The sequence below is a fragment of the Oryx dammah genome, unplaced genomic scaffold, assembly GCF_014754425.2.
Source record: "Oryx dammah isolate SB20612 unplaced genomic scaffold, SCBI_Odam_1.1 HiC_scaffold_17, whole genome shotgun sequence".
NCBI classification, from domain to species: domain Eukaryota; kingdom Metazoa; phylum Chordata; class Mammalia; order Artiodactyla; family Bovidae; genus Oryx; species Oryx dammah.
Window position 1 is genome coordinate 28,348,614 of NW_024070201.1, and position 142,246 is coordinate 28,490,859.

The window sequence follows — 142,246 nt, forward strand, 5'->3', positions numbered from 1 at the left end:
CATTGAGGGCCTTCCTATTTTGCATAGAGTAAACTGGGCAACAATTCCGTCTTGCCTGTAGCACAATAAGGGCTCTTTTATTCTAGAAGTGTTAAATCCGGGCTAACGCATCTCGCATCCGTGCCTCGAGGCGGAGAAGGCGCACTCGTCCCCGACCCGGCAGCCGCGTTAGACTGGAAGCGGCTCTCGCGGGCGGTTCGATTCCCAGCGCATCCCGGGAACGTGTGTAATCCGCCTCTCGGCTCTCGAGGCTGCGGGCGGTGGGGCTCCCTCCGCCTCCGTCCTCCCCGTAGCCCTCGCCCCTCCCCCTCTCCCCGGAACCCGCGCTCGGCGTCGGGCTCCTGGGCTTCCTTCCCTCCGCCTTCTCTCGAGTCTGCCGCTCCCGGAGGGCGGGGCACGCAGTTATCCAGGTTGCGGGGCGGGCGGGCGGGCGGCAGGCTGCGGCCCGGGCCTCGGGATGGCGTAGTGGCGGCCCGGCGTCGGCAGGGCGGGCCTGAGCCCTCTATACAGCTCGCTGGGCCGGCTGGCGCGGCCCGGCGCTCGGCATAGCGGCGGCGGCCTGCTGGCGGCCGGGCGGCGCCGGGCGGCCCAGGCAGGTTCCGGGGCCCGCGGCCCCCCCCCCCTCCGCCTCCCCGCCCCCCTGTGTTGTCGCCTCTCCCTCTCGCTGCTTCACTTCACGGGGCGAACATGGCGCACAGCTGTCGGTGGCGCTTCCCCGCCCGACCCGGGACCACCGGGGGCGGCGGCGGCGGGGGGCGCCGGGGCCTAGGGGGCGCCCCGCGGCAACGCGTCCCGGCCCTGCTGCTTCCCCCCGGGCCTCCGGTCGGCGGCGGCGGCCCCGGGGCGCCCCCCTCCCCCCCGGCTGTGGCGGCCGCGGCGGCGGCGGCGGGAAGCGGCGGGGCCGGGGTTCCAGGGGGAGCGGCCGCCGCCTCAGCAGCCTCCTCGTCGTCCGCCTCGTCTTCGTCTTCGTCATCGTCCTCAGCCTCCTCCGGGCCGGCCCTGCTCCGGGTGGGCCCGGGCTTCGACGCGGCGCTGCAGGTCTCGGCCGCCATCGGCACCAACCTGCGCCGGTTCCGGGCCGTGTTTGGGGAGAGCGGCGGGGGAGGCGGCAGCGGAGAGGTAAGGGGGCGAGGAACCCCCCAGGCCCGGGGTCTCGACCCTCTGCGGAGCCCCCCCTCCCCTCCCCCATCCGGGATTGTGGAGCATCCCAATTCGGGGACCATCCCTGGGTCCCTGACCCGGGGCAGACCGGCCCTCCCATCTCGGGTTCCCCATACTGGGGTGCAGACCCCAAGGCGCCCCCACCCCGGGGTTCGGACCCATCTGGCCGAGGGCCTTTGCCCCCGACCCTCCTTGCCCTGACCCTTCCCCAAATCCTTTGGCACAGACCCCTCTCCCGGGTTTCCCATCCCGGGACTGAACCCCTCCTCCCTTTCACAGATTACCTCATCCGAGCAAGATTCCTCCCTCCCTCCCTTCCTAGAGACTTGATCCCGCCACATCCCCGCCTCCCTCTCTGGGCAGATGTTTTACTCCTGGGGCAGTTTTCCTCTCGGGCATCTCTCGGGTGATGGCCTCATCCAAAGCCACGTTCTTCTCCCACCCTTGGGGATCGGTGTCCCTTCCAGCACCTTGCTTCCGAAGACCTGGTGAACCCTCGCCCTGTCCCCGGGCCAGGTTCCTACACCAGCAGCCACTCCCCCTTCCTTCACCTCCACCCGCGCCCCCACCTCCCACCCCCAGCAGAGAGGTCCTGCCGTCATCCCGCCCTACCCCACCAGGAAAAAGCTACTTTCCTCTCCATCTTTCTCCCTTCGCCTCCTTTCCCTCTGAAGATAACGGTGATCTCTTCGTACAGCAGTCGGTTTCCCCCCATCTTACAGAGCTGCAGTTTCTAGCCTACGGGTAGCAGGGGCTTACACTACCTTCACTCCACCCTTTCCCTCCTTTAGAATGAAGGGTTAGTGGCATCTTTGCGGGGGGAAAATAGTCCACTGTCCCTCAGGCTCAGAGAAGATCTGCTCTCCACCATTTCCCCTGGAGAGGAGGCAGGCTTTCCCCTCCAGCTCTGGGGAAGGGGGCCCCCGTGAGGGGAGGTGTTTGTGGGGGACTTGGGCAGCATCCTCCCAGGGGAAGCAGCTGCTGCTCTCCTACCCCACCCACTGTGCCTGAGAGCACGCAGTCTCTAGCCCTAGCTCCCTCCCGCCCTTCTTTTCTCCGTCATTTCATTATTGATCCACCTTTTCCTAGGCCAATCCTGGGGCTTGGAAGGGGTGGGGGAAGCAGGGTTGGGGTGAGGAGAGTAGATAAGGGACAGTTTTACTGGTGGCTGCTTCTGGTGGAGAGAAAGAGGGTTATGAAGAGCTTATGAAGCAAAGTTATTCCTTAGGAGGAGTTAGGGCTCTCTCTCTGATTTAAGGGGAACCCAGGGAGGATGAAGGGTCTCGAGCTTTGCTCCTTCCCCGTTAGTACCGGGAGGAGAATGGGGAGGCTTTGATAGGCATTATTTGGCCCCCTTCAGCCAAAAGGAAAGTTGCCCTGGGAAGGGAAGTTGAGTTCAGGTTCAGCCAGTGGCGTTGCGCATTTGTTTTCCATTGGGTGCAGAAGGGGGAGTTTGATTTGGAGGGGAAGGGGCAGAATGGCATAGAGGGGGGTGCTAGAAGGAGGAAGAGCAGCTGTTTGGGGCTGAAGCCGAGTGGGTAGGGGGTTGCTGCTCTGGAGTGCTCTTGATTGAAACAGAAAGGGAAAGATATCAACGAGCCGTTTCCTGCATGCTCTGCCGTCGGTGCACACAAAATATCCTGGGCAAACCCCTGCTCCCCTATTGTGCCCCGCACCCCTTTAGATCTACGGAAAGATCCTGGGAAGAAGGGGAGGGAGGAGATCCCAGGGACCCTGGCCCCTCCTTTCAAGGAGCTGGCATTTTTTAGTTGTTAGTCTTCCTGCCTCCTTTTTTAAATCGTTTCTAAGGCAGCATGATGAGGAGACTGACAACAGCCCGCCTTCTGACAGAGCAAGGAGGACATGATGGGGGCGTGTTCCTTGCTCGGTAGCTAGCTGCTGCGTCCCTCTTCCCTGCCTCTCTCTGCTCTCTCTCCACCTCCTTTTCCCAGCCTTCAGAAGGCAGCTGCAGTCAGCAGGGTTGTTTGAGACTATTTATTGGTTGCTGTAGATTATTATTTTTTTTTGAAAGGCCAATTCTGTATTTTTTAAGCTAACAACACAGATCCCATGTAGTTGGAGAACCAAAGGCCTCATACATGACAAAAAGACTGAACCGTTCAGGTTACTTGCATGGAGTTGGTGCTTAAATGTGAGTTGATTTTGTTTTTTTAAAAGATACAGCAGCAAAAAAAAAATAAATAAATAGACTTACTGACATTTCATTTACCTGCTTATTTTCAAAACTGAGACTTGCCTGGTTATATGTAGAATTTTAGCCCATGTATACTTGAGTATAATAAGAACGTCTCTATTAGGAGAAGTTAGTCTATTTTTAAGGGGATCCTGAGAAGCATTTTCTTCTTGTTTAGCATGCTTGTATATTTTGTATTGAAGGACCAAGTACTTGTTCATTCACATTCCAAATGTTATCACATATTCAAAGGCAAAGTTTTATGCTGACAGCTTCCAATCATAGGTTTTCAAGAGACTGGTTAGAAAGAGAGCCACCTGGATTCAGGGACCTAATGTCTGGGCACCAGAATATTTTATCTGTTGGTCTTTGACAAGTCACCTTTAAAGGTTTAATCAGGTGCTAACATTTTCTTATCCACTGGCATTATTTTGTTTAGCATTAGTATGTAGTGTAAAGCCTGTCAAGGAGTTGCAGTAATTTCAACTAAGAGCATATTAATTTTTTTTTTTCTTTAAGACTTTTGCGTGAACAGTATTTGCTACTTCAGTATGAGAAGAATGGTTGACTCCTTATGTTAAACTTCAGTATTTTTTTCTGAATTCAGCTAGAATGAACTGTTGTTCCATTGGTAAGCCTTTCATGTGGTAGTTTGTGTTAATCTAGGATGGGTTAATGGTATATGTTCATGAGTACTCACTCACCCATGGTATGGTTTAGTACTAAACCATAGTGATTACATCCTTGGACCTGGTTGTTTTCAGTGTAGAAACCAAGAGTTTTGTTAGAGAGTCTTACAAATCAATGATAAAAGTTCCAAAAAGGAGGTTTAGGGTTTCCCTGGGCTAACACGGAGTTCTAAAGGTTGTTTCTCAGAAGTTGCTCACAGATCTGTATCAAGCCTTGTCTGGTTCATGAAGGCGTGGTTTGTGATCCAGAATGATTCTGGCCTCTTTATATTCTGCTTTGCTTTAAGTGAATAATGACTATAATTTCTCCATAACAAAAGTGTACTTATTGAACTGCTAAGTTCAAGTGGTTGAAAGATGACAGAACTTCCAGGTCAGTTCCCGCCTTCAGCTGCTTTAGCTGCAGAAGGTTTGTCCCTTATTGCCACACATTCTGAACTTCCCTTGGGATTGCATCTCTCTCTGAGTAATAACTACATGTAAGAGTTCTTCATGGCCAAAATCTGTCAGATGGGATTTTTTTTTTTTTTTAAATCTACATAAGTGTTGCTGGTCTCCTGTTGGGGCTTTCTTTGTGACAATTGTGAAGTAGAATTAATTTGAGTTTTATTTGATTGTGCACTGTAAGAAATCACAGTGGTCTGCTTTTTTGCTTCCCTCTGCCCTGCATGGTGTCAGGGTCCTACTTTTTGAGGATTGTCTCAGGTGGTATTTATGTGAGTCTACTCTGCCATCTAAATATACATACTTCAGCATTCTCTCTGTTGATTAGAATTGGGACTGTTTTAATATGAATCCCTGAATGGTCTTATCAGCATGTAGTCTTTGTTTATTACTTTCATACTCCAGTTACTGTTCATACCACCTCACAAAAGGTTAAAAGCAGTATTTCCATTCTGATTGAACGTGGCAGACTTTGATTAGCTATAAATGGAAACTGAATCACAACATTGTTATGTATTTGTCTTTATGCTTGAAATGGCAGTTTAGTTCAGGTAGCCCCAGGTGGGCTCTTGAGTGGGGATTAGAAAAGATGTAGTTGTGGAGTGGGAGAGCATCTGTGATTTTTTTTTTTTAATGGTCTCTGGGTATATGTGCCAAGAGTGGGAGTTTCTCTGTCCTTGCCCTTACAGCTAATCCTGAGCTGGGCAGAAGGAAAGTGAAGCAGAGAACAAGTGGGCTAGAAGAAACCCCTCCGAGTGGAAGTCGGTAGACATGACATGAGTCCTTGTACTCATCTCTTTCACTCACCAGTCTGGACAATTTCACTTTTAACCTGAAACTTCCGACCTGTAAAATGAGAAGGTTGGGCCACATGTCAGTTCAGGAATCTTTTTTGCTCCAGTATTCTCATTCCTTTCTGTTATATTAATTATTTGCTCAGGTTAGAACTTATTCTTAATTTTTTTTAAGAGTCAGAGTCAGTGAACCTGTTAGGTAATTTTTAATATCAGAGTGTACATTAGCCCATTTAACTGCCATTATTATTGGGAAGAGAAATTTGAACTCGGTAGGAAAGTTTTCTTTGTATGGACAAGATGTAAGAACTCTATGGGAAAAGTTCTTCGCTGAAGTTGACCAATTTCATTTATGAGAAAAGTGAAGATACAATTTTCAGTATAACTTATTATCTGATATTTAGACACCTTCTTGTTTGGCTAGATTTGTTTCTATGTTTTCAGTATTGTTGATTCTTGACTGTCCAAACAGAAGTTATTTTCACTCTAGATCGTATATTCCTTTAGGTGTATGAGCTTTTAAATGGAAAAAAAAAATCCAAGACACTAATGTATTTATAAGTCCAAAGTGATGGTGCCCACATTGCAGGGAGTAGTTGTTAATAGGCTCAGAAACATACTCTGGTTTTTACTGAGCATCCCAAATGCAATCTTTAGAACTTCTCTTCACCTCTCACTGAAAGGCATATCACTTGTCTCCACCTTTGCTTTCCATCTAATTATCTTAAGGCACTTGCTCTTGTAGGAAATTGTTGGGTCACAAAATAGTAATTGATCTTGATTGGAAGTTGAGAAAACACTCATCTTGACTCCCCTCCCATGTCTGCTCACCTGGTATCCGGCCTTCCACAGAGCAGCTGTGCAGACTTACTACCCACTGCCTTCCTTGCCCTGTGGCTAAAGGGGGTGAGTAGCCCTGCTATGCTTGCTCTGAGGCATAACAGACTGCACTGCCTCTCTCTCCTTTGGAGACTCACTGTTTTAATTGTAGGTCTCCTAATTAAGATCTCTTTGTGCCTGCCCACATTCCACTAGTGTTGGCACAGAACTTCAGCTTCCTTCTAGCACTTAACTGAAGGCCTTCAGTCAGGCCTTTTGTGAACATCTTGTCTCTTTCCATTCTTCCTCTGCCAAGGTGGAGAGCTCAGCGGCAGAGACCTATGAGACTGGGAGAAGCTTTGTGACTGTCACTACTTTGGGAGGAATTTATTCTTGGATTGTTGGGATGGGACCTTTTTTTGTTTGCATATGTTATTTTCAGGAATTAAGAAAGGTTAAATTACTAATGAGTCTGACATGCGATACCTACATTTAAGTCAGATTCTTAACCCTGTAGGCACTAGGGGGAAGGAGGAAGCTACTGAGTTTACTATTAAAAATATTTGTTTGTGTCTTATCTACACTGGTTTAAAGCTTGGTGAGCAAAATCTTATGGAGTAAATCACGGACTTGGGCTTTCTGTGGTTTTGAAGATGATCAATTAAACGGAATGATCGATTAAATTGTATCAGATTTTAAAAAAATACTTATTTATTTGGCTGCTCCAAGTCTTAGTTGCAGCACATGGGATTATTGGTTACTGCATGTGGGATCTAGTTTCCCTGACCAGGGATCGAAGCCAGACCCCCTGCATTGGGAGCTCTGAGTCTTAACCACTAGACTACCAGGGAAGCCCACTGTATCAGATTTTAAAACATGGAGTTAACTTTGATATTTGAATTAACTTTTTTGATTAGAAAAGATTTCCGGAGGGTCTCAAAATTGCTGAGTTAATTAAGAATACTCTTGTGAGTCTCCAGTATTTCTTGAGAAGATCAGGAATTGTCTAGGCTTCTAGAGTAGTTTCAGAATAAGGGAAAGTAATTTTTCTGGAAAATGTAGTTTTACTCTAGTTCTCACTGTGTAAGTTCTCACAATACAGTCCTTTATGTGTGGCATGTTAGAGGAACTGCAGTCTTTATTAAGAAAAAGGAATCTTGACTCCTTCACCTGGATCCAGATGGTTTCATTGATCACATCGGTATAAGACGGACAAAGGGCGACTTTTTTGTTTTTGTTATTGTCATTTCCTTGGTTGTGAAGAAGGCCTGAAAGAAGGAAGTCCGGGATCTTTATGGCATGCATGAAATAAAGCTGGAGGCCTGTGCTCTTATACCTGAGTGGGTGGTTTTATGGCCTAATTCTCTAATTGCTGGCATTTATGACAGTGTGGATGCAACTGGCCCTGTGGCTGAGGTGGATTATGTTGGGAATAGGGAGAGAAAAGGGGTCCTTTTGTTAGCCTTTTCATTTTCCCCCTCAATAAGTTCTCTGAGAAAGCCCTAAGGAAATACAGAGACTTGGACTGAGGGAATGACATCCCATAAAATGGTTCTTTACGTTTTTAAAAAGGATGAGCTGCTTTTCTTGACCTATCCAAAGAAATCCATACCACCACTGTTAAATATTTCAATGAGCTTTGTACCTTGTCAGGTTACACTCCAGGGGACGCCAACCAGGAGAAGGTTGGAGGCACTGCCAGGCATTTGCTTCTAGAAACCAAGATATTTGAAAGAAGAATTCTGTTGTGTGGATTTTATTGTAGTTGTTTTGGATGATATAAATCCTCTTGTAAGCTTAGTATGAAACTTCTTAGAGGCCAAACTTGGTTTAACTTTTTAGATGTTGAATATAACTATTCTGATGTGTTTTAGTTTTGAGGAAACAGTTAAAGATATAAATGTAAGAGTTAGTTGGCAGTTTTCTGTGCTGTGTATGAAAATTCCCCTTTTCTTTGAAATGAGTAGTTGTTTTTCTGTTTGACAAATAGACTGAAGGGATTTCCCCAGCTATTTTACCTTTAATTATCATTACAGCAATGCCTTGTGTGGCACCAGTGGGTAGGATCTATTCAACTGGCATTTATTTCTGGAGTTGGAGTTTTTTCCCCATATATTTTATCTGTTTTCTTGCATTTCTTTTTTTGTGTTTGGTTGGAATATTTGAGTGTAGATGTTTTGATGCCTTTCATCAGTCAGAGCTATGAACTTTTCTAACATTTGGACTGTTTCAGAGAGATCCAACCCTTACGATCCACACGTTGCTGAACCATCATTGTTTCATTCTCATTTTACAGCATCAAAGTAATTGTGGCTTTCTGTCTTGAATTAGGGGAATAATATTACTTGTAAGGAGTGTTTTTAGAGAAACTTTTTAAAATGAAGCTCTCCTTTGTACTCTCTCAGTTCTAAAAACTGGGGAGTAGTTAATCACACATATCTGTAATAAATATCTACACCTCGAGGAATAAATATTTACACATGCTTGTATTCAACCTCTGTCCATCCATGATTATTAACTGATTTTTTAGATCAAACACAAACATACAACATTGTCCCTAGATTATTGCCTTTAATTATAAGCAGTAAAACCATGTGGATAGCATCTCTTTAAGCTTAGTTAATGAGGAAATCCTTTGGTAATCTCTCCAGCAAGGATTTTTTATTCATGCATGTATAAATACCTTTACAAAGGAAAGGTAGAATCTTATTATCTAATCTGTAATAGTGTGAGATAGTATAGCACAGTAATTAGGAGCTATTAAGACCATGAGCTCTGGATTTAGACCGGCTGGGTTCAAATCTTGGCTCAGCCATTTAATAGCTGAATGACTTTGGAAAACTTTCTTAACCTCTCCATGCTTCAGTTTTTTCATTTGTAAATTAGTGGTAATTGTGCTTCATAAGATTATTGTGAGGCTTAATTGAAATTATTATGCATGCAAAGTATTTAGCACTTTGCCTGGTACATAGCAATCTTTAATTATTATTAGGACTCAGATTTAAAGGACAGGAGTGCTTCTTTTCCCACCCAAATAACAGGTTCTTATTACTTTGAGGTGTATATATGTGTGTGTGTGTGTACATATATATCTATTCAAGTGCTATAATCTTGATTTAAGAATGTTCTTGCTTTTGGTATCGGTGTCAAGTTCATCACTAAGCTAGGTGGAACCAAACTGAAGCCAGCCACACATCTTGCTAACAGTGGGTACCACTGGTATCTAACTAGAATATAATTAGAGATAAGGCAAAAAGGGAGGAAAAAAAACAAGACAGTAAATAGGCAGGTAGGTAACCAAGGAAGGCAGTGCCTTCATGAGTTGCATAATTATCAGGCCAAGGCAGCTGTATTGGGGTTGCTGCTCTTGGTCTCTATAACTGGTGTTCCTTATCTTTTCGAGTGTGAGTACATGGTGATTTCCTGAAACAACTCTGAGGCTCTTCAGGGTGCTTGGCCCCCAGGTTCAGATTCATTAGTCTATACTTGATAACTGTTTGACATTTGTTCTCAAGTTTCAGCTTAAGGAGAGTAAGTTTAGGCCTATGGAGATCAATGCAACTATAATTTATTTACAGAAGAAATGCTAAGTTGTAGGCTGGAACTTAAACTTGAGACATAAAAATAACCACAAGTAGAATAGTCAAAAAATAAATTAAGCTTTAAGAGTCATTCGTAGAGGATAGTATGCTTAAGGAGGAAAAATATAGTTTTATTAAAAACTTAAAAAATAGGTTTGCTAAAATACCTGATATACTATTTTTTTTTACAGATGAAAAAACCAAGGTACAGACACGTTAAATAGATTTCCTTAAGTTTTGTGGCTAGTAAGTGACAGATAGTGAAAATCGCTCAGTCATGTCCGACTCTTTGCGACCCCATGGACTAAACAGTCCATGGAATTCTCCGGGCCAGAATATTGGAGTGGGTAGTCTTTCCCTTCTCCAGGGGATCTTCCCAACCCAGGGATTGAACCCCGGTCTCCCACATTGGAGGTGGATTCTTTACCAGCTGAGCCACCAGGGAAGCCTGTAAGTGATGGAGCTAGAATTCAAATCCAGACCTGTAACTATTTGAAGCCTCATTCATGCTCTTTGCACTGTGCTACCTTCTGTCCCTTTCTCTTCCCACCCCCATCCAGTCAATTTCTGGGGCTTGTCTGTGGTACTGTTGTAGTGTTTCTTTAATCTGTCCCTGTTTTTCTGTTTTTATCATCCTACTTTAAATTTCCATTACCTTTGCATGGATTATAATCATAATCTCCTAACTGGTCTCTCTGTTTTCTTTTTCACTGTATATACAGTGTTGCCAGTGGTTTTCTTAAATACAGATCTGATTCTGTCCCTTTATTCCTGAAACTCTTCGACTTCTCACTGAATGTAAAATAAGATTTGAAATTCCCAGCCCTTCATAATCTAGCTGGCCTACATTTCTACATTTTGAACATTATCTCCTGAACACACATTTTCACTTAATGTGCTTCAGCCATATTGAACTACCAGCCTGTTAGATGTTCTCTACAGTGTGTTTGTACCTGCCTTTATACCTTTGCTAATGCCTCTCCTTTGCCTTAAAGCGTTTTCCCATCTTGACCTGCCTCTGACTTATTTATTCATCTCTCATGGCTCAGTTCAGACCTCACTCTTCCTGAAGCTTTCAAGATACCGGTCCTATCTGAAATTCAGCCTTTCCTTTTCTGTTTTCTTAGTGTTCTTTATCCTACCCTTAAAGAATTCACTCCGGATACTTTCTGCTGTACATACTTTTGATTATGTCTGTCTTTCCCCCATTAGATTATGATTTCCTTAAGACATGGACGATGTCTGAGTCATCATTTGTGTTTTATGTCGTTTACAATGGTGACTTTTCATTTAGAAGGTGACCAGTGAATGCTGAATTGAAACTTTGTTATACATACAACTTCTAGAAATACTTTGTAAGGATATATTGCCTAAGGTATTATGTTGTTCAAGACTATTAGCAGGATAATTTTGAAGCTAACTTAAGTACAGCAGAAGAAAGTCTAAGAGCCATCAAAGGACACTTTTGTAAAAGTAGTGGTCGGGGCTTTAGATGTGATGTCGAGGAATCTGGATGGGGTGGTATCATCTTTTATATAGATAATGCTGGCACTGGTCACCCCCTTACTGGAGTGTTGTTTCCATTTCTAGGTTCCTCAACTTAAAAGGGATGAGGAGACCTTGGAGACCGTTCCGAGGAGACTCAAAAGATGATTATATGATTGGAAGTCAGTCCTGTGAGGAAAGGTTGAGAGAATGAAAGGTTAAGAGGCAACTTAATAACTCTTCAAAAAACATGAATGGATCCATTATTAGGAATGGTAACCAGCTGTTTTCCAGCTCCACTGATGCTCAAATAAGAGAAAAATAGGTTTAAATTGAAGCAAAGAATAGTTGTGTAAAGAACTTGATGCTAATGATAATTTTCATAATGATGGTGAAAAGATTACTGAACTAATTTTATGATCTTCTCTGGAGGTTAATTTTAAAGTACAGTCTTACATATGTGTAAAATGACTTTTTAAGCTACCTTCTCACTCTCTGAATCAACAATTTTTTTTAAAATTCAGATCCTGGAGGGTGTGGATCATGTTCTATACTTTTTAATATTCCCCAAGGGCCCCTAGGGTCTCACTGGCTCCCTGAGAAGTATTTTATTTGAATTGTCAGTTTATGGCAATAATTAACTTTCAGTAGCAAGCTCTAGAGAAAGGTCTTTATGAAATGATTTTATAGTGGTTTTATAGGAGAATAAAAACTTGGTAAACGGAGCTAAGAGGGAAATCTTAAAATCGAGAAACTAGGGGAGATAGTTCTGGTCTCAATATAGGAAGCAAATATTTATAGCTTTTATATCCATTTTCAGTTGTAGTCTAAAGAGATGTGCTGCAGAATATTCCTTGTTAAGGGTATCACTGCTTGTGGATGCATTGTAACAAGTGCTTTGTATATCGTTTCCAGTCTAATAAGGTTGGCTTCATGTGAATGAGGATTACAAAGGCCTCTGACCCTTGGCTTTTGAGGCCGGGAGGAGGGCTTGCATTACTCAGAATGAAACCTTTTTAGACATGTTGGGTTGCAAAAAGCATTTCCGGCACAGTCAGAATGAAAACTGTGAATTGGGATTATTCATATAGATTACCAAGAGTCTGGGCAGAACTGATATTAACACCAGCTCTTTTTCCTGCTAGCTTTTAGTCCCACAACCTTGAGTGGGTTACTGAAGCTTTAGGACTTTGGAATTTAGTACCGGAATTGTGTATAAACTCCTTCTTGTAGGTAAATTGATACTAGGTTTATTTAAGGTTATCTGGCCTTAAGTGATATAAATGTAATGAGTAGCTTCTAAGTTTCATGTAGAATGCTGTCCACTGTTAACCAGACCATCTCAAAATGACTGGAGTTCAGAGGTGAAGCTGGATTGTTGCAGGGATTCTGCAAGTGGTGGCAAAGTGAATGGTGGCTTGATTACCGAACTGTAAAATTGGTGCCATCTGAGAAACTGGGAAATATAAGAGAATCCTACTTTTCCTGTGGGGTTTCCCTGGTGGCTCAGCGGTAAGAATCTGCCTGCCAATGCAGGAGACTTGGGTTCAATTCCTGGGTCAAGAAGATCTCCTGCAGAAGGAAATGGCAGCCTGCTTCAGTATTCTTGCCTGGGAAATCCCATGGACAGAAGAGCCTGGCGGACTGTAGTCCACGGGTTTGCAAAAGAGTCGGAGATGATATAGTGACTAAACAACAGTTTTCTCTGTAACTTTTAGTTGCTTATCATACAGGTATAAAATAAGAAAGCAAGCGATTACAAAAGCAAAGAGTACTTCTTATGATTGTCTATTCTCCTTGAGAGATTCCAGTGTTAGAGTAATAAAATACCAGGGACTTTTTTGTTTTAGTGAGTTAGTGCGACATAAACTTTAGTGAGCTTCTCAGAATATGACGATAAACTTCCAAATATGATGTAGAAGTCAGTCAGTTGGTTTTTTAAGATAGTAAGAACACAAAATTTCCAAATTCATACGCTGAACATTAGTCTTCAAAAATGTTAGGTCATATTCTGTTGACTGACTTGGTAGCTTTGTTGTTTTGCCAAAGACAGTGTTTACTTTGGTGTCCGAATTCACTTTGTTCCTTTAGAAAACTGACTCTTTGTGGAGATAACTCTATTTACCTCTAGAGGAAAGAAAGTTGTGAACTCCTTAGTGTTACTTTAGTTGCTGTTGGTTGTTCGACAGCCCAGAAGGAAAGATGCAATCTGACTTTTGCACCAAGAGCAGAACAACAAGCTGGAAGAAAAAAAAATGAAATATTCTAGTAGAAATTTATAATTAAATGAACATACACCTCAAAATGAAGTTAACTATTGAAAGTTGGCCTATGGAGGACCAAAACTTCTTGTAATAAAAAGAACCATCTCTGAAAACAGTGTTGGTGTTTGTTTGTTTAATTTTTCCAGGCTATTCAAGTGGATCTAGTCATTTGTGGTACTTCCCTGTTAAACAAAGAATAAGCCCTGTCATTGTGTTGATTAATTTAATGTCTATAGTATATCAGTTAAGTGGGCTTTATTTCTTCTACTTCAGCGAGTAGACAAACCAGTTCAGACTTGGAACCTAGAAGTCTGAAAGTCTTTAATTTTTGTTTGTTCTGTTTTGGTTTTTTGTTTGTTTGTTTTGTTTTTAAAGATTCTGCACAGTAATTTGGAGCATTGCCAAGAATCTGTATAGCTTACTATCTGATGTAGTGGGTTCATTTTGCCTTTTTTCTTTTTCTTTTTTTTCAAAGATGCTGAGCTGCTTTATGTTTGCCTCTTTTTCCAGAGCAGGATGGGTGGAGCTCACCTGTCTCTTGTGCTGTTTTGAGCATCTCTGCTTCTTGCTCCTGTTGATAAGGAGTGAGGATAAGGAGACAGTTCTTTCTCTAATTACAGAGTGGGTAGCATTTGTGTTTTGTAGGTAACATTGCTAGGTAGAATTGAATTAAATATTTGAAAATGGTTTCATTCCTGCGTAGGTGAAAACTTAACCAACTGTTGTTACTGAGGGACAGTGTATTACTGTCTTTGCACTCTTTAATCCTAGATGACTTTGGGAGGGTTCAGTATCAGAGAACATATTTAAAACAGTTGAAATCTCTTCCTTTCCGTTATGCATTTAAACAGCCATAGTTCTCTTTGATGCACCAAGAGCCAGAGAGAATCTGGCCTTGGCCCTGCCACTGCCAATTTGTTGACAAAAGATGATGATGTCAGTTCAATAACTGTATACATCTCTCAACTGGTTGGATTTCAGAAACCATCTTGGCTTAAGAAGTTTATCTCCTGATATCTGTGTATTTGACTATGCTTGAATATTTTATACTTTTTTCTTATAAATTCAGTCAAATTATTGTTAAACTCACATTTGGAAGTGATTAACAAGTGTCACTATATAGTTTTCTTTTATAAATGATGAACAGCTTGTAAAGAGGCTTATCTTCCCCCAGTGGCATTCATAAACATAGCACTCTACAAAGTAAGAGATAGAGACTTAGCTATTTTAGCTATTTTTCTAAGAATGTCTTATGTACCAGGCAGATGACCAAGTGTTAGGGCATTAGCCCTGAATAAGTAAGTCCCTTCCTTCATGAAACTTACTTTTAATTCCTCTTTACCAAGCTTGGCTTAAAATATAGCATGAATGTAAGTACTAAAATTATAATACCTTGCAAGATACTTTGGATATTGGTCATTTGAAGGTTGAAGCTCTCGAAGCTAATATTAACAGAATTGTTCCTGGGAGCAATTCAAGTAGTAGTCTTTGTTTACTGATTCTTGAGTGTCAGTTATACCAAGTGTGTTTAATAGCTTTCTTTCCCCTTCCTCTTAAAAGGGAACTTAAGCACATGGGCTTCCCAGGTGGTAAAGTGGTAAAGAATCTGCCTGCCAATTCAGGAGACTCAAGGGATGTGAGTTCAGTCCCTGGGTCGGGAAGATCCCTTGAAGTAGGAAATGCAACCCACTCCAATATTCCTGCCTGGAAAATTTTATGGACAGAGGAGCCTGGTGGGCAACAGTCCATGGGGTTGCGAAGAGTCAGACACGACTGAGTGAGTGTGCACACACACAATGACTAGCACATTTTTCATTGCCTTCTACAGCTGAAGAAGTGCCACTCTCCACTTGTACCCTGGGTTTCATCCCCTCTCATCTACTCAGGGTCATTCCTGCAGTTATCCCCTCCTCTCTCCTCCATTACAGTTTCTGCCTCATCAACATATAAAACTGTTTTAACTGATTTAAATAGTTCTTTTAAAAAACCATGGACCCCACATCCTTTCCCAGTCACTACCCAATATTCTGCTCCCTTTCACAATAAAATTCCTTGAAAGTGCAATGTGTATTTGCAGGTGCCACTTTCTTACCTCTCAGCCACTCCTCGTCCTGTGCTGTTGGGCTTTTATTTATCCTCATGACTCTGAAATTGCTCTTATCAAAATCCTCAAGGGCGTCTCTCCTACCCGATTGAATAGCTAATTTCTCAGTCCTCCTCCTATTCAACTTTGGACACCTTTTGAACCAGCTGACCACTCCTGTCTTGAGACACTCCTTTCTTGCGTTCTGTCACACCACACTCATCTATTTTTTTTTTCATCAGTTATTAATTTTCAGTATTCTCTATGGCTTCCTTCCATTGCTTAACTCACCTGAATGTTGGAGTCACCTAGGAGTCTGCCTTTGGCCACCTTCTTTATCTGTGCACTTGCCTAGATGACCTCATCCAGGCCTTATCTGTATGCAGAGGACTCCTAAATCTTTGTCTCTGACCATTGACTACTTCTTGGAGTCCCAAACCTGTATTTCCAGCTGCCTCTTTGACACTCCATCGGCATAATAAGAATAAGCGTGATTAGCACTTACTGAGCGTTTGTGGTAGGCCGGGCAGTATTCTGAGTGCTTCACAGGTATTATCTCACCTAATCATGCCCACCCACTGCGGTAGCCACTACTATTCCCCAACAAGGAAATGTGTATCCATTGAAGTGCTTGGATATCTAGTAGGTATCTTACACTTGCCATGTCCAGAAAGTCTTGATTTTCTCCTTTCTCCTTGTTTCAGGATGACTCTGCTATTTACCCAGTTGCTCAAGTCTAACATATAGGAGTCATCCTTGATGTCTCCCTATATTCATGTTCCAAATAACCCATCAGGAAAATCTGTATTACCTTCAGAATACCTTAAATGCAACTTCCTCTCATGCATTCTTCCAGCACAAGAAGTGTTAGCCATTACAGTCTTCTGGCTGGACTATTCCCTTATCTCCTTGCTCGTTTTCTTACCTCACTAAAGTTTGTTCTTCACTCGGTGACTGTGGATTCCAAATGTAAATCCATCAATTCTTACTGTTCCCTCCTTCAAACCTATGGGCGTCTCTTCCCCATCTTCCCTCTCCCAACTGCTTGTGTAAATCCAGGTTCCTTCTCCTCCTCTGCAAAGCTGTACGTGATCTGGCCTCTGGTCGGTCTGCTTCTCCTGCACCACCTCTTCTCGTCTCTCTCCTCTGCTCCACTGCCACACTGGCCTTGTGGTCTGTCACCCATGTCATGCTCTTCGTTCTCTGTAGGCCTTTGCACCTACTATCTAGCGAGAAAACTGTGTCATCTGGATCTTTATATCTCTGTCTTTTTCTCATCATTTAGGTCTAAACCAGGGTTCAGCCAGTTTTTTCTGCAAAGGGCTGAATGGTCTCTGTTGCCAGACTCCCCTCTGCTGTTGTAGTCTAAAGAACAGCCGTAGACGATACAGAAACTGGGACACAAGGGGCTGTGTGCCAATAAAACTTTTACTTGTGCACCATGAAATTTGGATGTCATATAATTTTCATATGCATGATTCTTCTGATTTTTTAACCATATCAGTCAGTTCAGTTAAGTTGCTCAGTCGTGTCCAATTCTTTGTGACCCATGGACTACATGCAGCACGCCAGGCCTCCCTGTCCATCACCAACTCCCGGAGTTCACTCAAACTCATGTCCATTGAGTCAGTGATGCCATCCAGCCATCTCATCCTCTTCGTCCCCTTCTCCTCCTGCCTTCAATCTTTCCCAGCATCAGGGTATTTTCAGATGAGTCAGTTCTTTGCATCAGGTGGCCAAAGTATTAGAGTTTCAGCTTCAGCATCAGTCTTTACAATGAATATTCAGGACTGATTTCCTTTAGGGTGGACTGGTTGGATCTCCTTGCAGTCCAGGGGACTCTCAAGAGTCTTCTCCAACACCACAGTTCAAAAGCATCAATTCTGCAGCGCTCAGCTTGCTTTATAGTCCAGCTCTCACATCCATACATGACTACTGGAAAAACGATAGCTTTGACTAGACGGGCCTTTGTTGGCAAAGTAATGTCTCTGCTTTTTAATAAGCTGTCTAGGTTGGTCATAACTTTTCTTCCAAGGAGCAAGCGTCTTTTAATTTCATGGCTACAGTCACTATCTGCAGTGATTCTGGAGCCCAAGAAAATAAAGTCTGACACTGTTTCCCATCTATTTGCCATGAAGTGATGGGACCAGATGCCCTGATCTTAGTTTTCTTAATGTTGAGTTTTAAGCCAACTTTTTCACTCTGCTCTTTAGCTTTCATCAAGAGGCTCTTCTTCGCTTTCTGTCACAAGGGTGATGTCATCTACATATCTGAGGTTATTGATGTTTCTCCCGGCAATCTTGAATCCAGCTTGTGCTTCCTCCAGCTCAGTGTTTCTCATGATGTACTCTGCATATAAGTTAAATAACCAGGGTGACAATATACAGCCTTGACATACTCCTTTCCCGATTTGGAATCAGTCTGTTGTTCCATGTCCAGTTCTAACAGATTTCTCAGAATGCAGGTCAGGTGGTGGTGTATTCCCATCTCTTGAAGAATTTTCCACAGTTTATTGTGATCCACACAGTCAAAGGCTATGGCATAATCAATAAAGCAGAAGTAGACGTTTTTCTGGGACTCTTGCTTTTTCGGTGATCCAGTGGATGTTGTCAGTTTGATCTCTGGTTCCTGCCTTTTCTCAATCCAGCTTGAACATCTGGAAGTTCACAGTTCATATACTGTTGAAGCCTTGCTTGGAGAATTTTGAGTATTACTTTGCTAACGTGTGAGATGAGTGCAATTGTGCAGTAGTTTGAGCATTCTTTGGCATTGCCTTTCTTTGGGATTGGAATGAAAACTGAACTTTCAGTCCAGTCTTGTGGCCACTGCTGAGTTTTCCAAATTTACTGGCATATTGAGTGCAACCCTTTCACAGCATCATCTTTTAGGACTTGAAATGGATCAACTGGAATTCCATCACCTCTACTAGCTTTGTTCATAGTGATGCTTCCTAAGGCCCACTTGACTTCCCATTCCAGGATATCTGGCTCTAGGTAAGTGATCACACCATCGTGATTATCTGGGTCGTGAAGATCTTTTTTGTATAGTTCTTCTGTGTATTCTTGCCACCTCTTCTTAATATCTTCTGGTTCTATTAGGTCCGTACCATTTCTGTCCTTTATTGTGCCCATCTTTGCATAAAATGTTCCCTTGGTATCTCTAATTTTCTTGAATAAATCTTTAGTCTTTTCCCATTCTGTCGTTTTCCTCTATTTCTTTGCACTGATCACTGAGGAAAGCGTTCCTGTTTTTAAACCATATAAAAAATGTTAAAAAACCATTCTTAGTTCATGGACTGAACAAACCAGATGGCAGGCTGGATTTGGCCTGTGACCAACGGTTTGCCAGTTTTTGGTAAACTATCACTTTAGAAAAGCATTTCCTGACCATCCAAGTGAAAATAACTCCCACAGGTAACCCCTCATCAATCTTTAGTGCCCTCATTTCCTTGTCATATATTTATTTTCTCATGGGTCAGAAATTTTGTCAGTTCTTCACCTGTGTGTCTTTAGCATCTAAAACAGTGTTTATTGACTATATAATACTTGCTGGAATGACTGAATATCAATGACATTTGAATTTTAACTGTAGACTGCTATCTGGTCTCCCTTTATTCAATCTCTTTCCTACTCTAATTTCATATGTATATATTTAAATATCCTATGTAGAAGAAACAAATTTCAGAGTTACACTTTTTCTACATTTGAGACTCAAAAGTAGCTCCTGCTGTTTAGTGGCTGAATTTTGACCATCAGTTCAGTTCAGTCGCTCAGTTGTGTCTGACACTCTGTGACCCCATGAATTGCAGCACGCCAGGCCTCCCTGTCCATCACCAGCCCCCGGAGTTCACTCAAACTCACGTCCATCGAGTCAGTGATGCCATCCAGCCATCTCATCCTCTGTCGTCCCCTTTTCCTCCTGCCCCCAATCCCTCCCAGCATCAGTCTTTTCCAATGAGTCAACTCTTCACATGAGGTGGCCAAAGTACTGGAGTTTCAGCTTTAGCATTATTCCTTCCAAAGAACACCCAGGGCTGATCTCCTTTAGAATGGACTGGTTGGATCTCCTTGCAGTCCAAGGGACTCTCAAGAGTCTTCTCCAACACCATAGTTCAAAAGCATCAATTCTTCGGTGCTCAGCTTTCTTCACAGTCCAACTCTTGCATCCATCCATGACCACAGGAAAAACCATAGCCTTGACTAGACAGGCTTTGTCTAGTCAAGGCTATGTTGGGAAAGTAATGTCTCTGCTTTTCAATATGCTATTTTTCAATTTTTCAGTTTTGACCATACCATTCTAGAATTAACAAGATTCTGATAGTTCATTTGTCTTTGATCTTGGCCCTGCTGTGGCTACCCCTTTCCAACCAAATCAGTTTTTATCAGTCTCTGCATCTTATTTCTTACTTCTCTCCACTACCCCATCCCATTTATTGTAAATTAGCCTTGTTCCATGTACTCTTGCCTGGAAAATCACATGGACGGAGGAGCTTGGTAGGCTGCAGTCCATGGGGTCGCTAAGAGTTGGACATGACTGAGCGACTTCCCTTTCACTTTTCACTTTCATGCATTGGAGAAGGCAATGGCAACCGACTCCAGTGTTCTTGCCTGGAGAGTCCCAGGGACGGGGGAGCCTGGTGGGCTGCTGTCTGTGGGGTCGCACAGAATCGGACACGACTGAAGTGACTTAGCAGCATGATTTATTTCCTTCAGAGCAGCATGCTAAAAACCTTTTGTGGATTGTGAGCGTCTTTGAGAATCTGAAGAAATTTGTGTCTATCTGGCAGATGCCCATGTAAACAAGTTTTGCCTGTGATTTCAGAGAAATCTCTAACCTTTCTCTTGCTTGTCAACTTGTCCACTGCTCATTGCATGCTTAGCCTCTTTCCTGATGTGAGAGAACTCCCCTCCACTGCACTTTGTCTTCATTTCCTCTCAGAGTCCACCCCACCTTTGCATCCCTTTTCCATCTATTGCTGATTTGCTGTTGAGAAATTTCAGCCTCTCCCTGACTGCTGTGTCCTCCTTCAGCAAATGAACAAAACAGCTCAAAAAGTCATCCTCGCAGGCCCGTCCCTGGGTTGTGTCCATTCTCTCCTTTCCCATGTAATTGAGTTTTTTCCAAAAGAGCGGTCTATACTCACTTCTGCTGCAGTCCCTTTCCAGTCACACCTCCACCCACTGCACTTGGGCTCCTCCTGCCTCTAACACTGCCTTGAAGTGGACCTCAGAAAGGTCATAGGTGACCTCCCGATTTTGATAACCTCTGTACAAGTTTCAGTCCTTCCCCAGCTCTGCCATCCCTTGATGTGTGTTCTTCCCTTGACTGTTTCGTACTTAGATATCTATAAGATTGTTCTCCTTGGCTGTTCCATCTCTTTCTCTTCCCTAGGATTCCCTTTCCCCTGTAGATGAAGGGTGGGTATTCCCTGGGAACTCTCCATGGGTCCCCCTTTTCTCTCTGTATTCTCTCCCTAGGTGACTGCATTTATATGTACAGTTTCAACATTCATAAATTCACTGAATCAGATGCATTTCCTCCAGATGGTTCTATCTAACAACTTGGACAGACATTTCAAATTCAGTTGTCTAAAGTGATTTCCCTTCCTCCTCATAGAAACTTCTTTAGTCCCAGTCTTAGAAATATCACCATAAACTTGCACGTCTTTACAGATAACCCTTCATATTAAAGCCATGTACATTTTGCCTCCTAGCCATCTATGTAATCTGCGCTTCTCAATCCCCAGTGCCACTGCAGTCATTTTTTAACTGTTCTTACTGCCTCTGGCTCTAAAGGTAATCTCCGCTTCCCCACTGCTGTCATAGTGATCTTTTGAAAATATAAATCTAATCATGCTTCTCTCCTGCCCGAAAATGTTACTGATGAGCTGGAGCCCTCAGGATGAGGCCTGCACTTCCTTGAAGAGAGACTTCAAACTCATAAAGGCATTTAAGACCCTTCATGATTTGCCTCAGCCTTTTTCCCCTTCAACATCTTATGCCTCTTTCCCACATCGGCCAGGGCCTCAGCTCTGCTGAACTGTGTGTAATTTCACTCCATGCCATGCTCTTTTGTACCTCTGTCCTTTGTATGTGTTATTCTCTCTGCCTGCAGTATCTCCCTTCAACCCTAATTTATTATCCTTCAGAAGTTGGAGTAAGCTTTTCATCCTTTCTGCAGTGGTTTTCCTGGCTCTTCTCCTTGACTAAGTGAGTCACCTTTCTGCTGTGCTTTCATATTCATTCCTCTGGCATGGCAGGAAACACACTGCATTCCATTAATTTTTAAAAATCTTTCATTTATTTTTAACATTTAAAAAATTATAGTTGCTGTATAATACTAAGTTACAGGTATGCAATATAATGATTCATAATTTTTAAGGGTTGTACTACTCCATTCCTAGTTATTATACAAGATTGGACACTTATTCCATTGATTGAAAGATCTGTTTGTCACAGACTAGCAGATCCTTGAAGGCAGAAACTGTCTTTTATCTCTATATTCATCCCTTAACCCAGAAACGGGCTTATATATATTTTAATGAATGAATGGGTGAATGAATTGATTTAATCTCTCTTACCAGCCTAGAATCCCATGGATAGAGGAGCCTGGCAGGCTACAGTCCATGGGGTTGCAAGAGTCGGACATGACTTAGCAACTAAACTACCACCACCAGGCTGAGGTCAATCTCCCTGTGTATTCTTTTTTTTTTTTTTTCCCCAAGGTTTACTTGTTTGTTTATTTTATTTTTGGCTGCACTGGGTCTTGTTGCCACGAACAGGTTTTCTCCAGTTGTGGCGAGCTGGGACTCCTCTTCCTTGCTGCGCACAGGCTTCTCATTTCGGTGGTTTCTCTGTTGCAGAGCATGGGCTCTGCGGCTCAGGAAATTGGTAGCTGTGGTGTGCACGGTTAGTTGCCCTCAGATGTGGGATCTTCCTGGACCAGGGATCGAACCTGGGCCCTCGGCAGTGAAAGTGCCAAGTCCTAACAACTGGACCACCAGGGAATTGTAGCCGGTGACACACAGAGAAATGTGCCAGCAGAAGTCATAGCTAACGGGAATAAATTCTCAAAGGAGAAGTGTTACTCTTTAACTGGAGCTACTGAGATTCACTGTATGCCTCCTTGATGTTTCTTCATCTTCTTTAGTTCTTAGTAATTTTCTTAGTTCTGTGGCCTCCTCATATGATGGAACCATGTATGATGATATCAAAAATTATAAGCATTCAAAACAAAGAGTTTCAAACAGTCTGTGGTTATGGATGTTATTTGTGAGTTGATCCATCAGTAAAACCTTTGTAGTTGAAGAAATTCGGTATTTTTAAACCAAAAAGAGTAAACATTTTGGAGACAGAAGGGTGCTGAGTTACCTGCCACCTAGTTCAGTGCTCTGAAGTGCTGAGGAATCTCACAAGAAAAGAAAGGAGCTATGAGCAGGCACCCAAAACCTTATTCACTGAGGGCCAGATGTGCCCAAGCTTGTTTATTAGAGTCGTTTTCAAAGTAACTTTGGAATCTCCACATAAAATTGGGAGGTGGGAAAACTCCAGGTGAGTGATTTCTGCTCTAAGGTAAATCAGGAGTAATTTAGGGGAGGAGATGAAATCTATGCATTTTAGTTGGGAGTAGGGAGGAAAACACATCGGCTTCTATCAGTTGCAAGTTAGATCAGATGTCACTCGTATTCCTAGGAACTGTGTCACATCTAATCACTGCAGATGATTTAGGTCTTGATTACTTAAACTATCTCCGATTTCTAATGCTGGAGTGGTGCCTAGAACAACACTGAGACGTGGAGATAGACATTGCCATCCTTGGGAAGAATTTTGAAATGTGTTGAATATTTCTCCATGAACCTAATACTAATACAAGAGGAAGAATGAACTATTCTAAGATTTAAGCCAGTTTTTTAGTTCCAGAATATGAATTACATAGTAATTTATCCTTCACTGACATTTGAAAGGATTTTGAAAGGAAGACTGAGATTGGGCCCCTGCCTATCTGCCTTAGATACTTCTTGGGAGCAGAGCCATCGTGTCTTACTCCTCTTTGCATCAGGAACAGATAGTTTATAAGTGGTTTTTGAATGAATGGACAAGTAAAAGAAAGTGCTTTGTTTGCAAAATTGTCCTACTAGTACATAATTCCTTGAAATATAGAACTTCATGTGTTTTTCTAAAATGTCTTCATCATTACATTTTATATGTAAACATTATTGTCTGTAATACTTATTTTGGGTTCACTTAGGTTCTCCTGTGGAAAATATTCTTTATCGCTTCATCACAAATATAAGAGCCATTAAAGGATTAAAATCCTGCTATTAACATAAAATAAAAATCCTCAAATGTTAGGATATTTATGGGTAATGTAGAATTTGCTGTTAAAGATATGTTTGGAAGTTCTCAAATAACCCCTAGAGATTAGGGTGGGGGTAATAAATTCTACACATTTATTATTTTAGAATTAACTTTCACTTAGGAAATGACATTAGCTTCATTGCATTCCTAATCTCTGGAAGCTAAATATGATTTAAGGTCTTAGCTTGGCAAGGATATTTTTCTATCTTTGGTGGTAAGGAAAGGATACAATTTTGATGATCTCTTCTCCAAGGACATCATTATCCAGAAGGAATAGGTTTGTTGCCTCTTGCCTATACTTTGTCTTGGAGTGCTGTGCTCATCAGAGAAAGCCAGAGTGAAAAGTGTAGCTGGCTGTTTGGGCCCAGTTTCCAGAAATACTTGGTCCCATGTAGCATGGTATCTCCCTTTTCCTCTTTTCAGGGCTGCTGTAGTGCCAAGTGAAAGAAAGTAAAAGTGTTAGTCACTCAGTTGTATACGACTCTTTGCGACCCCCCATGGACTGTCACCCTACAGGCTTCTCTGACCACGGAATTCTCCAGGCAAAACTACTGAAGCCAGTTGCCTTTCCCTTCTCTAGGGGATCTTCCCGACCCAGGGATTGAACCCTGGTCTCTGCTGCATTGCAGGCAGATTCTTTATCATCTGAGCTACCATGGGTTTAATTGCAGCTCCTCTTTGTTATCTTTTTGTAGACATTTGGACTTAGTCTTTTGATTTCTAGGCAAGTCTGATTCCCTGGAAAGCCAGCACTGTTACCTTGTTTACTGCATCTTTCAGGAACTGATGAATTTAAAGGGGGTTATGGGAGAGACTGGAGAGGCAGAAAGAACTTCACTTGTAGCACCTTTTTGCAGGATTTTTTCTCCCAGTTCTTTCTCAGCTTGGGGGACTTTTATATGGAATTGGAAGTTCACAGTTAGTGGACCAGAGCTCTTTAACATAACAATGATGGCTTTTGTTTTTGACTAAACTGTCTGGATTGTTTAAACAATGGGTGCTTATTTTTTTAAGTGTGCTTAAAGAAGTCAACCTGTCAATATATTTCAAATGAAAAGAAAGTTCTTGGATAGAAGTAAAGTCAGTCTTTTCTTATTCCAACTACAAGGCCACAAAGAAAGAGTTAATGCTTTCTGTCATTTTGGAAAGTACTTGGAAACTTTAAACATTGGCAGTTAGTTTAATGACTGCTTGATAGCTCTGTAGTACTCTGTTTTGGAGTAGATTGAATTAGGGTTGTGCAGCTACGTATTGTGAAAGTTTAAAATATAGAACATAGCAATGTGAATCTCATGTTTCTTTTAAAGATTAATCATCTTTCATTATTTCTGTTTTGGTTACTTTACCTGTTGGTTAGTGTGTGGTAGAACTCTCTTGTTGCAACACTCTCAGAGCATAGAATTTATGCAATTAGCAATGTAGTCCCCTGGTGTAAGTGTTAGAAAATCCCCAGATGTCTTTGTGAAATGCATAGACTACCAGGTTGTTCCATAAGGATAATGCCGGAAAAGAATGAATTAAATCAAAAACTTGAAGGATTTGAAAATGGGCTTCATGTTACTTTAATAGTAGCTGAAAAAATTTGTCGAATTTTGTAGTATAGATAATTTATTGGATTCCTCTAAATATTTCTAGTTTTAGATTTTAGCCATTATGGTACAAAGTTCTTTGTAACTAACTGTATGGTCTTGGGTAAGTCATCTGGCCGTTTGGAGCTTCAGTTTCTAAAATCACATCAATAATAATAACTACAGTGTGGATGCCACATTATAGTTTTCTGAGTGTTTTTACATAAATTACATAACTTCTGTAAATTATTTCATTTATTCCTTGTAACACTGCAATAAATAAAGACATTGAGACCTCAGACTAACCCTTCCCTCTCTTCAGTGGTGCCATGCATCCACAAACAAGAGTCGGACTGGTCCCCTCAAACTGGGGGGGCTTTAACTGTTTGAATTTAATTTGGGGATTATCAGTATCAGTTGAAGGTACAAGAAAATCTGTCTTTAATTCCTTAATTTGTTCTTTTATGTGGATTTTGTTTCTGGCATCTGAAATTCTCTTTCTTGTCTCTTTCTAGAAAGAACTCTTAGTCTCTGAATTGGTGAATGTCTATTAATCAAGTTGTTTAAATGGACCGTGTTTCTTGAGAATTTGTTCAAAATTGGTTAAATCCTTAGTATTTTTTTTTAAGTAGGTTAAAAGTTAGAGGGAAAGAAAAGTTTTTGCCTTTTGCCTTCTCTAAGTACAACTGAAATTAAAGTGCTTTCTTCAGTTATCCTTGGATGCATTTCACCCTTTATGTGGTCAATTCACCATCCTTTCACAAATGCTGCTGCCCACCATTAAGTCTCTTATCACAGGGCATTTAAAAATGATGCCATAAAATGCATGTTGAGAATCTTTGGATCTCAAATGTATAGAAATCACATCTAAATGTCAATTCCTGAGTTAAGGAACTGACTATTTTGGCAATTTCAGTCTCTTAATATTTAGTAGACAAGAAATTATGATACTATAGGTTATTCCTTATGTGTCTGTAAACTTTACTTGTTGAAAATATTTTTTTATTGGGGCTGTGTATTTCTGCCATTGTACTGATTTGCTTACTTGAGTTAAAGTCATTCTTTAATTGTTTTGGGCTGTATCTATAGGTTGAAATTTAGGACTGTCCCCTGTGTACTGTGCACCAAAGGTGACTTATCAATGTTCAGTTACTACACAGCTCCTGTATGTCTGTATTGAAGCCATATGGCTGGGTTTATTTATTTCAGTATTAAGTTATTTTATAATAATATCCATAGGAATGATGATGATTGATATATAGAGGCTAAATTTTCCAAATTCATTTGTGTCTCCTCTGGGCATTTCTTTGGGATATGTTCAGATTTGTGGGTTTGTGTTTTGTTTTTTTTTTTTTTTCCTGATTTTAAAATAATTTTCCTTTGTTGTAGGATGAGCAGTTCTTAGGTTTTGGCTCAGATGAAGAAGTCAGAGTACGAAGTCCTACAAGGTCTCCTTCAGGTATGACCCATTAAACATGCCCCGTTAAACACAGGACGCCTTGAAGTTTTGTTTGTTAAGAGACTGTGACTTCCCCTTGCCTTCTTTGCATGTAAAAGATGGTCTTAGATTTCTTTTGGAGAAATTGTTCCCTTTCCCTCACACTAAGTAGGAAATGGCTTATGAACTAGCCCTCTTTATGGGGCTCTTCTCTTTTAGATCACTTTTGGTTTATCTTTAATTATGCTTCTCTATGGGAAGCACCTGTGGCATGGGGCTAGATTTCTCTCGAATGCTTATAAAACTTGGTAGGCAAATTGAAGGTTACTTACTAATGATAGCATCCTCAGATTTATGCATTTTGAATTGTACAAATAATTTGACCATTGTTTTATTTTTTATTATTATTATTTTTTGACCATTGTTTTAAACAGATGAAATTTGGTCTACTTTTGTCAAAGAACTAAAAACAAAATATTGGCACTCTATGAAACTGTTTTACCTGATCCTTGAAAAACTATGTTAAAGAAAATAAAAATGACATGGGTGTTTCCATTTGTTAACAATATTTGCCATTGTTCTCATCAAGAAAATATCTAGAATGAGTTGAAATTCTAGACTTAACAGCAGTTTCCTGCGAGATGATCCTCAGTGGAAATAACATCTAATGGCTTGCAGAATTCTGTTCTGTATAAGAGAAGGAGATAGATCTTATGATGAAAAAAAATTCCCCACTTGTGCTGCCATTCTGACTTCTTATATGGTTGTCTTTGATTTTATGTAGATAGACAGGCTAGTTAAATATGATGTTAGCCGTGCTTTTGGTTCTTGTTGTTGACGTTTGTGATTGTTTGTTATCATTTGCATTTCATTCAAGAGTCATCATGTACTACATAGTAATCTAACTCAAACACAGTACGTTAACAATTTTTCCTTTCCCAAGTGGTGATAGTATTGCTCTTCTAGCTGGAAGGACTTAACCAGTAGTATTCCTTTACCTGTGCCATTTAGAAAGTAGCAATTTTCTCTTTTAAGATGTGATAAAATCTTAAAACTTCATATCAGAAGGTGATTTTAGAGATTGTCTAGTCTAACCCTTCACTTATAGATAACAAAATGAGGCCAGGAAAAGACTCGCTGAGCAGTTACTTCTAACTGATTTGTGAGTTCTTTGAGTATATTGTGGATTATGGAAGTTAGCAGCAGAGCTGGACTTTTCTCTGTTGTGCCTTTTTCTACGTGTTCACCAAAAGTTTCTTGTAAAAGATGGATTGAAGAGGTTTTCAGAATTAATAAAGGCCTATGAGTGGCCACATTCAGATTTACCAAGATTATAAGGAATCTTGTGATGTACATCTGGGTAGAGTTTAATTTTTTGATTCACAACCCTTGATGGCTTCCTCTTGTTTTTTCCCCCTTGGCTGTCAGTATATCTTGAATATTGTCCTTTTTTTTTTTTTTTTAAATTAAAAAAAACCCATCTATATACTTTATTATTTTAAAGAATTGAAGCATAGTTTTTCTGCTGTCCTCTAGTCCATTTTGTTGTAATTTGTTGTAATTAGTATATACTGAAAACAGATATGTGAATCCTTAATCTGTTAAGAGAAGTCTCAAGTTAATTGGTGAGGAAAGCATTTATATTTAGAAAGCTCAACAATCAGACCTTTGTTGATTTCTGTTCTGTTAGGAAGCCAGTTCCATAGTCTAAAATGTTCATCATAATGGCATAAATCTCTTCTGGTGCCTTGTTAGGGGAAGTTTTAATCTCAGAAGAATGTTGAGTCATATAAAACATTGAAAAGTCATGAGAGAAGAGAAGATGTGACAGACGAGGCAACTCTTATTTATACATTTAGAAAGTACAGACAATACAAAGAATTTTAGGGAGTTCCCTGGTTGCCTAGTGGTTAGGATTCTGGGCTTTCATTGCTGTGACCAGGGTTCAGTTCCTTGTCAGGAAACTGAGATCCCACAGCAATACCCCCTCCCACCCAAAAGAAAAGAATTTTAGAAAACTATGGTTTTCTGAAGCCTCTTAATACATAGCAAATTGAGTTGATTAAAAGTTGGCAGATTCCTTTTATTTAGAATAGAAGAAATCTGATTTAAATAGTCAGTTTGCTCTTGACGTCAATTATGGTTAAATCTTTTTTGTAATTTAAGACTGGTTCAAGAGCCTATAGGTAGGGGAGTAGATTAACAGATATCTCATGCCATTTCACTGATTAGTTCACCTGCCACTGAGTTCAGTGATCTTTTTCTGATGTCTCATGAATGAAATTTTTTTTTTTTCAGTGAAACTTTCTTAACTTACTTTGGCAAAGCAGATTGAAAATATAGGAAGCTGAGCAGCCTGTATAAGTTGGTGTATTATTGTAATCTATGGAAGTTGGTATATTATTGATTGGAGAGCACCTTGTTCATATTTATTAAAGCCAAAATTCTGAGTTGAAAAAAGTGGGATGACTTACTATAAATGTGTTCTCAAATGTTACCCTTGATGACTAGAATCTGGAAAAGGTCATACAGATTTTTTTAAAACAGATTTTTTTTTTAAATTCAGAAAAAAAGCCTTATTCACCTAAAGATGTAAGAAAATTAGTTTTGTATATTAACTGCTCAGTTGAAAACCTCTTTGATTATCTTAGTTTTTCTATCAAAAAAGGAGTTAAGGGTTCTTTTAGGTAGAATGTTATTTACTTGATTTATTTGAGGCTGGTTTTTGGTGAAAAGAAACTTAAGCACAATAAAGATGTTTTATTGAGTGATTAAACCCAGATAGAGTTCAGTACAGAATGACTTTTGCTAAATTATCTTCAGTTTAGTTAAGACCTAGACTGCAAAGCTAAATATATGCTCTTCATTGTTTAATTTCTATACACAGTTAAAACTAGTCCTCGAAAGCCTCGTGGGAGACCTAGAAGTGGCTCTGACCGAAATGCAGCTCTCCTCTCAGACCCACCTGTGTTCTCCCCTCTAAATAAATCAGAGACCAAATCTGGAGATAAGATCAAGAAGAGAGATTCTAAAAGTATAGAAAAGAAGAGAGGAAGACCTCCCACCTTCCCTGGAGTAAAACTCAAAATAACACACGGAAAGGACATTTCCGAGTTACCAAAGGGAAACAAAGAAGATAGCCTGAAGAAAATGAAACGCACGCCTTCCGCTACATTTCAGCAAGCCACAAAGATTAAAAAATTAAGAGCAGGTAAACTCTCTCCTCTCAAGTCAAAGTTTAAGACAGGGAAGCTTCAAATAGGAAGGAAGGGGGTACAAATTGTACGCCGGCGAGGACGGCCTCCATCAACAGAAAGGATAAAGACCCCTTCAGGTCTCCTCATTAACTCTGAACTGGAAAAGCCCCAGAAGGTCCGGAAAGACAAGGAAGGAACACCTCCACTCACAAAAGAAGATAAGACAGTAGTCAGACAAAGCCCTCGAAGGATTAAGCCGGTTAGGATTATTCCTTCTTCTAAAAGGACAGATGCAACAATTGCTAAGCAGCTCTTGCAGAGGGCAAAAAAGGGGGCTCAAAAGAAAATCGAGAAAGAAGCAGCTCAGCTGCAAGGAAGAAAGGTGAAGACACAGGTCAAAAACATCCGACAGTTCATCATGCCTGTTGTCAGTGCCATCTCCTCGCGGATCATCAAAACCCCTCGGCGGTTCATAGAGGATGAAGATTATGACCCTCCAATTAAAATTGCCCGACTGGAGTCTACACCGAACAGTAGATTCAGTGCCACGTCCTGTGGATCTTCCGAAAAATCAAGTGCAGCGTCTCAGCACTCCTCTCAGATGTCTTCAGACTCCTCCCGATCCAGCAGCCCCAGTGTTGATACCTCCACAGACTCTCAGGCCTCTGAGGAGATTCAGGTCCTTCCTGAAGAGCGGAGCGATACCCCCGAAGTCCATACGCCACTGCCTATTTCCCAGTCCCCAGAAAATGACAGTAGTGACCGGAGAAGCAGAAGGTATTCGGTGTCGGAGAGAAGTTTCGGATCCAGAACCACGAAAAAATTATCCAGTCTGCAAAGTGCCCCCCAGCAGCAGACCTCTTCCTCGCCCCCTCCACCCCTGCTGACACCACCGCCCCCTCTGCAGCCAGCCTCCAGTATCTCTGACCACACACCTTGGCTCATGCCTCCAACCATCCCCTTAGCATCACCATTTTTGCCTACTTCCGCCGCTCCCATGCAAGGGAAGCGAAAATCTATTTTGCGGGAACCGACATTTAGGTGGACTTCTCTAAAGCATTCTAGGTCAGAGCCACAGTACTTTTCCTCAGCAAAGTATGCCAAAGAAGGTCTTATTCGCAAACCAATCTTTGATAATTTCCGCCCCCCTCCACTAACTCCTGAGGATGTCGGCTTCGCGTCCGGGTTTTCTACGTCTGGTCCTGCTGCTTCAGCCCGATTGTTTTCACCTCTCCATTCTGGAACAAGGTTCGATATGCACAAAAGGAGCCCGCTTCTGAGAGCTCCGAGGTTTACTCCGAGTGAGGCTCACTCTAGGATATTTGAGTCTGTAACCTTGCCTAGTAATCGAACTTCTGCTGGCACATCTTCTTCAGGAGTATCTAACAGGAAAAGGAAAAGAAAGGTGTTTAGCCCTATTCGATCTGAACCAAGATCTCCTTCTCACTCTATGAGGACAAGAAGTGGAAGGCTTAGCACTTCTGAGCTGTCACCTCTCACCCCACCGTCTTCTGTCTCCTCCTCGTTAAGCATTTCTGTTGGTCCTCTTGCCACTAGTGCCTTAAACCCAACTTTTACTTTTCCTTCTCATTCCCTGACTCAGTCTGGGGAATCTGCAGAGAAAAGCCAGAGGCCAAGGAAGCAGACTAGTGCTCCAGCAGAGCCATTTTCATCCAGCAGTCCCAGTCCTCTCTTCCCTTGGTTCACCCCAGGCTCCCAGACGGAACGAGGGAGAAATAAAGACAAGGCCCCCGAGGAGCTGTCCAAAGAGCGAGATGCTGACAAGAGCGTGGAGAAGGACAAGAGTAGAGAGAGAGACCGGGAGAGAGAAAAGGAGAATAAGCGGGAGTCCAAGAAAGAGAAAAGGAAAAAGGGATCAGAAATTCAGAGTAGCTCGACTTTGTATGCTATGGGTAGAGTTTCCAAAGAGAAGGCTGTTGGTGAAGATGTGGCCGCTTCATCTTCTGCCAAAAAAGCAACCGGGCGGAAGAAGTCTTCATCACTCGATTCTGGGACTGATATTGCTTCTGTGACTCTTGGGGATACGACAGCTGTCAAAACCAAAATACTTATAAAGAAAGGGAGAGGAAATCTGGAAAAAAGCAACTTGGACCTCGGCCCAACTACCCCATCCCTGGAGAAGGAGAAAACCCTCTGCCTTTCCACTCCTTCATCTAGCACTGTTAAACATTCCACTTCCTCCATAGGCTCCATGTTGGCTCAGGCAGACAAGCTTCCAATGACTGACAAGAGGGTTGCCAGCCTCCTAAAAAAGGCCAAAGCCCAGCTCTGCAAGATTGAGAAGAGTAAGAGTCTTAAACAAACTGACCAGCCCAAAGCACAGGTACTCTTTTCCATCTTGCCCGTTAAAATCAACAATTTCTCAAGCCCCTTCTAGGAGCAGGTTTGAGGCTATTTCAGTTAATATCCAGTTATGGGAATCAGGAAAAGGTGGTGGCATTTGCAGTGGTCCTTTAAGAACAGATAGGATTTTGATAGGTAGAAAATGATAGAGGAACATTTAAAGAGGAGGAACAGTGTAGATAGAGACAGAAAAGTATAAAATATATGGGAAGAGCAGGGAATAGCTGGACGGCTTCATGAAGGCAAGCGATGAACTAAGACCCAAAGGTGCGTGGGGCCATATTACATCGAATGCCAAGTTGTTTGTACTTAATGGGTTTGGTGTGATGGAATCTCACTTAATTTTGAAGGTACATTTTTGCAGTCTAATTGTTTTACTGTTGTTGTTTGCTATAGAAAACAGGGACGGGGGGCAGATCTTTGCCCCTGTGTAGTGAGTGACTAGAACAGTAGATAATAGGTGTTTGCAGAATTCATATGAGAAGCACTTAGCCTCAAGTTGTGGTACAGAAAAGCTGTACAATTTAGTTAGTTAAGATGATGACAAACAGATCTTTGTAAAGTGCAGCACTTTTTAATTTTTTTACAAAGTGAGCTAGACACTGGCCTTTTATGAGAAAACCTGCCAATCTTTAGATTGTTTTTTAAAATTGCCATCTAGTAGTTGCATGTTTATATTGACATATCAAGGTTAAAATGACCACAAACTTAGGCTTCAATGTAATTCAGCGTAGTGGCACATTTGCATTTAGTAATTCTGCCATTTGGGAGGTCTCGCAGGAATATGATGAGACTTCTGACACCATTTTGGATGTTTTTGGTTAACCTCCTAGTGATAGGAGCTGCAGCTCCCTAAAATGTGAGACATTTCTTTGTGGAGCTGTGGCCTTTTATGCCTCCATTTGTAAGTTATTTCCCCCTCCTTCTCTACTGATCAGAGAAACAGTCTGTTGTTAGATAAGCCCTATTTAAGCGAGACTGAACTCCTTGATAATACAGACTGGCAGCTTGAATTTTTTTGAGGGGAATTTTAAGGAAGTAGTATAATTGGGAACAGAAGCTTAGTTGATTTCTGTTTTTTTATTTGAATCCATTTCTGCCAATTTTAGAAGTAGGTGATTTCTATATATTCATATGGCATATCAGCTGGGGATAACTAGAGTTGTATGTGTTGACTCTAGACTATAATAAGTTAATCAACTATACCTTGGCTTCATTCAATTTTGTTTTCAACACAGATGGTTGTTATTGTTTGTTCTGGGCTTGCCTCCTACTCAGGGTCAAGAAAGTGACTCCTCGGAGACCTCTGTGCGAGGACCCCGGATTAAACATGTCTGCAGAAGAGCTGCTGTTGCCCTTGGCCGAAAACGAGCTGTGTTTCCTGATGACATGCCCACCCTGAGTGCCTTACCATGGGAAGAACGAGAAAAGATTTTGTCTTCCATGGGAAATGATGGTAGGTTGGGGATGACCTTGGGTTTGTGTGCTGATCATCTTGCGGTTCGCAGTGGGCTCTGCACAGCATTGTATGTTAGGCTGGGCCCCCCAGGAACCAGATGTCAATGGGAGAATTGACCAGGGAAAGATCTTATTAGAGGAAATGCCTAAAATGTGGGGAAGGAGTTAGGAAAGCCTCAGGGAGCTGTCAACCTGCTCTGTAGGTCTGACCATAGTAAAGGAGAGCGGAAAGGAAGGCTGGGCAGAATCTTCCTGGAGGCCATGCAGTATGAGACAGCTCGGCAAGGCTGTCAGGGAGCCTTTGGGCAAACACGGACTGTCAGGGGAGTCTCATGTCTCCTCGGAGCAGGGCCTACCTTAGTGTCGCTGACATACTCGTCACAGACCGAGGGCAGCCCCTGTGGTGAGGGTGGCCTCTCTACCCCTCGATTTCAGAGTGCCGTAGCTGGGGCCCGTGGCCAGTTATGCTCTCTGTGGTCGGAGGTTCTGAGACATATTCTCATGGTTACCATATCGTACCTAAACTCTGGGTGACTGGTCAAGTGAAATTTAGAGGTTAGAGTCTTCAGAAGCCTTCAGTTCATATTCTTGACTTTTGGTTACACTGTATTTTGTTTTTAGTGTTTGGATTTCTGCTGCTGTCAAGCTGCAAGTTGTAGGCATTTAGAAACTTTTAAGTAATTACTTAAAACAGGCTCTGAGTTCTGCATATGACTATTATAGTGAATTTCATTTCTGGTGTTCCAGTTAGAAGGTTTGAATGTGTATACTGACATCAGTAGGTTGTGAGAATCTCCCCCCTCTGCTCATGGGAAGGAACCAGATACTCCGCAGAGCTGATGACGCATTCCTTTAACAGACAAGTCATCGATCGCTGGCTCAGAAGATGCTGAACCTCTTGCTCCACCCATCAAACCAATTAAGCCTGTCACCAGAAACAAGGCGCCTCAGGAACCTCCGGTGAAGAAGGGACGGCGGTCCAGGCGGTGCGGGCAGTGTCCCGGCTGCCAGGTGCCTGAGGACTGTGGTGTTTGCACTAACTGCTTGGATAAGCCCAAGTTTGGTGGCCGCAACATAAAGAAGCAGTGCTGCAAGTGAGTGCAGGTCCCCCCGGGGGGCTGGCCTTGGCCGCTGGCCTGGCCTGCCGCAGAGAAAACGTGTCCCGACACCCAGTGTGCTTGTGCTGAGTCTCTTCGAGTTCCACAATGAGTTGCACAGTTGGACTTTGTGCTGTGCTAGGTTTGGGTCGTGCTTAAATAAGAATACCTTGGGGGCAGTGCTGGGAACCCTCTATATTTGCTCAGGTCAATCAGGTAGCCCTTAGCCACATGGCTGGTTAGCACCTGAAACGTGTTTGGTGTGACTGAGGAACGACACTTAAAATTTTCATTTAATTTTAAACTTAGCCACATGCACCTAGAGCTATCCATGCAGTTCTGATGGGTTACTACTTAAATGCTGACAAATTTAGGCATAGTATTTGTTAGGTCAGCTGAAATTACCTTTATGGCATTCAGGAAATATTGGTGACATAAGTCTCTCTGCTCTCAAACTCTCAGAATGTTTTCATGCCTGTGGAAGCCTCTCCCACTGTGCACACAGCTTGCAGAATCTTAGTTCCCTGACCGGGAACTGAACCCGGGCCATGGCAGTGAGAGTGGAAGTCCTAACCACTGGACTGCCAGGGAATTTTCTGGAAGTCTTTATTATTCTACCTTTTCCCGCTTTTTTTAGTCAGTTGTAAATGCACTTTCTACTCTCTGGGATAATTTGTTTAAAATGGATCCAGAGGGTTGCATAAACAGAAATTTTGGTGTCTGAATATCTCATCAGGTGCCTGGCACCAGGAATAGATGTTATCCATAAATATTTGCTGAATGAATGAATAGCATAAATGACTTATGTAAAATATACTTGGGAAAAATGCTGCATTATTTACTTAAGGTGAGACAGTTTCTAGGACAAACTTGGTCGTTCTGGGCTTTGGTTTAGTCTGGCCCTAAGCAAGAATCTTGTCTTGGTCCCATTAGTGGAAAGAAGTGAGACAATTCACAGATCAACAAAAAAGGTACATGATAGCAAGATAAACTTGCATTAAAATAGGCGTTGCAGTGGATTCAGTTCAATTTTAGACTTCAAATTGAGTTTCATTAAGTTGAGGACTGAAATATATATATCCAAGCCCTAAGACAGACCCTGTAGCATTATAGTGGTAGACAAAGGACTTGTTGGGTAGTTTCAGTCCATTTTGTATTCAGATTACTATGAATATTAATCTCATAAGAAAGCAGAACTAATTTGACTATAAGAAATAATGACTGATCGTTTTATGTGGTGCTAGTCAGTACTGGGAAGCAAGACATTTGAGTCCCATTTCAAAAATAAATTGATAATTTCTTTAAATCCTTGAGGTAGGTGAAATTGCTGATCAAAGGATTCAGAGACTTGGATTTAATCTAAATAATGAGCAGTCCTTTTTTCAATTCCCAAAATGACCCTGAATAAAGTTTAACTGATTCTTGCCCTCAAATTAACTTGTTTCAGTTGCTTTTCCTAAATGAAGTTTGCTTATGGTATTCCTTGTTATTCTAGGATGCGAAAATGTCAGAATCTACAATGGATGCCTTCCAAAGCCTACCTTCAGAAGCAAGCAAAAGGTAGTGTTATAAAAACATCGTTTCCAAAATGCTTCCTGCTTTAATGTCATGTAGTTGTGTACACCTAGTGTAAAGAGAATACGAGATTCTTTTCAAGAACTGCTCTTTCAAGAACAACCCAGGATGGTTGTTGAAGCTGGGTGATAGGTACATGGATGTTCATTTTACTGTTGCTTGGAATATGTTTGAAAATTTCCTTAATAAAAATTTTTTTAAAAAATCATATAAAATTACATTATGTTTCATTTCCTCAAAATAATAAAAGCATACTGATTTGACTTACCAACTTGGCATTAACTTTCTTGAGCCTTTCAGGGTCAATGTTAGCTGTAGGAAACTCAGACTAAGATTGTTACATTCCTATACTTATATTTTATTTATTTATTTTTATCTTTCATTATTTATTTAAATAATGCTGGGCCTTCATTGTGGCACTTGAGCTAGAGAATTCTAGAGCCCATATCACGACTTCTCCAGTTGCAGCGTTGCGGGCTTAGTTGTGGCATGTGGAATCTTAGGATCAAACCCAAGCCCCCTGCATTGGTAGTGGAGTCTTATCCACTGGACTGCCAGGGAAGTCCTTTTAATTATATTTTCAATAGAATTTTCTCATGTAAAAAATCTTGCTTTCTGCACCCCCCTCCAGCTGTGAAAAAGAAAGAGAAGAAATCTAAGACCAGTGAAAAGAAGGAGAACAAAGAGAGCAGCATTGTGAAGAACTTGGTGGACTCCAGTCAGAAATCTACCCCATCGGCAAGAGAGGATCCTGCCCCTAAGAAAAGCAACAGTGACCCTCCTCCCCGCAAATCCGTGGAGGACAAGAATGAGGAAGGGAACACCGCGACCCCAGGACCTGAGGCCAAGCACGTGGCTACGCCCGCTTCCAGGAAGTCCAGCAAGCAGGTCTCTCAGCCGGCACCAGCCATCCCCCCACAACCCCCCAGCGCAGCACCACCGAGAAAAGAAGTTCCCAAGACTACTCCCAGTGAGCCCAAGAAAAAGCCACCTCCACCTCCAGAGGCAGGTGAGTGAGGACAGCAGATGGAGCAACCAGCACAGGACACTGGAGTCTTAAACAGCGTCTGGAAACCTGAAATGTCTGTTTTTAAGCCTTTGGTTACAGGAAAATTAGCTCTCTTCTAACTGTTAAATAATAATAAAAGATAGAAACGAAAACCAGTCAAGTTGGAGATACTGTGTTAATTTCCTATTTAAAGCCTAGAGTTTAAATAGTTTTTTGTTTTCTCTAATGCCCCCTTCCTCACAGGGCCATCAGTCCTAGAGTCATCATTGCTGTTTAGCATTAACTGAATGTTGAGTGGCATCTGACTGCAGTTTATTTTGAATCCTTTAGGTCCAGAGCAAAGCAAGCAGAAAAAAGTGGCTCCTCGCCCAAATATTCCTGTAAAACAAAAGCCAAAAGAAAAGGTGAGGAGAGATTTGTTTTCTCTGCTATTTCTCAAGCATGGGTTCTGTTCTGTAGGAAGGTGGCCCAGTCCTGAACCATTACAGGATTGAGTGATTCTGCATTTTTGCTTCTATGTAGATGGCAGTGGAGTTTCTTAAAATTAGCGTACTTCAGGTTTAAGCTTTAGCTCCCTTTTTTCCCCCTGGTTGTTTTCCCCTTCTTCGTAACCCCACATGCTTATGTGTACATTACAGGCTGCTTAGTATAATTTTTTTCCCCCTCTACATCCTTTAGCAGTATTTGTCTATAACAATCACCGTTCTCTGTGTCCACTATTTTTATTATGTGGAGACAGGTCTTTAAGAATCTTCTGATTCTTTCTGTGCCCTCATAGTGGTGTGCATGCCCGTCTAGGCCAATGCTTTGGAGCACATTGGCAGTGCTAAAAAGAGAGGCAAATGCCAAGTTCTTATTAAGTTGTGCTCCAGAGTCATTGTCTGCTTCTAACTGTGATGATGAAGCGTGGTCCTGCTGCAAATTTGAAATCACTGATGATCACAGAGCTGGGAAAATTGTCTTGAATCTGATAGGCAGGTTACACAGATGTGGAGCGATCAGCTCCAGATTTGATGTGTGCAACTCCCAAGATCTAGAACAGTGGTAGAATAACCTGCTCCCTTCTCATCAGCATGGCTTCATTGTACTGACAGCCTCAGCAGGCATCATGGACCACAAGGAAGCAAGATGAAGATGCATGAGAGCAAAAATCCTGGCTTGTTTTTTCCAGGGATATAATACATACTTGCCAATAAAATGCCTTGGGGGGGTTGGGGGGAGGGACTGAAGATTGCTTCTCTGTCTCTATAGGATACTTAAATGGGAAGCATGTTTTCCAGAACTAGTAGTACGGTTTGTTGTTTGTGTTATTATCTGTTGTGAGAGTGAAGGCAAGCCGGATGTGGATTTGTTTTTTATCCATCTTCTGTCCCCGCAGGAGAAACCACCTCCAGTCAGTAAGCAGGAAAATGCAGGCACTTTGAACATCCTCAGCACTCTCTCCAATGGAAATAGCTCCAAGCAGAAAGTTCCAGCAGATGGCGTCCACAGGATCAGAGTGGACTTTAAGGTAAAAGTGTTCAGTGACCACAGAGTGTACTGAGTATTATGGACTTTATGCATTTATTTAAAGCTTTTTTTTTTAACTTTTGGCTGTCTTTATTGCTGCACGCAGGCTTTCTCTAGTTGGTGGAGAGCGGGGCTACTCTCCAGTTGTGGTACACGGGCCTCTCACTGTGGTGGCTTCTCTTGTGGAGCACAGGCTCTAGGCGCCAGACTTCAGTGGTTGTGGCACAGGGGCTCATTGGTTGTGACTTCCGGGCCCTAGAGTATCTAGGCTTCAGTATCTGTGGGGCCTGGGCTTCATTCCTCTGTGGCATGTGGAATTTTCCCGGACCAAAGATCGAACCCATGTCCCCTTCATTGGTAGGCACATGCTTAACTACCCTGCCACCAGGGGAAGTCCAAGTGTTGTGGACTTTAAATCAAGAACATGATGTTACCTGGAGAAGGAAATGGCAACCCACTCCAGTATTCTTGCCGGGGAAATCCCATGGACAGAGGAGCCTGGTGGGCTACAGTACATGGGGTCACAAAGAGTTGGACTCCACTCAGGTACTAAACAACAACAGCAGAACAGTTTAGGAGCTGAGAGTGTAGTGTTAAACAAACGAGTGAAAAAAAGAAAATGATGTTACCAAAGGCATTGAAAAAGAAGAAATCCTTGCCGGGGACAGTGGGGGTGGGTGAAGAGCTGCCATTAAAGATGGGTTCAAGTGTGTAAGAGCTCTGGTCACTTGTTACCAGGTCAGTCTGTGAACTGACTAGAGGACAGAGGCATGGAGACAGCCCTGCCCATCTTGAGCTCTAAAGTGCATTTCGATGAGAATCTTGTCTGAGGAAGTGATTGTTTCACGTAGAAATTATCAAACCATGATGATCACTTGAATCAGCCAAACTCTAAGGGAAATCCAGTCCCAGTAAATTTTTGCAATGTGGTTAACAGGTGAGCCCTTTAAGAGATTGTGTTTGAGATTTAAAATTTTCAAAGCAGCAGTTTTGAACTCATTGAAATGAAGTATTCTTGACGTTCTGGTGTCACTCTGTTTTTCTGCTTGTCATTCTTATTTTCCAGGTAGTGTTGTGTCATATGGCTCTTGTAAATGATCTTTTTCTCTCTCCACAGGAGGATTGTGAAGCAGAAAATGTGTGGGAGATGGGAGGCTTAGGAATCTTGACCTCTGTCCCTATAACACCCAGGGTAGTTTGCTTTCTCTGTGCCAGTAGTGGGCATGTAGAGGTAAGATCTCCTGCTTCTTGGTACCCCAGACAGTATGAGAGATTATTTTGCTGTGATGAAAGAAATCATTATATTCTGTTTCGTTGGTTTATAGCAGGCACTATACCGTTTAAACCAGCAATTGAAATGTTATTGTTTTTTAGAAACTTCAGGAAGGAGTCTGCTTTTTATTAGAGTAGCAGTTATTAAGTGTGAAAAGTTTCAACAGTTTCATTTCTTATAATAGAGTTCTGATTTTTCTTCTAGGTATCCAAACAAATGATAAATGCTTTTCTAGAAAAAGAATTGCTGTTGGTAGTCATTTTATAGTTTTGAATAGCAAAACTACCTTGTCTGTAAAGAGCTCTCAGCAATTAATAAGAAAAAGGAATAACACCCAGTTTTTAAAAGTAGTCTAAAGACAGGAATATATAATTCACAAAATGAGAAGTAACAACATGGTGTGTGGGGAATGTCAAACTTTCCTATTACCATACACTGTAAATTAAAACATGATAAAAAGGATCAAATGTAAATGGAGCCTTCCTGTTTCTAAAAATCTAGTTAGAATCTTTCTGAGAAGATTGTTTGGAAATATATATTTATCTTTAAAATAGGTATACCCTCTAACCCAGCACTTGCACTCCAGGCATTTATCTTGAGGATATAATTAGGTAACCTGGCAAATATGTATAGGTATGTATATATGTGTTTCTATATGTATATGTATTTGTCTGTACATATGATAAACAGAAGGGTTTATTTCAGTATTTATGATAATGAAAAACTGGAGACAACTCCAGAAGTTATCAATAAGGGGCTGCTACCTTGGTTAAAATAATTATAAGACATGTATATAATGGCAAATATCGAGTCCTTAAGATAATATAGGTTCATATTGACATGGAAAGATATCCATGACACATCACTGAGTTAAAAGCATTTCACAGAATAGTATGTAAAGCACAATCCCATTTTGGTTTGGAAAAATGTTTTTGAAATATACACATAGGAAAAATTCTGAACGATTTACACCAAAATCTTAAGCATGTAGTCAGATTATTGGTGACTTTTGTTATTTTCTTTATTTTTTTTGAGTGTTTTCACAGTAAGTATTTGCCACCTGTACAATAAAGGAGAAAAAGATAGCACAGTTCTAAATAGGAAAGAGTAATATTTTCATCCATGTAATTCTCAATTCCTGAATACCTCCTTAGCTTATTATCTCCTGTGTATTCTGAGGTCATAAAACCCAAAGCCAAGTTGTAATCCAGATGTTAAACAATCACTGGCTAAGAGATTCAGTCCTGCCCACTTGCTATTTTAAACTATGCATTAGCAATATTACAAATTATTGCCTGCTATTCATTCTTTGGGCTTCCCTGGTGGCTCAGATGGTAAGGAATCTGCCTGCAATACAGGAGACCTGGGTTGGATCCCTGGGTTGGGAATATCTCCTGGAGAAGGGCATGGCAACTCACTCTAGTATTCTTGCCTGGAGAATCCGCATGGACAGAGGAGCCTGGCAGACTCTAGTCCATGAGACTGCAAAGAGTCAGACATGACTGAGTGACTAAGCACAGCACAGCACATTCATTCTTTGCTTCCCCGTGGCTCAGTGGTAAAGAATCTGACTGCCAATGCAAGAGATGCAGGTCTAATCCCTGTTCCGGGAAGATCCCCTGGAGAAGGAAGTGGCAACCTGCCTCCAGTATTCTTATTTGGAAAACCCTATGGACAGAGGATCCTGGCAGGCTACAGTCCGTGGGGTCACAAAAGAGTCAGACACAACTCAGCGACTGAATAACATCAATTCATTCTTTAAGGAAATATTTTCTTAGTGCCTGTTACAAACAATATATTGTTCTAAGTGCTGAGGTTGCTTTAGATAGCACTGAAACTAAGACTATTCAGTCTGAAAGTGCCAGGCATCTACTGTATCTCTTTTCCTACTTAATCTAAGGCTTTACATGCGCACACATGCTCTCCACAGGAATAACTTAATTTTGTAACACCAGTACTTCAGCTTCTGTGTTAAAACAGATTGCTTTTTTTCCCAGAGTATAATTGCTCCAATTTAAATTGTGTAGCTGTGCATAGCAGTCCCACAGGATTCCTAAAAACTGAATTAGCAAATGAACAGCCCACTGCCCACACTGCACTCCTAAAGCACAACCAGTGATTGGTGAACTCTCCCACCACTGAAACCTTTTCTATTGACATGATTTCGGATTTACAGAAAAGCTGCAAGAATGGTACAAAGAATTTCCATATACCCTCTACCTGGATTCTCCAAACATTAATATTTGTAGTTTACCTTATCCTTTTCTCTTTGTATATGTATTTTACAGAATAAGAAATAAAATATATATGTTTTACATGTAGACATTTTTTCTTAAATTTGAGAGCAAGTTGCAGACGTGCCCTTTTAAAAACCGCTAAATATTACACGGTGTATTTCCAAGGACATCCTCTTATATAATCACAGTATAATTATCAAAATCAAGAAATTAACATTGGCATATGACAGTTATCTAAGTAGACTTTATAGTTTTGACCCACTAATTCTTTTACGGCAAAAGAAAATTATGAGTCACCCTCATTTGAATTTTTGAAAATCCCTGTTTCAGAATGAGAATAACATGTTTCTAAAATAAGAGATGGGAAGGACAAACCAGAACTTACAGTTGTTTAGAAGGTTGTAGATAACCTTTAAAACCCTCCCTATTTCCCTGTACCACAGGCTTTTACGTTGCCTTAGTGCTTTATTGATAACTTCTTTTATGATACTTAGCACATTCTATTAAATTTTTAGATTCTATATCTATCTATTTTATTTTATTTTATTTAAGAATGTTTATTTATTTAGCTGCACCGGGTGTTAAGTTACAGCATGCAGGATTTTTTAGTTGTGGCATGTGAACGAACTCTTAGTTGTGGCATGTGGGATCTAGTTCCCTGACCAAGGATGGAACCTGGGCCCCCTGCCTTGCAAGTGCAGAGTCTTGGCCACTGGACCGCCGGGGAAGTCCCCACTTAGTTATTTTATAATTTTACTGTTACTGCTTTAGTCCTCTGAAACTCCTGCAGTTCCCAGTATTCTGCTTTTGTTTTAACATGATCACTGCTTAGTGAACATATTGAATAAAAAGTATATACTACTGGACTTCTAAAGGTCAAAATAAGCAGGTAGGATTTGGTTGATGTTTCTGCATGGTACTTGATGACCTCTGTGCTCCCGTCTCACCCTAGTTTGTGTATTGCCAAGTCTGTTGTGAGCCCTTCCACAAGTTCTGTTTGGAGGAGAACGAGCGCCCTCTGGAGGACCAGCTGGAAAACTGGTGTTGTCGCCGCTGCAAGTTCTGTCACGTCTGTGGGAGGCAGCATCAGGCTACAAAGGTACACAGCTCGGTGAGGGCATCTCGCAGCATATTACTCTCTGTCTTCGTTTCTGCCTTTTAATTTAGAATTCTGTACCTATATTTTTTCTCTGTTGGCTTAGTCTGGTTTGACTATTTAACCCAGTGTAATCAGTTGCCATCAATACAGCAGAAAATGTGCTATTTGATAAAATCCTCAAACCTGCTTCATCAAAATATTTATCACTGAGTACCTTTGGCAGGAAATAAATCTGTATGCCTTGAGGGTAATTTATGAGGAAGTTTAAACTGTTAGAGTGATGTGCTAGATTTACCTGAGAAGGATGAAATGGGGTACTAAGTGGCAGGTGGTCACTGGAGGTGAGATGACACCCACCGTCTTGCTCTCTTATTTTCCTACAGCAGCTGCTGGAGTGTAACAAGTGCCGAAACAGCTATCACCCTGAGTGCCTGGGACCAAATTACCCCACCAAACCCACAAAGAAAAAGAAGGTCTGGGTGAGTACACACAGTGTGGACTCTTAAGGATCGTCTTGGGGCTGGGCTGTGGGGCTTGCACCAGTTGTAAGAGGAATATCCTGCTTGAGGGAAGAGGAGCCGTTCCAGTCGGGAAGCCAGCTCTGGAAATGGATTTTTTTAAGATCTTCTTAAATAAGAAGAGATATTAAAAATAAGAAGTTCGAATTGACTTTCCATCTCTTCCAGATCTGTACCAAGTGTGTTCGCTGCAAGAGCTGTGGATCCACGACTCCCGGCAAAGGGTGGGATGCACAGTGGTCTCACGATTTCTCACTGTGCCATGATTGTGCCAAACTTTTTGCTAAAGGTAACTCAGAAAAGCTAGCTTTGTCAACTTTTAGAGGTTGTTCTTAGTGTTTGGGAAGTGAAGTGGACACTGCAGTGGAAAGACCATTCTTGTCAAGGATGCCATTTAGACACATTTCCTGAGTTCCTGGTCTTGCTCTTTTCTTTATACACGGAATTGTAGCAACTAGAAAAGTTTTCTTATCTTTCAGGGCGTGAATTAAGGAGATTTTTTTTTTGACAGGAAAGTTGGATTTATTGGTGGGCATGAGTAAGGATGGGACACCACCAAGGTTGTCATGCATGCGAGACTCGCCATTTATCCAAGGGGCCACAATTAGGGATATATTTGATCCCCCCCACACACACACAGCCATCTGGGATAAGCTGCTTTTGAGGAAGAAGAGCCGTTCAGTAGAGAAACAGAAAAACATTTGAAACCATGCTTTCAAATTCATCCCTGTAACACTTAATAAGTCCCTGTTTCTTAGAGATGTGGCTCTTCTGGCAGCCAGAGAACTTGAACTTGGCCCTGCAGAGGGCCTCAATCACAGGCTCCTTGTTCTGCAGCTTGGTGCAGATGGACATTATAATTGGCCAATGTGGACCCTGGGCACTGTGCCTTGGGGCTCTCCAGAGGCTCCTGATACAGTTGTCTGGAGCTTGGATTGGGAACATGCCAGTCATGAATGTCCACTGGAAAGGGCTGTCTCTAAGATCCGTTAGGGCAACCTGTACGGGTAACAGACTGCCTATACTACCAAGGAGGCTGCTGTGTGCAGCGAGTGCACACTGGGCCCCCATGGGGAGAAGGGCACAGTCTGCTTAATTGGCTGCAAAGGGGACTGTTTACAGTAACTCACCACAAAGAAATGCTCTAAAGCATTACTTCCCAAAGTGAGGTAAATGCATTTGATTGTTTCAGAAGTGATTGTAGGTGATAGTGAGTCCAGGATTTTAACAGTTGTGTTAGAAAAAATTTATAGCCAATACATTAAACTGACTTAGGATAATAATGATATAAAGTTCACTATTGAAGTTACTTAAATTAAGCAAATCAACATTGTATGTTAAGTAAAAAATAATAGGTGATACACAGATAAACTGAAGAAGATTGTATACTTTCCTGAATTTTAGGAAGCACTGCTCTAAACTCTAATGTAAAAGCACTAGGAATAAGGGAGAAGTATAAATTGTGTCTTTTACTCCCATTACCTTCTCCCCTTTTTTAAAAAATTTAAACATTTCTTTCGAATGTTTAAGAGAAAAAGTTCTGTCTTCCACTCTTTTTCTGTTCTTTTTTTTTTTTTTTTTAATGAAAAATTTATTTTTTTTTTTTTTTTTTTTCCTTTTTTTTAAATTTTACTTTACAATTCTGTATTGGTTTTGTTATCTGTAAAAGCTACCTTGTGACCTTTAAAAATGGGTCTAAAGAAGAGAACTAGTGGAATATTCTGTGAGCTCAGAATAATCCTGACACTTTACACATGTGTGAACATTTCATGGTAGATGCAGGCTGGCATTTGTAAGTAGTTTCAGAAGCAGACTGTGGTGGCTTACATTTTAGCTCAGATTGGCCATATGTTAGTCAAGGGCGTTAGAGGCATTGGTGTGTGAACCAAAGCCCTGATGAAAACTTTGCTTTGCTTTCAGGAAACTTCTGCCCTCTCTGTGATAAGTGTTATGATGATGATGACTATGAGAGTAAGATGATGCAATGTGGGAAATGTGATCGATGGGTCCATTCCAAATGTGAGAATCTTTCAGGTACAGAAGGTTGGAGTCTTTTTATTACAATTTCCTTCTTTCTTGGTACACTGCGCTAGTAGCCCCAAAGTACTATAAACATAACATTACAGTAGTGCTGTTACTTGAAGTCTTTTTAAGTTTATTTTTTGGTCTCTAAAATAAGATCATTGTATTACATTGTGCTCATTTACCTTGAACACGTTCTTTAAAATACTTAAATGCTGTCCTTTGTGGATACCATAACCTGTTGGCTCTCCAATAGCTGAATCCTGAGTTAGTGGTAATACTGTCCCTTTGGAGATCAGTACGTATGAGTTCTTAGGGGGTGTGAGAGACTTAATAATGTTTCTAACATATAGCCCAATGTTAAGTTCAGTGGAATAACTTCCTTTTCCCCCTCTTCCACTATGAGAGCACCTTGTCACTGTAGGTTTTTGTCTCCTCAGATGAGATGTATGAGATTCTGTCTAATCTGCCGGAGAGTGTGGCCTACACGTGTGTGAATTGCACAGAGCGGCACCCTGCGGAGTGGCGACTGGCCCTTGAGAAAGAGCTTCAGATCTCGCTGAAGCAAGTACTGACAGCCTTGTTGAACTCTCGGACCACCAGCCACCTGCTGCGCTACCGACAGGTAGGCCCAGGTGTCGTTCTGTATCCTGAGAACTTGTTCTTTGGCCTTTTTTACCTCATCGTGGAATGTGTTGGTTTTTGTGCCTGTGTGCTTCTTAATTTGTTTTCATTTGCTTCATTCTTCATTTAGATTTGTAGAGTTCCTTGTTTTGGCCTTAGGCCAGTAAGAAAAACTTCAGCACCAAGAGTGAAATGTTTCTCTGGGGTAAAAAGAAGGAAGGGGCCACGTCTCTTTCAGAAGTCTTGCTGTTGTAATACGAAATCTAAACTTTGTATTCTGAAGGCTACGGGGAGTCAATGAAGGACTTCACTCAAAAGAGTAACCTGATGAGAATTACTTTTTCAGTTCAGTTAAGTTGCTCAGTCATGACTGACTCTCTGTGACACCATACACTGCAGCACGCCAGGCCTCCTCGTCCGTCTATCACCAACTCCCGGAGTTCACTCAAACTCATGTCCGTTGAGTCGGTGATGCCATCCAACCATCTCATCCTCTACTGCCCCCTTGTCCTGCCTTCAATCTTGCCCAGCATCAGGGTCTTTTCAGATGAGTCAGTTCTTTGCATGAGGTGGCCGAAGTATTGGAGTTTCCAGCTTCAGCATCAGTCCTTCCAATGAATATTCAGGACTGATTTCCTTTGGGAGGGACTGGTTGGATCTCCTTGCAGTCCAAGGGACTCTCAAGAGTCTTCTCCAACACCACAGTTCAAAAGTATCATTTCTTCAGCGCTCAGCTTTCTTTATAGTCCAACTCTCCCATCCATACATAACTACTGGAAAAACCATAGCTTTGACTAGATGGACCTTTGTTGGCAAAGTAATGTCTCTGCTTTTTAATATGCTGTCTAGGTTGCTTTTTAGGGGAGGAAAAAAAAAAAACCTGTAACAATGACTTGAGTGAGACGGAAAATTGGTGAGGACTGAGCCTAGAGGTGGGAGCCATGGTTGGGAGGCAGGTATAGTGCTTTAGGTTAGAGGGAGCAGGGTGGTGGCCTGATCTACGAGGGTGGTAGTGGGGCCAGAGGCCCTGGACAGTTGCAGGTCTCCTCAGGACACAATTTGAAAATCAGTACGTTTTGTCCATTCAAGTACTGAATTATACATGAATTTGTCATTGGGAACACAGGTATAATGTTGGAAGAACCACGTAGCTAACTTTAACTCAGAGCTAAGCCGCTGCTCTCTCTTTTTTAAAAATAATTTTATGTATTTATTTATTGTTGGCTCTGCTGGGTCTTTACTGCTTCATGGGCTTTTCTGTGATTGTAGCAAATGGGCTGCTCACTAGTTGTGATGCACAGGCTTCTCATCGAATTGGCTTCTCTTGTGGTGGAGAACGGGCTCTGCCTCTAAGCCGGCAGGTTTCAGTAGCTGCAGCACGTGGGCTCAGTAGTTGTGGCTTTGCATTCTAGAACACAGGCTCAGTAGTTGCGGCATGTAGGATCTTCCCAGTCCATGGATTGAACCCATGTCTCCTGCATTGCCAGGTGGATTCTTTACCACCAAGCCACCAGGGAAATCCTGCTTTATCTTTTAATAAAGTCTATTTTTTAAATAGGAAGTTAGTTGCTGTCTTACTCAAAAGGAATTAGACGGTTTCTGTTTCTTCGTACTAGGTTGGGAGTTACCAAGCAAAGCCCCAAGTTAGCCTAGCCAAGCTATTAGGTAGCTGGCTCATTTTAACTTTCCTTTTCTATTGTTTGAGAAATCTCTGATTATTTTCAAGTTCTTTGGGTTTTTATAATATGCATCATCCAGTTGGTGTTCAATTGCTAAATCGTGTCTGACTCTTTGCCACCCCATGGACTGCAGCATACCTGGCTTCTCTGTCCTTCACTGTCTCCTGGAGTTTGCTCAAATTCATGTCCATTGAGTCAGTGGATGCTATCTAACCATCTTGCCCTCTGCCACCTCCTTCTCCTTTGGCCTTCAATCTCCCAAAGTCAGGGTCTTTTCCGATGAGTCAACTTTTCACATCAGGTGGCCAAAGTATTCAAGCTTCAGCATCAGTCCTCCAATGAATATTCAGGGTTGATTCCTTTAGGATTGACTGATTTGATCTCCTTGCTGTCTGAGGGACTTTGAAGAGTCTTACCCAGCACCACAAGTCAAAAGCATCAATTCTTCGGTGCTCACCCTTCCTTGTGGTTCACCTCTCAGATCCGTACATGAATACTGGAAAAACCATAGCTTTGACTATACGGACCTTTGTCAGCAAAGTGATGTCTTTGCTTTCCCAGTTTCTATTCATTTTTAAAATAGAATTTCCATGGGTATACCTCATTTTCAGTGTTACATAAAATAAACATATTTCCTGACAACAGGCTGCCAAACCTCCGGACTTAAATCCTGAGACAGAGGAGAGTATACCTTCCCGTAGCTCCCCAGAAGGACCTGATCCACCAGTGCTCACTGAGGTCAGCAAACAGGAAGATCAACAGCCTTTAGATCTGGAAGGAGTCAAGAGGAAAATGGACCAAGGGAACTACACATCTGTGGTATGTCTATACAGCAAACTACCCAAATTTCCAATGCCAGTTTAGCTTCCTTGAGTCTTTCTAGAGATGAGTCTGGATGTTAGCACTAAAAGACAATTTATTAGCATTAAAAAATAAAAATACGTGTGTTTTTTAGTTCTGTGTTTTGGAAGATGGGTTATGATAGAAAGGGTATTGTCTTTTTATTTGACTTTCATCTGAGTTCTTTTAAAGTTATTTTTATATTAAAACTGTTTATGCAGAAATGCTAATGTGACGGTAACGGGTTTGCCTCTTGTGAGATACACCTGAATAATGTGTCTTTTTACATTGGATGTTTATTTGAAGATAGAAGTCTTTTAATTTTATGGTTTAAAGAATGTGTAGGAAATGATCGTCCGTTGTCTCATATCCATCGTTCATTTGTTTATTCATTTCAGTCTAAGTGAAAAATCATGGCCCAGTGTTTATTTGCATTCTTGCCTTATTAGTCTGGCATCTCCTGATTTCTGCAAGTTAACTATGGACTAAATCCCAGAGGCCTCCACTAAAGAGAAATGATACCATATTAAATTAGGGTGTCCATTTTCTGTTGGATCTCTTTGCTGGATGAGTTAGGAGGGGAAAGGAAGTGATTCTGAGAGCACACTATTCTATGAATAATTAATACTTTCTTTTTGTATACAGTTGGAGTTCAGCGACGATATCGTGAAGATCATTCAAGCAGCCATTAATTCAGACGGAGGGCAGCCAGAGATTAAAAAAGCCAACAGCATGGTCAAGTCCTTCTTTATTCGGGTGAATGATGTTAATAGTTCATGTCTTTGATACTTAATCTGTGAGTTGTTACCCCAGGAACAGAACAGACTTGTTCTTGTCTGTGTTTTGCTTTGCCATGTGTGTAAATTATTTTGGTTTAATTAGTTCCTCTGATTTTTTGGGAGGAGATTGGTGAGGTCCCAGAGAAGATGGACTTTCTCTTGGTGTGGGCTGAAATCATCCTTATATTGACAGAGAAGCTGGTGTGAAGTTGTTAGTTTTTATGTGCTTTCCAAATGAATGGTCACATGCTTACATTTTGTTTATTTCTCTGTTAGCAAATGGAACGTGTTTTTCCATGGTTCAGTGTCAAAAAGTCCAGATTTTGGGAGCCAAATAAAGTATCAAGCAAGTGAGTAAATTCAGTTATTACTTTTTTTCCTCCTCATCAGACATCTGAGTTTTCTTAAATTTTTATATTGAGGTTTTATTTTAGACTCGGTGTTATTATTGAAGATTAATCAGTTGAATGCCTTTTTATTGCTGGTTTAGAGACAACATTTACTGTTTATTGTAATCTGTTGCCCTTTTATTCTTTATGTATCTGTTATGTTTTAGGGAACTTGTGGCATATATACAGTACATGTTATATATATATATATATATATATATCCTAGTGATTGGGCTAATTGTAACGACGTTCTATTTTATTTACTTCGAATGATGCTCTCAACAGTTTCTGATTCTCCATATTTAACCTTAAACTTTTATTTATTCCAGTAAATCCTTTTGATTTTCAGGGTTATCATTTGTTTCTAGAAGTGTAACCAAGAGTCACAATACATCAGGATTTTATTTTTTAAAATAATAAAGTCCTGTGTAGGCAGTTTTCAAATTCTGTGATTTGTTCTTATATACTGCACAGGCTCAAGACCTGATGATATCAAGAATTTGACTGTTTTGTTCAGTTTTGGGTATCTTGTAGGAGTTCAATAAATACCTGTTGAATCCATTGTTTCCAGCAGTGGGATGTTACCAAACGCAGTGCTTCCACCTTCACTTGACCATAATTATGCTCAGTGGCAGGAGCGAGAGGAAAACAGCCACACTGAGCAGCCTCCTTTAATGAAGAAAATCATTCCAGCTCCCAAACCTAAAGGGCCTGGAGAACCAGACTCACCAACTCCTCTGCATCCTCCTACACCACCAATTTTGAGTAAGACACCAAATGAAGACATGTTATCCATTTCTAAGTGCAAATGATTGACTTTGTGAATCTAAATTTAATGTAATTCCATACTGGAAAACTTTCAGGTGATCCTTAAATGTAATGAAATCATTTTTGTTTCACTTGGAATGTTACCAAACAATTGATACAAGTATCAGTTTCTGTTACAATGTACTCATTGTATTCATTTCTGTTACAGTGTAACAGAAAGCAGATAGTAAGATAGCATTACTTGGAAAGTGTTTTCTAGGCTATAGACTATTTAAGCTATGTTGTTTTCCTTTTTTACTGGTAATCAGACATGGTGTTAACAGTTTTAACTGGATGTCTTTTGGGTTCCAAGGTACTGATAGGAGTCGAGAAGATAGTCCGGAACTGAACCCACCCCCAGGCATAGAAGATAATAGACAGTGTGCATTGTGTTTGACGTATGGTGACGACAGTGCTAATGTAAGTACCTGGGTGCACGGAGTTGTGCTTAACAGACTAACCCATGATGAACTATTTCTGTCTAAACTTGGTGACCAGTTTAGACTTTTTATTTAATGAATAAAATGAATATTTGTCACTTAGTCTGTGGTACTTGTGATTTTTTTCTATAGCTGATTTAGTTGATTTAAAAGATGACTTACCTTATATTAATATGCTGATTTCTCATTAATGTCTATAGGCAGTTTCTCAAAAAAGACTTTTATGAGAGTCAATAAAATAGAAGTTGCACATTAAATAGCTGTGTCTAATGTAGTTAGCAGTGTGGCTAAGATTCCTAGTTCTGACAGATTGCCTGGATTCACTTCTGTGCTTGGCCGCCTACTTGTTGACCTTGGTAAGGAGCTTAACCTCTGACCCTCAGTTTCATTTTTTAAATAAGGATAGTAATTCTTACCTCAGAATGGTTATGAAGATTAAAGGAAATAATGTATGTAAAGCCTTTTGTAGGGCCTGCCTGGCACATAGTAAGGTTATAATTTTTTTAAAAAACATTTTTAATGCAAGCTGAGAGAACTGGCTTTGAAAAATGGTTTTTAAAGAAGTCAGTGGGCACTTCTATAAACTTAACACATTGCTTGTTTTTTAATTGTTTATGTTTATAAAATATTTCCAGTCTATGGAAAAGGTAAAGAGTTGAAAAGTGAAAAGAAAGAAACTTCTAATTTTGATTTTTGTTTGCACCCCTGAGTTAAAGAATTTGAATTGATTTACTGAAGTTATCCTGACTCAGGTAAAGCCAATACCAAGGAAAACCCTATTTGATGTTACATTCTTTAAAGAAAAAAGGAAATCTCTTTGTTTCACAGGATGCTGGCCGTTTGCTTTACATTGGCCAAAATGAATGGACACATGTAAATTGTGCTTTGTGGTCAGCAGAAGTGTTTGAAGATGATGATGGATCACTAAAGAATGTGCATATGGCTGTGATCAGGGGCAAGCAGCTGGTAAGAACTTGTGGGTGAATGTCATGGAAAAGACTCCCTTTCAGTTTCCAGATGTTCTTTCTGAGGCTCAGTGCTGCCTTGCTGATGTTTCTCTTGGTTCCTTCAGAATGGTTTAGCCAGCAGCAAATATTGGTGTGCATTGTAGGCAGATTGCTATTCTGACCCTTGGAGGATGGGTGCAAAAGAAATAGGAAATAGTCTTATCTGGTTAGAGAGATAATTCAGATGCTCAGGAAAGGTATCCATTTAAGTGGTTTAGACAAAATGACCTCAAAGGTTCCAGTTGAATCAGCACTCTGAGGCTCCTTAGGATAAACCCATAAAGTACATACACAAAGAAGGGCTGTAGAAAATGATTAGTAGCAGCTGAGAGTAATCAGAAAAGGCCATGAAGGAGTAGAATTTTTAAAGCTGTGTTTTGAAGGAGGGGAGAAAATGAAGGATTATCAGAAGGCAACAAAAATAGCACATGCATAAGAAACGTAAGTGAAGTATGTGGAGGACACAAAGCAAAAGTCTTCCCTGGAGAGGAGCCCAGTTTGTGACTATGACAGAATGAAGTGGCAACATACAGCCTGGCTGAAGAAAATCTTTGCATCATATAAATTCATCAATTAAGCCTACTAATTAACAACCACTATGTTTCTGACTAGTATAATCGTTCTAGAACTAAGTTCTTTTGGATATAATAGCTTTCTTCCAAGATGATTTTTTTAACAATGATGTTCAAGGTTTCATTTTCTCTGAAACAGTTGTGCATCTTAGGAAAACCTGTTTTGATCCAAGTTCTAAAGCAAAATCATCATATTTAAATTTAATCATTCTAGGTCGCATGGGCTGTGGGAAAGAAAGGATTTGTGGAGGAGTCTTTATGGCTCATACCACTTCTCTGTAATTCAGCAGATTACAATAACAGTGAACTGTGGGAAACCCAAAATGGGGTGACTCTGTAGAGAAGATGGAGAATGGCTAAAACATCTGAAAGTCTGACTCAGACTCTGTTCTTTTTGGATTGTTAGAGATGTGAATTCTGCCAAAAGCCAGGAGCCACTGTGGGTTGCTGCCTCACATCCTGCACCAGCAACTATCACTTCATGTGTTCCCGAGCCAAGAACTGTGTGTTTCTGGATGATAAAAAAGTGTATTGCCAACGACATCGGGATTTGATCAAAGGCGAGGTGAGCTTTAGTTGCTTTTTGAATTATCTGGGAAAAGAGGCTGAAAATATTAATAGCAAGGTGATGAGCTATATTACAACTTCCTACTAGGTGCTCCTAGAATCACCTCCTCTTGGGACAATTATCAAAGGCTCTGCTAGGGAAACAGAAGAGTGATTTAGAGATACACCTTGTCTTTTCTGCTGAGTCAATATCCCGAGAATAGTAAGGGAGAGCCTAACAGCTACCCTGGCCTTTCATTTAAGGTGGTTCCTGAGAATGGATTTGAAGTTTTTAGAAGAGTGTTTGTGGATTTTGAAGGAATCAGCTTGAGAAGGAAGTTTCTCAATGGATTAGAACCGGAAAATATCCACATGATGATTGGTAGGACATGGGCCTTGGTTGCTGGGGAGGCTGGCTGTATCACTGAGGTACTTAAGTCTTCAGTTACAAAGTGGGCCTTCTCATAGTCACCTCTAATCGGTTCTTCTTTCCTTACTCAGGCTCCATGACAATTGACTGCTTAGGGATTCTGAATGATCTCTCTGACTGTGAAGATAAGCTCTTTCCTATTGGATATCAGTAAGTAACTCTGTGGGGAGAAGACAGCAGCCCTACCACATGAGCACCCTGAGGCAGTGAGTGGGTCATGCGATGTAGAGCCATACTTGTTAGCAACTTTTAAGTAATTGCTTTTTTTTTGTTTTGCAACATCTCGTAGATTGGGGCTCAGGTATTGTTTTATGTCAGCTAGATCCAATTGTAGAAGGAAAGAATTGTTGACATAATTTCAGAATCATTTCCAAATAAAACCTAAAAAATACCAGGTCAGTCTTTTTTAGGAATCCACTAAATTCCATTCACTTCAGTTCATAAGTCCAGTTTGTTGTCAGGTATCAAACATCTTATGCCTCTGTCCTCCTTTTACATTTTACATTTTATCGGTCCTTCTGAAAATATAAACCCCCACAATAACAATCAGATTCTCCAGTAAGAATTTATAATCTCCCATAGGCAGCAAATTGTTTAAACTTCTAGCAAACTGGCGATATAAATTTAAAATTCCCTTTCTCTCTCTTCTGCTTTGGAGTCTCATTTTTTCTATATATATGCCAGTTTATTCTGCATTTCAGTTCTGTCAACACTCTCTCCTCCACATCTAGGTGACAGCTGTTTGTGTAAAGCACTAGGGTCCACCAGCATCTAGCTGATTTAAAGCGGTTACATTTCTCTTGTGTCATGGGACTTTTCTTGCAAAGGAAACATGTCAGGTGTGATCTTTCCTCACTTTGTATACATTGTGGGCCAGTTATCCCTTCCTAAAGGCCCATAACTATGTCTTGTAATAGTTAGTGGGTTTTTTTCTTTGCATTTTAGGATATTTTACTAATTTTTCCCCTGCTTACAACACAGTAAAAAAAGATTTGATGCCGTTTTCAAGGGGCCAGGAAAAAAATCAAGAACTTAAAAAAACTCAGAAAACCCTAACTAGGGGACTCTCTATTATTAGAGAAAGCTAAATTCTGTAAATCAGGGAGACCAGGGAACCTTGGCTGAGAAGGGGTTTTGACAGACTCAGTATCTGCTTCTGTCCTCTCACTGACGGTGATCGTCACCATCTGCGTGCAGGTGTTCTCGGGTGTACTGGAGCACCACGGATGCCCGCAAGCGCTGTGTGTACACGTGCAAGATCGTCGAATGCCGTCCTCCGGTGGTAGAGCCAGATATCAACAGCACTGTTGAACATGATGAAAACAGGACCATCGCTCACAGTCCACCATCTTTTGCAGGTTACTCTTTAAAAAATGTTTTATTGGAATGTAATTGCTGTATAATATTGTATTAGTTTCTGCCATACATGAAAGTGAAATCAGTTATAGGTATACATATATCCCCCTTCATTTTTTAGATTTCCTTCCTATTTAGATCACCACAGAGCATTAAGTAGAGTTCCTGTGTTATACAGTAGGTTTTTATTAGTTATCTCTTTTATATATAGTAGTATATATATGTCAATCCCAATTTCCCAGTTCATCCCATGCCCTTCTCCCTTTAGTTTGTTCTCTACCTTTGTGTCTCTCTTTCTGCTTTGCAAATAAATTTATTTGTACCATTTTTCTAGATTCCACATATAAGTGATACAGTATTTGTTTTTCTCTTTCTGACTTACTTCACTTTGTATGACGGTCTCTAGGTCTATCCACGTCTCTGTAAGTGGTAATGTTTCATCCCATTTTAACGGCTAAGTAATGTCCCATTGTATATATGTACCATATCTTTATCCGTTCTTCTGTTGGTGGATACTTAGGTGGCTTCCATATCCTGACTACTGTAAATAGTGCTGTAGTGAACACTGGTGCATGTATCTTTTTGAATTATGGTTTTTATCAGGTATATGCCCAGGAGTGGGATTGCTGGGTCATATGATAGTTCTGTTTTTTGTTTCTTTGAGGAACCTCCATACTGTTCTCCATCATGGCTGTACCAATTTATATTCCCACCAACAGTGTAGGAATGTTCCCTTTTCTCCATATCCTCTCCAGCATTTATTGTTTGTAGATTTTTTGATGATGGCTATTATGACCAGTGTGAAGTGATATCTCATTGTAGTTTTATTTTGAATTTCTCTGATGGTTAGTGATGTTGAGCATCTTTTCATGTGTGTGTTTGCCATCTGTGTGTCTTCTTTGGAGAAATGCCTGTTGAGGTCTTCTGCCCATTTTTTCATTGTTTGTTTCGATACTGAGCAGCATGAACTGTTTGTGTATTTTGGAGATTAATACCTTATCAGTTGCTTCATTTGGAAATATTTTCTCCCATTCTGAGGACTGTCTTTTCATTTTGTTTGCAAAAAAGTTGGGAGTTGAATTTGATTTGGAGGAATACTCTGATTGAAGGGTAGGGAAAAGGCATTGCTCTGTAAGGTGGCATTTGTTTCTGTTTTGGTATTTATCTGATAGCTGGCTTTTTCTTGGCTCATTTGTTTGATTTTTTTATATATATTTTAATTAAACTTTTTTAGTAAGAGTTTTTATTTTTTGCCACAGAAATTTCACCCAAGGAAAGTCAAAACACAGCAGAAATTGTAAGTCCTCCATCACCAGATCGACCTCCTCATTCCCAAACCTCTGGTTCCTGTTTCTATCACGTCATCTCAAAGGTCCCTAGGATTCGAACACCCAGCTATTCTCCAACACAGAGATCTCCTGGCTGTCGACCACTGCCTTCTGCAGGTAAAGGACTTCACTGACCTACTCAACCCAACAAGGTCAGCTCAAGATTAGTTTGTAATCCTTTCAGGCAACTTTATCTTAATGATGTTTGCCAATTGAAAATATTGATTTTCTGTTACCTGTTAACATACATAGACAAGTCATTGAAACCAGAGACTACAACACATTTATCCTATCTGTAATAGATTTTGTTACTTTTTCTCTTTCATTTAGGAAGCCCTACCCCAACCACTCATGAAATAGTCACCGTGGGTGACCCTTTACTCTCCTCTGGACTTCGAAGCATTGGCTCCAGGCGTCACAGTACTTCTTCCTTGTCACCCCAGCGGTCTAAGCTCCGGATAATGTCTCCGATGAGAACTGGGAGCACTTACTCCAGGAACAGTGTCTCCTCTGTCTCCACCACAGGGGCCACTGCGGATCTGGAGTCAAGTGCCAAAGGGGTCGATCATGTCTTAGGGCCACTGAATTCTAATGCTAATTTAGGGCAGAACACTCCCACCTCTTCAAATTTGCAAAGGACAGCGGTTACTGTGGGCACTAAAACCAGTCACTTGGATGGCTCTTCATCTTTAGAAATGAAGCATTCCAGTGCTTCAGACTTGACATCCAAGAGCTCCTCTTTGAAGGGAGAGAAGACCAAAATGCCGAGTTCCAAGAACTCAGAGGGATCGGCCCATAATGTTGGTTACCCTGGCATTCCAAAACTGGCCCCACAGGTTCATAATGCAACAGCTGGAGAATTAAATGTTAATAAAATGGGCACTTTTGCTGACCTTTCTTCAGTGCCATTTTCTTCTAAAGAGGGCCTCCCCTTCCCACCACTCCATTTGAGAGGGCAGAGAAACGAGCGAGACCAACAGACAAATGGCAACCAGTCAGCAAACCCCAATCCCGATGAAGATGCTGAAGTCAAAACCTTGAAGCTGTCTGGAGTGAGCAGCAGATCATCCATTATCAATGAACATGTGGGAGCCAGCTCCAGAGATAGGAGACAGAAAGGGAAAAAATCTTGTAAAGAAACTTTCAAAGAAAAGCATTCCAGTAAACCTTTCTTGGAACCTGGTCAGGTGGCAACTGGTGAGGAAGGACACCTAAAGCCAGAGTTTGTTGATGAAGTGTTGACTCCTGATTTCATGGGGCAACGATCATGTAATAATGTTTCTTCTGAGAAGATTGGGGACAAAATCCATCCTATTCCAGGCGTCCCCAAAGCTCCATCCATGCAAGTGGAAGGGTCTGCAAAGGAATTACAGACGCCCCGGAAACGCACAGTTAAAGTAACACTGACACCTCTAAAAATGGAGAGTGAGGGTCAGTCCAAGAACACCCTGAAAGAAAGTAGTCCCATTTCCCCTTTGCAGATAGAGTCTGTGTCTCCAACAGAACCGGTTTCCGCCTCAGAAAGCCCAGGAGATGGTCCTGCGGCCCAACCAAGCCCCAATAATACCTCATCCCAGGATTCTCAAAGTAACAACTATCAGAATCTTCCGGTACAGGACAGAAACCTGATGCTTCCGGATGGCCCCAAACCTCAGGAAGATGGCTCTTTCAAGAGGAGATACCCCCGTCGCAGTGCCCGGGCACGCTCTAACATGTTCTTTGGGCTCACCCCACTCTATGGAGTAAGGTCCTATGGCGAAGAAGACATTCCATTTTACAGCAGCTCAACTGGGAAGAAGCGAGGCAAGAGGTCCGCTGAAGGACAGGTAGACGGGGCGGATGACCTGAGTACTTCAGACGAAGACGACTTATACTATTACAACTTCTCTAGGACAGTGATTTCTTCAGGTGGAGAGGAACGGCTGACACCGCATAATTTATTTCGGGAGGAAGAACAGTGTGATCTTCCAAAAATCTCACAGTTGGATGGCATTGACGATGGGACAGAGAGCGATACCAGCGTCACAGCCACAACTCGGAAGAGCAGCCAGATTCCAAAAAGAAACAGTAAAGAAAACGGAACAGAGAACTTGAAGATGGATCGGCCTGAAGATGCTGGGGAAAAGGAACATGTCATTAAGAGCTCAGTTGGCCACAAGAATGAGCCAAAGATGGATAACTGCCACTCCGTGAGCAGAGTGAAAGCACAGGGACAGGATTCCTTGGAGGCTCAGCTCAGCTCGTTGGAGTCAAGCCGCAGGGTCCACACAAGCACCCCTTCAGATAAAAACTTACTGGACACCTATAACACCGAGCTCCTGAAGTCAGATTCTGATAACAACAACAGTGACGACTGTGGGAACATCCTGCCCTCGGACATTATGGACTTTGTCCTGAAGAATACTCCGTCCATGCAGGCTTTGGGTGAGAGCCCAGAGTCCTCTTCGTCAGAACTCCTCAACCTTGGTGAAGGCTTGGGTCTTGACAGCAATCGTGAAAAAGACATGGGTCTTTTTGAAGTGTTTTCCCAGCAGTTGCCGACGACGGAGCCTGTGGACAGTAGTGTCTCCTCCTCCATCTCAGCGGAGGAACAGTTTGAGTTGCCCTTAGAGCTGCCATCAGATCTCTCTGTCCTGACCACCCGGAGTCCCACGGTCCCTAGCCAGAACTCCAGTAGGCTAGCCGTGATCTCAGACTCAGGAGAGAAGAGAGTAACCATCACAGAAAAAGCCTCCTCTGAAGGCGACTCCTCCCTGCTGAGTCCAGGAGTAGACCCCAGTCCTGAGGGCCACATGACTCCCGACCACTTTATCCAAGGTCACATGGATGCAGACCACATCTCCAGCCCTCCCTGTGGTTCTGTGGAGCAAGGTCATGGCAACAATCAGGACTTAACTAGAAACAGCAGCACCCCTGGCCTTCAGGTACCCGTTTCCCCTACTGTTCCCATCCAGAATCAGAAATACGCGCCCAACTCCACTGACAGCCCTGGCCCGTCTCAGATTTCCAATGCCGCTGTCCAGACCACTCCACCCCACCTGAAGCCAGCCACCGAGAAACTCATTGTTGTTAACCAGAACATGCAACCACTCTACGTCCTCCAAACCCTTCCGAATGGAGTGACCCAGAAAATCCAGCTGACCTCATCTGTAAGTTCGGCACCCAGTGTGATGGAGACAAACACATCCGTGTTGGGCCCCATGGGGAGTGGTCTCACCCTCACCACAGGACTCAACCCAAACCTGCCAGCCTCTCAGTCTTTGTTCCCTCCTGCTGCCAAAGGCTTGCTCCCCATGCCTCATCACCAGCACTTACATTCCTTCCCTGCTGCTACTCAGAGTAGCTTCCCCCCCAACATCAGCAGTCCTTCAGGCCTACTCATCGGGGTCCAGCCTTCTCCAGACCCCCAGCTTTTGGTTTCAGAAGCCAGCCAGAGGACAGACCTCAGTACCACGGTAGCCACTCCATCCTCTGGACTCAAGAAAAGACCCATATCTCGCCTGCAGACCCGAAAGAATAAGAAACTTGCCCCCTCTAGTACTCCTTCCAACATTGCCCCTTCGGACGTGGTTTCCAACATGACACTGATTAACTTCACTCCCTCCCAACTTCCAAATCATCCCAATCTCTTAGACTTGGGGTCACTGAATACGTCATCTCACCGAACTGTCCCCAACATCATAAAAAGGTCTAAATCTGGCATTATGTATTTTGAACAGGCACCCCTGTTACCGCAGAGTGTGGGGGGGACCGCTACCCCGGCGGCAGGCACTGCCACCATAAGCCAGGATACCAGCCACCTCACGACAGGGCCCGTGTCTGGCCTGGCCTCCAGTTCCTCCGTCCTGAATGTTGTATCCATGCAAACTACCACCGCCCCCACAAGTAGCGCATCTGTTCCAGGACATGTCGCATTAACCAACCCCAGGTTGCTGGGTACCCCGGATATCGGCTCCATAAGCAATCTTCTAATCAAAGCCAGCCAGCAGAGCCTGGGGATTCAAGACCAGCCTGTGGCTTTACCGCCAAGTTCAGGAATGTTTCCACCACTGGGGACATCACAGACTCCCTCTACGGGTGCGATGACAGCTGCACCCAGCATCTGTGTGCTCCCCTCTACCCAGACTGCAGGTGTCACAGCTGCTTCGCCTTCTGGGGAAGTGGAAGAACACTATCAGCTTCACCATGTGAACCAGCTCCTCGCCAGCAAAGCCGGGGTTCTCTCTTCCCAACGGGATCTTGATTCTGCTCCAGGGTCCCAGGGATCCAGCTTTACCCAGACCGTAGATGCTCCTAATCCCATGGGCCTGGAGCAGAACAAGGCTTTACCCTCAGCTATGCAAGCCAGCTCAGCCTCTCCAGGGGGTTCCCCATCCTCCGGACAGCGGTCAGCAAGTCCCTCAGTGCCAGGGCCCACGAAACCCAAACCAAAAATCAAACGGATTCAGCTGCCTTTGGACAAAGGGAGTGGCAAGAAGCACAAAGTTTCCCACTTGCGGACCAGTTCTTCTGAAGCACACATTCCAGACCAAGAAGCCAACATGACACCCCAGACCTCAGTCACAGGGTGAGAGATGCGGACCTCAGCTCCGTGGGGTCGAGGGGTTTCATGCTTTGGCTTAGAGGCTGTTGAAGTGGTCTTCTGGGAGGGACACGCCTCTGCCCAAGGTGCATTACTCAGGTTTTCTGGGCTTTGATTTTTTTTTCTCTTTCTCACAGTGGTAGTTTATAGAGTGATATTTAGTTCCATTCGTGGCAGTTTGTCCCGTGAACAGAACCACATCTTTAATCACTCTCTGCTCTGATTTAGAAGAGTGCTGCTGTTGGCTCATGTTTCCTTTTGCTGCGGCTCAGTTAGGAGACTAAGCGATGATTATTCCTGTCTGGAGGGCAAAACCACCTGTTGGAGATCCTCCTGGTGTCCTTTTCTGAAACATTATCATTAAAATATATGTAAAATACACAAGTGAATTTTTACTTAGGTATGCACCCACAAGGCTGCCATTTTGATCATAATATAAAATATTCCTAGTGTTCCAGAAGGCCCTGGTGCCCTCCCTTCAGTCAGTGCCTCCTCCTCACTGGCTGGTTAGACATACTGACCTGTATCACCACAGGTTAGTTTTCCCAGCCCATACATTTTATGTGATCCTGTTAGAGTCATTTCTTTAGACTGACCTCCATGTTAGGTACATATTTACTCTTGTTTTTCCTGAAAAGATCCAAACGATTCTGTTCCAGGACTCCAGGCGCAGAGGCTGAGCAGCAGGATACAGCTAGTGTGGAACAGTCACCACAGAAGGAGTGTGGGCAGCCTGCAGCGTGAGTACAAAACTTAGTTCCTAAAGATGAAACCCTCAGCTCTGTCCACCTCATTTTAGAATACAGTCCTTCCTGGTTTGTATTGATTTTTTTTTAATGGAATTAATACATGCTTGTAAAAAAAAACAAACAGAATTACTTAAATAGTAGATAAAGATTCCACATTCATCCTGCTTACCCTCTTCCCAGTTTATTGCCTAGAGGTAATCATTGCTTATAATTTGTTTTCATTCATGCCAACATTTCTGTGCATATTGATTTACAGGGTGTATTATGAATATGTATATATCTTTTTTACATAAAATGAATAATGCTGTACGTACCATTCGCTACTTGTTTGCTTCGCCTATTGTATTGTGTATATATTTTTGTGCCACTTCATTTAATGACTGCCTCCAGGTCCACTGTGTAGATGCTACAGTAATTTAACTAGTCTCCTGTTGATCTCCATCTGGATTGTTTGCACGATTTATTTAATTTTAAAAAGTGAAAATTGGTGTGGATTACTGGCTCATGCAGCCTGCTTTTGTTTTTAATTAAACCAGCTAGCTCACTTAAGCAACTCCAGAACTGCTTCTAACAAGTGTCTTTTTTTTTTCTGACACTTAAGGGTATGAGAAGAATTTCAAGAGCACAATCTACAGTTCCAAAAGCAGAACCTTAATGTCAGTGTTTGGGGAAGAATCTCTCTAAAGATAGTTGGCATTGTGTATCATGCAGTAGTGTGGTGGTGTGGCCATTCGGCAGGTTGTACACAGAGCATCCTGTGGTTCAAATCTCGTGTAACTGACAGCCGAATGGCAGGTTGTGGACAGTTTTTATCTTTGAATTGAAGAACTCGCTGCCGTTGCATCTCCTGTTTGGTTTTCTTTTCATGTAGGCAAGTGGCTGCTCTTCCTGAGATTCAGACAACACAGAATCCAGCACATGAACAAGAAAATTCAGGTATGTGGGCGGGTAACATGTTAGAATCAGAATTTCAAAGCCAGAAGCACTATAAGAATCACCTTGGGACTTCACCGGTAGTTAAGACTCCATGCTTTCAATGCAGGGGGCCCTGGTTCAATCGGTATCTAGTCAGGGAACTAGATACCACATGACGCAGCTAAGACCTCACAGGCCACAACTAAAGATCCCGCACGTCACAACCAAGACCCCGCACAGCCAAATAAATAACTAAATGTTTAAAAAAAAAAATCTCCTTCTCCACCTACTGATTTTCTAGATTAAAGGAAAAAGAAGTCAAAACCCTAAAAAACTTAGTGATTGACCAAAGGACAGCAGACTAAGACCTGTACTATAAATACTCGACTGCTCTGTGATAACAGCAGTGTGGCTTAAATAGTCACAAGTAGCTGCCTTCATCCTTAAGTTGTCACTAGTGAAAACCGAGAACCATTCTTATTATATAATATAGCCAGACATAGGTTATGACACCAGATACATCTCTATAGCACTTCCATCTGTCCTGATGCATTTCACTGATAAACAAGTAGTCACTTCAAGACTAGGGAGCTCTGGATATAAGTCTTTGCCCTTTTCCATTGAGGGGATTCCTGGAAGAAAACCAGGTAGAGAAAATGCTCAGGCATAAGGTTTGGGCAGTAGTCACATTCTGCTTATTTGCTGATTCCTGGAGGGGATTGATACGTCTCTGTGTCAGTGGGCAGTATGAAGGGTAGTAGCTGAGTGCAGACTCTGGAGCCATGTAGGTTGAAATCCCAGCTTTACCACATTAGCTGTACGAACTTGGATTCCTTGACCTCTCTCCATCTCAGTTTTCTCACCTTTAAAATTAAGACAATAATGACACCTGCCTCACTGGACTGTTCTGAGGTTTATCTAAGTTAATATAGAAAATTCCTGGAAGCATGCTTCATACATGTTAACCATTGTTATTTTTTAGCTTTGACTCTATTGAGGGCAATTACTTAGTGTAAAATGGTTAGATTATGATTATAGAAACTCACTAGAGAGACAGTATAACTTCACATAAAAATATGTGTATATATTCTTGTTTTTGTCATTTTCTAGCTCTAACCTCAGGCAAGCTGCTCCACTTCTTTGAGCCTCAGGTGTGTTATCTGTAAATGGGAATGATAAAGCCAGCTGTGAAATGTTGTTAGGCTTAGAGATGACATGTGTAAAGGACTCAGTATGTGTGTGCTCTGGCATCCACTCTGGCTCCCATTTTCTCCCTCACAGAACCTAAAACGGCGGAAGAAGAAGAAAGTAATTTCAGCTCTCCACTGATGCTTTGGCTCCAGCAAGAACAGAAGCGGAAGGAAAGCATTGCTGAGAAAAAGCCCAAGAAAGGACTTGTTTTTGAAATTTCAAGTGATGATGGCTTTCAGATATGTGCAGAAAGTATTGAAGGTGAGTGGGTTAAATTAGGTTGGCCTGACAGCACAGGCTCTGTTCAGTCAGGGCTGCACTTTATCTGTAGGAGTACCATTTATGCGGGCAGCTCCGTATATGACAGATTGGATTGGAGACACTAGAAAGCAAGAGGCCACTAGTTAGAGTATTGCTGCAGTAGAGATGTCAGGTAGGAAAGTCCACTTCTGGAAGGAGAGGAAAGGAAGGGAGGGAAGAACGGACACATTTGTGACTGCTTGGATGTAGAGGGCAGAGAGAGATGTCAAAGATGACTGAAGATTCAGGCCTGGGTGACTAAAAAATGTGATATGTAAAGCGAACAAAAAAATAAGAATGCAAGTTCTATATAAGTTGCATTACATGCAGAGCGTGGGAAGAGAGATCACAGGCACAAGTCAGAGGTGGAAGGGATTGTGAAGGTTTTCTGGTTACACCCCTTAATTATAAGGAGCTGAGAGGTTGTGATCTTCCCACAGTCCTGGTTAACCATTATTGCTGTTATTGTGTTGGTTAGGGGTACAGGGAGCAGAGTTCATACCACATATTCAGGTTTGGGACCTGAACTACCCTCTAGGGAAATGAGTGCTTGGGGAATCAGGGGTCATTTTCAGAAGATAGGCATCTCCTCACTGCTTTTGCATCCTTTGTAATAGAGAGGAGCCCTGCTGGGTGGGACAGCTTCCCAGCTTTCTTATTCACTGAACTGATTTAAACTAAGAAAACATAAAGCTGATTTAGCAGGGGATATTTCCACTACATTGGTATTGAGATGTTTGACTATCTTAAAAAAAAACAAAAACTAACTTCTTATTTTATATTGCAGTATACTCAGTTAACGGTGTTGTGATAGTTTCAGTTGTATCGCAGAGCAACACTTAACTAAATGTCTTACTTCCCTTACAGATGCCTGGAAGTCACTGACAGACAAAGTCCAGGAAGCTCGGTCAAACGCCCGCCTGAAGCAGCTCTCATTTGCAGGTAATGCTGCAGAGGTCATCTTCCGCCTATTTCAGTATCCTCTGGTAGCTTGTAACTCTAAGCTACAGGGTTGGTTCTACCCAAAAAAAAAAATCATCCTCCTTTTTAAAAAAAAACTTTTTTCACACTTTATTAAGATATAAACCTTATGCTACACAGTTTACCCATTTAAAGCATACAAATCAGTGGCTTTTAGTATATTCACAGAGCTGTGCAAGCCATCACTACTGTATAATTCCAGAACATTTTCATCATCCCTAAAAGAAACTCCGTACCCATCAGTGGTCATGCCTCAGCCCCAGCTCCTGGCAGCCCCTTCTCTGCTCTGTCTCTGGATGCACCTGCTCATACATTTCCTGCAGAAATGAATCATACAGGACATAGCCTCTTGTGCCTGGCTGCTTTCGTTTAATATAATTCTTTCAAGATTTCTCTACTGGAACATCACCTCAGTTCTTTTTTCCTTTTTTACAATTTTTATTGTAGTAAAATACACATAACAAAAATGTTTAATTAGAAATAAAATTAAAATTTTTAATTAGAAATAATTTAAAATTTTTTAATTAGAAATAATTTAAAATTATTTGTAAGTATACACTTCAGTGGACTAATTACAGCCACCTTGTGCAGCCCTTGCCACCATCCGTCTGTCTAACTTTTCTTCATCTTACTTGTCTGTTTATGTTTTTGGCTGCCCCGGATCTTCGTAACTGTGTGTGGGCTTTCTCTAGTGGCAAGTGGGGGCCACTCTCTGGTTGCGGCGCACGGGCTTCTCATGGTGGCGGCTTCTCTTGTGCAGCACAAGCTCTAGGGTGCATGGGCTTCAGTAGTGGTGGCGCATGGGCTTAGTTGCCCTGCAGCATGTGGCATTTTTTCAGACCAGAGATTGAACCCATGTTCCCTGCATTGGCCAGCAGCTTCTTTAAACCACTGAACCACTAGGGAAGTCCGTGTAGCTCTCCATCTTGTAAAACTGAAACTCTGTCCATTAAACAGTGACTCCCTATCCTCCGCTTCCTACAGCTTCTGGTAGCCACCTATTTCTTTCCATCTTTGTGACTTTAACTGTTTGAAGCACCTCATGTGAGTGTTTGCCCTCTTGTGCCTGGCTTAGTACACTCAGCATAATGTCCTCCAGGTGCATCCTTCCATGTTGCAGAACTTCCTTTTTCAGGCTGAATATTATTCCATTTAATGTATATTACATTGACTTTATCGATTGATCAATCAGTGGGCACTTAGATTGCTTCCCAGTTTTTGATCATTTGAATAATTCTGCTATTAACATGTGTGTACAGTTACCTCTTCAAGACTTTGCTTTCAGTTCTCTTGGATGTATACCCAGAAGTAGAACTGCTGGATCTTACAGTGATTCTATTTTTAATTTTATGAAGAACTGCCAAACTCTTTTCTACAGTGTCTATATCATTTTACATTCCCACCAGTGATGCACAGAAGTTCCAGTTTTTTCACATCCTCACCAATAGTTGTTGTTTTCTATACATTTCCCTAATCACTTGAGATGTTGAGCATCTTTTCTTGTGCTTATCAGCCATCTGTATATCTTCTTTAGAGAAATGCTCATTCAAGTTCTTTGTCTATTTCTTCATAAGGTGTTTTTTTGTTTGTTGTTGAGTTTCATAAGTTCTGTATATTAAGGATAATAATTCCCTATCAGATATGTAATTTGCAAATATTTTCTTTCATTCTGTGGGCTGCCTTCTTTTTTACTTTGGGGATAGTGTCTTTTTTGTTTTTGAGATCGGTGAGGGAGATATTTTGGGGGCAACAAAATATGGTTCATAGATCCTGCTCTGTCCAACTGTGGTGGTCACTGGGTGAACTATAATTAAAATTTTTTATATGGCCTCTCCCAGGGTCACTCTGAACTGAATATTGATACATGTAAGATTCTGCTCCTGGGAGTGGAACAGCTGGGTCTATGGTGACTCTGTACCTAGCTTTATGAGGAACTGCCAAATTGTTTTTCCAGTGTGGCATCACCATTTTACATTTCCACCAGCAATGTACAATGTTCCAATATTCATATCCTTGTCAACACTCGTTAGTGTCTGTCTTTTTGATCATAGACATCTTAGTGAGTATGAAATGGTGTCTCATTGTGTTTTTGTTATACTTTCTTTTTAAAGTTGAAGTAGATTCATTGGTATTAGATTTCAAATTAAATTTAGGCAGTATAAAAATATATCACACAGTTTCAAACACAATTACAGATTTTAATTAATCTAGAGTGGAAGAAAACCTTCCATTCACTCTGGCTCTTCTGTATCTAGCCACCTCTCTAACAGTCTCCTTTCAGATTGGTCCTGGAAAGGAAAATGAATGAATATCTAGAGGAATTTTCTTTATAATATTTTTGTTTAAAGAGGGAAGAGAGGACAGAGAAAGACAAATATATGATATCACTTATGAATGTGCTGTGAACATGTGAAGAAGTTTCTTAGCCATGTCCAACACTTTGCAACCCCATGGACTGTAGCCCACCAGGCTCATCTGTCCGTGGGATTCTCCAGGCAAGAATACGGGAGTGGGTTGCCATTCCCTTCTTCAGGGGACCTTCCTGACTCGGATGGAATGCAACGCACATCTCTTAGGTCTCCTGCATCTCAGGCCAGTTCTTTACTAGTAGTGCCACCATGTGGAATCTTAAAAAAAAAAAAAAATGATACAAATGGACTTATCTTCAAAATAGAAATAGACCCACAGACACAGAGCTTCCCTGGTGGCGCTAGTGGTAAAGAACCCACCTGCTATTGCAGGAGATGCTGGATTGGAAGGACCCCTGGAGTAGGGTATGTCAGCCCACTCCAATATTCTTGCCTAGAGAATCCCATGGACAGAGGAGCCTGGCAGGCTACAGTCCATAAGGTCACAAAGGGCCAGACATGACTGAAGCGACTTAGCACACACAGACGTAGAGAGCAAAGTAGCAGATGCTGGGGGTGAACCACACTGATCACTGTGTTCCGTAGTCCAGAACCTGCCCATCATTCTCCGTCTCCCAGGCTACTGCCTTGTCCTTGTCCCTACACGCTTATATTCTAGAGGCAGCTGTCAGTGCTCTGAAGAAGATAAAATGGATTGATGAAAGAGTCTGACACAAGGGTAGGTACTTGCTGGCAGGGAGTCTTTTCTAGATAGAGTGGTCAGGAAAGGCGTCTCTTGAGGTGACATTAAAGCTGAGACCTTCTTGTCTCAGGTACCTTCCAGTTATGTTCACCTTTGTTTTCCCAAGATTCTTTCTGCCACAGTGGATAGACAGAAGGAATGCGGGTGATACAGCAGGTGATCAGTAAATATTTGTTGGATGAGTAAGCAAATCGCCCACAAGAGACTAGGTTGTTCCCACAGTATCCTACTACACATTTATCCTGTATCTTAACACATTTATCTGGTTGCTTTCACTTTGCGAGGTTTGTGTACATAATATATCTCCCTCTGCCAAGGGCTCATTGAGACCAGGCACCATGCATAACTCATCTTTCTTTTCCTGTTATTGACACAATGTCTAATCTCATTGTAAGCCCTCTAGTAAATGCAGAGTTAAACACTCAGACTAAACCTTAAAATGAATTTTGTGAAAATACCCATAAGTATCTTTTTAATGGCTTTTTCTGTCAGAATGCACAGGAAACTAAAACTCCTAGGAAGAAATTCTTGGGGAAAATCAGTGTTCTTTAGAGGAAAAAAAGTGGGACTCGCCTGGCGATTCAGTGGCTAAGACTCTGTGCTCCCAGTGCAGGGGGCCCAGCTTTGATCCCTGGTCAGAAACTGGATACCACATACTGCAGCCAAGAGTTTGCCTGCTGCAACTAAAAATCCCGCGTGCCACAGTGAAGACTGAAGATCCCACGTGCTGTAACTACGACCCGGTGCAGCCCAATAAATAAATACATATATATATATATTTAAAATGTTTGTCATAGCCTTTTATGGCTTGAGCTCTTATATTGTCAACTTGTGTGTTATACTTGTATAGGTGGAGTTATAATCAGAACAATAATTTTATCATAAGAATGTTGCTTATCTGGAGACTTAACTTTCTGCTTGCTTCTAAAACCAAATTATATCCCTTAGAAATTCTCTTAAGTGGAAATTAGGCATCTAATAATAACTTTTCCCTTTTTAGAAAAATTATCCAAGATGTAAAATTTTACAAGTTGAAAAAACTACCACAATAACAAATTCAAAGGTAGGATGAGGTTCTACCTCCTAGAAGTGATTGTTAACATTTAAACACAGATATCCTTTGAGACATAACATAAGGCCCCAAAGTTACACTAGGGTTACATCTCTATAAATATGCTTTATATTTAAGCAATGTGTCCATTGGAATTACATGTATTCCATTGGAATTACATGTATTCTAGCACAGTTAGGCCTGCGAAGTGTATATCTTGTCTACAACAGACACCATTATTATTTTGTTATCTATTAATAATACCAAAAACAATCATTGTAAATGAAATAATACTGTTTACTTAATTAGCTATTTGCTAGTGTCAAAAAGAGGGATGGCAGTTATTACTCTGTCCCATTTGTTAATGGAGGAAGACAATCATTTCAGAAAGCGTTTGACCATCTATGCCAGCAGACTTACGTAAATGTTGTTTTTTATAAAATAAAAAGAAATAGGTGCTCATTAATGAATTAAGACTTAAAACAAAGTGGCTATTGTGTATTTCTCCATACATTCACCATAATAATATGGAAGAGCATTCTCTGTTAGGGTTTACCAACATTCCTTATAAATTTTAGTGAGGTGCCTGTGTGTATGTGTATGAGCCCATAGAATCCAGGTGCTCCACTAGGTATAAACAAAAATGGAATCATAGTTGGAGTTACATAGTCCAGGGTTCAAATCCTGTCCCACTAGCTAGGTTACCTTAGGTGTGACTCTAGATTTACTTTCCTTGAGATGAGGCCAGTAATTCCTGCCTCATCTCATAATTCATGGTCACTATGACTGTGTAATGAAATAACACAGCATTTCCCATGTGCATAGGAACATAGAAAGGAAAATAGTCCAGAATTTGATGGCATGCTTTTTTCACTGTCACAGTATTTTCCATATGGATCTGTATCCACATTATTTTTTTGGCTACCTAATGCTCATTTCTAGCTCATCTTTATATAATTCACTCTTGGGCAACCTCTGGCAGAGTTGTTCCTTAGCTTAGGCATTTCTGTGGTTGTATGTGGCTTCTGTTGGCTGGGTTCCTCACTACCCTGGTGCCTTCAATCCTACAGGTGTGAACGGTTTGCGGATGCTGGGGATTCTCCATGACGCTGTTGTATTCCTGATTGAGCAACTGTCTGGTGCCAAGCACTGTAGGAATTACAAATTCCGTTTCCACAAACCAGAGGAGGCCAATGAGCCCCCACTGAACCCTCACGGCTCAGCCAGGGCTGAAGTCCACCTGAGGCAAGTTCTGTTTTTTTCCTTAAGCAGTTTGGGGTCCTGATTTTATTGTTTACTGGTATAATTATTTTCCCACTTAACCTCTGAGACTTCCTGTTAACGCTGTCCTTCACTGGTTCTACTAAACTGTCTCTCTAATCATATCTTAATCTTTTGGCTCCAGGAAGTCAGCCTTTGACATGTTTAACTTCCTGGCTTCTAAACACCGGCAGCCTCCTGAGTACAACCCCAATGACGAGGAAGAGGAGGAGGTGCAGCTGAAGTCAGCTCGGTAAGTCTGGAGTGGAGTGGGGCCACCAGAAATACTCCTTGCGAATGAAACAATACCATTTGCAGCAATGTGGATGGACCTAGAGGTTATACTAAGTGAAGTGAGAAAGAGGCAGATACCATACGATAGCATTTATATTATGTGGAATCTAAAATACAATACAAATGAACTTGTTTTACTAAACAGAAACAGACTTACAGACATGGGAAACAAACTTACAGTTACCAAAAGGGAAAGGGAGTAGGGATAAATTAGGAGTCTGGGATTAGCAGATACAAACTACTACTATATATAAAATAGGTAAATAGTAAGGTCCTACCATATAGCACAGGGAACCATATTCAATCCTGTAATAAACCATAAAGGAAAAGAGTATGTAAAAGAATACAAAGTAAAATCACTTTGTTATACACCAGAAATTGATACAGCATTGTAAATCAACTATATTAAAAAATAAAAAAGAAATACTCTTTGCTTCCCTCTCTTCCAGTTTTGCTTGAATCAGAATATCCCAAATAATATTTAAGAAGAGGAATATAGTTTGTGTTGAAGTAGCAGTAACTGGCTGGCAAAGAGAGAGGAATATGTTGACAGAGGAGAAACTCAAATAACTAAAAGATGTATATTTTATTCAACTGTGGTATACTCTGTAAGCTTTGGGTGAACCACCATAGACTTCATATATAACATATCAGAGGCATAATTTTATAAGGTGGGCTTTCCTCATGGCTCAGTAGTAGAGAATCCATCTGCCAACGCAGGAGCCTCAGGTTTGATCCCTGGGTCAGAAGGATCCCCTGGAATAGGAAAGTGGCACCCCACTCCAGTATTCTTGCCTGGGAGATCCCATGGACAGAGGAGCCTGGCGGGCCACAGTCCATGAGATCGCAAAAGAGTGGGGCATGACTTGACAACTAAGCAACGATGCATTTTTATAAGGCATTTGCTATGCTTAGCATTGAACACACAGTGTAGTCATATGCTCTAGGACTATTTGATCCAAGACTCAAAACTGATGATTTCCTAAAGAGAATTTATTAACAACGAGCCTTCTTTCTTTAGGAGGGCAACTAGTATGGATCTACCAATGCCCATGCGTTTCCGGCACTTAAAAAAGACTTCTAAGGAGGCAGTTGGTGTCTACAGGTATGGAGAAGATTATAGAAAGAATTCTAGAAAACTAACGAAATTTTCCAAAATCAAAGTGGACCAAATGCTGATGTCACCTCCTTCATTCAGCAAATGAGGTTTTTATCAATATTACTAATTGAACCTGATGTCCTGGGATCCTGGAGCTCCTTATGTTGAACAAGGAATTTAACACAGTGAGCATTAATGTACTGCTACTCCTAGCGGGTTATGGAATGGAGAAATCTTTAGTCCTTGGCCATTTGTTAGAATGATTAGTATATTCACTCAAATCAGGTGGGTCCAGTTTTTCTTTCCCAAGTGTCTGTCTCTCCTGGAGAAATGGAGACCAATAGATTCTACTGAATAGAACCAGTAGAAATAGAGACCAATAAATCTCTTCATAGACATGGAGATTTTATTCATGTATTCACACATTTAACCTTATTTGCAAAATCAGCAGCTGATGTCTTTTCCATCTTTATGTCCTAGGTCTCCCATCCACGGCCGGGGTCTTTTTTGTAAGAGAAACATTGATGCAGGTGAGATGGTGATTGAGTATGCTGGCAACGTCATCCGTTCCATCCAGACTGACAAGCGAGAGAAGTACTATGACAGCAAGGTGAGTCCCACACTTGTACTCTCCAGTTCTTTTGTTATAGAAGGAGGCCATCACCTACAGAGATGGTCCCTAGATCTTAGAGGAATTAGTGTATTTTATTAATTAGACAGTGTTTTTTTATTACATTTTAACATCTCTGAATTTGTGGTGGGCCCAGTCCACTCTAGGGATTAGCACACAAAGATACTCTTTGAAGATTTGTCTGAATGGATCCCGGGATCAAAAGCACATTGTGACGCAAGCTGTAGGTTTCTCTTGCCACAGGTTTCTCTTGTGGAGACGTAAATAAACCTGTGGTCCAGTGCCTGTAATCTAGGAATTTCTCATGGAAGCATCCTGAAAGATGGGAGAGATCCAGAAATTTTGCCAGAAGGAACTGTGTTCGTCAGTGGCTAAGATCACATCAGAAGAAGGTTGGGTGTTGTCCAGCCTGAGCCGTAATCAACGCCAGGCTCTTCTCTGTCCTCCTCTGTCCTCCTTCCTGCAGGGCATCGGCTGCTACATGTTCCGGATCGATGACTCCGAGGTGGTGGACGCCACCATGCACGGGAATGCCGCCCGCTTCATCAACCACTCATGTGAGCCCAACTGCTACTCTCGGGTCATCAACATCGATGGGCAGAAGCACATTGTCATCTTCGCTATGCGCAAGATCTACCGAGGGGAGGAACTCACTTACGACTATAAATTCCCCATTGAGGATGCCAGCAACAAGCTCCCCTGCAACTGTGGTGCCAAGAAATGCCGGAAGTTCCTAAACTAAAGCTGCTCTTCTCCCCAGTATCGGAGTACTAGGACCCAGGGCCTCCACAGTGATGCCAAAGGCCTTTGCCAGCAGCAAGGTATTCCAGGATTGAGTGGGCACAGTTGAGGGGCCTCTTTGACAATTGGGCTCCCTTGGGTCCCATATTCACATTCTACATGTGATCATAGTCCTGGAGAGAGATGAGGTCTAGAAGAAAAGATCCACGATCAGCTTTCTACTGGGGCCCCTCTGTGTGCCGTTAAAAAGTGGGAGAAGGGGTCCCTAGTAGACTTGCCTGGAAAGGAGCCTGTAGAGGGTTAGTTGTGTGGGGAGATTGGCCTGAGCACCTCCTCAGAAGTTGCCACCCTCACCTTGGTGTTTCCCAAGCACTGTAAGCGAGGGGTCAGGCACAGCCCTGGTGCAGGGTTGGTTAGAGACCTGACAGTTTGCCAGCCCTGCCCAGCCTGTAGCCATGTGTTGAACAAAGACAGTCTGGTGGTTTTCCCTACTATACTCCCAGTTGAGAGTTCCCTTCTGGTTGGGAGACAGGATTCTTAGCACCTTTGGTGTCAAAAGCTGTCTTGGGGTTGTGCCAATTCATTACCAAACATTGAGCCTGTGGGCTTTAAGTGGGAGTGTTATCCCCATGAGCCTTATCTCAGTCAGTCACCTTCCTAGACAATAGGAGCGGCTTCCCTCTCATTCCTTCTCTTCACTCCACTTTCTCGTTTCCCCATTCTGCATCCCACCGCTTTCCCGTTCTCTCTGGGTGGTAGGGGAGAGTGACTCCCTGTGTAAGAACACTCCCTGTTGGGCATAGGATGTGCCTACAAGACGTTCCCTGAGCCTGTAAGCACTCCCAGTGGGAAAGTGGACAGGAGCCATTGGCCGTAACCAGACAGAATTTGGAGATGTTTTCATAAAGCTTCACTGAGAGTTTTAAAGAAATATATGTAGAAGAAGAAGATTACTTAAATAGGATTTAAATCATGCAACAGTCAGAGTTTCACAACCAGGATGACCCCTGGGGTCCCGTTCCTAGGACATGGTAACTTTATTTTCCCCTTGTTAAGATATAGGAAGACTTAATTTTTAAATGGTCAGTGTCCAGTTGAAGGCAGAACACTAATCAGATTTCAAGGCCCAAAACTTGGGGACTAGACCTCCTTGTATCGAGGGACCTCTGCCACCTGTGCAAAATCTGTGGCTAAAGCGAATGAAATGAAATGACACTACTGCCCTGATTACTCCTTAGGATGTGGTCAAAACAGCATCAAATGTTTCTTCTCTTCTCTTCCCCAAGACAGTTCCTGAACCTGTTAAATTAAGTCATTGGATTTTACTCGGTTCTGTTTACAGTTTACTATTTAAGGTTTTATAAATGTAAATATATTTTGTATATTTTTCTATGAGAAGCACTTCATAGGGAGAAGCACTTATGACAAGGCTATTTTTTAAACCGCGGTATTATCCTAATTTAAAAGAAGATCGGTTTTTAATAATTTTTTATTTTCATAGGATGAAGTTAGAGAAAATATTCAGCTGTACACACAAAGTCTGGTTTTTCCTGCCCAACTTCCCCCTGGAAGGTGTCCTTTTCGTTGTTTAATGTGTAGCTTGTTTGTGCCCTGTTGACATAAATGTTTCCTGGGTTTGCTCTTTGACAATAAGTGGAAAAGGAAGGTGCCCCCAGCTCCATCGGGCCACTCCCCTCCTTCTCCAGTCAAAGCTCCTGAATGGCTGCGGTAGGATCTCAACACAGCAGTTCCTTCTCCTCTTGCCTGCCTCTCTCCCTCCTTCCTGGCACAGCCCAGTGCTGAGAGGTGAGCGCCAGCACTTCCCTGTCTTTCCTCCTTCAGAGTTAGCAACCAAGCTGAATGGCAACCTGACGTTTTCCATCACCATCTGCCTCGTAGGTCACCTCGTTCCCCCTCTCTCTGCCCACCAAGTCCTCACGCCTGCAAAGACCCCCTGGGTCCCCCCATGCCCTCTTTGGGGCCAGCCCGTTGAAACTGAAGCACAGTCTGACCACTCACGATAATGCAGATGCTCCTCGGCCTCTGTCAGCCACGAGGTTTCAGAGCAGCATAGTCCAGTGGAGGGCGGGGCGCCTCTTCTCACCACGAGAAGCCCACCCCTCCAGAAGGAAGTCTAGCAAAGCAATACGACTCAGCCCAGCGCTCTCTGCCCCGGGACTCACGGCTCTGCTGTGCCTTCCACCCTGGGCTCCCTGTTCTTCCGTGACCTTAATTAAGAACTTTGGTGGCTCTGCTGGAACACTGTCACTGTTTTCTCTGTTGTGCAGGGAACCCAGCACTGTGGCCAGGATGGCAGAGATTCCCTGTCATCTCAGAGAAGTGCCAGCAGGGGCCTGGGGCAAAGCAGTCTGCCCAGACCTCACCTCCCTTCCTCCTTTTGCCCGTGAACAAGATACAGTGGCCCAAGGGGTTCCACTGGTGTCTGGTTTCCTTTATTATTGCACTGTGTGAGGTTTTTTTGTATATCCTTTTATTCCTTTTTCTTTTTTTTAAAGAAAAAAAAAAAAAAACCTTAAGCTGCATTTGTTACTGAAATGATTAATGCACTGATGGGTCATGAATTCACCTTGAGGAAGACCCAAAGGCCAGTCGGGAGTGGGGGAAACTCAGCTCAGTAGACCTAGTGACCGCCCTGCTAGGCCGCGCTGTACTGTGAGCCCCCTCCTCATCTCTTTCTACCAACCCCAAACCCCGAGGCCAGGGGAGGAGCCCCCAGCTTCCTTCTCCTGCCAGCTGCAGATGGTTTGCCTTGCCTTTTCACTCCCTAACTGTCAACCACAGAAATGAGGAGTTCCTCCTAGATCTCAGCCTTGAGTCCATTGCCAAAATTCAGCGTACCTGCCAGCAACTTGGGGATTAAGCTAAGGTTTTCCCTGCAAGAGGGAAAGAAGGCGGGAAAAAACAAAACCAAACCGGCATAGCTATCTCCAAGACACCTCTGAGTCTGTTGTGAAAGTGACCAAGGGAATCTCCGCACAAAAGTGCAGACTGAGGAACTGTGGTGGGTTGTTCCCAAGAATCCCCTAAGGGGCACCCCAAATCCCTAAGGAGTCACAGCTGCAAACCTGGTCAGTTCTCAGTGAGAGAGCCAGCTCACTTACAGCTTTGCTGCTAGAACCTGTTGTGGCTGCATTTCCTGGTGGCCAGTGACAACTGTGTAACCAGAGGAGCTGCACGGCACTGACCCTTTGGCCGAAACTTGGTCCCTTTGGTCCCTCCGTTACCGTCCGCCACCTCCAGCCCAGCCCCTCCTGTTTTTAGACCAATAACCAGAATCAAGGGGGAAGCCCTGGCAGCTATATATATATATATATATATATATATATATATATAAAGTTTTCAACCAGACTCCTTTGCCGGGTCCACTCCGCCACCCTGCTTGCCTCTGTCAACCCCCCCGGCCAATGCTGTGAGCACCATGCAGCTCCCTTGATCTAAAAAAAAAAAAAAATACAACAACAACAAAAAAACAACAAAAAAAAACCTTCTAATGAATGTATCTTTCTAAAGGACTGACATTCAATCAAATATCTGAAAATACTAAAGGTCAAAACCTTGTCAGATGTTAAGTTTGATTTGGGATTTTTTTTTTTTTAATAGAAATCAAGTTATGGGTTTTTTGGTGTTTTTTTTTTTTTTTTTTTAAAGGAAAAGCGGGTCATTGCAAAGGGCTGGGTGTAATTTTATGTTTCGTTTCCTTCGTTTTAAAGCAATACAAGGTTATTGAGCAGATGGTTTTGTGCCGAATCATGAATACCAGTCAAGTCTCACACTCTGAAACCTTGCAACTTTTTTGTTTTGGTTTTCAAATAAATATAAATATGATATATATAGGAACTAATATAGTAATGCACCATGTAACAAAGCCTAGTTCAGTCCATGGCTTTTAATTCTCTTAACACTATAGATAAGGATTGTGTTACAGTTGCTAGTAGTGGCAGGAAATTGTCAGTCTGGCGCTCCTCTGATCCCCCAACATGGGAGGAGACTCCAACTCTAAGGGGATGGCAAAACAGTCCATCCCCGGGATCAGAGAGAAATGCAGAAATGGTGTCACCTGGGTTTTTTCTGCCTGTGAATGTTGCCAGTCAGTACCTGTACTCCTTGTTTCTCTATTTTTGGTTATGAATGTTGGGGTTACCACCTGCATTTAGGGGAAAATTGTGTTCTGTGCTTTCCTGGTATCTTGTTCCGAGGTACTCTAGTTCTGTCTTTCAACCAAGAAAATAGACTTGTGGTGTTTCTTTTATTGAACTTTTAACAGTCTCTTTAGTAAATACAGGTAGTTGAATAATTGTTTCAAAAGCTCAACAGATGACAAGCTTCTTTTCTAGGAATAAGACATTTCTTGACAACTTTATCATGTATAACAGATCTTTCGGTTTGTTTTTTTTTTTCCCTTGTGTTCTTCCAAGCTTCTGGTTAGAGAAAAAGAAAAAAAAAAAAAAGGAAAAAAATGTGTCTAAAGTCCATCAGTGTTAACTCCCTGTGACAGGGAAGAAGGAAAATACTTTAATAGTTCAAAAAATAATAATGCTGAAAGCTGTCTACGAAAGACTGAATGTAAAAGTAAAAAGTGTATATAGTTGTAAAAAAAAAGGAGTTTTTAAACATGTTTATTTTCTATGCACTTTTTTTTATTTAAGTGATAGTTTAATTAATAAACATGTCAAGTTTATTGCTGCACATGGTTGAACTTTCTTTTGGCTTTGGCTGAGTTGGGAGGGCCGTGGCCCATGACCTGATTACAAAATCCCTTCCACAGTCCTTTCTTCTAAGGTGGAATCTTGAAATCATTCCCTTCTGTAAGGCCTCACTCTACACTGCCTCTCTTAGTCATATTTTCTTCTCTTGTTTATCAGTGATGTATATTTGGGACCTAATTAACTCTGGATGTGAGGAAGGGGTCAAGAGAACAAAAGAATTGTTCCTTTACTTCCTACAAATACCCTGTCTTCATCCGCAGGCAGTCAGGCATTGGCTTCTAACAATTTCTTCCTAAATCTGTGAGTATAAAGAAGGCATTTCAGGGAAATGGACAGTACCCTCTCTCTTGGCTCCACTCCACCTTAAAGCTGAAATGGGATTTACTTTTTCTGTTTTTCCCTCAGACTGGGGTGGGGGTAGAGAAGCAGTTGAGAAATATTTGTAAATATTCAGCCAAGCCAGGGTCACTGTCCCCAGGCTGAAGGGGGTTGAGGTTACACTCCAACCGAAGACTGGACAACACTCTTCTTGGGGGCTGGTCCTCAAACAGACCTCCTCCCTCTGGATCAGGTAGAGGCTTAAAACTGGCAAGAGGCTCAGCCCTCAGCCCTTTTTCCTTTCCCTCAGTGTGAGTCACCTTTTTGATCTGGGAGTTGAATACCATGGGGACTCCAAATGATCAGGCCGTCTTGCAGGCCATCTTCAACCCCGACTCCCCGTTTGGAGATATTGTTGGGTTGGACCTGGGAGAGGAAGCAGAGAAGGAAGTAGACGAAGGTGAGTATTTCACCTTGGAATCCAGCTCTCCACATTGGCTGGTCTACTACCTCGCTGGGGTGGCAGAGTAGGTGGTCTTACAAGGCTCCTCGTTCCCCGACACTTGGATGATGACTGCTGATCCTCAGTGCACTACTGATGGAAGCTTGGCAAGAGTCACTGTGCCCAGAGGAGAAAGCCAGGGTTTGTCCTCCAACCGTGCCCTAAGTTTAACTGTGGTGGCGGGGAGTGGGGCCATGTGAAATGCACACACCTTTGTCAGAACAGAGGGTATCACCCTCCACAGCATGGAAGACAGAAACAGAGCAGGGGGTAGCTCAGCTAACCAGTTTCAACTAAGCAAGCATTCAGTGTCACCTTTAAATGCTAAGCCCTGAGCTAATGCTTCCAGATTGAATGTGCTCACTGGCCCCTAAGAAGGACTGTCACCGTCCAGAAGTTTTGATGCTCTTTATTTCTAACGGAGCAAAGCCCACGTCTTAATGAAACTTTAGGCTGAAAAGCTGAGGGAAACACTGGAAATGGTTTTCATGACTCTGCATCATGGAGGCCTTCCTGCTGGAAGCAATGCAGTAGAACAAACTGGGGACAGACTAAGGAGTCAGAAAGACCTGGGTTCCAATCCAATCTGCAATTTCTGGGGGGTGTGACCTTCAACCAGTCATTTAGCTACAGGCTAGAGTTTGGTTTCATTCTCTTGGCACTGGGGAGCTAACCAAGGCCGCTCTCCAGGTCTCTCTGGAACTAAGCAGTGCCAAGGCTCTGCCTCAGTGACCTCTGCTCCCCCTGCCCCAAACACTGCATCTGATTGTAGTGACCTACACCCTGCCTGGTCAGCCCTGGCTCATGTCCCAGGTTTCCAAAGCCCACGGGGACTGTTGCTTCCTGCTGCCAACCACATAGCTGTCTCCTGGCTCCCTCCCCGGCACAGATGAAGTTTTCCCGCGAGCGCAGCTGGAACAGTCCAAGGCCCTGGAGCTGCAGGCGGTGATCGCAGCCGAGGCTGGCGACCTCAGCACAGCCCTGGAGAGGTTTGGCCAAGCCATCAACCTATTGCCAGAGAGGGCCTCAGCCTACAATAACCGAGCCCAGGCCCGGCGTCTCCAAGGAGATGTGGCAGGTGAGGGGAGGGTCCCTGGAGCCTGTGCAGGGGGTCTGGGAGGACACAGATCAGAGATGGTGTGGCCGTGGGGCTTGGACGTGGAGTGTGGGAAGTCACCGAGCTCCTCTGGAACCTATGTTCCTACTCAAGAGATACGTTATGGGCCCTGCTAATCTCTTGGGGATATTGTGAGAGTCAGAGAGACTACAGTCTGTTTATGTACAAGATTTAATGAGAGGCTATATTGTAGCAGTGGTCTAGGTGCTGAGGACTCTTACAGCAATTACTGTGTGCCAGGCATTAAGCACCTGTATGTATTTTCTTAATGGTAACTTTATTCTCCTACTTTCTAAATCTGTTAACCGACATCATGCTGTACAAGATGCATCTTGTCCCTTCTCTTTAATCATGGATTCAGAGATGGGTTTTTGTTTTTTTGGTTTTTTTTTTGGTTTGCATTGGGTCTTTGCTGTGGTACATGGAAGGGGCTTTCCTATTAATAGTTTGGCGCATGGGCTTAGTTGTCCCATGGCATGTGGGATCTTCGTTCCCTGACCAGGGATCAAACCCCCAGCCCCTGCATTGGAAGGAACTGAACCACTTGGGAAGTCCTGTTTTAAAAAATAATAAAGGTTTTTTAAATTTATTTTTATTTCTTTTTTGGCCATACCCTGCGGCATATGGGATCTTAGTTCCCTGAGCAGAGATCAAACTCATTCCCCCTGCAGTGGAAGTGCAGAGTCTTAACCACTGGACCACCAGGGAAGTCCCCTGACTGAGCACTTTACATTTTAGTTGTCATTTGTTTAGCCCTCATGACAACCCTAAAAAGGTGCACGCTCTTGTTGTCTCCATTTGACAGATGATACACCGAAGCTTGGAAGTTAAGTAAAATAGCTTGCTAGTCATAGCTGAGAAGTGGCAAAGCTGGGATTTGGTTCAGGTGGCAGGGCTTAATCCCCACGTGATACTGCTTTTCATGAAGCTCAGCCTAGAGGACAGGACAGACACACAAACCTGATAGCCACATAACAAGCTGAGAGGGTTCAGCTTGGGGTCTGCTCCTAAGGCGTGAGTTTTGAAGACGAGCAGGAGGGCAGCAAGTGGGAGAAGGCATGGCCTGTAGAAGTCCAGAAGTCACGGACAGGAACAGGGAGCTTCAGATCTCTACTCTGGCTGGAAAGGGAGAGCTGGAAGGATGGAGTCTCTTCAGAGCCTGGAGAGGTAAACAGAGGCCAAGAGAGTGAGGAACTGGTAAAATGAGGCCGAGATGGAACTCTGTCTTGAAAACACCAGAAATTACTGAACAGTAAACCACAGAAGCGTAGTAGGGAACTACTAGGGAACTCGTGGTAGTGGAGGTGTTCCTGGGGCCAGGAATTCCAGGCTGGGGAGGTGGGACTCCATTCTGAGAATATCGGGGAACTCTGAGGGCCCCTTTCCCAGGCTTGTCTGCCACCAGTTTGGCAGAGCAGGGCCATAAAGGCCGCTGAGGAAAGCCTATAGACCAGAACCCCAGAGAGCATCCAAGGGGTTTCTGCCTGGACGCCTTCAATTCCTCCAGACCAACTCCTCTGAGGGAAATCAAGAAATGCTGTGATTAGAGAGCTTCTCAACCAACCAATTAGGGTAGGGAGCAGAGCCCCTGCTGCATTCTGGGGGCCAAAACCCAGAAGATGGGGAGATCAGCCTTGGTGCAGGATGCTGCTGGCACTCCCCGAGCTCCCTGCCCTAACAGGCTCTATAGACTAGAGGACAGGAGTGAATGGAAGCAGAGCCCAGAACAAATGCAGCTCAGGGGACCTACAGTGGGTGCCAACTGGCTGGCTGAGGCTGAGTTCAGAGCTCTGATGCCTAAGAAGCCAAGTATTTATGAGGGTGACCAAAGTGCTACAGGCCAGCTCTGGCTCCAAGACCTCCTTCAAAGAACACTTTGATACAAGATAAGGAAGACCATGGAAATAAAGAGTAAGGAGAGGCAGTCAGTAGAGAACACAGGTGAGAGGAGCTATTTTAAGGCATACAGTGGAAAAGAGAGAAATGTCTTGAAAAGTTAGAGAAGAATGTCTCTGGTGATCCAGTTGCTAAGACTACATTCTCCCAGTGCACAGGACCCAGGTTCAATCTCTGGTGAGAGAATTAGATCCCACATGCTACAACTAAGACCCGGCACAGCCAAATAAAATACAGAAAAATACATATTAAAGGGGAAAAAAACGTTAGCGAGGGACTTCCCTGGTGGTCCAGACACTGCACTTCCGCTGAAGGCGCATGGGTTCAATCCCTGGTCAGGAAATTAAGATCTCGAATACCGCCTGGTGCAGCCAAAAAAGGAAAAACCAAACAGATAAACAAAAACCTGACTTTATTGTGTAAGAAATGGTTGTCAGTTAATACTAATGCTTTTGGACCCTGGGATTCAGTCAGTCACCTGGCACAGGGTAGAATTTTAATGTATGTGTAAGAAACCACCTGCTTTGTGCCGGGCAACAGGACCAGATTCATAATATAGTGACCACCCCTGTTTTGATGTATCAGATGGTGGAAAATAACACGGACAAGGCGAGACCTGGACTTCAACTCTGCCACTAACTACAGTCTAGGCCGAGTTTTGCCCACTCTTCCAGTCTTATCTCTGCGTAACGGGAATAGCAATCCCGATCTCGAGGGTCGTCTGCGGGCGCAATGTAAATGGCCGAGCCCCAGAACCTGCACTCGGGCCGGATCTTGCTGGCCGCGGCCCTGACCTCTGCCCATCCGTCCGTCCGTCCCGCAGGCGCCCTGGAGGACCTGGAGCGCGCGCTGGCGCTGAGCGGCGGCCGGGGTCGCACCGCCCGCCAGGGCTTTGTGCAGCGGGGGCTCGTGGCGCGGCTGCAGGGCCGGGACGACGACGCCCGCAGAGACTTCGAGCGGGCGGCTAGGCTGGGCAGCCCGTTTGCGCGCCGCCAGCTGGTGCTGCTCAACCCGTACGCGGCACTGTGCAACCGCATGCTGGCGGACGTGATGGGGCAGCTACGCCGGCCCAGCGACGGGCGCTGAGCGCTGTTAGGCGGGAGGGCGAGGAGTTGGGGGATGCGCCAGCAACCAATAAAGCTGTCGGTTCGCCCAGACCCGCCTGTGTCCGCGTCCGCTCGCCATCCCTCGCAGGGATGGGCGCTCAAGGGTCCCCTGCACGCGAGGCAGTCCCGGATCAGCCGCCCTGGAGGAAGGGACCGTCGGGCCGAGATCGGGCATCGATTGGCCCTGTCTGGCGCAGCCCCGACCCCCCTGCGCGGACTGCGGTGCTCCGCAGACCTGAGCAGTCGCTCCGGCTGCGCTCGCGGAGTGAGCCAGGTGAGCCGCCCAGAAAGGCTGGGCGGAGGTGGGAGCGGGATGCTTCTGTATCCCTGCGTCCTGGATCACCTTCTCTTCGGCCCAAATCCGGAGGATGGGAAAAGGGGTGTAGGGGGAAAGGGAAGCGGGCAAGAGAGAACCGGGGTTGGGAGAAGGACGGTCCCTTTGGGGGAGGGGCGCGTATACCCGAGTGTCTGCGTGTGTGTGCGTGTGTGTTGTGTATTTTGGCCTGGTGCGGGCTGCACGGTTGCCAGTTGTTTCTGTGTACCTGCGAGCATGTATGTGCCTGTTTGTTCTTTGGAGTTAGGGCTCAATTCTGCGCCCGCAGGGTGTACAGGTACGTGCCAGCCTGGGTTTGGACCTTGGGGCTTGATGATCATTGCGTCTTTGTCTTCACCACTGTGGGTCATTCTACATTTGTGTTTCCGTAAATGGTTCATTTTTGTTTCTGAGAATAAATTGCTGGAGGAGTTACTAAAGCTTGCCTGCTCTCACCTGGATACTAACATTGAGGCCCGCCCCCTTCTCTCGGCAGCCTGGGGCCCAGGCCTGGGCCACCATGGCACTGCCTCCATGGCCAGCTACCCTCCCGCACACACTTCTGCTCCTGCCGGCCCTTCTGAGCTCAGGTACACCCCTGTTCATCCCTTGGCATGTGTTTATGGGGTCAAGTCCCTGTCTCTCCCCTCCTTGCCTGCATCTTCAGTTTGGGTCCCACTTTAGGCACCAGAACTGGGCTCTTCTCATCCACCTACCAAGGTCCAGCCAGTCCCTGGTGAGAGAACCCAGGTCCCTCTGGAACTGGACCTCACCCGGGTCACAAGAGTACTAACCTTCCACCAGCTCTCCCCAGACTCCACTATGTTCTAGGTTGGGGGGAGCTGGCGCCACAAATTGATGGTCAGACCTGGGCAGAGCGGGCACTTCGAGAGAATGAACGCTATGCCTTCACCTGCCGGGTGGCAGGGGGACTTGGCACCCCTCGATTGGCCTGGTACCTGGATGGACAGCTGCAGGAGGCCAGCACCTCGAGACTGCTGAGTGTGGGCCGGGAGGCCTTCTCTGGAGGCACCAGCACTTTCACTGTCACTGCCCAGCGGGCCCAGCATGAACTCAACTGCTCCCTGCAGGACCCAGGCAGTGGCCAGTCAGCCAATGCGTCTGTCATCCTCAATGTGCAATGTGAGTGCCCCTCGGGTGGACAGAGAGGGGTTCTCTGCCCAGGGACCCCCAACCGCCACCAGGCAGGCAGTTGGCTAGGATGTTTTAACACTTAAACACTTTGCAAATATTAACTCACTTTATTCTCACAACAATCCTATGAGTTAATTACTATTGTCCCCATTTTATAAATCAGAAAACTGAGGCACAGAGAGGTTAAGCAATCTCCCCGGGTCATAGAGCTGGTAAGTAGCAGTCAGGATTCTGGACATTTGGTTCTAGTGTTTATGCCCTTATGAAATGCTACCTCTGGCAGACCCAGCCATCCTTTTTCCTGGTGCCCCCTAAGGAGAGGTCCAGGCCCCTGGCTCCCTTCTGGGTTTGGGAAGAAAGGGCAAGGCAAGCAAGGGGCTGTGGTGGGAACATAGTGGTCTCTGCTTTGCACCAGTTAAGCCGGAGATTGCTCAGGTTGGGGCCAAGTACCAGGAAGCTCAGGGCACGGGCCTTCTGGTCATCCTCTTTGCCCTCGTGCGTGCCAACCCACCTGCCAACGTGACCTGGATTGACCAGGATGGGCCAGTGACTGTCAACACCTCAGACTTCCTGGTGCTGGATGCCCAGAACTACCCCTGGCTCACCAACCACACAGTGCAGCTGCAGCTCCGCAGCCTGCCACACAACCTCTCCGTGGTGGCCACAAACGACGTGGGTGTCACCAGTTCCTCGCTTCCAGCCCCAGGTGAGCACTGCCAGCCCTGGGCCCAGCAGAGCCTCGGGTGGGTGTAGGGTCATGGTGCAGAAATGGGAAGACTGGTCTTTTGGGTAAGTTCTCATGAAAGCTGTCCCCAGCCACCTTGGGCAAAAAGGACAGAATAGAGACCTGTGGTGTCTCCGAGTCAGGGGTCATGCCTGCTTGGAACTAACCAGAGGACCACCTGCAGGGCTCCTGGCCACCCGGGTGGAAGTGCCACTGCTGGGCATCATTGTGGCTGGAGGGCTTGCCCTAGGCACCCTGGTGGGGTTCAGCACTTTGGTGGCCTGCCTGGTCTGCAGGAAAGAGAAGAAGACCAAAGGTAAGACCAAAGCAAGGCGGGTACAGAGGATGCTGGGAGTGTGGAGAGGAGGTCAGGGGTGAGGGTGAGGGCACGGGCAGGACTGGAGCTGGGCAGGTCTCTGACAAGTGGTAGGACAGATCTTCCTGGGTGTGGCCATGGTTTAGACACATACGTCCCAGGGAGCGCACTGAGCACTGAGAACCCAGTCTGGTCATCTGAGAGGCCCCTTGCCTGAGGGACCTAGGCCTGAGAGGGCAGAGGGCAGAGCCCAGAGGGGTGGGTACTGAGACAGTGCTGTGGTTTCTTTCTCCTCAGGCCCCTCCCGGCGCCCATCCCTGATCTCTAGGTAACTCTCCTGGGGCTTCATAGAGGGGCCAAATGGAGAGGCAGCATGGGGACAGGCGGGATCCTGGGCTTTCTGGTGGTTCCGGAATGGCCTCCAAGCAGGAATCTGTGCCCACTGGTGCCAGGGCCCATCCGAGCCTTTGTCCTCTTGTAGTGACTCCAACAACCTGAAACTCAACAACGTGCGCCTGCCACGTGAGAACATGTCCCTCCCGTCCAACCTTCAGCTCAATGACCTCACTCCAGACTGCAGAGGTACACCCAGCAAGCTGTTTGCCCCAGCTTTATCTTCAGAGGTGCTTCTGAGAAAAAACAGAGACACTGGACCTTAGGAGGGGCTAGGCCCCATCAGGCACACGCCTCATCCCGGGCACCACCCCCTCTGTCACCCCACAGGGAGACCAGCGGAACGGCAGACGGCTCAGGACAACAGCCGGCCAGACCTGCTGGACCCGGAGCCTGGTGGCCTCCTCACCAGCCGAGGTAGGGAAAGTGGCCTGCTGCCCTGCTCCCTTGCCCTCCCACAAGAGCCAAAGGCCTTTAAGTCCCCAAGGGCAGAGAGTGGTCTCCCAGCTTCCAAGAAATGAGAGTGACTGAGTCTCCTGGGATCTCTGACCCCCCAGGTTTCATCCGCCTCCCAATGCTGGGCTACATTTACCGGGTGTCCAGTGTGAGCAGTGACGAGATCTGGCTCTGAGATGAGGCCAAGATAGAGGGTACCTTCTTGGCCCCTGGGCATCCTCCTGGTCCTCATCCAAGGCATCCTCTGCCTGGCCATGTTGCCAATGGGAAGAGGCCTTGCCTCTGCCACTTTTGCTTGCCTGGGGGCACGGGTATTCTTGGCCAGGCTGCCAGCTGGACCTACTCCTGGCTGGACCTGGACCGACTCATTGGGGGCCTGCATGACTGCCTGTGCCCAGGTGGATGGAGCTGTCTGTCCAGGTGTGCCTGGAGGTCAGCCAGCATCTAAGCGTGGCATGGCCCTGCCAGCTTGGGCCAGCTCTGCCCTGCACCAGTGCTCCTCAGCACCGTGTACAGCAGGCATAGGGCATGCCTGGTTGGGGAGCGGGGGTCCCTGCACATCCTGGATTTCCTTCTCATGCTGTGCAGCTTTGTTCCCTCAGGGAAAACTTAGGACCCTGCTAGCTCTACAGAACCAACCTGCCCTTTCCACATAAACCCACCCCTGATCTAGGGGTGCTGGCGAAGCACAGACCAGTTCTTTTTGCTGCATCTCTCTGCCCCTCCGCCCACCCCCTCTTGGGCATCGTAGGTTATACGCTGGACCTTCCCCACTGGCCTGGGCCCTAGTGTTGTCAGAGCCTGGTATTAGCACAAGTCAGGCGACGAGAGGGAGGTGAGAAGTCTGGTGCCTCCAGGACTGCATGTAGCTATGCCTTGTTTTCTTACAGCGATAGCACTTTAAGCACATCTCCTGGGAAGGGAGTGACTGGGCCCCTGGGCCCTGCCTGTGGCTTTCCCAAGTTTGGCCTTTTTATGATTCACTGTGAGTGCCCTGAGCCCTTGGGGTTGATGGGTTTCTGCTCAAAGTATCTCCCCCTTCCATGGGAGCCTAGCCATGACCTCCCCATCAGCAGGAAACTGTTCTTGTCCCATCCTCCGTTCTTTAGGGGATGGTCACAGTAACACAATTTGAGAGTGCTGGAAACCTTAGGGAGACATGGGAAAGGAGGGGAGATCATATATCCCAGAACAACCTAAGTACACTGTTGAAAAGCAACATGAAAAAGATTGCAAATTAATAGCAAGCAAAGTATATTTTTCCCTTGTTGATACCTTTATAATTTTTCTTGATACTGCCAAGGACAGTGCTGAGCACACAGTAGATTCAATAAACTTGAATGAGTGAATATTACATGTCTATTTCATTCCTTCAAAAAAAATTTTTTTTTTAATTCTCCATTTATCTCTGCTCTAATCTAATTTCCTTCCTTCCACTAGCTTTGAGTTTAGTTTGTTCTTTGTCTGATTCCTCGGGTTGTAAAGCCAGACTGAGTACTTTTAAATTTACTGCTTTATTTGGCTGTGCCTGGTCTTACTTGTGGCATGTGAGATCTAATTCCCCAACCAGGGATTGAACTTGGGCCCCCTGCACTGGGAACTTGGGAGTCTTAGCCACTGGACCACAAAGGAAGTCCCTTGAGTACTTTTTTAATGTAAACATTTATAACTATAAATTGCCTCTGAGCACTACTTTTGCTGTAGCCCGTAAGTTTTGGAATGTTGTGTTTTTATTCTCATTTATCTCTAAGTATTTTCCAATTTCCCTTGTGATTTCTTTGCCCCATTGGTTATCGTTTAACTTCCGCAGAATTTTTCGGTTTTCCTTATGTTATTGATTTCTAACTGCTCTTCATGGTGGTCTGAGAAAGTACTTTGTATGCTATCTACCTTTTAAAATCTGTTGAGACTTAATTTGTGCCCTGACATATGTTCTATCCTGGAACATGTCCCATGTGCACTTCAGTGTATTCTCTGCTGTTGGCTAGAGTTCTGTTTATGTCTATTAGAACTAGTTGGTTTATTGTGCAGTTCAGGCTCTTTCCTTACTTATTTTCAGTCTGGGTCTTCTATCCCTTATTGAGAGTGTCTTGCTATTATTGTAAAACTTTCTCCCTTCAGCTGTCAGCTTCGCCTCATATATTCTTGAAGTCTGTTATTAGGTGTGTAAATGTTTATAACTGTTGTATCTTCTTGGCTGTATTTATGTTTCTTTTATAAGTCTCCTGCTTTTATTTCATGGATGTGGTATTTTCTCATCTCTCTTTGATAGTGGTTCTCAAATTTGTCTGCATATTGAAATAATCTGAGGAGCTTAAAAAATAGATTCTTATATCCTACCTCCAGAGGTTGTGATTTTTATCAGTCTGGTGTATTGTCTGGGAGAGGAAACTTATCTTTAGAAGATCTCCAGTTGATTCTAACATGCAACCAAATTTGAGAACTGCTTCTCTATGAATATAATAGTTAAAAAAAAAAGTTTAGTTCTCTGATTTTCTTTGCTGTATTTTAGTCTCTCTTTTTCTGGCTTTCTTCAAATGCTTAGTGACTGTACATTCATAGTTAAGAATGAGAGCTACAAGTATGCCTATGTGTATACACACAGACACATACATACACACAAGAAGGAGGTACCCAAAGCTGAATACAAGTTGATGGGTAGGTAGGGGGACCGAGACATTTGCTTAGATTACCCCATCAATATCTTTAGGTCTTTTCTCTTAGGCCGCTCGGGACCCTTCCAATATTCTGCTTTGGAGGGATAAGCCTGGAAGAGGGCTGAGAGCCTCACCACTCATTCCTCTATTTTATCCTCTTATTTTAAATGTGGCCCCTTATTCCTATCCTCAGAGTTGCTTAGTATTCTCATGTCCATTATCCACCCAGCTGCTCAAGCCCAAAAACTTGCAAGTCATCCTTGATTTCTTCTCTTCTATCCCCCACATCTACTCTATCACCAAGTTCTGTTGGTTCCACCTCTGCTGGTTATCTCTCTGTTTTCTTACCCGACACCCTCCCTTCTGTACTCCATGCTGCCCAGTTTTCCAGATTCCCTTGCCAGCTGTTAATTTCTGCCAGTGGGAGGCACTTGGCAAAGCAGGAGGGGTGGGAGAGAGGAGGGTGGCTGTCTCCTGGTAAGAGGGGCTGTGGGCCTGCTTGGCAGTCCTGACCCCAGCGGCAACTCTTCTGTTTCCAGCCCCCACAGTGCATGCCTAACCCTTGTTCCTTTAGCACCCTCCATTCTCCCTTTTGTTTCTTCACTTTTGTAACGAGCTGCCCATACTTAACACCCTTTGTTAGAATCTGTCTCCCTGAGTAGAATTTAGCCTTCAGAAAATTTCCCCAATCTGTCCACCTCTACCACTGCCACCCTAATCCAAGACCCCATCCTCTTTCACCTGGGTGGCTGCAGTAGCTAGGCTCCCTGAGACCACAGCTGGACAGTCTGGGGCCAGACAGACAGGCAGCACTACCTGGTGGGAGACTCCCAGAAAAAATAGGTTCCGGGAGAAAAATGTTTCCCCTCTATTGCCAACCTTGAAGGACTGGGGTTTGATTTTATTTCTGAAGGTTGATTTGCTTAAACTGCAAGTCACTGAATGCCTCTAGGCCGAGTTTCTCATCTCTGCCTACGATCAGTCTGCCTTCTCTCTTCTGTATTAAAGGACAGCAGGATAACCTGAAAGATAAGAGCATTTTATTTGTAAAACCTTTGCCAATTGACTTTATTATGAAAGAAAATAATCCTATTGCTATCTCAAAAAGAACATCTTTTCAGCCTTCCTCCCATCCTGAGCATCCTGGGATCCCAGGAATTCCAGTGCTTCTAGCTCAAATCCCCACAGTGGTGTCAATGCATACTTCCCGTGTGAAGGAGCTCTGAAACAGGCATTAGCCATTTAATGACCACGAGCAGTGCTCTCTGGCAGAAACGGTAGTAGGATGAACGCCGTGCCCGAGTCAAGGTGTGAGGCAGACAAGGCTGCCAGGAGGCTGACAGTGACCCCTCCTCAGCTGGGGCAGAGGAGCTGGCGGAGCCGTGAGACAGCCACATGGGAGGTGTCTCAGCTGAAGGTTAACGTCTCGGCATCTCCAGCCTGGGAGTTGGAGTTGGATGGAGGGGTGAATGCTGTCTTGCCTTCAGCTAGAGCTTTAAAATGCTGTGAGGAGAGAGGAGAGGGAATATGGAGGATTTGGGGATATGCTAGTTATGACACTTTATCAAGAACTAACCTCATCATAGGGCTTCCCAGGGGACTCTAGTGGTAAAGAACCTGCCTGCCAATGCAGGAGATGTGAAAGACAGGGGTTTGATCCCTGGGTTGGGAAGATCCCCTGGAGGAGGGCGTAGCAACCCATCTAGTATTCTTGCCTGGAGAACCCCATGGACAAAGGAGCCTGGTGGGCTACAGTCCATGGGGTCACAAAGAGCTAGACACAACTAAAGCAACTTAGCACACACACAACTTCTTTACAACTCTTTAAGCTCCATTTTTCTCCCAATTCTACTTCTAAAACAATTCCTTGGTGTTGTCTTTGAAAAATAGCTAGAAATATGCCTTACCTCCTTCAAACATGACCCCCCTTTTTTCCATGCTTCCTGCTTCCATTCATTAGGCCACTTTGTTCTGTAAGATTGAGTGTCCACTATAGATCCTCACCTACCCTAAGGCCCACATGGGTTCTATTTCCCCTTCCTTTACCAGCCCCACCCCTGCCTGCTTCACAGTTCCCTCCATTATGGGGAGGGTAATGATAACTCCAGGCAGAGACCTCCTCCACTGTCACAGGCAGAGTCACAACAGATTGAGGACAGTGGCGGCAGCAGGCACTACAGCTGAAGTCAATCTCTAGTGCTGGTCTTACCTGTGAGTTCTTGAATTCCGAGTAGAGGGAAAAGAGCAGATGGAGGGACTGAATTCGACTCTTGTAGACAGGGATGTCTAGGATGGCTGAAATCAAGAACTCCCATGAGCAGAAACAAACAAAAATCTGAGAATATGGGGCATTTCTGTTTAGGTGGCCAGTCCCTTCCCAGATGGAATGTGTTACTGTAACTCTAGGGGTTAAATACCCAGGTAGTCACAAAAACCCAAACACCGCCCTCAAGTGCTGCCAAACAGCGTAATTGGCTTAAAGAAAAGGCTGTAACTCAGAGTAAAAAAGCCTTTTCAACAGCCCACAGTGAATTTATCCAAAGACGGGGCCAAGAAAGGGATAGGAGGGCTTACCACAGATCATATCAATGTACTCTGCCAGGCTGCAATCAATCTCTGCTGTGGGCAGGCTCACCTAGGAGAGGCATGGGACAGACCCAAATCAAAAGGCTGAAATTTCAGTGGTCCTAGCATCATTCTCTTCCTCTGAAGGAAAACAGCTCCGAGCATAAGGGGTGTGATGGGCTGAACTGTGTCCTCCTCAAATTAATATGCTAAAGTCTTGACCCCAAGTGTGTCAGGTGGTGTATTTGGAGATATTGTCATAAAAGAGATAAGTTAACATGAGGTCATTAGGAGAACCCTACTCCAGAGTGACAGGAATCCTTATAGGAGGAAATTAGGACACAGACACACAGAGAGGAAAGACCACATGAAGACACAGGGAAGAGACAGTCAAGGAGAAAGGCTCTGGAAGAAATCAGCTCTGTGGACAGTTTGATGTCCAACTTCCAGTAGTGTGAAAAAATAAATTTCTTTTGCGTAAGCCACCCAGTCTGTGGTACTGTGTTACGGCAGCCTGAGCAATAATACAATTTTTTTTTTCCTGATCAATAAAATGGAATTGGTCATACTCATTAACCACTGAAATAGCGGAAGATATAATAGGGCTAAAATATTTTATAAGTAAAATACACTGCCATGCAGTCTTCCCGTATTTGTGAAGAAGAAACTGGACCCAGGTTATGGCCAAGTATTTATAATTACTTGGAGTTACAAGGCCTAATGGTCCTTAGACACCACAGGAACAGAAAAAGTGACATGATATCTCAGATGATACGTCCAGATCAAAACCAGTTCATACTGTAAGTTTAAAAACCATTAGCATCTTAAAAACTTTTTGTTCTCTTTTTATAAAAATCAGGGTGTAATTTTATAAAAATCAGCTTTTGCAACTTCCTTTTTCCAACATATAACTGATACTTCTCTGTATCAGAGCAAAATAAGGCCAAATAATTCATCATGTGAGTGTTTCACTGACTGGCTGTACCACAATCTGTCTATTCAGTTCCCTGGTCAGACATTTTTTCCTCAGCTACCGCTTTAAAATGCTATGATAAAAGAGACTGTTTTCAAATTCTTTGCTTTTTTACAGTAATTTCTCAATAAACATATACCCCCAAAAAACTGTCTTCATTAGCTTACATTTTAGTAGGGAGAAACAAAAGACAAAAATAAGGTATATAATATGTCAGAAGGTAAGTATTATGGAGAAAAAGCAGGTAAAGAGCTTGGGGAACATGGGTAGCAGTTTTAAATACCATGACCAGGAAGGAACTGTTATCATCTTTGCTCCAGTTTCTTGATATGTAAGAGCTCTTTGGGCTTCCTTGGTGGCTCAGTGGTAAAGAATCTGCCTGCGATGCAGAAGCCTCAGGAGACACAGGTTCGATCTCTTAGCACACATGCAAAAGCTCTTTGCTTGGATAGTAATGTTGTCACATACATATATAAGTAACTTCTTGGTCCATCACTTGTTTTTTCAGCCATGCCACTCAGGAGCTTAGTTCCTGGAACAGGGATTGAACCTGGCCTTTGGCAGTGAAAGTGCGAAGCCCGAACCACTGGACCGCCAGGGAATTCCCAGTCCATCATATTTTAAACTTTGTTTATGGTAACTGTTAGAATTTTTTACTTGTGTTTGAGTCTAAACTGTCACATATTCCACATGACTTTTAAGATTCTTATTATGCAAAGAAATACCTCACCATCCCAACAGTAGTAAGTATTGGGTTGGCCAAAAGATTTGTTTGGGTTTTCCCATAACATCAGACAGGAAAACCGGAACAAACCGTTTGGACAACTGAATATTTCTCCTATATAAAAAAAAATGGTACTTGTAATAGCTTTATTTTTACCTTATATGTTTAACTCATTTGGAATTCATGTATGCATATGGTTGGGGCTTTCCTGGTGGCTCAATGGTAAAGAATCTGCCTGTAATGCAGGAGACTCAGGTTCAATCCCTGGGTTGGGAAGATCCCCTGGAGGAGAGCATGGCAAGCCACTCCAGTACTCTTGCCTGGAGAATCCCCACATACAGAGGAGCCTGGCAGGCTACAGTCCATAAGGTCTCACAGAGTCCGACATGACTGAAGCAACTAAGCAGCGGCAGCAGCATGCATATGGTTGAGGCATAGATCTATTGTTCTCAAGTGACTGGTCAGTAATCTCATCACAACCCATTCTACCTGTAATCATTTAACCATCTTTCTTGGGCATCCTTGATGGTCCAGTGCTTAAAATTCTGTTTCCACTGCAGGGGGTGTGGGTTTGATCCCTGGTGGGGGAACTAAGATCTTGCATGCTGTGAGGCATGGCCAAAGAAAAAGTAAAATGACCATCTTTCTTATATAGCAAATTTCCACATTTACGTGGTTTTTTTCTGGGTTGTCTATGTGCTGCTGATCTAGCTCTGTTCCTAACCAGAACATTATTATTTACTATAGCTCTATAATTTTCTAATGTCTGACAGGGCAAATCCTCCATCATTTTTTCCCTGAAATTTTAATTAGACTTGAAAGTTGACTCTCTCAGATAACCTTTGTTACAAAAATTTCTATTTCTAAAAAATAATGCTGTTAAAATCCGAACTGCAATGGCATTCCACTGCCATGGTGCCCCAGGGAGAAGTGACGGCACCTTCCAGGAACGTGGCTTGACTCCTCATTCACTGCGAGCTTGTGCCTGCCCTCCATTCAAGTTGTATAATTTGCTTTCAAAAAGGTCTTGACAATTTCTTATGAAATATATTCCTGGGCACTTTTTAAAAATTTAGGATCATTAGGAATGGGACATCAGCTACTCAAAACAGGACATATTCCTCTGTGGAAAGGGTAAGTCTACAGTGGTAATACTTTAGGTACATACATTCACCAAAAGTTATGTGTTCAAAGCAATAGTATAATAATATTACAGAGTAATTTATAATAACTCAAATCTGGAAATGACACAAATGGCTATCATAGAATGGATAAATAGATTGTCCTATATTTAAACAATGGAATGCCATAATTAGAACAAGTGTATAACCACAATCTAAGAAACAATATGGATAAATCTCTACATGGATGAACAATACAAATGAGCAAATAAACAAGACACAAAGGAACATGATTAGATTTAGATAAAATACAAAACAGGCAAACCTAATCTGTGCTGTTAGAAGTCAGGATGGTAGTTACGCTGGGAGATAGAAGCCTGAGGGGGCTTCCAGGGTGCCAACAATGTTCTGGGTTTTTTTATCTGATATGTTGGTTACACAAAGGTATTTGGTTGGTGAAAATTAATCAACACTTAACGTGTTTGTTTCTGATTTTACATTATACATAAATTTAAAAGTTAATGATAATAGTAATACAAGAAGAGAGAAACTGTGGTCCCTAGAATGAATGCCACACTTTCTAAGCTCCTGCTACCTTCCACTCACCTTTCCCAAAAGTTCTTCAAACTCTGGAGACCACTCCTGCATCAGTGTGTCAATATCGGGCATAGGCCTAGAATTATAGCGGCAAATGTGAACAGAAAACATGGGCTGGTATCAGCAATCGTTGCATCATGATATTCTAGGCTGAAGGGAGGTTCTCAACCTGGGCACATTAGGATTTCAAGAGAACACAGACTGGGTAGGCCAAACTTACCCAAGACCTAGGGTTTGGAGAAGCTGGCTAAGTAAAAATACCAGGTAAACCATAATCTACATCTGCAATCTTAGCCAGTAGCAGCCAGGATCCATAGGTCCTAAGGTTGATATATTTCAAATATGTCCCAATCTTGGCACCTCCTCCTCAGAAGCAATGACTTCCTAGGTGGTGAAGATTACCATGAGTTACTATGGTGAAGAATGTGCTATTTCTTACCTGGTATAGTGCACAGTTGCAGGGGGCTTGGAACGGTGTAACTCAGAGATGCTCTCAATCCATGTGTCAATGGCTTTGGGATTCTTTTCTGCATCTTCCAGGCTCTTTACTTTCATATGTTGCTAGAAAAACAACAGGAAAGCCAGGCTGATGGCAATGAAGTAGATCCCTTGTCTTCACAGAGAAGCTCCTCATATGCTGCTATTTCATATTCGAGGTAACTGATGAAAAGGGAAGCTTGCCAGCAGCCAAATGAAGGTTATAGAAAACCCTGATAAAGTCTTCTGGAGCCAGGGGAAAGGGGCAAGTCAACAGGACAGGAATGATCACAATAAGAGACCATTTCAACCTAGTAGGATGGCTAGAATAAAAAAGACAGACAATACCAAGTGTTGGTGAGGATATGGAGAAATTGGAACTCTCATTCATTGCTGATGGGACTATAAATTGATTCAACCACTTTGGAAAAGAGTTTGGCAGTTCTTCAAAATATTAAATAGTTTCCATATGGCCCAGTAACCCTACTTCTACCTATACCCAAGACAAATAACAATATATGTCCCTGCAAAAACATGTACATGTTCATAGAAGCATAATAGAAGTGGGATTAACTGGTAAATGCATAGATAAAGTGTGATATATCCATACAATGGAACATTATTCAGCCATAAAAAAGGGAATGAAGTAGTGACCAGGGTTTAGGAGCAGGGGGAATGAGGAGAGGAGTGACTACTAATGGGTATAGGGTTTCTTTTTGTTTCTGTGTTTTGGCTGCACTGAGTAGCTTATAGTATCTTAGTTCTCTGATCAGGGATTGAACTGGGCCCACAGCACTGCTGAGCTCTAACCACCAAGGGAATTAGCAAGGGGTTTCTTTTTGGAATATGAAAATGTTCTTAAATAATGGTGATGGTTGTATTAGCTCTGTGAATATACTAAAAATCACTGAACTGTACAATTTAAAAAGGTGAATTCACAGTAATTACATTATATTTTAATACAACTGTTATCTAAAAATTAGGGCTGGCTGAAATCATAGCCATCTCTTTTAACAGGGAGTAAGTCGAAATATTCAAATATTCAAATGTTCAAATATTAGCAAGGCTTCTACTCTCAGCCCCCTTGAGCTGGGGCCTGTGCTAGGACAGTAGCTTACTGTGATGTTGTGCTGTTTGGAATTCTCTGTTAACCACAGTGAGAGCACTGTAGGGTCTGACTGCTTTGTTGAAGGCTCATCCAATACCAATAGGCCAAGGTTGTCAGGCTTTCCATCAGGACGTGGAACCTGGTAAGGAGAAAGGTAAGAACATGAAAAGGCACACTTGTTTTCAATAAGCTAAGGAAGAACTTTTCTGGTTCATTACTATTACTAGTATTAAAAAGTATGCCTATATATCATGCTGTACTAAAATACTATCTAGAAAAAAATACATGACCTTAAATATAAAGCTGAAGTTATGGATAATTAGGAGGCAAATATATGACAAATTTTTAACACATAATGAGATTATCAATTATTTACCTATTAGCAGTGAATATAATTTCAAGCTGAAAGCAAGTTAAGAATTCCAGTGAAATGAAGAATATATACTAAGGTAGTTATTGCTAGTCAAGGAAATTAGTTTAACTGTTTGTTAGAGTAATAGAAGGGTTAGAAGAAACACCTAAGGAGTCATTTTTAGGACGTTCTGACCTTTAAGAATGCATCAATATCCCCAACAGCTGGGATGAAATCAGGAATGAAAGGCTTCAGTTTGTGGTCCAGGTCAATCAACTGTGGTGTATACCTAGGAGATATTGCCATGAGAAGGTGGAGACCGTCAGTGAAACTTACTTATTATTCAGAATGAAAAAAACCTAAGGGGAATGGTCATGTTTCAGATAAGAGGAAGGCAAGGGCAAGGCAGGGCTAGGGGTTATGGTGGGAGGTCCTGGTACTCACCTGCTGATATACTGGAAGAGCTCCTTAACCTCAGCAGAAACTGGCAAATGCTCATAGTCTGCAGGATCATACGCCCTGGGGGAAGGAAAACACGGCTCAAGGTGGCCAGAGAAAGGTGGGGGTTGCTGAGTCTTGGTTCAGCCACAGAGCATGTGACTCTAAACCTAGTTTTTGCTCCACCCACATGTGCCTCTTCTGAGCAGCTTGCAAGGCAACTTTAAAACTGATTATAATTAGCTCTCAGTTATCTCTGACAATGAAGAAAAACAGTTACAGGAAATCCAAAACATAATTTTGAAAAATTTTAGAGTGTAGCAGAAATTGTTTTCCTTTTTTCTTTTTAAATGAAGGGGATAAAGAGAAAAGATAGAATGAGATCTTAATTTCTGACATGAAAACAGTTTGTCCCAAGAAAAAAGGGAGTTTTTACAAAGATGTTTTTCAGTGTTATTTATAAAAGTAAAAAATTGGAAACAAATAAAATGTCTAACACTTGAGAGATAAGTCAAGCTGAACACTGCAGTTATTGAAAGGTATTTGCATTAATACATGAAATGTATACAGTTAAAAAAAATAGTAGAGTGTAAATTAATGACTATAAGTAAAATGTAATGAATTGATAGGGCTTCCCAGATGGCTCAATGGGAAAGAATCCGCCCGCCAACGCAGGTTCGATCCCTGGGTCGAGAAGATCCCCTGGGGAAGGAAACAGCAGCCCACCCCAGTGTTCTTTCCTGGAAAATCCTATGGACAGAGGAGCCTGGAGTCCGTGGGGTCACAAAAGAGTTGGACATGAATGAGTGACTAAACAACAATGAGTTGACAAAGTATATAAGTGACTTGGAAAGTGATTTAAGGTTCTTCTGGGGAGAGTTGCTTAAGAAAAAAACTAAATAGATTACTTAAAGGAGAAGGCAATGGCACCCCACTCCAGTACTCTTGCCTGGAAAATCCCAAGGACAGAGGAGCCTGTTAGGCTTTAGTCCATGGGGTCGCGAAGAGTCAGACACGACTAAGCGACTTCACTTTGCCTTTTCACTTTCACGCACTGGAGAAGGAAATGGCAACCACTCCAGTGTTCTTGCCTGGAGAATCCCAGGGACGGCGGAGCCTGATGGGCTGCCGTCTATGGGGTCGCACAGAGTCGGACACGACTGAAGCGACTTAGCAGCAGCACAGCAGCAGCAGCAGATTAGTTAAAGTTTACCTTTCCCCAGATTATAATTTATGGAAGCAGGATCATGAGGTCAACTGTGAAGCATGAAAAGTCAGGCTGCTATTAAACACTTGCCTAATTTACTTAGTGTCTACCTGCATGTGGATAATTAAAATGTAACTATTTTTATTTTTATTAAACTACTTCATTGAATAAGTGATGCATGCACATGATAGGAAATAAAAGGTACAAAATGTATACAGTGGAAAGTTATGCTCCCCTCCCAAGAGTAATCAGTATTATGAGTTCCTAGTGTAGCCTAGAGATAGCTTATATAGTATCTGTTTGATACGCATGCGAACACAACACAAAGACTTCTATACCTTTTTAAAATGTAACAATGTCCCTTGAAGATTGTTCTTTACCACCACATAAGAGTGTTGGCTCATACTTCTTAATGGCTAGGAAGAATTCTACTGATTTGGCTACACCATCATTTATTTAACTAGTAATTGTATTTTAAATGAATGGGCCTTAGAATTCACTTTGATTAAAACCTACCAGGGTGGGTCATGATTAATCTAGCACCAGGGCTGGAACAGGGTGAGAATTTTTACTGAAGCATCATCCAGGAACATTTTGCTTCAACATGGGAGAATAGCGCCCCTATTCTCTACTTGTCCTTTTAAAAGGATCTGAGCCTAAAACAGAAATGCTCCTGCACGTGGATGTTTTCCTCACTAAATAAAACTGCTGTGATGTATGATTTTATCTTCTTATATATATTTAATATACTATTTATAATATAAATTTATATTTATAAATTTATCTTCTCTTCCCTAAAATGTAAACTCCCTGAAGTCAGAGACCATCAGATAAATTGACTCAGCAAATCCTCATGAAATGCCTGAGCCCACAAGATGTTTCAAACAGTGCAAGTGACATCACAGTGATATCACAGGACTCAGGCAGTGGAGCCAGAAAAGAAGGAAAACTCATTATGTTGGGTTTCTGAGCATCTGATAACCCTAAATAGAGAAGATCAAAAGAGCTGCTAGAAGTTCACTTCTCACTGACATCCTCCTGTCCAGTGTTTTGAAGGAAGAGTTTCCTCCTTTGCGAGGGTGCTCTCCTTACCCTTCCAAAGGGGCCCCATGCTCTTCATCATCATCATCAGAATCAGTTTCAGATGAGTCATCATCGTCATCATCATCGTTCTCACTGAAGCCCCGCTGAGGCGTCAGCTGCGAGGTCTTCTTCTTCTCCTGAGACAAAGCAGGGTAGGCATAGAAAGCTCCCGGTTAGGAGAAACTGGGGAGAAGGGAATTGCAACCCGCTCCAGTATTCTTGCCCGGAAAATCCCATTGACAGAGGAGCCTGGTGGGCTACAGTCCATGGGGTCACAAGAGTCAGACACGACTGGGTGACTAAACCACCACCACCAGTGTACTTTTGCCCAGTTCTCATTTAGCGCTCTAATGAGAACCCTCCCACTTGGCACCAATTCACTGGAAAGAAAAGGAAGCCCTCCCCAGAAGGGCCCTGAGAACCTTCCTCACTCCTTCTTAGCTACTGAGTCCCCACTTTCTATAACCATAGTCTAATCATCTGTGTGTGGCTTGGGTATACTTTATTCAGTACATATCTCTTTTACCTCTCACTTAGGAGATCCTGAGAACTCTGCATAAACTTTATCCAGTCAGCTTCAACTCTAAAACTGAGGGACTTCTGAAGAAGAAAGCACCTCTAAATAGTTATTTTGGGAGGAAACAGGGGGAAGATGAAGTGGGGAAGACACATTTTAGGGGATCTTAATACTCACAAAGATCACAGGGAGGAAATCTAGTATTTAATTTGCAAGACTGCCCAGGGGAAGCTGCTTATAACTAAGGAAAAATCGTACTCAACCCTGTGCCTGGATTCTGACCAGCAGTTCCAGAGACTGTGGGTTTTCCTTTGCATCCAATGGGTATCTGACCTACTCATGGTCTCCCTTCCTTCCCCCCCAAGTTACATAAAATAACTGTACTTTATATCTCAAGATAGTCATGTATCGATGTGACAGTTGGACTATAAAGAAAGCCAAGTGCCAAAGAATTGATGCTTTTGAACTGTGGTGTTGGAAAAGACTCTTGAAGAGTCCCTTGGACTACAAGGAGATCAAACCATTCAGTCCTAAAGGAAATCATCCTGAATATTCATTGGAAGGACTGATGCTGAAGCTGAAACTCAAATACGTTGGCCACCTGATGTGAAGATCTGACTCAGTGGAAAAGACCCTGATGCTGGGAAAGACTGAAGGCGGAGAAGGGGACAACAGAGGATGAGATGGTTGTATGGCATCACTGACTCGATGGACATGAGTTTGAGCAAGCTTTGGGAGTTGGTGATGGACAGGGAAGCCTGGTGTGCTGCAATCCATGGGGTCACAAAGAGTCAGACACGACTGAGCGACTGAACTGAACTGAACTGGTATCTCAAGATAAGAGACTCTTCTGTTCTTGGCATTTTGACCTACCTTTCTGAGCTTCTGGTTCTCAAAGTACCATCCCATGCCCTCAAGCCCATGAGAAGGGGTCTGGTGGTGCTTGGGCTTGCCAGGGCAGCTGAGATGGGGGTCCCTGTCTTTGCCTCTAGGGCATGGAGCCTGTGGTATGCCTTCACTTAGGATCTGAAAGGTGGCCAACTGGCCCCCTTTAAAAATGGGTTTTCAAGCTCAGTTTCCATATGGCTTATACTGAGGTTAAGAGATATTTGGTTCTAGTTTTAAAAATTATTTAACGATTCTTTTAAAGTGGCTTCCGACATATAAAACTGTGACATGTTATAGGAAATCTTAAAAAAAAAAAAACTTTTGGTTACATTTTCCTCTAAGCATAACACAGATTTATTATACATCAACAAAAATGTATTTTAACTAATATGTAACATATGGTATAGATGACAGTTGCAGAAATTGTCTTACTGGTATACAGTTGGTAAGGATATCCCACAGTGTTCTTTACTAATTCAAAATCTGCCCAGATTATTCTTGAGTCACATGGGAAGCAGTCTGGCAAGGGAAGCTTTTTAAGAATATTGTCAGCTTAAAGATTATTCAAAAGTGGATCCTTTTTGCTGATTCTGGGTGCATATTAAATTGGAAAGATAAATGAGCCTTTAATATTGACTATATCATGTGAAGATGAAAAACTCAGGATGAATACACAAAATTAGGAGGTCAATTTAGGAAAATTGTTCACCTTTGTCTGCTTCTTCAAAGTAGTGCTTTGCAAAATCTCTGACCTAAGGCAGAAGACTTTATATACCAGACAAAAGGCCAAAAAATTACTTTGTAGGTGAGATGTCAAACAGCACATAGTCACAAAGCAGAGCTATCTCAAAACATTACATTTTAGACTTCCTATGAAATCCATCTCTCTCACTGAAGCTTTCTGCATTACTTCGAATATATATTCCTTCACTTGAGTCCTCAAAACTCCTATTCTTGGAGGATAATTAAAGCACAGGCATTGGACAATGTGCTAAGGCTAACCACAAGGGCTATTAGGCAGTGCGCCTGTGCAAATTTAAGGCCCTGTCCCTCTAGAGCTGTAGGCATTTTCTCATCTCTCTTTCAGAAATGGTGATTCTCTTGGTTCATAAAATAACAAGTAACATCTGGGCCTTAAGACTTCAAAATTAAAATCTCTTTCACAAAATACTGGCAGTATCACAAGTATTGACAATGAACAAAAGCCAGGACCAGTCATTTCAAACTTGCTTTATCATAAGAATTATTTGCAGTGCTTGCTCAAATATATTTACATTTTCAGGTTTTTATCTTCAAGAATCCAATTAGGTAGTGCTGGGGGGGACTGGTAAATTTTTTTTTTTTTTTTTTTTTAGTAAGTACCCCAGTTGATTAACGTGACCATAAAAGTTTCAGAAACCCTGGACTGTGTTATATGAAATTTCTTGCCAAAAAGTCAGCTATAACAATAACCTCTATTCCCGAAGGAGAATCACAGTCTTAAGGCTCTTGGCCGTTGACTGTTCTCCATGAGCTTAAAGACACCTAACCAGTAGTGGTAAGTATTCAAGAAATGTTTGCTACTGAACTGGTGTCACTTTAAATTAGCTACAAAAAACACAAAGCAGCAATTTCACAAGAAGTTGTGGATTATACTGCACCTTGTTATTTTCATCTTCATACTCATCACTGCTGTTATCAGCCATAGTCTTGTTAGAAAGATGCGAGGAACAAGGAACTCCTTAGAAGAAAAGTTTTCCCATTAGGTTATTGTTAAAATGATTTTTAAAGACAGATATTTTCATTTATAATATTTTATGCTAACCATTTTATGGAACAGGACTGATAAGAATAGCTAACTGAAAGATAGGAAACTGAATTCTAGCATGGCTCTGTCAATTCAAGATATACTTACTAAGTATTATTATGCTTAAGGCATTGGGTTAGACATTATATTAATACTAACTGATTATCTGCCACTACACAAATAGCATAAAATCTGCCCTTAGTTTATGGTTGAAATAAAGTCAGTAACTAGTGAAGCAAAAGGAGTGCTGGATTTATAGTCAGAGGTCTCGGTTTAAAGGACAACTCTATCACGTAGACAAAACGATTCAACCTCTCTGGGTGTCAGTAGTCCCACCTCTCAATGGGGTCAGTAATATTTGTCACTCAGGACTGTTGCAAGGATCAATCGAAAAAACTTTATGTGGAAGGATGGGACCTAGTTCCTGGTAAATAATAGTCACCAATATGAATCTGAATCAGTTTTTTACAAGTTTTGGTTTATTTTTAATAACCAGTGATTTACAATTACAAAAAAAAATTTCTCTTCTTTTCTCTTTATGTCTCTCTTACCTTTGTGTTTCGTGGTTGGAGTATAAATACTTGCAACCTCTTCAGAGTCGTTAATCTCTAGACGCTCATCATACGTCTGGTTTTCAACAATCTTGGTCTAAGCAAAAGGAAGTATGACTACATAGTTTTTATCACGGGACATTAAGCATTCTCTGGAGAGGTAGATTCCAAACCAGCAATGGTTCCTCTTCCTTACCCAAGACATCAGTTTTACCTGAAACCTTTACTCCCCAAGTGGCTTAGACGATAAAGAATCTGCCTGCCAATGCAGGAGACACAGGTTCGATGCCTGGGTAGGGAAGCTCCCCTGGAGGAAGGCATGGCAACCCACTCCAGTATTCTTGCCTGGAGAATCCCATGGACAGAGAAGTCAGGCGGGCTACAGTCCATAGGGTCGCAAAGAGTCGGAGACGACTGAGCGACTAACACTTCCACTTCCACTTTACGCCCCATTCAAACTTTCCTTGAGGCTTCTTGGCCCCAGGTCACACGGTTAAGTCACTTTGCTGCACCTCTTATTTAGGCTGCCTGGGGAACCAGGGAAACGAGGAGAGAAACGACAGCCAGTGTCTGCAGCAGGTACCCAAAGCTGCTAAGATAGGCACGCGAGGGCAATACAGAATCCCTCTGTAGATAATGGCTCTCTCCTCGGGTTCGGTCAGTGTCCCAATGCTGCCGGCGTTTCTCAGGGGAGGCTGTGGAGTTTCTAGAAAAAGTTCTGTCTCTCGGGTTACCTGGGGCGGGGGGGGCGCGGGGCGCGCCCGTTCCGCAAAGCGAGGGTAAACTCGGCTCTTGTCTTGGTCCCATCCAATAATCCTGAAAGCCATCACCCTTAACCCCACCCTCATCTTGTAGGTCGGATCCCACTTAAGTTTGTCGGGGAGTAAAGGAAACAAAGATTGGCGAGGGCGTGAAGGAAGAGGAGAGAGAATATTTGTCAAGAGGGGAAAAGGTGCAGGAGGTTGGGAAGAGGGAACGGAAGTCCTTCCTATTCCTTTTGGGAAGGAGAAAGAGCACGAATTACCTGTAGCCCCTCTGAATCCGTCTCGTCTATATGGAAAGAACCCCAGCCTAGGACTGGGGTTTCACTCCAACCTGAGGCCTGGCCACTTCTACTTGGAAGAGAGCCACGGCTTCTACTCGGAGCAACTGGCCTGTTATCAGTTGCTAAGAAAAAAAAAAAAAAAAAAAGAAGGAAAAATCGCGAGACTTTCCTCCACTCTCGTGAGATCCTCTCCACCGCAGCGCGTTATGTCTTTTCCAGCGAAGGCTCAAAGGAAGATCCAGAGGGGTTCGGATCCTGGTTGGCTAGTTTCAAAAAATACGTCTGTGTCGGCATCTAGCGTCGGGGAGCGGCAAAGCTGACGGATGAATTTCGTTTCGTCTAGAGTTAGCCTTCCCATCCGGAAATAAGGTGTGTATTTTCTTCCCAGATCAAGGATCACTGGGCTGCAATTCCTACTAAATCAGTCCAGACAGACTTTAGGCAAACTCGGAACTTTGCTTAAATTCCCACGACACTTTGTACGACCTTTTATAGCCTTTATATTACATTATAGTCCTTTCTTTCGCTCCATTGTTTCCCATTGCATTGGACATACTTTCAGTACTAACAAATAATTATTTATCTGAGATTCAAATTTAACTAATTCTCTTGCATTTTTATCTCAAGGAGACTGGACTGCATTAGGGCAGGGTCTGTGTCCAATTACTTTTTAACCTTTTCATGGCATTAGTGCATTACCTGGATTCAGTTTAGTCAGTGCAGTCGCTCAGCCGAGTCTGACTCTTTGCCACCCCATGAACCGCAGCAAGCCAGGCCTCCCTATCCATCACCAACTCCTGGAGTTTACCCAAACTCATGTACATTGAGTCGGTAATGCCATCCAACCATCTCATCCTCTGTCGTCCCTTTTCCCTCCTGCCCTCAATTTTTCCCAGCATCAGGGTCTTTTCAAATGAGTCAGCTCTTCACATCAGGTGGCCAAAGTATTGGAGTTTCAGCTTCAGCATCAGTCCTGCCAATGAACACCCAGGACTGATCTCCTTCAGGATGGACTGGTTGGATCTCCTTGCAGTCCAAGGGACTCTCAAGAGTCTTCTCCAACACCGCAGTTCAAAAGCATCAATTCTTCGGCACTCAGCTTTCTTTATAATCCAACTCTCACATCCATACATGCTGCTGCTGCTGCTGCTAAGTCGCTTCAGTCATGTCCGATGCCGTGCGACCCCATAGGCGGCAGCCCACCAGGCTCCACTGTCCCTGGGATTCTCCAGGTAAGAACACTGGAGTGGGTTGCCATTTCCTTCTCCAGTGCATGAAAGTGAAAAGTGAAAGTGAAGTTGCTCAGTTGTGTTCGACTCTTCGCAACCCCGTGGACTGCAGCCTACCAGGCTCCTCCATCCATGGGATTTCCAGGCAAGAATACTGGAGTGGGTTGCCATTGCCTTCTCCCATCCATACATGACTACTGGAAAAACCATAGCCTTGACTAGACAGACCTTTGTTGACAAAGTAATGTCTCAGCTATTTAATATGCTCCCTAGCTTGATCATAACTTTTCTTCTAAGGAGTCAGTTCAGTCGCTCAGTAGTGTCCAACTCTTTGCGACCCCATGAATCACAGCATGCCAAGCCTCCCTGTCCATCACCAACTCCCGGAGTTCACCCAAACCCATGTTCATCAAGTAGGTGATGCCATCCAGCCATCTCATCCTCTGTCGTCCTCTTCTCCTCCTGCCCTCAATCCTTCCCAGCATCAGAGTCTTTTCCAATGAGTCAACTCTTCGCATGAGGTGGCGAAAGTACTGGAGTTTCAGCTTCAGCATCAGTCCTGCCAATGAACACCCAGGACTGATCTCCTTTAGAATGGACTGGTTGGATCTCCTTGCAGTCCAAGGGACTCTCAAGAGTCTTCTCCAACACCACAGTTCAAAAGCATCAATTCTTCGGCGCTCAGCTTTCTTCACAGTCCAACTCTTACATCCATACATAACCACTGGAAAAACCATAGCCTTGACTAGACGGACCTTTGTTGGCAAAGAAATGTCTCTGATTTTGAATATGCTTTCTAGATTGGTCATAACTTTCCTTCCAAGGAGTAAGCGTCTTTTAATTTCATGGCTGCAGTCACCATCTGCAGTGATTTTGGAGCCCCCCAAAATAAAGACAGCCACTGTTTCCATTGTTTCCCCATCTATTTCCCATGAAGTGATGGGACCAGATGCCATGATCTTAGTTTTCTGAATGTTGAGCTTTAAACCAACCTTTTCACTGTCCTCTTTCACTTTCATCAAGAGGCTTTTTAGGTCCTCTTCACTTTCTGCCATAAGGGTGGTGTCATCTGCATATCTGAGGTTATTGATATTTCTCCAGGCAATCTTGATTCCAGCTTGTGCTTCATCCAGCCCAGCGTTTCTCATGATGTACTCTGCATAGAAGTTAAATAAGCAGGGTGACAATATACAGCCTTGACATACTCCTTTTCCTATTTGGAACCAGTCTGTTGTTCCATGTCCAGTTCTAACTCTTGCTTCCTGACCTGCATACAGGTTTCTCAAGAGGCAGGTCAGGTGGTCTGGTATTCCCATCACTCTCAGAATTTTCCACAGTTTATTGTGATCCACACAGTCAAAGGCTTTGGCATAATCAATAAAGCAGAAATAGATGTTTTTCTGGAACTCTCTTGCTTTTTTGATTAGGTTCTTTCAAAATGCTCATTGAGTGGATGAATGAAGGAATGAGTGAATGAACATGTAAGGAATAAGTATTTTAAAATTACAGACATAGTTAATTTGGGGAGTCAGAGGGAGAGAAACAAAGTAAAAGACTTTTGGAAATTTGTTCATGAAAACCTGCCAGAGGAAAGCAAAAAGTGATTTTCCTTTGAAAAGGAAAACCAGAGACACCTCTTCTGAGACACTTCTGGTTAAAAAAGGAACTGCAAAACAAAAAAATATTTTGTCATATTATGGCTAACAATAATGGGTATGTATTGTTGAGCACGTAATACATAGGAACACTTAGAGTAGATAATCTTATTTATTAAGAAGTTCTCTAACTTCATAACTTTATGAGGTAAGTGTTACTGCCAATATATAGATTAGGTAATTGAAGTTTAGGAGAATTAAAAAAACTTGCCTGAAGTCACCCAAGCAGTAAGGGTGAAAATGGGTCAGTCTAATTCCCAAGTCTCTGCTTTTAATCATTGTGACATACTGCCTCTGAGGTGCTCTTCAGGAAGCATGCTTACACAGGTGCTTCTATTCTGCAGTTTCAGCTAATTTCATATTTTCAAAGAACCAGCATCTATTGATTTTTGTGAACATCAGCGGTCTATATTAAAGGCCCCTGAAAGTTGCCATTTAAAGCAATAATTCTAGGCAGAATTTTTACTTTTTTAAATTAAGAATTTGTTCACCTTTTAAGACTCACAGACATAGAGAAAAGACTTGTGGTTGCCAAGGGGAAGGAGGGTGGAGAAGGGATGAATTGGGAGTCTGGGATTAGCAGATGCAAACTATTTTATATAGAATGGAGAAACAGCAAAGTATACTCTGTAACACAGGGACCTATATTCAATGTCCTGTAGTAAACCATAATGGAAAAGAATATGAAAAAGAGTATATATGCATATCTGTGTCATTTTGTTGTATACCAGAAATTAACATTGTCTGTCAACTATATTTCAATAAAATAAAAAAAATTTTTTTAAAGAATGTGCTCATCTTTAAAAAAAATTTTGTGCTTTTAACTAAAGATTACTGTTTGATATAATTTTCATTCCAATCCCAGAGAAAGGCAATGCCAAAGAATGCTCAAACTACTGCACAGTTGCACTCATCTCACACACTGGTAAAGAAATGCTCAGAATTCTCCAAGCCAGGCTTCAGCAATACATGAACTGTGAACTTCCAGATGTTCAAGCTGGTTTTAGAAAAGGCAGAGGAACCAGAGATCAAATTGCAACATCTGCTGGATCATTGAAGAAGCAAGAGAGTTCCAGAAAAAAAATCTATTTCTGCTTTATTGACTATGCCACAGACTTTGACTGTGTGGACCACAATAAACTGTGGAAAATTCTGAGAGTGATGGGAATACCAGACCACCTGACCTGCCTCTTGAGAAACCTGTATGCAGGTCAGGAAGCAAGAGTTAGAACTGAACATGGAACAACAGACTAGTTCCAAATAGGAAAAGGAGTACGTCAAGGCTGTATATTATCACCCTGCTTATTTAACTTATATGCAGAGTACATCATGCAAAATGCCCAGTTAGATGAAGCACAAGCTGGAATCAGGATTGCCTGGAGAAATATCAATAACCTCAGATATGCAGATGACACCACCCTTATGGCAGAAAGTGAAGAAGAACTAAAGAGCCTCTTGATGAACATGAAAGAGCAGAGTGAAAAAGTTGGCTTAAAGCTCAATATCCAGAAAACTAAGATCATGGCATCAGGTTCCATCGCTTCATGGCAAATAGATGGGAAACAGTGTCAGACTTTATTTTCTTGGGCTCCAAAATCACTGCAGATGGTGATTGCAGCCATGAAATTAAAAGACGCTTACTCCTTGGAAGGAAAGTTATGACCAACCTAGACAGCATATTAAAAAGCAGAGACATTACTTCGTCAACAAATGTCTGTCTAGTCAAAGCTATAGTTTTTCCACTGGTCATGTATGGATGTGAGAGTTGGACTGTGAAGAAAGCTGAGCACCAAAGAATTGATGCTTTTGAACTGTGGTGTTGGAGAAGACTCTTGAGAGTCCCTTGGACTGCAAGGAGATCCAACCAGTCCATTCTAAAGGAGATCAGCCCTGGGTGTTCACTGGAAGGACTGATGTTGAAGCTGAAGCCCCAATACTTTGGCCACCTGATGCGAAGAGCTGACTCATTTGAAAAGACCTTGATGCTGGGAAGGATTGAGGGTAGGAGGAGAAGGGGACGACAGAGGATGAGATGGTTGGATGGCATTACCGACTCAATGGACATGGGTTTGGGTAAACTCCGGGAGTTGGTGATGGACAGGGAGGCCTGGCATACTGCGGTTCATGGGATCTCAAAGAGTCGGCCACGGCTGAGTGACTGGACTGAACTAAACTGAACTGAACTGAACTGATATACCCTTCCAGACATATAAAGTTGAAAAGTTTTTGTTTTGTTAAGATTCTACTAGAAAGCCATTGGAAATGGAATTGAAATGAGTAAGAGTGAGAATTCTAAGATGCAGTATTCAAGGGTGCAGGCTGTGTAGATGAGCACCCTTTGTTGGAATCCTGGCTTGGCTACTTTCTAGTCCTGAGATCTGTGGTAAAACGTACTTTTCGGTACCTTGGTTTCCCCACTTGCAAAAGGGAGGTATTAAATGGTACATATCTCAGAGAATTCTTGTGAGGATTAAGTGAGATAATCTGTGTGAAGATTTTGAAGTAAGCCTGGTACATTTTAAGTGTTCAATAAACATTAAGGAATACACAGGAGATATAGAGAGGCAGTGTGACATAATGAGAAAAACAGTTTGAATCCTGGCTCTACCACTTGCTGGCTGTATGAATTGGGACAGATGCTTAACTTCTTTGATCCTTAGCGTCCTTATTGGGATTGTTGTTTACAAGGCTTAGAGATAATGTGTGTAAAGTATCTGATACAAAATAAACACCCAATAAAATTATTGTAGCAATAATGAATAAAGAGTTAAGCTACTAACATGGGGTAAAATAATATAGGGAAGAACCCCTGAATCACCTATACTCTGTAAAGTGTGACATTTGTCAGGGAAGAACACCAATACAATCAGAAGGCCAGATTTGAATCTTGTTTCTTTTATAGAACTAGAACTTTAGGTAGTTTCTTAAACTTGTCATTTTCTTCATTTACAAAATAGACATAAACACAGTAACTGCCCTGCTTTCTACACATTTTTTTAAAGATATAATTTACCATAACAATCACCTTTGAAGGTGTACAATTCAGTGGTGTTTAGTGTATTCACAAAATTGTGTCACCACCACTTCTATCTAATTGTAGAAAATTATCATCACACCAAAAAGCAAACCTTGGGACTTCTCTGGCAGTCCAGTGGTTAAGACTCCATGCTTCCAAAGCAGGGGACACAGGTTCTATCCCTGGTGTGGGAGCTAAGATCCCCCATGCCTCTCCTGCTGCTGCTGCTGCTAAGTCACTTCAGTTGTGTCTGACTCTGTGCGACCCCATAGACGGCAGCCTACCAGGCTCCCCCGTCCCTGGGATTCTCCAGGCAAGAACACTGGAGTGGGTTGCCAATGCCTCTAGGCGCAGCCAAAAAAAAGAACAAAACCCAAATCTCATTCTCTGTTTCTCTCCTCCTCCAGTCCGTTGCAGCCTTACTTTCTGTCTCTATGTATTTGTATGTTCTGAACAATTTATATAAACTGGGTCATGTAAGATGTTTTTATTATAACTGGCGTTTTTCACTTAACATAATGTTTTCTAGGTTCATCCATGTTGTGCCATATATCATTACTTTATTCCTTTTTGTGACTAACATTCCATTGAGTAGATATACTACATTTTGTTATTCACTCATCAATTGATGGGACAGTTGGACTGTCTCCATTTTTTTACCATTATGAACAGTAGAATACAAATTTGTGTGTGGAATATACTTTTTTTTGGTTGTGCTGGGTGTTCGTTGCTGCTGTGAGTGGGCTTTCTCTAGTTGTGGAAAGGAGGGGCTACTCTTTGTTGGGGTGCCCAGGCTTCTCATTGCGGTGCTTCTCTTATTCCGGAGCACAGGGTGTAGTTGCTCTATGGGGGCTCTAGAGAAGGCTCGGGAGTTGCAGTGTGTGGGTTTAGTTGTTCTGCAGCTTGTGGTATCTTTCTGGACCAGGGATCAAACCCATGTCCCCTGCATTGACAGGTGAATTCTTTGGATATGTGCTTTTAATTCTCTTGGATATATACCTAGGAGTGGTATTGCTGGATCCCACAGTAACACTGTTTAATTTTTTGAGGAACTGCCAAACTGTTTCCCAAAGCAGCAGCACTAGTTCATGCTTCCACCAGCAGTGTATAAGGGTTTAATTTTCCCACATTCTCATCAACACTTATTATTACAACCATCCTAACGGATGTGAAGTGGGGTTCTCTAAAGATTAAAGATGTTGAGCATCTTTTTACGTGCCTACCGGTCATTTATATACCTTTTTTAGAGAAATGGCTATTTTAGCCATTTAAAAATCGGATTAGTCGTCTTTCCATTGTTGAATTTTAAAAGTTCTTTGTATATTCTGGCTACTAGTCCCTTATGAACACCAGTTATCGTGTATATCAAATGATACGGTCTCTTTGAGAGCTTTATGAACTGCAGGAGATGTCGCAAGTTAACCAAAAGCGCTGACGAACACGGAAGGGAGAGAAGCCTACGGTTCCACGTTGGAGGTCGAGCCCCCAGGCCTCCCTAGCACAATCTGCGTTGCAAGCCGGCGCCCACAGCCTCTCCACCTCACGGCGCCCCGCCCCCCGCCCTTTGACCCGCGCCGTTTCCGGTTGGAGACGTGGCTCGAGGACGCCATCTTGGTAAGAGGCGAGTCGGCGGCGCTCCTGTCAGGGGGGTAGCAGGTCCGGAGCGGCCGGTCCTCCCCTTCCCCCGACCCCAGCCCTAGCCGCAGTGGAGCCGGAGCGCGCGGGTGCGCCCCACCACCGCCGTCACCATGGTAAGACTCGAGCCGGGCTCAACTCCCGCGTCCGGCCTTGCTCGACCGTTCTCCCTGCTACCGGCCTGTGCTGGGGCTGGAGGAGCCCCGCCCCAAGGGCCGGGAGCCTAACACTTCCTCGGGGCTCTGGGGGCTTCTTCACCCTGTGATCGACTCCCCAGGAGATCCGAGGGACCTGACTGCAGTCCCTCTAGGGTCGCGCCCCCACCCCTCCCCCGCCATCAGCTAGGCACCCACCTCTGCTGGGATCCGGGCCCTAAAGCGGGCCCGGGGTTTTTGCTCTGCAAGAACCTACCTCTTAGAGATGGGTCTTGGACCCCACGCTGCGGACCTGGCCTCTCGTGTCCAGCAGGTTCAGTGGGTGCCTCGGCGCCCCAAGCTGGGCTTCTGTCAGGGATTCACTTCGTTCTGTAATCAACTCACCTCTCATCCCCGGTGTTCCGTAGGCCGTGGATGTTTGAAATCTAAATCATTAGTGTTGAGGACTTTTTCTTTAATTTGTTCGCAAAGGAGAAATAGAGGAAAGTGGATAGGGAGGCACAGAATGGGAAGGAGTAACTTCTGACAGTGATATGGCACTAATTGTAGGACCCAGCTAACCCAGAAACCCGCTACCCGCTTCTGTAGATCTTAGGTGTGTCCATTTGTTGGTGTGATTGGGTATACTCTGTGTATAGAGCATTGGGAGGATGCGAGCCAGTTATGGAGAACACAGGTTTTCTGTCTTCAAGGAGCTTATAGTTCAGGTGAAGTGTGGATGTGGCATATCGTAATCAGATGTCTCACAGGAGTGAGAAGGGATTTATTCTTTGGGACCTGTTACTTGCCTTCAGTTGAATTATCTTCGTGTTCTCATCTGTGGTGGTGGTGGTTTAGTGGCTAAGTTGACTCTTTTGCGATCACATGGACTACCAGGTTCCTCTGTCCAGGCAAGAATGCTGGAACGGGTTGCCATTTTCTTCTCCCATCTCATCTGTAGTAGAGAAGGTTAAAATTAATGTTGTGAGAGATGAAACAAAACATAGTGCTCACTCCACTACATCTGGCTTCATCACTACGATTTGTGAATATTTATGAAGTAGGAGAAGTTTTTTGGTTCCAAACAAGCTAGTAATTTTTAAAGTGCACTTCATGCCCTTTAATCTTTGAAGAATGTACTTTTCTTATTTCTCTTTTTGTCACTATATTAATAATTTGATTTAAAACATCTTCCTACACACTTCATAGATGACAATATAATTTGGTGCCAGTTATACTAAGTTCTGTTCACAACCTTTTTAGATGAAAACTTGGTTGGTGAGGAGATTCAGGCTTGGGCTTTAAATCGCTGAACAGTTTTCTTCAGCTTCAGGCATATAAATTGCATCAAGCAGGTTTGTCTCATAAAACTTTTATGTTGGACATAAAATTTCCAAAAACTTCTTTCTTCATTTCCACTAGGAGGCTTAGTATTAGGGTAGTGATTTTAAAACTACTTTCTTTTTACATCTTGGATGTACATGTAGTGCATTTCAGAGTATATTATAACATTAAAAGCAAAATTAAAGGCTTTATTATATAAACCAAATGTACATAATCTTAACAAAAACCTTGTTTGTTGAAAAGTTCTTGGGAACGTCGTGCTATTTTTTTCCCTAGTATTTTTAATTCATCAATAACCAGAGGGCCCATAGGGCCCTAGGTGTTACATGGTAAACATAAAAACATAAATTTTGCATGTTATTTGGACACTGCATATACATACAGTTGTGTCACATTTAAATATGCCTATAGTTCTGAATTATTTGGAGCTTGACGTGATCCAGATACCTACAGATTTGTGTACTCTGGAGAACAACTTATTTCAGTACATTCTGCTCTGTTGAGTCTTAAGGCATTATTAAGTATTTTTCTGTGTAATATTTATGGGTTCCGTTCCTTTACAAAGAGATCCCTGGACAAAGAAATGTCCAAGTAGGGTAACATTTTGCAAAGATTTCTTGACTCTAAAAGCTGTATCCAGAGTTCTAAAAGTTGATTTATAATAAAATTTTCAAACATGTAAGAAAGTTGAGAGCTTTACAGTGAACACCCATGTAATCACCAGCTAGTCTGTAATTAACATTTCACTATTTTTGCTTTATCACACATCTAATTATTCACCCATCCTGTGGTCATCTTTTTTTTTAATGCATTTTAGGGGCTTCACTGGTGGTCCAGTGGCTAAGACTCCATGCTCCCAATGCAGGGGGCCCAGGTTTGATCCTTGGTCAGGGAACTAGATCCCATATGCTGCAATTAAGAGCTCATACAGCCAAATAAATAAATATATATATATATATTTAATGCACTTTAAAATGAATTGTAGATATCAGTATGTAAATGTTGGTTTTTGAATAGTAAATTTCCTTTAGCTTTAGTGACTGAACTTGGTGCAAAATGTCCTACACTGCAAAGTCCTAGTAGAGAAATAAAATGAACAAATGGAAAAAACAATGAATTATGATGACTTTGTTATAAAATCAAGTACAAAAAAAATCTTTTTTTTTAATCTTTTTTCTAGTTTTCATCAAATTAATGAGAACATGTCTTATTTTCTTAACATTTGTCAGGTATCATTATAGTCAGTTTCTTCCTTGATAAATTTATATTTGAATGAACTTGATATTAAGTCTCATTGTAGCCCTAATCTGTGAAGTCTTTGCTTATCTACAGAGTGCTATTCTTTTCTTATTTACTAACTATGGGGAGTGAGTAAATTTATTGTAGTGATCTCATTAAATATCAGTGATCACAGTATGTTCAGTTCCCAAGAATCATTAGTTATTAGAAAGCTAGATTTGGGTTTCTGTGGCTGAGATGGAGGCTGGGACAGGGGGCACTGAAATCCTACACAGTAATAACTAATTCCCAACTAGGGGGTATTTTTTTCTTTTTCATATGCAATACAACAGCTGCACACCTGTTGTATTCTTTATGTATCTTTTTGATTGTTGTTTCAGAGGAGAGCAAAGGATGAAAATAATTTCTTGAGTTTCTGTTGATTTGCCATCTTGTTTATTCTCCAAATAGGAAGTACACTGCAGAAACTGAGAACAATGTCCTTTTATTTTTATACTCTACTACAAGTTTTTTGTTTTAAAACAGGAACTTGGTGATGAGCTTAAAACTCTCACTGAGTAACTTCTAGTTTTGGTTTTGTTTGGTGCTCTATTGTAATCTCCCCGATTTGATATTATCTGTAATCACTTCATGCAAGCAAGAAAGACAAAATGATCCTCTATGACAGTTGCAGAAACTAGCCGTAATATGATCATGAATTATATAGAGATCATCATTACAGTGAATTACAAAGAACAGAGTTACTGACTAATTGTGGAAGTGAAGAACACTGAAGCATTTAGAGGTTCAAGGAAGTCTTTGACTTTTTTCTTTAGCGAATTGTTTGTATTTTTCCTGTTAATTTTGGACCTCTATGGCTAGTGGAGATGAAGGGATGATATGGCAGCTGTCTGACACACATATACTATAAACATACATATGATTTGTTTTGGTTAGGCAGTTTGCCTTTCAGCAGCTTAATATTAATGCAAAACATGGTTCCAAAGTAGTTATCACTGGAGCAGTGGGTGTGAAATGGAAGCATTGCAAATTTTCTGTTGCTATAGTTTCAAATGCTTAGAGTTACAGTATCATAGAGATGCAAAAGCACTTTTACATAAACTAACCTCTATTTTGGGCTTCCCTGGTGGCTCAGAAGGCAAAGAATCCACCTGCAATGCAGAGACCTGGATTCGATCCCTGGGTTTGGGAAGAGTTTGGGTTTTCGATTCCTGGAGAAAGGAATGGCTACCCACTCCAGCATTCTGGCCTGGAGAATTTCGTGGACAGAGAAGCCTTACAGGCTACAGTCCATGGGGTCGCAAAAAGTTGGACACTTCACTTCACTTCAACCTCTATTTTAGGTGTATTTCAAGAAGCTATTAAGTGACATCTAATGTAATATAATTAGTGGTAGAGGCAGAACAGAAATCTAATTCTCCAGCTTTCTTTACTCAAGGAACTTGGATAGGGGAGTGTTGTTATTTAATCCAAAAACAAATGATAATATATTCAAAGTATTTTAAGTATATTAAGAGAAAAGCTGTCTAACAAAGTTTAACCTATTGGGGAACTTTGTTTTTTAAAACAATCCTGAGGAGATCCATAACTCTGGGCCCAGAGCTAAAACTGTGTGCTCCAGATGCAGGGGGCCGGGGTTCAATCCCTAGTCTGGGAACTAGAACCCCCATGTTGAAACTAAGATCTCTCATGCTGTAAGGAAAATTTAAAAAAAATCCCTTGTCAGCTAAGACCTGGCACAGGCAAATAAATATTTAAAAAAAAAATGCAAGGACTCTTGAAAGTTTGTTTTAGGTCTAAATGCTCTTTTCCAAAAATGTAAAAAAAAAAAAAGTAAAATAACTGTATAGAGAATTATACTTATCCACTGTTTCCCAAAGAAAATCAGGTCAAATTATAGTAGGAAAAATTAACCTACCTTTTAGTGTATACTGTATTTTAATAATTGGTAAACATTGGTATGAAGAGAAAATTATTTCAAGGCATTTAAGAAGACAAATGTTGATTTAGAATAGGTTAAATTTATCTTGTTGACCATACCTCCCAACCAAGTTATTAACTGCTGCGTTAACATGAATAATCATGAATAGAAATCTGTGTCAACTTTGTGGGAACTGTGATTGTGATATCTTGGGTGTTTTGAAGTTGAGAGTCATACTTAGTCTTGGGCACTTCGGTCCTACTTTGGGAGCCTTATTTGCTTGCGTCTGAATAATGGAATGACTCAAAAGAGAGGACCTACTATTTTAGCCTATGGTTCCTTCATCTTTACATACTCAAATTTCCTGATTGATCAAAGCATAATTTAAGTAGTGTTTCTTCCATCAAATCTTCATGATCTTGTGAGCTAGAAGTAATCTCTTCTTCCTCTGAATTCCCATAGTGCATTACTTTACACATTCTGCCTAGTTTGTGTCTTATCCCTGCTAGGCTGCTGCTGCCTTTTTTTCCAAGGTGTAATTGACATACAGCATATTACTTTCATGTTTACAACATAATAATTTGATATTTGTATATATTGTGAAATAATCATCAAAATAAGTCTTTAATATCACTATACATAGTTAGAAAATAATTTATTTTTCTTGAGATAAGAACTTTTGAGATCTTACTAGATTTCTTAAGACTGCCAGTCCTACTAATTTCCTCACTGTATTCCCAGAGAGCATCTAGTATGTATAGTAGGTACCCAATAAATAATTATTTAGTTAATTCTTGGAGTAATACAGCCAAAATGGAGATTGCCAGTACCTATAGTTAGCCTTTGACCATGCCCAGTTGATAAAGCAAAGTGAATGGATTGCCCACCTCCATAGCATACACCTTTCTGGTCACAGGTTGTCTTTAATTTCTTTTTCCCTTTAACGTTGCCTTGATGTTAATTTTTACCTAAACTCTTATCCATATGGTATGGAGGTGTTTTGAATTCTGGCTGCCTGAGAAGTACCCTGAAGCCTATAAAATTGTTTCTAATAGAGTTACTGTTATTAGATATATTAAATATGGGCTTTGTAGTTAAACAGCATATATATATGGGTCTGAAGGTTTGGTCTGAGCAATCCTTTCTCTGGCTAGATTTTTGACTTCAAGTGTTTAAACTGTGCTGTGCTTACTGTGGCTTATTTTATTCGTCAAAACATTGTAAAATTCTCAGGTTGGGGAATCATACTTCCTAGGACTGTGATTCTCAGCCTTTTTTTGGTGAGGAGGGCCTTTGTAAGTATTAAATTTATAATGTGCTCCCATTTATTAGTAATATTTCTCACTGCATAAAGTGATTTCTCTATGGATCATTTGAGAATTACTACTCTAGAGGATCTATGAATTTTCTGACATTAAATGTAAAATTTTTTTTAGGGAGTGTGTGTCCATTTTTAATCTGTTAAAATATTGCCAAATCCATAAAGGTAAAAATCCATTGCTTTGAAATGACAAAGATTTTATTTTAATAAGCTGCATTTCTTGGCAAGTTTATTATTAATAATGATGCTGCTTTACATTGTGAGTATATGTGGTATAAGTTGTATATAAATGTTGTGGTATAAGTGCTTTGGCTTACAGTTTTATTATACTCATTTGGTCCTCATAATAACTTGTGCGATTGTCAGATGGTGCTCCATTTTCTAAGGGAGGAAACTGAGGCTGAGAGGTTGAAACATAACTTAAATCAGACAGATAGTAAATAAAACAAAAACTAGGATCCAGATCTTCTCACTTCAAGTCATTTAACTTTCCTGGTATGTTAACTTGATTCTTTGCAAATTTAGAACACTATTTCTAATTCACATAGTCTTTGGGAAAAGAAAAAACCAATGTGAGATCATCTCAAATATAAGGAAATTCTTCATTTTCCTGATGAGAATATTAAGGAAACCTTTTTGGAGTATATAAACTTTTAAGACTGTAGTACAAATATTATTTAAAATATTTAAAAATTTACATATGTTCTTAAAGTATTTAATAATTTACTTAAATATACTGTTGATTTTTAAATTGAAAAATAATTCATTTTTTTTCTGTTCTTATGTTCATGAAACAATTTATCCAAATTCCTCACAGGCATCATCGTCACTAGGTGTGCTTTTTGAATTATGGTTTCCTAGAACTTTCACATACAGTTTTTAATATTTAGCACTTTTTGAATCCATATGTCATATTGATACTTTTGGAAACTGTATTATGAGTCATAAAAACCCATTTGTATTACAGTAGAGCAATTGATTTTAAAAGAAATATTTATTGGGAGTTCCCTAGCAGTCCAGTGGCTGGGACTCTGGGCTTTCACTGCCAAGAGCCCAGGTTCAGTCCCTGGTTGGCAAACTATTTTAAGATCCTGAAAACCACATAGTAGAGAAAAAGAAAAAAAAATCATTACTGACATCCAACACATGAAATTGTGAGTTCTAATCCTCTGGATAATTTATAAATCAGATGGTGTTTTATTAGCACATGTAAAACTAGCACAGTCTGAGACTGAGGATAAAATCTCCCCTACACAATTCATTTAGATGTTCAGCATAAAGTGATTGAGAGAAAATCTTTAATATGAAAGACTATAGAAGAATTTGAATCTATACTTTTTTTAAAATAAATATTCCTTGTCTAAAAAATACTTTCAACAAGTAATTAGCCTCCAATTAAAATAAATAAATTTATATAAAAAATACTTTTAATGGATATATCATACCTTGAATTTATCAATAGTTTCTTAATGTCATTAACTGTTCATTCACTGTTCATATTTTCCCAGTTGTCTTATAATTTTTTTAAACAGTTGTTTGAATCAGGATTCAAATAAGATTATACATTGTGATTGGTTGACATGTCTCTTAAGTCTCTTTTAAGCTATGGGTTTGCCCTCCATTCCTTTTTTATTCATGGACTTCCCTGGTGGCTCAGACAGTAAAGCGTCTGTCTACAATGTTGGAGACCTGGGTTCGAGCCCTGGGTTGGGAAGATCCCCTGGAGAAGGAAATGGCAATCCACTCCGGTGCTATTGCCTGGAAAATCCCATGGACAGAGGAGCCTGGTAGGCTGCAGTCTATGAGGTTGCAAAGAGTCGGACACGACTGAGCGACTTCACTTTCACTTTCTATTTCCCCTTTCCCAGCCCCTGGTAACCACTCATCTACTTTCTCTCTCTGAATTTGTTTATTCTGGATGTTTCATGTAAATGGAATCATGTGAGATGTTGCCTTTTGTATCTGGTTTCTTTCATTTAGTGTAATATTTTCAAAGTTCATCCATACTATAGCATATTCTTCATTCCTTTTTATAGCTAAATAATATGCCATTGTATGGATGTACCACATTCTGTTTATCCAGTCATAGGTTGGTGGATATTTGGGTTTTCACTGTTTATTTACTTATTTAAATACACAGATTTTTAGTTTTTTTGGCCCTGCCTTGTGACTTCCAGGATCTTAGTTCCCTGACCAGGGATTGAACATGGGTCATGGCAGTGAAAGTGCCAAATCCTAACCACTGGACTGCTAGGGAATTCCCAGTTTTCACTTTTTATTATGTATTAGGTATCTTGAATGATGCTGCTATGAACATGTGTACAAATTTTTATGTGACATAGCTCTTTTATGAGGGCTCCTATTGGGACAGAAATCTTACTTTATTTGGATATATGTGTCAAATATGACACATACAAAGACATACCTGCTTATCACTCATAAACTAAAGCAGCAACTACCTTTTCTTTTTTCTTTTTCTGCCAGAAATATGCAGATGGTTGAAACATGAACCTCATATGATAAAAATTAATGTGAAAGCAAATTTTTGAGTACATTTGGTTTTATTCTTCTAAACAAGTCTAAGTCTCTTGCCTGATGATAATTTTAGGTCAATTTCTTCTCCTTCAAGATTAAGGTATTACTATGTGTATACCAAGGCTTCCCTGGTAGCTCAGCTGGTGAAGAATCCGCCTACAGTGCAGGAGACCCCAGTTCAATTCCTGGGTCAGGAAGATCCCCTGGAGAAGGGATAGGCTACCCACTTCAGTATTCTTGGGCTTCCCTGGTGGCTCAGATGGTAAAGAATCTGCCTGCAATGCGGGAGAGCTGGGTTTGATCCCTGGGTCAGGAAGATCCCCTGAGGAGGACATGGCAACCCACTCCAGTATTCTTGCCTGGAGAATCCCTGTGGACAGAGGAGCCTGGTGGGCTACAGTCCATGGGGTTGCAAAGAGTCGGACATAACTGAACGACTAAGCACATGTATGTACCAAGAATTATAGGAGTCCTTGCCCTTTTTTGAAGAAATCTTTCTTTATTTCACACTATTAAAGACATGAATGGGGACAATGTAGGGAATATAGTCTATAATTATGTAATATTTTTGTATGGTAACAGATGGTGACTAGGTTATCATGGTGAATGTTTTAAAATGTATAGAAATACGGAACAACTATGTTGTATACCAAAAACCAACATAATGTTGTAGGTCAGTTATACTTTAAAAATAGCCGATACAGTATTATAAAGCAATTATCCTCTAATTAAAAATAAATAAATTTAATCTTATTGTTAAAAAAATAAACTCATAGAAAAGAGATCAGATTTGTGGTCACCAGTGACAGGGACTGGAGGGGAAGGGAGATTGGATGAAGGTAGTCAAAAAAGTGCGAACTTCCAGTTATAAGCTAAGTAAGTACTGGACATGTGGTGTACAATATGATCAATATAACTAAAGTGCTGTATCATATATATATGAAAGTTGTTAAAAGAATAATATCACAAGGGAAAAAAGTTTTTTTTCTATTTCTTTTCAGCCATGCCAGGCTGCTTACAGGATCTTAGTTCCCCGAGTACGGATCGAACTTGGGTACTTCATAGTGAAAGTGCAGAGTTCTAACCACTGGACCATGAGGGAATTCCCTTTTTTATATTTCTTTAATGTTGTACCTATATGAGATGATGGATGTTCGCCAAACTTGTGATGTATATTAAGTCAGATCATTATGCTATACACCTTAAACTTTCAGTGCTGTATGTCAATTATATTTCAGTTAAACTGGAAGAAAAAATAAAGACATGAAATCACCATATACCCTTAAAATACCTTAGAACTTTATATGATGTTAATTCTGCCTCAATAAAGCTGAATTTAAAAATAATTCTATAGCAACAACAGCAACAAAATAATAAAGACATGGAGTGGAAGATTTCTTTTGAAAAGAATAGGTCATAACCTTATTGCATTTTTATTCTTTCTTGGGGATCTTTTACTCCCCTCAGTATATTTTCTTGCCTCTTGCCTGGGTGGTAACAGCAACCTCCCAAGTGGTTGTGATGGTGAATGATACATTTCTTAAGTTCAAAACTATTTATTTATTTTAAAAAATTATAAGTATTTTGGGGAAAGATGACTGTTCTGGCACTTTTAAGCAAGCTTATTTACCACTTTTAAAGTAATCAACTGTAATTTTTATACTCTATACTTTTCCATATATCTAAAATATCTTATATTTTTAAATATAAGATATAAAAATATATCTGTAAAATACAAAAATATATTTTTGACATACAGAGGCTATTTTAGGGGCTTCCCTGGTATCTCAACTGGTAAAGAATCCACCTGTAATGCAGAAAACCCTGGTTCGATTCCTGGGTGGGGAAGATCCCCTGGAGAAGGAATAGGCTACCCGCTCCAGTATTCTTGGGCTTCTCTGGTGGCTCAGAGAGTAAAGAATCTGCCTGCAATGTGGGAGACACTCCAGTATTCTTGCCTAGAGAATTCCCATGGACAGAGGAGCCTGGCGGACTGCAGTTCCTGGGGTTGCAAAGAGTCAGGCACAACTGAGCAACTGAGCACACATAGTTGTAAAAGGATATAATTTACAAAGCAAGATCCTTACTGAATGTATTTATGAAGTAGAACTACTTTAAAAAAAAAAAAAAAAACTTTTGAATTCTATTCTACGTAAGTTTATGCCAGCATAATTAAGGTAAGTTTCAACATAGAATTGGTAGACTCAGGAGCATAAAATTGTATTACTCTCTCAAATGTGTTTCTTTCTAAACTTGCAGTTGTTGATAGGATTTATTCTTGAGATTTCATGTGAGAAAATTTGCACAGTGTTCATGGGAAGTAAATCAATCAGTAAAAATAAAGATCTGTTTGGTAGAGGAAAGTTATTTGTGCAAGATACAGATCAAACACTTTATCACTATAAATTGTTTTTACCTAGCTGCTTGGACATAAGTGTGACGGTAATTATCTCCCAAATACCCTGATGACCTATTCTTGATGGATAAGGACATTATGTTCTCCTGTAATCACTGTAAAACTATATTGATGTTTTGAAACTAAAAGAATATCTACTCAAATTGACTAACTTGTTTTTTTTCCAGCTGCTCACCTGTAGAGGAAAGATTTCTGTAAAACTGAGGAACCTGACCAATAGAATGTTAATATTTCAGAAGTCGTATCCTAGTATTGAGGCTTCCAATATGTGTAAATAGTCTTTCTGTTATTTGTCCTTATAAACTTCTGGGTTCCTACAATGAAGAGACTATTAACACCATACTTAATTTTCTTACTACTCTGCTAATGACATTTGGTCATATCTTCTTTAAGGCTATTGGTCTTGATCATTGCCCACTGTCAAAACCTGTGTGAAACGTTGAGCCACTTAGTTTTTTATTTTACAGATTTAGTGTGTCTGGAGGTAAGTTAGTGTGGGTTAATCTAAGAGCAGAAGATAAATTTAGACTCACTAGATTTGTTCCATATTTTAGGTAAAAACGAAAGGAAAGTTTTGGGGCCTTGTATAACTAACTATTCAGCCTGCCTGATCAGACCTCCGTAGAAATTTCTGTTTTTCCTTGAATAAGTTTAAGCTATTTATGGGTCTGCCAAAGCAGAGAGCAACCCAGTTTTGAGTCACAGGGGACCCATTAATAATGTGTATAGACTTAGAAAAAATTATTTCTTTACTAAGTTTTTCTCTAGGTGTGTTATTGAAAAACAGGAGTAATAGCTTAATTTTCCTCTACTTCACCTTTATCCTTTGAATGACATAGTATAATTAAAAGAGCAATGAAATAGAGTCTGAAAGTCAGCATTCTAGTAGTAGTTATATCACTAAATAACTAAGTGTGGCATTCTACAGATCTGAGGATGTTGAGAAAACACATGTTAAAAAAATGATTAGTACTTATTTACATGTTCCTTGCAGGTGCTGTTGGCAGCAGCGGTCTGTACAAAAGCAGGAAAAGCTATTGTTTCTCGACAGTTTGTAGAGATGACTCGAACTCGGATTGAGGGCTTGTTAGCAGCTTTTCCAAAGCTCATGAACACTGGAAAACAACATACATTTGTGGAAACAGAGAGTGTCAGATATGTTTACCAGCCTATGGAGAAATTATACATGGTACTGATCACTACCAAAAACAGCAACATATTAGAAGATCTGGAGACCCTAAGGCTCTTCTCAAGAGTGGTAAGAGTCCTGTAATATTGGGTTAAGGTTTTTGGATTTTAAGTTTTTTGTGTGAAACTATTTTTTCCCCAAAGCAGCTGATGCTTATCATTTTGCGTGTACTATGCACCTAGTCCCCGTCCCAGCATCTTACATCACATCTCCTTTTACTGGATGTCCTAAGACTGTAAATATTACAAAGGAGAGTATGAAAATTGCTCTTTTGTTTCCCAGTTCTCTAGCAGTAACTATAACCTGCCCTTGTGGTTCTGACACTTGTTTGGCCATATTTTTAGATAATATTCTTTCGGTGAGATTTGTTGATGTAGCCACACACATACAAGGCTTATGCCAAAGACTTGCTTAAAGAGTGAGTAGTGGAAGGAGCTAGTAAAGCGATTCAGGCATATTGAAATTTATGTATTTTACAGGATAAGAATGGGAAAGCATAACTGCTGATACATTCTAAATATTTCTTTTCCATCGTTCCTCATGATTAGATTCCTGAATATTGCCGAGCCTTAGAAGAGAATGAAATATCTGAGCACTGTTTTGATTTGATTTTTGCATTTGACGAAATTGTTGCCTTGGGATACCGGGAGAATGTTAACCTGGCACAGATCAGAACCTTCACAGAAATGGATTCCCATGAGGAGAAGGTGTTCAGAGCAGTCAGAGAGGTAAATAGGGTCTTCTTTGAGACTGTTGGTTTGTGACTTTCTTTTAGGCTTCTCTGTCTGACTTTCCTGTTTTTATTTACTAGTTTGGTCTGAACTCAAAGCTGCATCCAAGTATGTCTCTTTTTGTAGACTCAAGAGCGTGAAGCCAAGGCTGAGATGCGGCGTAAAGCAAAAGAATTACAACAGGCCCGAAGAGATGCAGAGAGACAGGGCAAAAAAGCACCAGGATTTGGGGGCTTTGGAAGCTCCACAGTGTCTGGCGGCAGCACAACTTCTATGATCACAGAGACCATCATTGATACTGATAAACCAAAAGTGGCACCCGCACCAGCCAGGTATAATCTAGTGTAATCACCTAGAATACAGTTCTAGAATGGCAGATGAAGGCTATATGTGTGTATCTCAGAGCAATATCTGATTTCTAGGCAAAATAATGAGTGCCTTGATAAAGTAAGTTGTAATATTAAATTTGGCTGCATATTGATAATATGGGGATAAGGGAGAAATCTGATTGCGGTGTTTTTCCTTTTGTGTGAAAGAGAGTTCTTTTACAAATTTTACCGTGAAGCTCAATTTCCTATGAGAGTTGCCTTATATTGGAAGAAGAGTTATTTAACTGTTTAAGGGACGCATACTTTTAATCTAGTGTTCATAAATGGATTTCAGGGAGAATCTAAACTACCTAAAATTATATGAAAAAGTTTGTTTGTACATAAGTATATTTATCTGGACAGAAGGTACAAAGTTTTCCTCAGCTCATACATGCTTATCAAAGTATACCTTTGGTCTTTGGGTACTTGAAGCTTATGTGGTTCTTTTGTTTGTTTGTTTTCTGGTCATGCCCCTATAGCATGCAAGATCTTAGTTCCCCAACCAGGGAGTGAACCTGTGCCCTGCAGTGGAAGTACAGAATCCTAACCACTGGACCAACAGAGAATCTCTGAAACTTACATGTTAATAGTGATCCAGCTGCCAGTTCAAACAAGAAATAGTTTAATGGTCCACTAAACACTAGGAAACTTTAGTTTTCCCCTTGAGGTATTCACATTTCTCTTAAAGAACAGCTTTAGGGAAAGCCTTAGTGATAGGGAATTATTAATTAGTTTTTAACTTTAAATCATGTGTGTATTTTTTCTTATTTTTGCATTCTTCCACTTAGACCTTCAGGCCCTAGCAAAGCTCTGAAACTGGGAGCCAAAGGAAAGGAAGTAGATAACTTCGTTGACAAATTGAAATCTGAAGGTGAAAATATCATATCCTCCAATATGGGCAAGCGTACCTCTGAAGCAACCAAAGTGCATGCTCCACCCATTAATATGGAGAGGTAAGTGGTAACTTTTTCAGTAGGAACAGACCACGTGGTGGTAAAAAATTTTTTTATCTCAATACTTTATAAACTCTTTTTGTGTTTTTTAATTTTTTCAGATTTAAAAGACTTAAGAGTATATTCTAAACAGCAGGGTTCTACTGTATATTATCACACAGGGACCTACATTCAATATCCTGTGATAAACCATAATGGAAAGGAATATGAAAAAAATAAATATGTATAACTGAGTCACTTTGCTGTACAGTAGACATTAAACACAACAGTGTAAATCAGCTACACTTCAGTAAAATTTTAGGTATTGACATGAGATAGTCTCCCTCTGCCCTCTTCGAACCATGACTGGGGACTCTTAGCCATCTATTTTCTGTTTAGAACTTAACCTTCCTACCAACTCTGTGGAGGTTAAGTTAAACAAAAAATAACTTTTCTTCATGCTTAGTTTATACTGTCTCTTAAAATGAACTTGAATTAGAATACTAGAACAGTGATTAGCTCTGTACTGTATTTTGGCATGTCTTTCTCTAATTAGGACAAAAATTATAAATATCTTTAATAGCAAATTAATGTGTTATTTTTGCTTTTTAAGTATTTAAAGCCAGTATAGAATATTTTGATTTGTCTCTTATCTCAGGACTATGGTACTGGTTGGTAACGTTTTTAAGTGGTAGTTATCAAGTTCACATTTTCATGACTCAGATTTCTTGTCTTGAAGCCCAGACTTTCTACTGTTACTGATGATTTTGAGGTTAAGTGAAAGATGAGTCTAGGAGGATACCTCTATCAGGTGTGCTTCAAAGAGGAGTATATTGTGTGTCTTATTTTATATGAAATGAACAGGGTTTTGTTGGGATAAATCTTTCAAATCACTAAAGCTCCTGTGTTATTCCTAGTGGTTGCTCTGAAGGAGACAGGTTTGACACTATTTTAATAAGATGTTGGAGACTATCATGTACTAGAGAGAGCTTGAAACTCTTTTCTGAATGTTGGAAAACTTGAGCATGGAGCAAATGCTTACGAAGGTAAATGATACCATGCGTTGTCTTCAGATACATGTCTCTGTGGTCTTGAGTCTCATGATTTTGTTTTTGGGAAGACTTAGAGGTTGGAACAGAATAAAGTAGGACGCCAGCATAGTTTTTTAAACCACTGAAGTTCACCCAGCTAAAAGCTGTTTTAGTGAGGAATATGGATAGATTGTACTTAATAATGGCCCATAGCAGCAGTACCTTCTATTTTATTTATTTTAAAAACTAGATTATACATTCATGTAGTTGTTCAAAATTCAAAAGGTTCAAAGGATGTTGCACTAAAACTTCTTCCCACCCAGCCATTCAAAGTTCTCTCTTCAGATACAACTAGCATTAATTAGTTTTTGTGTATATCTTCCAAGAGAGATAATGTATGTATAGATGAATAAAAATATGGTATAATTTCTGTTTTTCTCTTGTTATACATAAGTGGTGGTGTACTGGACACATTTTCCACTTGCTTTTTTCGCTGCAGTTCAGTAGCTCAGTCGTGTCCTATTCTTTGTGACCCCATGGACTGTAGCACGCCAGGGCTCCCTGTCTATCACCAACTCCTGGAATTTACTCAGACTTAAATCCATTGAGTCAGTAATGCCATCCAAACATCTCATCTTCTGTCATCCACTTCTCCTGCCTTCAATCTTTCCCAGCATCAGGGTCTTTTCAAATGAGTCACTTCTTCGCATCAGATGGCCTAAATATTGGAGTTTCAGCTTCAGCATCAGTCCTTTCAATGAATATTCAAGACTGATTTCCTTTAGGATTGACTGGTTGGATCTTCTTGCAGTCCAGGGGACTCTCAAGACTCTTCTCCAACACCAGAGTTCAAAAGCATCAATTCTTTGGCACTCAACTTTCTTTATAGTCCAACTCTCACATCCATACACGACTACTGGAAAAACCATAGCTTTGACTAGACGAACCTTTTCGGCAAAGTTATGTCTCTTTTTAATACACTGTCTAAGTTAGTCATAACTTTCCTTCCAAGGAGTAAGCATCTCTTAATTTCATGGCTGCAGTCACCATCTTCAGTGATCTTGGAGCCCCCAAAATTAAAGTCTGTCACTGTTTCCTTCATTTACCCATCTATGTGCCATGAAGTGATGGGACCAGACACCATGATCTTAGTTTTCTGAACGTTGAGTTTTAAGCCGGCTTTTTCACTCTCCACTTTCACTTTCATCTAGAGGCTCTAGTTCTTCTTCACTTTCTGCCATAAGGGTGGTGTTATCTGCATATCTGAGGTTATTGATATTTCTCGCAGCAATCTTGATTTCCCCTTGTGCTTCATCCAACCCAGTGTCTCTCATGATGTACTCTGCATAGAAGTTAAATAAGCAGGGTGACAATAGCCAGCCTTGATGTACTCCTTTCCCTATTTGTAACCAGTTTGTTGTTTGATATCTGGTTCTTACTGTTGCTTCTTGATCTACATACAGATTTCTTAGGAGGCAGATAAAGAGGTCTGGTATTCCCATCTTTTGAAGAATTTTCCAGTTTGTCGTGATGTACACAATCAAAGGCTTTGGCATAATCAATAAAGCAGAAGTAGATTTTTTCTGGTATTCTCTTGCCTTTTCTATGATCCAACAGATGTTGGCAATTTGCCTTTTCTAAATCCAGCTTGAACATCTGGAAGTTCCTGGTTCACATATTGTTGAAGCCTGGCTTGGAGAATTTTGAGCATTACTTTGCTAGTGTGTGAGATGAGTGCAGTTGTGCGGTAGTTTGAACATTCTTTGGCATTGCCTTTCTTTGGAACTGAAATGAAAACTGACCTTTTCCAGTCCCACGGCCACTGCTGAGTTTTCCAAATTTGCTGGCATATTGAGTGCAGCTCTTTCACAGCATCACCTTTTAGGATTTGAAATAGCTCAACTGGAATTCCATCACCTCCACTAGCTTTGCTTGTAATGACACTTCCTAAGGCCGACTTGACTTCCCATTCTAGGATGTCTGGTTCTAGGTGAGTGATCATACCATCGTGGTTATCTGGGTCATGAAGATCTTTTTTGTATAGTTTTTCTGTGTATTCTTGCCATCTCTTCTTAATATCTTCTGCTTCTGTTAGGTCCATACCATTTCTGTCCTTTATTTTACCCATCTTTGCCTGAAATGTTCCCTTGGTACCTCTAATTTTCTTGAAGAGATCTCTAGACTTTCCCAGTCTGTTGTTATCCTCTATTCCTTCGCACTGATCATGGAGGAAGGCTTTCCTAACTCTCCTTGCTATTCTTTGGAACTCTTCATTCAAATGGGTATTGCTTTCCTTTTCTCTTTTGCCTTTAGCTTTTGTTCTTTTCACAGCTATTTGTAAGGCCTCCTCAGACAACCATTTTGCCTTTTTGAATTTCTTTTTCTTTAGGGATGGTCTTGATCCCTACCTCCTGTACAGTGTCACGAACCTCTGTCCATAGTTCTTCAGGCACTCTGTCTATCGGATCTAATCCCTTGAATCTATTTGTCACTTCCACTGTATAATCATAAGGGATTTGATTTAGATCATACCTGAATGGTCTAGTGGTTTCCCCTACTTTCTTCAATTTAAGTATGAATTTGGCAATAAGGAGTTCATGATTGGAGCCACAGTCAGCTGCCAGTCTTGTTTTTATTGACTGTATAAAGCTTCTCCATCTTTGGCTGCAAAGAATATAATCAATCTGATTTCGGTATTGACCATCTGGTGATGTCCATGTGTAGATCTTCTCTTGTGTTGTTGGAGGAGTGAGTGTTTGCTATGACCAGTGTGTTCTCTTCACAAAACTCTGTTAGCCTTTGCCCTGCTTCATTTTGTACTCCAAGGACAAATTTGCCTGTTACTCCAGGTTTCTCTGGACTTCCTACTTTTGCATTCCAATCCCCTATGATGAAAAGGACATCTTTTTTGGGTGTTATAAGGAAATTTTTGTCTTCAATTAAGTGAAAAATCAATTGATTGCTGGGAGAAACATCAATAACAGATATGCAGATGATACCACCCTTATGGTAGAAAGCGAAGAAGAACTAAAGAGCCTCTTGATGAAAGTGAAAGAGGAGAGTGGCTTAAAACACAACATTCAAAAAACCAAGATCATGGCATCCAGTCCCATCACTTCGTGGCAAATGGGTAAACGATGGGAACAGTGACAGACTTTAATTTTGGGGGCTTCGAGATCACTCTAGGTGGTGACTGCAGCCATGAAATGAAAGACACTTCCTCCTTGGAAGAAAAGCTATGACCAACCTAGATAGCATATTAAAAAGCAGAGACATTACTTTGCTGACAAAGGTATGTCTAGTCAAAGCTATGGTTTTGCCAGTAGTCATGTATGGATGTGAGACTTGAACTGTAAAGAAAGCTGAGCCCTGAAGAATTGATGCTTTTGAAGAAAGCAATTGATGGTATTGGAGAAGACTCTTGAGAGTCCCTTGGACTGCAAGAAGATCCAACCAGTCCATTCTGAAGGAGATCAGTCCTGAATATTCATTGAAAGGACTGATGCTGAAGCTGAAACTCCAATACTTAGGCCACTTGATGCGAAGAAGTGACTCATTTGAAAAGACCCTGATGCTGGGAAAGATTGAAGGCAGGAGGAGAAGTGGACAACAGAGGATGAGATGGTTGTATGGCATCACCGACTCAATGGATATGAGTTTGAGCAAGCTCCAGGAGTTGGTGTTGAACAGGGAAGCCTGGCGTGCTGCAGTCCATGGAGTTGCAAAGAGTTGGACACGACTGAGCAACTGAACTGAACTGATAAATTTATGAAGTTAATAACAGAGCTGTGGTTATGTGAGAGAATATCATATTCTCACAAAGTATATTCTGAAAAATGTTTAGAGGTAAGGGGCCACGATGTATATGATCTGCGTGTAAATGGTTCAGGAGAAAAAGTAAAATATAGTTACGTAGAGTATGCAAATGGTCAAACAAATGGGATAAAATATTAGCAATAGATAAAAAAGGGTATACATATATTTCTGTTACCATTTTAATCTTTTTTTTTTCTTTTTTGGCCACACCATGCAACGTGTGAAAACTTAGTTCCCTGACCAGGGATCGAACCCACCCCCTCTATAGTGAAAGTGCAGCATCTTAACCACTGGACCACCAGAAAAGTCCCTGATTTTTTAATTTTTGACATTATTTTCAAATAAAAAACTTTGTCAGTTGTTCCTCTTTTTCTTGTAATTGCTCAGTATTCATTTTGTGGACATACTTTTATGTATTTAAGTCGTCCTCCTAGTGATGGACATTTGTTTCTAAACTTTTGCTATTGCAAACAGTTTTTCAGTGAATAACATACATTGTTTTACACAGGTGCAGACTTACCTGTATGATGAAGAATCGCTAAACCAAAGGATATGATGCTTTATTTTATTTTCTATAGTGATAAAGTATTCTTTTCCTTTTTTAAAAAGTTGAAATGTGGTTGATTTACAGTGTTGTATTCATTTGTGTTGTACAGCGGAGTGACTCAGTTATGCATATATAGTTATAGGAAATCTTTTCCATTATGGTTTATCCTGGGAGATTGGATATAGTTCCCTGTGCTATATAGCAGGACCTTGCTTTTTATCCATTCTAAATGTAATAGTTTGGCATATATCAACGAAGACCCAAAGCAATCAAAAATCAATTTTTAACAAAATGTAATAGTTTGTTTAATGCTATAAATTTTGATACATATGGCCGCAACACCTTAAAATAAGTTGCTGATGGCCAATCAACATTAAGCCCCAGAGAAAGGGAATTCTGGTTTTTACCTTTCTGAACAAATTTATTTTTCTTTCTCTACAGTGTGCACATGAAGATTGAGGAAAAGATCACATTAACCTGTGGCCGAGATGGAGGATTACAGAACATGGAGCTGCACGGCATGATCATGCTTAGGATCTCAGATGATAAATTTGGCCGAATTCGTCTTCATGTGGAAAATGAAGACAAGAAAGGAGTACAGCTACAGGTGCATAGAGGCTTTATTAATAAGGGATTATCAAGGCTTTTGTCTACTTAGCACAGTCTTCGTTCAGCTGGAGTTCCTGTATGAACCATAGAACACAGATGATTATTTATTTTATGTAACTAATCCCAGGGACAGAGGAGCCTGGTGGGCTGCCGTCTATGGGGTCACACAGAGTTGAACACGACTGAGGCGACTTAGCAGCAGCAGCAGCAGTGCCATTCTAAATGCATAGGAAAAAAGTTAATTTGTTATCTACAGTGGATGCCTTGAGTCGATAAATGCCTTCCCAAGCCAGTTGGGAGTGATTGACAGCAGCTGTATTAGTATGGCCTTTTAATATTGAAATTGAGTGAAAGGTCATTTTGAAATCTAATAAATGACTTCATACAGAGGTACAAAGAGATGCTTATCTGTTACTGTTATGCAAAAGTAAATTCATTTAGGATTTTGCTTGAAGTATAGTTAAAGAAACAACAAGTTTTAAAACTTAATGGGCAGGTATTTTATTAACTGCTACTCTATATAAACTGCCAGTGCTTGTTTTGTTAGCTGAAGGGCAGTATCTAATGGTATATTCGAAATGTACATAGAATTCTTAAAAATAAGTATGTTCCACCTATGTGGCTTCTTTCTAAGAAACCTTTATAACAGTTGTTCTTGGTACATTTTATTTACTTATTTTTGAAAATTTTATTCATTGATGGTTTGGGTGAGTCTTTGTTGCTGCATAGGCTACTCTCTAGCTATGGTGTCCAGGCTTCTCATTGCAGTGGCTTCTTTTGTTTCAGAGTACAGGCTCTAGGTCCACGGGCTTCAGTAGTTGAAGCTTCCAGGTTCAAGAAATAGGCTCAGTAGTTTTGCTGCACAGGCTCAACAGTTGTAGCTCACAGGCTTAGTTGCTTCGTGGCATGTGGGATCTTCCCGAATCAGGGATTGGTCACCTGCATTGGCAGGTGGATTCTTTACCATTGAGCCACAGGAAGTCCTGTCTTATTTTATTTTTAAAAATTTTTGGCTGCGCTGTGTGGAGTATGGGATCTTAGTTCCCTGACCAGGTATCAAACCCACCTCCTCTTCATTAGAACTGGGGAGTCTTAACCATGGACCACCAAGGAAGATTGTTATATTTTATTTAGATAGTTGATCTTACATCTCTTGTCACAAGAACCAAGCCTTTTCAGAGAAGAAGGTGATTTTGTTTACTTTTTTCCCTCCCTCATAGTTGAGTTCAGTTCAGCTCAGTCATGTTCGATTCTTTGGGACTCCATGGACTGCAGCATGCCAGGCTTCCCTGTTCATCACCAACTCCTGGAGCTTGCCCAAACTCATGTCCATCAAGTCAGTGATGCCATCCAACCATCTCACCCTCTGTCATCCCCTTCTCCTCCTGCTTTCAGTCTTTCCCAGCATCAGGGTCTTTGCAGATGAGTCACTTCTTCGCATCAGGTGGCCAAAGTATTGGAGTTTCATCATCAGTCCTTCCAATGAATATTCAGGACTGATTTCCTTTAGGAATGACTGGTTGGATCTCCTTGCAGTCCAAGGGACTCTCAAGAGTCCTTTCCAACACCACAGTTGAAGTTGAAAAGCATAACCAACACAGAATTGTCTTTTGGAAGTAGTGCTTATATTATTTGACAGTAGCATTGCTGGCTCGTAAAGTATATGTAGTCATCAATGCAAAAGTTTCTTCTTTTTCTTTTTTTCCCCTAATATGACTTTAAAAAAGATTGGTCCATCTTATTTGGCCTGAGTTTGAACAACTTTAGCTCTCTACACAAAATTTCAAGTAAACTTTGCACAGAGCTTTTCCCTCTCCTTCGTTAGTATAAGGTGAGGACTACTGTGTGACAAAGACAGCGGATCAACCTTTGACCCTGCTCTTCTATTTGGCGAGCTTGGCCTCAGCATGAGGCTGCTCCCCCTGAAGTATTTTTGTAAAGGACTTGGCTAATGGTCTTTTAACTTTTTCAGTTACAAAATTACTAACTTGTTACTTACAAACAAAATGGTTTAGAGTAAAAATTACTTTATTGCTATTTTTAAAATGTCTTAAATCTTTAAAAGTCTTTCAGGGACCTCCCTGGTGGTTCAGTAGTTAAGATTCCACCTTCCAACGCAGGGGATGTGGGTTCAATCCCTGGTGGGGGAACTAAGATCCCATATGCTGTGGGGTTGCTAAGCCTGCTCACTGCAATGAAGACCCAGTGCAGTCAACATTTTTTAAAACAGTCTTTGAAGAAGGGAAATCTTTCTTCAAAATAAAAAATAATTGGAATTTTTTTAGGCACCCTATTTTGGATGTTTAGATTATGGGCCATGGTAAGACCAAAAGGAATTTATTTCCTGTCTTGTCATGTCTGAACCTCAGAAATTTTCTTTCCTTTCTCATTTCAGACCCATCCAAATGTGGATAAAAAACTTTTCACTGCAGAATCTCTAATTGGTTTGAAGAATCCAGAGAAGTCATTTCCAGTCAACAGTGATGTAGGGGTGCTAAAGTGGAGACTACAGACCACAGAGGAATCTTTTATTCCACTGACAAGTAAGTGCCTCTGGCCTGTCCTACTAAGCTAGTCTGCACTGAGAATTAGAAATAGCCCTGACTTGTGCACTCTTATCCTTATTGCCATAATTCTTTTTGACAAAATGACCTTTTAAAATGGACTGTATTTTAATGATTAGATTTAATTTTTAATATCTTTAATTTTGAAATCATTGTTTCTAATAGTTTACATTAGAATGTTTTAAGGCTTGCTGTTATCGGTTTTGATTTGCAGTCTTAACTTTGCTTCATTCTTTTCCTAATGTTCTAGTATACTTGCTTTGCTTTTGTCTTCAGTTAATTGCTGGCCCTCAGAAAGTGGAAATGGTTGTGATGTCAACATAGAATATGAGCTACAAGAAGATAACTTAGAACTGAACGATGTGGTTATCACCATTCCACTCCCGTAAGTTCCCCACATAATCACTTTTTCTATAGTGAGCTTATAGAACTAGTCTTTTAGAACTCAGTTTTGGAGGCAACACTTAGCTGACTGTCCATGCTAAGATATATAAGATACAAAGGCCAGTTGTGAAAGAAGCCTGGTACAAAAGACTGCATACTAACTGTATGATTCCATGTATAAGACATTCTGAAAAGGTAATACTCTTGGGACAGAAATCAGGCATTTGATTGCAGAGGAGCACAAGGAAGCTTTGGAGATGATGGAAATATTCTGTGACTTGAGATGATGGAAATATTCTGTGACTTGATTGTAATGTGCTTACAGGATACATTTGTCAAAATGTATCCAACTGTATACTTTTGAAGGAGCGCCTATTACTGACTTTAAAGCCAAACATACAAAGCTGGTTGTAGTTCTAAAGCTATGTTTTCAGATGTTGGTCTTCAGTTTGTTCCTGTAGTAATGAAGGTTTCCAGAAGGAGGAGCCAGTTCTCTGTTTTGTTTTGCAACTCTTAAATAAGAAATTGAGTCTGTCAGACTGAATTCTTCTTTTTTCACCCTTTTTGCTAAGTTACCAGCTAAAGATGAGGGTATGATTTCAGGGTACTATTCGTGGTGAAACAAGATATTTGCATTAGTTTCAGGAAATTTTCTAACAACTTCATTGAGGTATGGTTGACATGCAATAAACTACATATGTTTAAATTGTACAATTGGGTAAGTTTTGACCTATATGCACCTGTGAAACCATGATCACAATTAAAATAACAAAAATCCATCACCCCCAGAAGTTTAGTTCCAGTAAGTTTTGATGTATGCTTAAATGGCATACTTTCTAGGATCACCTAGAAATACTCTACTTTATCTCCTCACTAGCATTTCTAGTGACTGAACTATTATTATTTCACCATTAAATCCCTGCTTCTCTTCTCTGCCTCTCAGCATCCCCATGATTAACTACAGAGCTTAATAATGAATACCTAGTAAGTATATTCTTAGTGTGTTTTTACTATTAAATTGCTTTGTTATTATTACAGAGAAAATAGTTCTAATTTAATATGCAGGTTTATTCAAATTAATTTTAAATTAATTTGAATTAAAATTAAATTAATTTGTAGTTTGATTCAGGTCTTGACATGGCCAGGTCTGGTTTTAGTCATTCTTATTTCCATTTTTTAAAACATGATTTATTACCAGTGTCCCCTTTAATGGGCTAATCATCTTAATTCTTCACAGCTTGGTTGTTATTTCAGAACAATAGATGTCTGCCTTGAACCATCCTGAGACTTGGGCGTTGGTGACAGGTGTGGGTTTTATTTTGTCAAGATTTATTTTGCTAGACTATTTTTAGGATGCGGCAAGTTTTAGGCCTCTCCATCTACCCTATAATTGTGGTTATGGTGGTTTCCTGTGTCTTAGTTCAATTTTGCAACAGTCTCCAGAAGAGACCCTTGGACAGCACTTTACCCTTTTGTCCAGAACTGATCAAATTAGAGCTCAGAACCAGAATGGGAACAAGAGGAAAGGGAAGAAACATATATACAACTGGGACCATAAAAGAGTTAATTGTGTTATCTCACCCTTTATCAAAGTTTTTCTGGTCTCCCTTATTTACCAAGCCCTAATGCAAACATTGGATGTCACTGGTGAATTAAAAGGTGGTAAATTTAGAATGTGTAGGAGTAGGTGACACTGCCTGTCAGCCATGTGTGGGGGTGTGAAATACATCCTAACTAGCCCTGGTTTTCCTGCAGATTTAGGACAACTGTGTATCTCTCTTTCCCATCATGCTCACATTTGCCCAGGGGCAGTTGTTCTTTCACTTGCCAAATAAAAGTTGATTTCCTGGATTGTAAATCAAATAGACCCACTGGCATCAACTACAGTAAGTTTTGAAACATTCTGAAATCTTTTGAAAACATTCTCAGAGGTCCAAATTCATTTCCATTCTAAATAACCATAGGCATTTTAAGTTCTCCCCCACTGTTACTATCAACCTGTTTTTCCCCTCATTGGCATCTATAAAGAGAACAACACTATGTTAAAATTCCTTCTTGACAGTGCAGCAAAGCATCAGTGCAGGATTTTTTGAAATATATCCCACTTAACACATTTGTCAGTCTCAGTCCCCTGCCAGCTCCAGATCTAGTCCATAAGTTGAAACACCTCATGACTGTGTGCCAGTTACTACCGGTTGTATATATCTGTCCCTACAGAAGGGATGAGTGAAACTCTTAGCCAATGTAAGGGTCCTTGAGGTTATTAGGGAGTCTTAATTTTTTCTAGAACTGTATAAAAGCAGGAAGAATTTGAGAAGCATAATCAAATTTGGGCTGGTTTTCCTTGGCAGAGTTTTTCTAACTCTGGACAACTAACTTGACATGGATGTTTCTTGTGGCAGATCTGGTGTTGGCGCTCCAGTGATTGGTGAGATTGATGGCGAGTATCGACATGACAGTCGACGAAATACCTTGGAGTGGTGCCTGCCAGTGATTGATGCCAAAAATAAGAGTGGCAGCCTTGAGTTCAGCATTGCTGGGCAGCCCAATGACTTCTTCCCTGTTCAAGTCTCCTTCATCTCCAAAAAAAATTACTGTAACATACAGGTATTCCCTTTTAATAGAAATCTTACACGGGGAAGGTGTAGAACAGACGTTTAATAGGCAATATGACTTCATAGACAGAGCAGAAAATCAGAAAAAATGATGTCCCCCATGGATTCCATTGCTGTCTCATTGTATTGCATGCATGCTCAGTTGCTCCAGTCATGTTCGATTCTTTGCGGCCCTTTGGACGGTAGCCCACCAGGCTCTTCTGTCCATGGGGTTGTCCAGGCAAGAATACTGGAGTGGGTTGCCGTGCCCTCCTCCACGGGATCTTCCTGACCCAGGGATCAAACCCTAGTCTCCTGCATTACAGGCAGATTCTTTAATGCTGAGCCACAGTCTTGGTCAAATTCTTCACCTGCTTTATTTCAGTTTTTTTCTCTAGATCAGATAAAGAAATTGAATGTGACTATGTATAAAAGTATTATGGGTTGTACAGGAGTCATATCTCTTAGTTGCCTGTGTTTTCAATAATCTCATGTATCTTAGAATCCATTTACCAAAGCATTCAGCACATGACTTAGTAATCCCTTTTGTAGTATTGTCACTTGATTTGAACCCAAAGACTGCTTCCCATCATTAATATGGATCATTATAAGCCATTTCTGCTGTAAACTCTGTCCTTTAGGTAAACAAAACAGTGGAAATTTGTGAACTGTTCCTTATTTATTTGTTTAGGCTGCACCACATGGCTTACACGATCTTAGTTTCTCAACCAGGGATTGAACCCAGGCCCATGGCAGTGAAAGTGCCAAATCCTAACCACAGGATTGCCAGAGAATTCCCTGTAAACTGTTTAGGTCATTATTTTTACCTCCTTGTTTTTCTAGTTTTTGAAATTGCATTACAAGCACTGAGTTTATATTGTCATCTTCCCCTCTGACTTGTTGATTTGCACTCTTACCTTTCCAGATGATCTCTGTCTCTCCTCTAAGTGCTTAGGAAGTTATAATTTCCTCTGTCAGTTTTCTCTCTCCCCTGCCCCCACTCAGTTATTGGCTCAACCCCATCAGTACTGGAGCACATCGTTGAACCCGAGACATTTTCCTGTTAGGGACCATTTGAAGAACAGGACAGTATAAATTGCTCTATCAGAACTTCATTAGAAAATGTGAGTCAGTGCTTCAAGTTTTGTGTTGGTGCCATTACAGGCACCATTGTTACAGGTAATTCATTAAACTGGATGTTTATTATTATTAATAAAAAGAAATCTCATTGGAACAACCCAGCCATATCTGGAAAATAAGTATGATAGAGTAGCTTAGAGAGACTTTGAGAGCACTTTTAACAAGTAATGTTGAGTTGTTAGAATATTGCGTTTTGGGTCAGAATGTTAATTGGTCATCCTTATAGAATGTCTGTGACCTAATGGGTTTTATAGGGCAGGGCCTGGGCAGTGGCCACTTGCTCTGGACCTTTTACTTAATACCATTCTACTTGTTATCCCAAGAGTTGTCTTTTCTGTCAAAGAACAGATTAATTATGTTGATGGGGAAGAGTGATGCTGTGAGCTATAGTTGTGAATTGAAATTTTTTAGTATTTCTGAGTTAAACTTTTAATACTGCTTTAGTGAATTTAATCTGTTCTGTACTGAGAATTTAGCCAGCACCTTGAAGACACGTTGTTCTTCTGCTTTACCTTACTCCTTGTTTGTTTTCCTAGGTTACCAAAGTGACCCAGGTAGATGGAAACAGCCCTGTAAGGTTTTCCACAGAGACCACTTTCCTAGTGGATAAGTATGAAATTCTGTAATACCAAGAAGAAGGAACCGAAAAGGAAAATTTTCAAATAAAGAAGAAGCCAACAGTGGCAGAAGAGTTTTTTCCAAACCCACAAGCCATTGGAGACCCTTTTTTTTTTTTCAAACACAGTGCACGATTCTCTGAGCGCAAGGACCCTCAACTCACCCTCAGTGTTTCAGTGTCACAGAGACGTTCTTTGGCAAAGCAATGACACACCATAAAGGGAAAGGCTGCTGATTTCTTTGGCAGATTTACTGGCCAACAGGAAAGCAAGCTCTCCAGAGAATGCCCCCAGTTAAACATTCTCTCCCTTTGCCTAAGTTGTTCTTTTATTTGAATCCTTAAATATATTATATTTCATACTTTGTTTTTAAAAAGTATTCTCTGTGGAAGATTTTAATCTTTCACACTTCTTTACCTTCAGTTTTTTTCTTTTGTATATCCAATCAAGCCCTGGGATAATCTGCATATAGGCACTGTATTTGGCACTCCCGTAACAGGTTGATCTAATCCAACCTTGATTTTTGGACTATACAAGTGAACTGCTTGAGAGGTATGAGGTCTACACATTAAAAGATAAGGTTGTCTTTATGTTGTTTTCCTCTATCTATTCATCCCTCCATTCCTTTGCCAAGCTGTTTTCCTTTCAGGCTTGTCACTCTGCTTTAGAACACTACTATGAATCCTATTGTGTCGATAATAAAGACAGCTGAGAAGCAGCTTTCGGATGGCATAACCCCCCAACTTCAAGGTGTCCGAGAGGAGAATGGTCCTGTCCAGTTGTGGATTTCACACCGCAGGTGATCATGTTTGCTGCTGGTGCCACCCAGCCTTCGATCCTCCACATTTTGGGTGCTTAAGCTAATACATGATCACTCATGGTCTTTGTAATCCATTCACATTCCTGAGATTCACCACCTCCCTCTTCCTGAATGTTCTCTAAATGTCATCAGTTTTTTCCTTTCCATCTGAAATAAGGTTATGATTTTGGAGGCTGAACCCTCAGAGAGTCTTTGTGCCAATCCCGTGGGCCCTAAACTGTCAAGGAGACTCCAGGCTCACCACCAGGTCTTTAGCTTTTCAAGATGCAGCTGATTATATTGCTCTATAGGAATTGCTGATAATACTCCTTTCTAGCCTCCTCAACATTTTTTTCAGCAGCCTGTCCTTCCCATCTCTGAAACCCTTCCTTTTTCTCCCCTACGTCTTTTCTGATGAGTGTCATCATGTAGTGGTTGTTTCTCAACGCCCCCCTCATCCATTATTTCTTCAGTGGAGAAGACTGCATCAGCCAGCCTAGCATTGGCTTTTAACCCAGTGTTGCCCTGGGGATTGGTAGAGTTGTTGCCGGGCTGCAGCCACAGGCAGAGGAAGAGACAGATGACAGTAGACGACCTCCTGCACTTTCAGCTGGTTGGAGAGTACCACTCCCACTCTGAACAACATTTGGCCTTCCCTGCAAAGAGTGTACTGTACTGCAAGCAAAGCAGGCATACACAAATGGCCATGGATGGAACTGTTTGCCAAAGAAATTGCTGGCCTTTCCCTTCCCCTTAATCGCATCAGGGAAGAATCCTTATCTCTAGCTTGGTTTCCACATAAGGTTTTTTGAGGAAGGGGACTGGGACAAGAAATCTGTCATGTAGGTATATAGACAAGGAATCTTATTAATTCAGTTTTGTTGGAGAGTTGCTTGTCCATATGATTTTTTAAAAGTGAGATTTAGTTTCACAAAAACTTTTTTTTCTGAAATTACTTTTGGGGTAATATTTAAAATGAGAGACATTTTGTAACCCTGTAAAATACATAGGGAATATAACATTCCAGTGTACACAAAGAAGACAGATTCTTTAATCAAATAAAGTATTATAAAATGAATGTTTTTTAGACTGTTGACCCTCATACTTTGGTGTATTCTTGCTGATTCAGAATGATGTAATGGGATCTAAGATTAAAAATTAACGATATGTTTCTTTTAAGAGGAAATAATCTCTAAGAGTATTCATTACCTTTTCTCCCTGTAACAAGTATTGTACCTCCTTGTGTACTTTTCTACATTTGAGAACACATACACATGTACTCCTGACAGTGTAGCTTTTCAATTTGATGACACTATGGGCTTTTGATCCTCATTTTGTCAGGGGCAGTTGTAGAATCAGAAAAATGAAGCTTCATCTTGAAGGAGTAACCATAGGTGGTGATATTTTGGTGCATTCTCTTCCCCATTAGAC

General features: G+C 41.8%; 5 protein-coding genes and 2 non-coding genes across 16 annotated transcripts; 4 read left to right on the forward strand and 3 right to left on the reverse strand.

Moving 5' to 3' along the window:
• Positions 1-687: 687 nt before the first annotated feature.
• On the forward strand, positions 688-78,644 carry KMT2A (lysine methyltransferase 2A). Of its 3 annotated transcripts, XM_040258107.1 has the most exons (37): positions 688-1,119; positions 3,215-3,313; positions 26,829-26,898; positions 29,765-32,418; positions 33,717-33,894; positions 34,756-34,990; positions 36,489-36,553; positions 37,200-37,577; positions 37,908-37,981; positions 38,956-39,087; positions 40,204-40,317; positions 43,549-43,695; positions 44,079-44,174; positions 44,382-44,502; positions 46,134-46,256; positions 46,676-46,860; positions 49,184-49,357; positions 50,024-50,134; positions 50,434-50,507; positions 51,118-51,311; positions 51,667-51,773; positions 52,622-52,759; positions 53,779-53,937; positions 54,183-54,300; positions 54,420-54,498; positions 55,546-55,706; positions 56,964-57,149; positions 57,363-61,599; positions 62,274-62,354; positions 63,235-63,299; positions 64,560-64,730; positions 65,637-65,711; positions 70,983-71,157; positions 71,318-71,425; positions 72,488-72,571; positions 73,046-73,175; positions 73,663-78,644. In XM_040258107.1, exons 1-37 carry the CDS (start codon positions 688-690, stop codon positions 73,936-73,938), a joined length of 12,006 nt encoding a protein of 4,001 aa, XP_040114041.1. In that variant the 3' UTR covers positions 73,939-78,644. The 3 variants fall into 3 exon arrangements, with proteins under 3 accessions (XP_040114041.1, XP_040114042.1, XP_040114043.1); XM_040258108.1 differs by lacking the exon at positions 3,215-3,313; XM_040258109.1 differs by lacking the exon at positions 3,215-3,313 and having other exon boundaries at positions 46,134-46,247.
• Positions 22,447-22,520, reverse strand: TRNAE-UUC. Its single transcript has one exon. It is a non-coding gene; the product is annotated as a tRNA-Glu (tRNA).
• LOC120877166 lies at positions 45,185-45,319 on the reverse strand. The gene has a single exon (XR_005724289.1). It is a non-coding gene; the product is annotated as a small nucleolar RNA SNORA70 (small nucleolar RNA).
• Positions 78,645-79,141: 497 nt separating the features above from the next.
• Positions 79,142-83,654, forward strand: TTC36 (tetratricopeptide repeat domain 36). The gene is made up of 3 exons (XM_040258220.1): positions 79,142-79,442; positions 80,374-80,562; positions 83,321-83,654. Exons 1-3 carry the CDS (start codon positions 79,328-79,330, stop codon positions 83,581-83,583), a joined length of 567 nt encoding a protein of 188 aa, XP_040114154.1. The 5' UTR covers positions 79,142-79,327; the 3' UTR covers positions 83,584-83,654.
• Positions 83,615-88,314, forward strand: TMEM25 (transmembrane protein 25). Of its 8 annotated transcripts, none has more exons than XM_040258159.1 (9): positions 83,615-83,877; positions 84,413-84,506; positions 84,731-85,059; positions 85,487-85,777; positions 85,980-86,111; positions 86,409-86,439; positions 86,593-86,693; positions 86,835-86,921; positions 87,062-88,314. In XM_040258159.1, exons 1-9 carry the CDS (start codon positions 83,694-83,696, stop codon positions 87,133-87,135), a joined length of 1,323 nt encoding a protein of 440 aa, XP_040114093.1. In that variant the 5' UTR covers positions 83,615-83,693; the 3' UTR covers positions 87,136-88,314. The 8 variants fall into 8 exon arrangements, with proteins under 8 accessions (XP_040114093.1, XP_040114092.1, XP_040114094.1 ...); XM_040258158.1 differs by having other exon boundaries at positions 83,800-83,877; positions 84,748-85,059; XM_040258162.1 differs by lacking the exon at positions 83,615-83,877 and adding an exon at positions 83,884-83,983.
• Positions 88,315-90,635: 2,321 nt separating this feature from the next.
• IFT46 (intraflagellar transport 46) lies at positions 90,636-105,309 on the reverse strand. Its single transcript, XM_040258193.1, has 12 exons — positions 105,029-105,309; positions 104,005-104,101; positions 103,308-103,387; positions 100,272-100,399; positions 97,979-98,053; positions 97,730-97,823; positions 97,193-97,321; positions 96,037-96,158; positions 95,607-95,673; positions 92,192-92,252; positions 91,827-91,912; positions 90,636-91,120 (listed from the first exon to the last, which is right to left on the reverse strand). The coding sequence occupies exons 3-12, from the start codon at positions 103,350-103,352 to the stop codon at positions 91,025-91,027; spliced, it is 903 nt and encodes a 300-aa protein (XP_040114127.1). The 5' UTR covers positions 103,353-103,387; positions 104,005-104,101; positions 105,029-105,309; the 3' UTR covers positions 90,636-91,024.
• A 7,212-nt stretch (positions 105,310-112,521) lies between these two features.
• ARCN1 (archain 1) lies at positions 112,522-141,994 on the forward strand. The gene is made up of 10 exons (XM_040258170.1): positions 112,522-112,700; positions 124,489-124,752; positions 125,232-125,411; positions 125,541-125,746; positions 126,571-126,735; positions 132,550-132,715; positions 135,113-135,260; positions 135,558-135,666; positions 138,068-138,272; positions 139,936-141,994. Exons 1-10 carry the CDS (start codon positions 112,698-112,700, stop codon positions 140,023-140,025), a joined length of 1,536 nt encoding a protein of 511 aa, XP_040114104.1. The 5' UTR covers positions 112,522-112,697; the 3' UTR covers positions 140,026-141,994.
• Positions 141,995-142,246: the final 252 nt, after the last annotated feature.

Coding starts and splice junctions, on each gene's coding strand:
- TTC36 (XM_040258220.1), top strand. CDS start 79,328: ATGGGGACTCCAAATGATCAGGCCGTCTTGCAGGCCATCTTCAACCCC. Junction 79,443..80,373: donor AGAGAAGGAAGTAGACGAAG/GTGAGTATTTCA, acceptor TCCCCGGCACAG/ATGAAGTTTTCCCGCGAGCG. Junction 80,563..83,320: donor TCTCCAAGGAGATGTGGCAG/GTGAGGGGAGGG, acceptor TCCGTCCCGCAG/GCGCCCTGGAGGACCTGGAG.
- TMEM25 (XM_040258156.1), top strand. CDS start 83,917: ATGCTTCTGTATCCCTGCGTCCTGGATCACCTTCTCTTCGGCCCAAAT. Junction 85,778..85,979: donor TTCCTCGCTTCCAGCCCCAG/GTGAGCACTGCC, acceptor GACCACCTGCAG/GGCTCCTGGCCACCCGGGTG. Junction 86,112..86,408: donor GAAAGAGAAGAAGACCAAAG/GTAAGACCAAAG, acceptor CTTTCTCCTCAG/GCCCCTCCCGGCGCCCATCC.
- IFT46 (XM_040258193.1), bottom strand. CDS start 103,352: ATGGCTGATAACAGCAGTGATGAGTATGAAGATGAAAATAACAAG. Junction 98,054..100,271: donor CATGGGGCCCCTTTGGAAGG/GTAAGGAGAGCA, acceptor TCCTTCCCCCAG/GGCGTATGATCCTGCAGACT. Junction 97,322..97,729: donor ATATTGATGCATTCTTAAAG/GTCAGAACGTCC, acceptor TCTCCTTACCAG/GTTCCACGTCCTGATGGAAA.
- KMT2A (XM_040258107.1), top strand. CDS start 688: ATGGCGCACAGCTGTCGGTGGCGCTTCCCCGCCCGACCCGGGACCACC. Junction 44,175..44,381: donor CAAAGAAAAAGAAGGTCTGG/GTGAGTACACAC, acceptor CATCTCTTCCAG/ATCTGTACCAAGTGTGTTCG. Junction 61,600..62,273: donor CCCCAGACCTCAGTCACAGG/GTGAGAGATGCG, acceptor ATTCTGTTCCAG/GACTCCAGGCGCAGAGGCTG.
- ARCN1 (XM_040258170.1), top strand. Junction 126,736..132,549: donor CCACCCATTAATATGGAGAG/GTAAGTGGTAAC, acceptor CTTTCTCTACAG/TGTGCACATGAAGATTGAGG. Junction 138,273..139,935: donor AAAATTACTGTAACATACAG/GTATTCCCTTTT, acceptor TTGTTTTCCTAG/GTTACCAAAGTGACCCAGGT.